The sequence below is a fragment of the Cyprinus carpio genome, chromosome B20 (assembly GCF_018340385.1).
Source record: "Cyprinus carpio isolate SPL01 chromosome B20, ASM1834038v1, whole genome shotgun sequence".
NCBI lineage: Eukaryota > Metazoa > Chordata > Actinopteri > Cypriniformes > Cyprinidae > Cyprinus > Cyprinus carpio.
Window position 1 is genome coordinate 12,540,347 of NC_056616.1, and position 114,135 is coordinate 12,654,481.

Here is a 114,135-nt window from a genome sequence, read left to right on the forward strand (position 1 = left end):
ACATATGATTATTAATTAGATAATTAATTAGGACGCTACCCATCTATCAGCAGGCACTGTTGGGTGTGCCCAGTCTACCTATCTATTGTCCAAACGCAGCATCTTCGCCCCGGGAACAGGTGGGACGGACTTGGACAACAGCGCTGCTTCCGCTCGCAGGCATGACTTGCAACATACACACACACACACACACACACACACACACACACACTTCTGTTGTTTTTACAAGCTAGTTATGAATACAGTACCACACAAACACACACGTTTGCTTAGGTATCTAACTAGAGACACTGCATAGACTACAGACACTGCATATACCAAGCCAGTTATTAATAAAAAAAGCAAACCCCAACAGAAAGGTTTCTGCATTTTTTGTTACCCAATTTTTTTTTTTTTTTTTTTTTTTACCTGTCTTGATTCCTAATACACAAAAGATGACGATTGTTAGGTGCATTGGGAGGGGTAGAACCATTGTGAAGGGACAAAAGGAAATTTGCTGACAATATAACCAAGGGAAAGGAAGGACAGAGGGAGGGGAGGGAGGGAGGGAGGGAGGGAGGGGTAGAACCATTGTGAAGGGACAAAAGGAAATTTGCTGACAGTGGGTGCGGTGCTCAGCATCCCAAGGGCCGGAAGTGAATGTGTTTTTACAAGTGATCACCAAAAACAGGAAATTATTACTCCACTTTGTGTTCTTTGTTTGTAAACAATGTTCAAATTTGATAAAAACCTCTTAATGGTTGACATGTCATCAGATAACATTAGTGATGTTTCTCTAATTATAAATTTCAGTGCCTATACATTAGTTTTATAAAGCCAGACTGAAATTTATGTTGTTTCATTGCATATAGGCTAGTCTACAAGATCATTATTCTGCAAAAAGTGATTTTCTTAATTAGCATTTTTGTCTTGTTTTTCAGTAGGCTACAAGTATCTATTCTAAAATCAACTGAACTTTTAATTGAACCTACTTGACAAGCAAGATGACATAAGATATTAAATCTGATTTTCTCAGACATTTATCAAAATTAGGCCAGTTCATGAATGAAAAAAAGAGAGAAAATTCTACCAATTGGAAAAGAAAAATAATTTTGTCTTATTTTTTTTAGAACAAGTTTATTATTCTGACTTCATTGGCTGATTTTTTATTTTATTTTTTTAATACTGAGGATAGCTGTCCACATACATTATTGTAAAACAATCTGCTTTTTTGTGGAATTTCGTACCATTCAAGCATTGGAAACAAACAGAAGCATTATTAGAGGTCAGTGTATCATCAGAATGACGTTGAAACTAATATTTGAAGGTAAAAATATAAAAAACAGTTGCTTTAATGCTTTGCATTTTTCTTTTCAAGCAAATGTCTAGCCTATTAATTTAAGAATGTTTAGCTGTTGGAACTGAAAAACCAGAAAAGTTCATTTTGCAGTGCTACTGTAATTTCTGGACAAATTAGCCTACTTTAACATACATTCAGTCAGTAAGCAGTCTTCTCATCTGAGCTCTTGGAGACAAACAGCAGTCCTGTCCCACATTAGTAGGCCACAGCACTCTTTGATGTGAAACATGATCTTATCAGTACTAATAAAAGCATGTCATGAGCCATTTATGACCTCCAACTCAGTGCCCCAAATGGGTCTATAGCTCATTCATTTGAGAAACATTGAAGCCACAAGATGTTTAAAGGTCCTAATATATGCACACAGTTGAGAAGTAAAAAGGCTAATCTGAGCAAGGGGTGCCCTCTGCTGCCAAATATGTGAAAATAATATTTATTTGTTAATAATGAAAAATCAAAATGTGGTTTAGCCTTCATTTCTAAATCTTTTCAAAATGCAGTTTGGTGAAAAGAACTATTTCTCACAATACATTCAACTACATGCTTTCTGAGAGTTAACCAGATGTCAAATTGACAAATTAAAGTACTGAAATGTTTTTTTTTTAATTATTATTATCTTATGTTCATCCAGGTTGCATTTATTTAATAAAAAACACAGTTAAAATAGTAATATTGTGAAAAATTATTGCAATTTAAAATAACTTTCTTTTTCTATTTTAATGCATTTTAAAATGTTATTTGTTCCTGAAATGGTAAATCTAATTTTTCAACAGCCATTACTCCACTCTTCAGTGTCACATGATCCTTCAGAAATCATTCTAATGTAATGATTTTCTGCTCAAGAAACATTACTTATTAAGCTGAATCAAAGTATTAATAAAAACTGACCCTAAACTGTTGAATGGTAGTGTATATCAATCAATTATCCTTTATACATGTTAAATTGCTTTAATTAACATCTTCTATTATACTGTCAAAATGCAGTTTGGTGAAAAGGTTTATTTTTATAATATATTTAACAACATGTTCTCAAAGAATTAACCAAATGTCAATTCGACAAATAAAAGGTAAAATTCCATGTGGCCTTTGGAGCTACTCTATTTGAAAAAGTAAATGAATAAATAAATTATTTGTGTTTATTTTATTTCCATGGCTCTAAAATCTCAAGACCTTTTTCTCACCCTGCTCACACGCAGTGTGACGTTCAGCAAGATGGCCTTGAGGTGCCTGTCTGTATGTTGGGAACTCACTCAAAAGTCAACTGTACCCTCACAAACACAAACTGCCAAAAGCCCAACATGAATGACCAATGTCTCCTTGTCAAATACACCTCAAGACAGGGGTCCAAAACTATTTTAAAATCTAGCAGAGTCAGAGTACAGTGTTTAACCCTCACAGACGACTGTGTCAATACTACATAATGAGATCAAAAAATATATTTTGGTTGGTTGGTTAGTTTTAAATTAGGTTCAGAACTATTTTTGAACAGAAATGGCTCGAGAAAGGTAGAAATAAAGGGCTGTTCAAAAAACTTTGAAGTGAAATAGACTTTTGAAGAATGTTGGGCATAATGGTTAGTAATCAGAAAAGAGCCAGCGGAGATGTCAGAGATAAAACTCTTAATGCACACTCTTACCTCTCTGTTTACCTGAGGACATGCGGCTGACAGTCAGTCAGACAGGCCTAATGGATTCACTCTGTTTCCCTCACACACACACACACACACACACACACACACACACACACACACACACACACACACACACACACACACACACACATACACTCCCTCTGGCTCTCTCTGTCTAACAGACCACTGCCCATTCCAATAGCAATAAGAATAGATTTGGTTTCTTTTGTGCCTTTCACAAACCAAAAGATCTCAAAACGCTTAGGAATACAAAAAATCTGCTAAATTAAATATAATTTGCTTAGTTTAGGCCTCTGAATAAAATTTTGGTGGGTTTTTTTTTTCCTTCTCTGTGAGCTCCATATTCTCAATATATCATACTATATGGGCCATAAAAGACTGATTTATCAAATATGATATTCAAAAATTCAACTTTGTAAAAACATTTATTTAAAGATTAATTTTTTGTTCTGACTATTATTTCATATGTCAGGCTTTACAGGGTTTTAAAATAGAATTTGTAGTATGTTTGATGATTAGGAGCCAGTGGAGCTGTGAAGCACAGTAACATTTACTAACTTTTTTAAATCTTATGCCTTGCAGAAATGCAGAACTCTAAACACCTTGTAACATCTAAAGCACTTTAGAAGACCAGTAGAAGTGAGTTTAGATTCTTGCTATTGAGAAAGAAGTTATAGTTCACTAAAAAATATTATATAATGTGTCTGATCTAAATGTTTAAATAAGACATGATTTCATGTTTTCAATATTCATCCAACTTTTACCTAATATCCTAATCAACTAACAAAAGTCAGGTCTTTCATAATTCAATCCTTCAGGAAATGACATCATTTTGGAGAGGAAACAAGAGCACAAACATTAGTAGGCATTAGTAATTAATTTAATTGATTCAGTGATATTTTGTGGCATTAATTGGTTTTGTCTCACTGTAAAACAATCACTATGTTTGATAAAATATTGTAAACTTGCAGGACACCCTTTCTCTCAACCCCACACTAAGCAGTTTGTGAAAGTCAAGCTTTAATTATTCCATTTTAAGTATCTGACCACGCACTCTCAGAAATAAAGGTACAAAAGCTGTCACTGGGGCAGTACCTTTTAGGTATAATACATACACTTTCAGTACTAATATGTACCTTTAAGGTGCCAATATGTACACTTTAGGTACAAAGGTGTACCTTTTGAAAAGGTACCAGACCCCAGTGACAGATTTTGTACCTTTTTTTCTTAGAGTGCAGCATATTTTTTATGTCATTGAGTTCAAAAGGTACTGCATAAGAGGAATGACTCAGTTACAGCATCTAAGCTTGATCTAATGAGTTGTGGCATCACTGATACTGAAGGAGAGAGACAGATGCAGGGCAGACTCTATTACAGCAGTGGCAGAAAGAAGTTTTGATGATACAGTTATCGTGAAACAGAGAGTGGAGTCAGTGATCACATCCAGCTTGTGTTTGGTGGATGACAGCTTAAACAAAACTCCATCACTGTCTAAACACTGATTAAATTGTGATGAAAGATAAGACGGCTGAATCTACAAAAGAGCAACGAGTAGCCTACACTACCATTCAAAGGTTTAATGGTGTCAGTAAAATTTGAATGGCTTTGAAGGAATTCTCTTATGCTCACAGAGGTTGCAGATTTATTTGATTGAAAATACAGTAGAAACTGTAATGTTGTACAACAATTTCAATAGCTGCTTTCCATTTGAATAGATTTTAAAATTTACTCCTGTGAGGCAAAGCTGAATTTTCAGTAGTCATTACTCCAGTCTTCAATGTCTAACAATCAATCGTTTACATGTTAAATAGTTATAATTAATATTTATGTTATATTGTGGTTTGTAGATGCATTTTTGAGGTGTTTTGCTGCAATAATGCTTGCAAATTATGAAGTAAAGAAAATTTCATAAAATATTAAAAAGAATATGAAGCCCCTCTTTATGTAAGAATGCACACTGCCCTCTGGAGTATCGATGTGTGCACACCAGCCACGTCTCAAATCATCACTGTCCCTGAACACGCGCCCTGCCAGTGGCAATGACATCACCCACCTCAAAACCCAGACTGACACTCACAATTAGCCTCGTTCTGTGTGGGTATGTGTGACAGTGCTGCTACATTCACTCCGTCTGACGACTTGAGACTGACTGCAGTGACCGCCTGAATGTCCTCTGGGGGTCAGAGTCGGCGTCAGAGCAGATCTACTGGAGGGGCATCGGCGGGGGGGCACTGTCGTTTGATAAATATTTTTTTGACTTGAAATCCAGACCTAAATCTGAAAGATCTGAATCATATAGGTTTTTATCTAAAAGAGGAACAGAAGACAGCGCTGAAATTTGCTGTTTGCGGACCGGATACGTCTCCAATGATCTAAATAGAATGACATTCTACCCTAGAATGTTAGCTCCAATGATCTATCTATATAGAATGTTACTATATATATAATTTTTTTTTTTTTTTTTCTTTTTTTTTACCTGTCTTGATTCCTAATACACAAAAGATGACGATTGTTAGGTTAAAAGTTCAGAATCCGATTCCATATAAGGTTAGTATAAAGCACGTCAGCAAGTAACCTATTCTCGCGTTCTACGAGTTCAGTAGCCTACATTTTTGGGAAAATGTATGCGGAGGAATTGTTCATAACCTTGAGTGCCGCTTTTAAGAGCTAAGACAGGCTAGGCTACATCGATATCGGGAAAACCGGCCCAAAACAGATAGCCTAAACAACAGAACAGGACAGAAAATAATAATTTGTAAATTAATATAGGCTAAATAAAAAAAACATAAAATAGGCCTCTTAAATAATTAACAAATTACGACGACAAAAAAAAAAAAAACAAAAAAAAAAAAAAAAAACACTGAATCAGTTTGAAGCTTTGAAAAACCGGCAAAAAAAAGTCCCCATCAGACAAAGTTTTTCTATAGATGTTTCTGAAAACTTAAGGCTTTTTTCTCATGCCCATCATACAAATGTCTGCGTATGGACCAATTAAATCAGAAGACAAAATTCGGCAGAGAAAGATGTCAGAACTAATGAGCCACTCACACAAGAAAGGTTTAACTGATTTTTTAGTTTTTGGTCCAGAATGCACACTCCTTGAAAAAATAAAATACAGGAAATGGAAAAAATGACACAATACACAGAATACAAAGTGGACATCAAATAAAATCATTTCTTAACACCGTTTTTTCTTAGGGTTTGCAAATAGAGGACTCATTTTCTAAACCAAAATGGAAAGGACAAAAATAAATGTATATTCTGCTATTACTTTTTTGCTGATACTTGTGGTTAACCTGGGTTACACTCCTCGCAGCAGTTTCATACCAAGCAGAAATGACTAAGCCCATATATCTTTACAGACAGCCAAGATAAAAAAATGCAGTTAGAACCCACAAACATTCATCAACATTCACCTGCTTTTTTACAATTAGCTGCTAACACATTCTATAATATAGACGGACAAACTGTTGGGGTGGATTTTGCGCGCGCGCTGCAAATCAAATGTAACAAGTTTACTCGGCGACCAATAAGTTCACCATGACGAAGCCTAGTAAGTGCCATGAACAACAAAAATTATGCATTTTCCCCATTCTTTTTATTTTATTATTTAAGTTACAGTTTGAACATTTAATATTCCATCATACACTAAAAAGTGTTTTTTGGGCCACGCCATGGCCTATAGTTATTAATAAAGTAAAAATGCCGCTCGAACCGCTAGGGGGGGCACGGCCCTCGAATGCCCCACCACAGCGCCGGCACTGCTCTGGGTACAGAGGGTTTTTAGAGAGGGCAGTGAAAGGTCCTGTGCCATTTCCAGCGAATTTCTTTCTCCCTTTGTACAAAAGGAAGATACACAGCTCACAATTAAAGATGGGAATTGTTCAAAGAGTGCCGCAAATATGTCTGGAATTAATTTTGTGTTTGAAGGGTCCTGTACAGCAAGTTCCCAGCTATTCCAGGACTCTGCCCAAGTGTCATGATGAAAAAAAGAACAAAAAAAAGAATCTGAATAAAGACACTCCTTCAAACACTCCTTGAAAATAATACAACATGACACAGTAGACAGAAATATTTGGACATCAGGTGATGTCATGTCTTAACGTCTGAGTCTGCAGTAGAGGAATAACTGGACAATGATCTGATGTGAAGTGTTTTGCTGACATGGTCTACCTTTTCATACTCAGGCTGTGAGGAAGAGATACAAATTGCATTGCAACTCACACATACTGTATGTACACATGCACACATTCTGGTTGGGGTTGTTGGGGTGGTTGGGGGGGTGGGTGTGGGTGTGTGTGTGTGTGTGTGTGTGTTTGTGTGTGTGTGAGACCTTTTATCTTATTTTTTGTCTTTGTGCATGTCCATCAACACAGTAAGTGTGACATATATAGTTATTAATAAAGTAAAAATGCAATTTTTTAAAAATAAATTCAATTACATAATTATATCTGCCGTACATTATTATTATTATTGTGATGATGATTTCTCTTCCATACCACCCCGAGAAAAAAGAGGAGAGAGAGATAGAGAGAGAGAGAGAGAGAGAGAGAGAGAGAGAGAGAGAGAGAGAGAGAGAGAGAGAGAGAGAGAGAGAGAGAGAGAGAGAGAGAGAGAGAGAGCGGACTGTAACAATTCATTCAACTCATGATACGATACTGATTTTTTTTTTTTTTTTTTTTTCAAACAAAAAAATAAATAAGACAAATTATAAATGAGAAGTTGTCCTTTTATTAGTGCTTGGACAAAATTTTGCACTTTTCTTTGTAAAACTGAATTATGTCAAATAACAAAACTAAAACTCAATTTTCAAAACAAACCCCACATGACATAAATAAAATCAATAAAAACTAAGCCCTTGGAGAGATTAGATTAGAGGCAACCACTGTATTAATCACAATCCAAACAAAGATGCTGCATACATGCAGCATGAACAGCTTTTAATCTAAATTAGATTAAGAAAAAAAATTCTGACTTTAGTTTTGTGAATTTATACTACATAAAGCATCTGCATGAAACAAAAACAGCAGACAGGCTAAATGAGAACGCAAATTCACTCTCTGCCAGCAGGTGGCGCTTATGGAACAGCGACGATATGGTGTTTCCTTAGTTGTTGCCGTAAAGAAAGCCGCGCTTATTAACTCCACTTTAAATTAATTACAATTAACTTTAATTATACAGGGGCAAGATGAAAAGAAAATCTAAACTAAGACATTCAATTCCCCTCAGAGATGCATTCATATGAACACTTATCCCCAAATTTATCGCGATTCGTTTAATATATATACTGATTTCAATTGTCACATATTTGTATCAATTTTCAACCGGCTTTGGTTGCATCGTTACATCCCTAATATATTATTTTATACTAGAAAACACTGGAATCATTTCTCTCATGGATTTTCAAAGCACTTTTGATATTCTATTTAAATATACAAAAGTTAGAATGACTGCGCTTATGCATGCTGCCAACAATGTTGCTTATATTTTTATGTTTTCTATTTCAGTTTGCGCTACTTTAGTATTACACATGTAATCTAGCTTTGTTTTGGGATTATGGCATGTTCATCGGGCAGGTGGCATGGCCAGCAGCCTGGTGCTTTACCCTGACCTGACCCAGAACCAGAACCAGGTGTTGGGCTGAGATTATGAGTCTCAGAAGACCATCCAGCCTGCAGCCTTCCCAGAGGCCTCCATATGGACACCAACTCCAATCTGTGACGAACGCTTATGAGTCCAATCACTTTTCATCCACAAACATGAACATACCATGGTTGTACCAAATATAGTTATTAGAGTGCTGGTTGATATGTTTATTAAATTGTCTTATTAAGATTTTCATGGTGCTGGATAAATTATTGTTGCAAAGAAATCGTATACAATCATGTTGGCTATTCCAGTCAAATGTGAAGTGTAACACACAAACACACAACTTTTTTTAGTAGATACAAAGGATCTCTAAGACCATAAACAGGGATTTATTTTACAATGACCTTCTCAGACTGAATACATGTCTGTATTAATTAGATAAATCCATGATTTAGAATCCATGATGTGAGAATCGTTATCTTCCACCCAAGAATACAGGCTTATTCATCTGCGTGTCACATTGATGAGCGGACCAGGAACTCTCATTTTGTTCCCTGGTATTCTGACATAATTCCCCTTGGCCCTGGGTCACATTACATGCTGACACAGAGTGCATTTTTTTTCCCAGATAAATTTACTCTGACTGCCACACTGCATTAAGCATTTTACTGTGGAAAACAAGAACCCCAGACTGATTTACCCTAGGCAGGTTTTGAGGCATGATATTCAAGCTGAATATAAGACTGTAGAATGCGTGTATTGAAAGATGGAAAGCAGGATGCATACTTCAAACCATATCTGTCAGTGTTTGAGTTGAGTGTTATTTCTGTTATATGAGCTGAAATGGTGTGTGTGTTAATGCATGTTTGAGGGCATGCGAGTCAGAGTGGGCTGGGTTATCAGAGCAGAGAGACAGAAGGCAGTTTGCGGTGGACAGGGGAGAATTTCACATTCTTCATCTCAACTTTGTCCGTCGCAGTCATCTGCACATTGCTGCGTGTCACTGGCACACACTCTCTCTTCTTTCTTTCTTTGCTTTTCCTCTGATTCAGCTTGATTGTCATTCTTCTTATTCTTATTCTTATTCTTTTACCATCTTCTACCAGAATAGTTATTTCTTTCGGTTGCTTTATCTGTATCCTTTCATTCTATATCTGACAGTCTGGCTTCATTTACATATTTTATTTGCATAACCTATTGCAATTTGGTGGTACCAGATGGAGTCAAAGCATCATGGACCTCGACCTCAAAGACCCACAAGGTAAAATGTCCTTTTTTGTATTTTTATTGTATTCGTCACCTCTTTTGCCAAACTTTACCCATACCCATTGTGGTGAATCATTTCCTTTAAATTCTGCACCATCCATCGCCTTTCTCTGTCTCCTCCTGTTTCTATTTTCAATTTGCCAGGATTTTCGTCCTTTTCTCTACCTCTCCATTCAATCTTAAGTCTTTCTCAAAGCACCATTTCTATCTATCTCTGTCCATTTTAACTTTTCTCGTTTAATTTAGTTCTAATTTTTTGAAACATTTCAACTGGTTAAAGCTGGTTGTTGGCAGAGATCGTGGTTAGCTGATCATTATCTAGACAGACCATTTTGGACCACCAACAAACCAGCTACAGTTGGTCAAACCAGCTTGGTTAAGCTTGTTTTTGGAACAAGATGACTGGTCAGTTGGCTAACCTACTTTTTTCTAGCCTTACCAGCTTGAAACCAGCTACCATATATATTTTTTTTCAGCATGGCATGGTTTGAAATTTGCCTGCAATGTCAAGTGCTTTGTAATAATATGCTAAATTGATGTGAAGTGCATTTTATGCCTGACCGTCAACTAGGCTAGCTTGTTTTTAGCATGGCTTTTCAAACAGAAGTACACTCTGAGGCTTTCTCAACATGAATCAGTTGTTTATCATTACTTACTTACATAATTACCCATCATAATCAAAGTTATATGTGTTGGTTGAAAAATAAAAATAAAACTGTCCTGCAGATGCTTGCATTTGCTTGAATAGGGGCAAGTGTACCTTGCTGAATTAACATAACTGCCAGTTCAGGGTGGACTACACAGCTTGATGTAATACAGTGTGAAAGACTGTCCACTGAAGACCAAGCTCTTCATGAACAGTCACAGTTCATTTACGGAGGATGATAAATAGTAAAGAAGAAATTCACTTTGGTATAGTGTTTTATCCACTTGTTACACCAACATGCTATCTTATTACCCCTACACTGCAGTCCAGCCATGCCTTTCGTAGGTTGGCCCCACACACCTGGACGTGAAGGCCCAGGTCGGATGTTGCTACGTGAGATGCTTTGGCAGCTGGAGCAAAGAGTACTTCAGGTTCGAGAGGAGGAGTTCCAGTACTGCATCTCCCATGGCATTCTGGGATACCGTCACCCAGCAAACCCAAGCCTGCTTGCCGTTATACCTGCCTCTGAACACCGCCAGCTAGAGCGCCTCTGTGGCCGCATCCAACCCTCACACACTGCCACTGTACTTTCCAGGTAAAACAAGATCTCTCACTTTTGCATTGCTTGCTTCAGTTTCTAGATATTCTTCAATGGCTCTAAATGGTCTTTAAATGCCAAACAAAAAAAAAAAAATCACATATATTACAGCTCCATATATACCATATATCTCCTTTACTGACTGCTATTCACTATTTAAAAAATAAAAATTGAGCATTCTATTCAGTTTAAAAACATAAGGGGTAGTAAATAACGACAGAATTTACATTTTTAAATGATGATAGAACATTAATTTTGAGGTGAACTAGCCCTTTAAAGGGTTAGTTCACCCAAAAATGCAAATTAGCCCATAAATTACTCACCCTCAAGTCATCCTAGGTGTATATGACTTTCTTCTTTCAGATGAATCCAGTTTATATTAAAAATGGTCTTTGATCTTTTAAGCTGTTTAATGCCACTGAGCAGATGTTGCATGCATCAGTCCAAAATAAGTTAAATAAAAAGCGCCCATCCATAAAAAAATTTAAAAAAAGTATCTCACATGGCTCTGGGGGTGAACAAAAACCTCCTTTAGCGAATAGATGCATTTTTGTGAGAAAAATATCCATATTCAAAACATAATAATCACTTTAATGTAGCTAGGATGACTTGAGGGTGAGTGATTTATGGGCTAATTTTCATTTTTGGGTAAACTAACCTTTTAAGTACATTACAGTATGACAAAAAAAAAAAAATTCTATATTCCAGACAGATGTGAGGATTTTTCTGTGACACTTTGTGCACATTACATGATTATGCCAATAGGTGGCGACAAGTGATTTTAAAGCCTACTGCACACTGGTATGATTATCGCACACGATTATCACCAGCATTTTTGGACGCGTCTTTGTATTCATACCCAAACGATTTTCATTGGTGAGGAGCCGAGTGAATATGGCCCTTAATAAAAAGCAGTAATACCCCGGTACACATCAAATCCTATTTGATCTGCAATTCCTCTCCATAACTCCCGCTTATCGAGAATTTTGTAGTCCCTGTTGCTTTTGTCATAAAGCCCTTTGTGTTCAGACACCAATGAGACCAGCAGCTCTACAATCATCTTGCCTTGATGCATCATCTTTGTCTACTTCGTCTACTACTCGTTAAGTATCAGTGTGTGCTCGGCAAGATCGTCTTGTGCTTGAGTGCCACCAAGTCATGTTTTCATGTCTGTGATGTCACCCGTAGATATTTGAAGTGCATTTTTGAAGCCTTAAGTGGGCGGAGCCTGCTGCGCATCACCATGTGTCACTCCCGGATATTCGAAAATGGGGAAAGAGGCGGGAGCTGGTTGCGGAAACCACACTCACCTAGCTCGACAGTGGTGACAGCAATTTAAACGGATGAGTTATAAAAATTTCAACTGACTCTCTTTTGGAGCCATCTTCTAGCGACCAGTCGATAAATTGCAATTTTAATCACTTCCGTGTTGGTTTCATGTGAGAGAGTCGAAGGTTGCCGCTTGGTTTTACTGTAACTTCAGCAGCTCCAGGCACATGAACAAAAGTGCCAATCTCATTGGTCGGACCATTTTTAACATGGCGCATCAAACCAAAAAAAATGAGCCCGAGGTGTTTTTTTTAATGAAGTTTTTACGACTGTCGTTTTGCAGGTCGGTGTGCTCAATCACAATAGGTGCGTTCGACGAAACTTTGTCTGACTTGAAGCGGTGCCAATGCCACATCACTGTCACGTGTGGCATCAAAATACCGTGATTAGCGTTTCGAGAGCAGCCGGTTGACTCAGCTGGCGCAGCTTTTTCAGAGCGACTACAGAATCCCAAAACACCACACAGACCTTTCCCAAATTCACAAAATCACAACAATAAAACAATTACAACATCTCCAAACACAATAAATCCCAAAACTACCCGTACAAATCTGTGTTTTTAAAACAGTAACAGCTTTTTTACTGTAGTCACAATGTTATATTGAGTGATGTTTATTAAAAAATAACCATTGATAAAAGCATATATATCCCCACTTTATTGGTATTTAAGTAGTATATGTTTATGTTGAACTTTATTCTTGAAAAGATGGCACTGTATCAAGCAGTATATAAAAAGTGTTTCTGCTGCTCATGAAAACTTTTCTGAAATATCTGTGTATTTGACAAATATTGCATGTGTTTTCATCTGTGATAGAGTCACAGTGAGAGCATCTCTACAGGGAGCACAAAGTATCCGACTTGATGTCTCCGCTTTCAAGTCCACCCCCGACTGCAAGCGGCTACTCTCGGTCTGCAAAGTGCTGCATGAAGTCAAACACACCTATTGGCACCCTTTATTTAGCCACGAGGTGTTAAACGTCTGTGATAATCGTGCTTGATAATCATCCCCGTGTGCACAAGCCTTAATATTATGATTGAGTTTTATGTGTTATGATTTACATTTTACTCAAAAGGATTTGATTTTAGAAACAAAATGGATTACCAAAATCCTGTCTCTGAAGTGACTGTCCTTGAGTTAATTATTGAATTATTCACTCAACCAATTCGTTCAAGCACCTTTATTCATTCAGGGAATAAAAATCAATAGTGTGTTGCTCAGAGATGATTGCAATGGTTGATTTGGAACTATTTTTTAACAGAGCAAAAATAGACAAAACTGTTTAAGATTAAAGTTACTCAATATTAACAACTTGTTTATTTAACTGCTGTATACAATTATGGAGTGCTGCATGTAATATGTGGGGGAAAAAATTATATTGTGTCCACAAACTAAGAATTCCTCATTTTACTAATTCATTCTCTCATTTTAGGTAAATCCTGGCCACACTGTACTAATTAGTTCCCTTGTTTTAATTTAGTGAAATTTTGTCCATTCTTTAACTAAAACAAAAGAACAAATTAATAATATAAGAGAACAAATTCTTAATCTGTGCCCACAGAATCTTTTTTTTTTCTTCATGTCATCTCTGTACAAAAGCAGTACCCACTCACAATTTTGCAGTTAATCTAAAATATCAGCACAACTGTGATTACTGTGCTCATATTACTGTAATATTTTACATTTTTTAATGTGCTCCATCAACTCCATGATCTTTTGGCCCACAATGACATACCTCCCTGGGAACTGGTGGGTGTCTTCAAGCAAGTTCTTAGAGACTTCCTGAGGAGACAGGAAGACGGCATGCAGAGACATCCAGCCCCTTCAGCCCCATCAACAACTCTTTCTGCTTCCAGTCCACCTACAGAGAGTAATGACAGAAATGCATCTAGTTCTTTATCAGAGGAGACAGGGAAGCACAGGGAGGAAATTCCTACTATTTCTAGTTATGTGGATAAACATTTGCGTGCTGCTTGCCCCTACTCCATTCACAGAGATTGGAGTCTGCCCTTTTGCCATCCTTTTGCTTATGAGGCTTACAGCACCACATTGTGAGACACTTAATTGTAGAAGTTCAACATGTGCTCATGGCAATTCATAACGATTTTATGTTTTGGCAAATTGATGGCTAATTTGTATGAATTTGTAGTCTCATTTCTCTTATGTTTTTGTATGATCTCCTTGCATCTGGCTGATTGTTAGGTTTAGGGGTGGACCTTAACATAAAGCCTTTTAAATGTACTAAAAATCACACATTTTCATACAAATCACATCCTACAAATTCATATGAAATTACCACCTCTTAAAGGGATAGTTCACCCAAAAATGAAAATTATGTCATTAATGACTCACCCTCATGTCGTTCCAAACCCGTGAGCCCTCCGTTCATCTTCGGAACACAGTATAAAATATTTTAGATTTAGTCCAAGAGCTTTCTGTTCCTCCATTGAGAATGTATGTACGGTATACTGTCCACGTCCAGAAAGGTAATAAAAACATCTTCAAAGTAGTCCATGTGACATCAGAGGGTCCGTTAGAATTTTTTGAAGCATCGAAAATACATTTTGGTCCAAAAATATCAAAAACTACGACTTTATTCAGCATTGACTTCTCTCCCGGGTCTGTTATGAGCGCGTTCACAACACTGCAGTTTAGTGATATCTGGTTCGCGAACGAATCACTCGATGTAACCGGATCTTCTTGAACCAGTTCACCAAATCGAACTGAATCGTTTGAAACGGTTCGCGTCAACAATAAGCATTAATCCACAAATGACTTAAGCTGTTAACTTTTTTAACATGGCTGACACTCCCTCTGAGTTCAAATAAACCAATATCCTTACTCAAACAGTACACTGACTGAAATGCTGACAGAGCCAGATAACGAACGAAACATTGACTCGTTCTCGAGTCAAGAACCGGTTGCATCGGTTTTTGGATCACCGGTAGTGATGGGAAGTTCTGTTCTTTTCCGCGAACCGGTTCTTTCGGACAGTTTTATTCAATAAACCGGTTGCCGAAAACGGTTCACCAGTTCTTTTGCGCTCGACGTAATGACTTCATTGGCGATGATTGCCCTTGATTCAAGCCTTCGGTTTACCCGCGCTCATAACATTAGCACAGAATCAGTTCAGAATCAATCACCAAAAGAACCAGTTCGGTTCAGACGCGCTGTGTGTCAGTCTGCTTCACGCATGCGCAGTATCATCAGCTCCTCTGTTCTCGAACCGGACGCGTCCGACAGAAACGGTTCTTGACTCGAGAACGAGTCAATGTTTCGTTCGTTATCTGGCTCGGTCAGCAGTCCAGTCAGTGTACTGTTTGAGTAAATGAATTACTCCGGGATATTGGTTTATTTGAACTCAGAGGGAGTGTCAGCCATGTTAAAAAAAGTTAACAGCTTAAGTCATTTGTGGATTAATGCTTATTGTTGACGCGAACCGTTTCAAACGATTCAGTTCGATTCGGTGAACTGGTTCAAGTAGATCCGGTTACATCGAGTGATTCGTTCGCGAACCGGATATCACTAAACTGCAGTGTTGTGAACGTGCTCATAACAGACCCGGGAGAGAAGACAACGCTGAATAAAGTCGTAGTTTTTGTTATTTTTGGACCAAAATGTATTTTCGATGCTTCAAAAAATTCTAACGGACCCTCTGATGTCACATGGACTACTTTGAAGATGTTTTTATTACCTTTCTGGACGTGGACAGTATATACCGTACATACATTCTCAATGGAGGAACAGAAAGCTCTCGGACTAAATCTAAAATATCTTATACTGTGTTCCGAAGATGAACGGAGGTCTTACGGGTTTGAAACGACATGAGGGTGAGTCATTAATGACATAATTTTCATTTTTGGGTGAACTATCCCTTTAAATAATTGTTTCCTCATGAGAAAAGTCCATGTAACCATTTTCTATGTCTTTCCAGTTTGCAAATTCCCTAGGCCTCAGATCTACACACGATTTTTATGACACAAAGTAGTTACTTTTTCAATTAAAAAAAAAATCAACATCATAATTATTTAAAATAAATGGTTTATAATTATACAAATGTATTATTGTTATTATTTAAATTCTCTATTTATAGTCAGACCACTTTTTATGCTTTTATATTGCTTTATAAAACAAAATGTGGAGCTTGACAACTGGATATTATGAATTGTTGACAAAAGCATATTCATTACTCAAAAAACAAAAACAAACTTGTGTTTTATGGACAAAATAAAAGCCTCAAAAGGCATATAGGTGTGACATGAGGGTGAGTAAATGATCAGAATGATTAAATTCTGTAATTATTTAATGTTCTTAGAACAATTGCTTTAATGTTATTGTCTAACTTTAGAACTGCCTTTGTTTCCATGTTGTTTCTAATTACAATAACACCTTTTCTTTGTGCTGTAGCTTTCCAGGGTCTTCAGTTAATGATCAAACTGAAAGTAGCACTCACACGTAAGCACATACACCCAGACCCAGATATCCAACGCAATCTGTTATTTTTTTCAGAGTAATATTTCTGGATTACAGAGCAGAGATTAGCCTGAGGGGAGAGGATTGCACCACTGCCTTTGCACATCAGTGGTCCTGCTTGCTGCATGTATACCCATGAACTACCTACAGCAGCACTCTCACCTCTCCCATACATTTTAGATCACAGTTGCAATCTTTTCTTGTCTTTTATCCTATAGTGACAGAACTGTGTTTTTCATGTAGCACGGACTGAAGGTGGCAGACAAAGTACAGTTTTGGTAGTTGTTCACAGTGAGGGCTGTTCATAAAGCTTCTATCTCACAGTAGTGTTAAAAAGGGTAAAAGCAAACATGACAATTACTTGTGACTGCTGAATAAGTGTTCAGTTCTCTTCTAGAATGGACGCTGTGTTTATTACCACAAAAGCCTGTAGATGCAAAATCAAATATAGTATATTGTATAAATATTGTCTTATCACATTTTCTGCATTTACTTTTGTTATTGCCTCTTCTACAGAAAGAAAATGAAACGATACTGATACTTTTGTGTAACATGTTTTTTATTTTATTTATTTGCTTCTGTAGACCCTGCTTTATTGTTATCCTCATGTCCATTGTCAGTGAAATGTCTGCACAATTAAATTTGTGAAAATCAAAATCAAAACTTAATTTGTATTTTTACAGTTATTATTTCTCACACCAGTGTTGCCAAGTCAACTTTTATAAGAGACTTTTTTTTTCTTGGTTTTCAGACCAGGTTGCTTCTAACATCTCACATTGGTTCTTGATAACAAATACATAATACAGTAGGCTCAATACAAAGTTCTATCTATCTATCTTTCTATCTATCTATCTATCTATCTATCTATCTATCTATCTATCTATCTATCTATCTATCTATCTATCTATCTATCTATCTATCTATCTATCTATCTATCTATCTATCTATCTATCTATCGTGTGGTGCTAACATTTGTATAATTTAATTTTCATCCAATTAAAAATCCAATTTTAAGTCTGTCTAAAGAAGACACAATAAGGACAACAACAAAAAAAAATTTTTCCACACATGGACTTTTATTTTGACGCCGGTGCTTTTAATTACAAAGCGGAAATCTACAGACAGAGCTCTTCCGCTGTCTCTCCTACTACTGAGCTCTCGCCTGAACTCGCGGAACAGTGACCTTCTCCGAGTGGTCCAGCACACTTATATACTAGAGGTGAGTACGTTTTCTTATAATAAATTTAAATGTTATCAGTTTGCAGGTTTTTAATAAGCACTGCAATTTCAAGAAGATTCCCTGTCGTTTAAAACATTATTTGTTTCGGTTATTGGACCATATGACAAGGCCTTGCTGAGCGCCTTAAATGAATGAACACTGGTTAATGGCTCAAGCTTGACACTTGAGCCGCGAACCGCGGAATGTTTTTATAATCTCTGCGTTAGTTTTGTTTCTATGTTAGACGGTGAAAAGAGCTGGTGTTCTTTTTGCCATTCAAATGACGCGTTATCTTTAAACTGCACTCGCTTTATTGACCGCTTTATTGACTGCACGTTCAAACATATGTATGGTAACGTTACATGCTTTTGAAGGCTTTTAGACAAATGTTCATGCATCCTTGTTTTAATCACTAGATGGCAGGTGGTGCAGTCGCTGGCTGGTGGACTAAGGTGGCCCCCTACTACACCAAAGCATACCAGGAGATGTGGGTTGGTGTAGGAATCATGACTTTCATGTACTACAAACTTTCATATGGAGGTGAGAAGTCAAGTTTGTAGAAGAGCTCTTTAGTAGTGTGCATACTGTCAAAATATCATAAACCCTTATTTTATTTATTTTGTGGTTCATATTATAACAATGTACTTCGTAAACATTGTTCTTGTCATTAAATTATTAATTTGTATGTTATCTTATGTATCTTCTAAGCATAGCCCATGCTCATAGACAGTTTTGTTACACAATATTTGTAGAAACTTCTAGTGTCCTGTTCAAGGTAAGAGACTTGATTTTAAGAGCTTGTTTATGTTCTCATTAAATATTAACAATAATATTGCTGATTGCAGGAAAGAAGAAAGCAGTGCAGTCAAGTAAGTATAAGCAGGTTTTAAATTTTTTTTTAAAAAATGTCTACAAGGGTGTCCGCGGGTCCTTAAAAAAATCTTAAATTAGGCCTTTAGGCCCTGTTTACACTAGTGCGTTTTCGTTTTTGAATGAAAACGATCCTTGTCTACACTGACTGTTTCAGAAACGATCTCCGTTTACACTACACAACCTAAAACATGTCACGTGACCATTCATGCAGGTACAGCCATAGATATGAATAGGTAGATTCCCTATTATTTAAATCGCGGATGTGTCTACGTGCTTCGAGGGTCGAAAACACCGGAGTATTATAAATGATAGGTGTAATCGTAGCTAAAGTTCTAGTGTAAGCCTTAAATTCAGATTCGATTGGTCTTAAATATTTTTGGTCACATTACCGCTAAAATGTTACGTTTACAATCATTGGACAGACCAAAGATTTTTTTTTTCCTCGCAGTAGCAAAATACAAGTCGAACTACCTTCTTAATATTCTCAATAATAATAATAATAATTAATTAATTAATAAATTAAAGCAAAGGAATCATCGAAACGCGAGAATGAATCGTCTAATTTTATTAGCCTACATTCAGTGTAAATGGCCCTTAATAATGGATGGTGTGTTTCTGGTATCAAGGTCACGCTGTCGAGGCTCGCTCTGTTTGTGTTATTGTGAGAGACTTCAGAATGAGCTTAACAGCACACAGAAAGAAACTCAGAAGAAACACACTGAGGTGAAAATTCAAAATGTTTAGTTTATTCATAACATGATATAGTTAAGTAACATACCGTGACAAGTGAGCTTTTTTGCTAAATATTCTTTCGACGCAAAAAAGATTCAAAACATCTACAGAGTGCTCGCATTACGTGAAGTCTAGTGCGCGTGCGCATTTACAGTGCATGATTCAGTCTATTAAAATACATTCAGAATGATCACAAATTCAAGACAATAAGGGCAGAAAATGTATATATTTATACCAATTCGTATAGTTAATCAATTTCACATGAAGAGTCCGTTTTTTTTTCTCTTCAAAAATTACCATTATTACAAATGTGATGGGGGTTTTTTAACAGTTGAATAAACTAGAATGTAATTAAGAGACTTATGGTTTAGACACCATATTGCCTATTTTTGCACTATTTCGACAACAAAAATAATTCCAAACAAAGCCACAGCGCTGTTTTGCGTCTCTGAGCAACAAACCAATCAAACATTCAAAAAATAAACAACTGTTTAAATGATTAAGTTCAATAGCAATGACTCGCTCATTAACAGTGACTTGCTGCCACCCACTGGCGCTTTTAATTTCACATTTAAAGTACCTTTTTATTATTTAAATAAAATCAAATACCAGTATTCAACGTTTTATGTTTAATGTGTAAAAACATTATTTATGCATAATAAAAAATAGTCCCTTACAAACAAAAAAAAAAATATACATAATTAAGTAAAAAAAAACACAAATAAAAATAATGAAAAAAAAACATCATAAAAAACCAAAAGCACCACCAAAAATCTTGGCGATGCGGTGCTTTTGTGGGGATATTTTGCATTCTCTTCTGATAGGAAAAGTTCAATGTATATCTTAGTAATAAATATAATTTATTACAGTGATATTTTGTTTTCTTTTTATGTTAAACACATTAAATATTACATATATGTATTTAATATAATGTGTATATCCATTACAGGTTTAGGTCTTAAATTTCATATAAGGTGGTATTAAAAAGGTCTTAAAAAGTCTTAAATTTAACATCTTCATGTCTGTAGAAACCCTGGTCTGGGAGAGAGGCTTTCAGACTTTGCTCCACATGGGAGTTTTAGGTGTTAGGTAGAAAAACATTTAGAGAAAACAGGTTAAAAAATGTACAAAATAAAACACAAAAATAAGATTCATAAATTATAGATGTATAAGTATTATAGTGAGAAGGAAAAAATTAAGCAACTAAATATTTTCCAAATAATATTTTACACATTTGTAATAACTTTTCACAGTATACAGTACATGCTGTAAAACAGGTCATGTCACTTCCGGATCAGGTCTTTTGCATGTGCTTCATTAAATATGGAGCTGTTTTACTCTAGATTTCTTGGTTTGATCAGGTGATGTTCGACTCCTACCCCAGTGGGTCTTTATACATGAAAGTATTTAGCTGTTTTTTAAAATTTAGGATGGGGTTCTCTTGCACAAGTATGATCATATTTAGAGTATCTTAAAAATTGAAAAACCCTGGTCTAAAAGATAGTTTGAGGCTCTGTTAAAAATGCTTATTTATGGGATATATAAAAATCTTTCTGTATCTAATGTGACTTTCCTTTTCTCACAGAGCCTGCCCACTGATTGGACCACCGGCTCGTCATACCCCATGTCCTCTCTGTACATCTTCCTCTGAAGAACTTCCCCTGGATATCTGTATTTTGCTTCATGTAAACAATAAACCGCTTGATTTGGATCACACTATGGACAATTCACTGCTTTGTGGTCTTTCACTCTGTCTTGCAAGAAATTCATATCAGCAAACATGAAACTGTTTCATTGTTAACTTATGGAATAAAACTATTAAAGAAGTCTAAAGTTTTAATGGCTTTAGGACTTGAATAGCATGCATTTGTTTGAAGGACATAAATAGTTTTCACAAATAGTGTTTTTAATGATTTTCGTTTAATGTGTTATAAGAACACTGATTTTGTTTTTGCATTTTAGACATGTTATGTCATGTTTAGTTAATGATATGTAGTTCATGTTATTGATCAGTAGTGGGTGTTGAAGGATTATCCAGCACAGCTTCAAAACAAATGAGAAGTCCTTTAACCGTTTCTCAAATACCTAAAAAAAACATTTTGAAATGATACAAAACATTGTATATTAATTACTGGAAACTACTGAGTGAAAGTGTCGAACATCTGCAATATAAGAGAGTATATTCCATGTTGCCATGTTGAACACCTGAAAGTAAAGCCATTCCTAAAATAACCTTATTTACTTTCAAGCTTCCTAACAATTAATGTGACTCATCAACAAACTAATACGTCACTTACAGATTTTAATGACTGCACATACAGTGGGGAAAATATTTATTTGATCCCCTGCTGATTTTGTAAGTTTGCCCAATTTTTTTTGGTAGGCTTATTTTAATGGATCGAGACAGCATACCAACCAAAATATCTAGAAAAACATTATATAAAGGTTAGAAATTGATTTGCATTTCAGTGAGTGAAATAAGTATTTAATCCCCAATCAAAACATGACTTAGTACTTGGAGCAGAAACCCTTGTTGGCAAGCACAGAGGTAAGATGTTTTTTGTAGTTGGTCACCAGGTTTGCACACATCTCAGGAGGGATTTTGGTCCACTCCTCTTCACAGATCCTCTCTAAATCGTTAAGGTTTCTTGGTTGTTGTTTGACAACTCGAAGTTTCAGCTCCCTCCACAGATTTTCTATAGGATTGAGGTCTGGAGACTGGCTAGGCGTCTCCATGATCTTAATGTGATTCTTCTTGAACCACTCCTTTGTTGCCTTGGCAGTATGTTTCGGGTCATTGTCATGCTGGAAGACCCATCCATCACCCATCTTTAGTGTTCTGGCTGAGGGAAGGAGGTTCTCCTCCAAGATTTTACAGTACATGGCCTCGTCCATTAGCCCCTCAATGCGGTGAAGTTGTCCTGTACCCTTAGCAGAAAAACAGCCCCAAAACATAATGTTTCCACCTCTGTGTTTGACTTTAGGGAGGGTGTTCTTGGGATCATAGTCAGCATTTCTCTCCCTCCAAACAGAGCGAGTGGAGTTAATGCCAGAGAGCTCAATTTTGGTCTCATCTGACCACAGCACGTTCTCCCAAGCCTTCTCTGAATCATTTAGATGTTCTTTGGCAAACTTTAAACGGGCCTGTACATGTGTCTTCTTGAGTCCATTGCGGCGTAGTGTGTTACCAATGGTTTGCTTGGTGACTGTGGTCCCAGCTGCCTTAAGATCATTAACAAGCTCCTCCCGTGTAGTTTGGGGCTGATCCCTCACCTTTCTCATGATCATCCTTACCCCATGAGGCAAGATCTTGCACGGAGCTCCAGGCCGAGGTCGATTGATGGTTGTTTTGTATTTCTTCCATTTCCGAATAATTGCACCAACAGATGTCTCCTTCTCACCAAGCTTCTTGCTGATGGTCTTGTAGCCCATTCCAGCCCTGTGCAGATCTACAATCTTGTCTCTGACATCCTTTGGCAGCTCTTTGGTCTTGCCCATGGTGACCGATATAAAGTTGGTTCGATGTTGGATATTTAGACAGATATTCAGCCGCGAAAAAAAAATCAATAAATTCTTAGTGGATGAGTATAATTGTATAAAAAATGTCTTTTCTGAAAAGCATTAGAACGTAGAACTGAACACACATCGCAGTTTATTTGTTTTACACCTCCTCGATATGTTGCAACGCATAAAGTCTCTAGCAGCAGGACCGTTTTTATACAGACTATGAGCTGTGAGCTAGCGCTTACGCCAGCTAGGGACCGTCTACAAAGTACATGTAAAGGATAAAACGATTAATCTTTTCCCACCGGAATGTTTTTTACAATTAACAAAACAAGAGCAAGAGATTTCTTAAATAACATGTTGCAGTAGTTTTCATTGTCAAAAGAGATGCAGAAGTCACACCACTGACATTCAAAAATCACTTTTGAAACCTTCCAAAGAGTCTCCAGTATTACTGCCCCCTAGAGGAAGATACTGCAGTTGTTTTGACTGAGTTTGACATTCAAACCTTTAATAAAATAAGTTTTCCATCTCAACTTCAAAAGTTGTGTCTTGTTAATTGGGCCTAAAAGATCATTTCTGGGCAGGTTCATTTGTAAATCAGGATGCATGCTATTGAACTGAATTCAAATCTGTTAATAAATTCATTTAAAATGAATAGCCTACAGTCTTCTATTTCAACTTAAATGAACATTTAAATTCAGGTTTTACTCTCATATGTAATTCAAATCTGTTAATAAATTAATTTAAATGTATGCAGTTTTCCATCACAACTTCAAAAGCTGTGTCTTGTTACTGGTTTATTTTAATGTTGGTTTTAGTCACAGAATTATGAAAAAACACATGCAATTGTAACTGAATAGCTTAATTGTTCATTAAGCTGATTAACCAATAATTAAAAAATTCTAATTTCAAGCTCATTTTAAAAGAGTCCTTTTTGTTTCTTTAAAAACACATTCATGTTTTGTAAGAGGGATCACACAAAATGCATGTTACTTTTTTAGTATTGTCCGAGTAAGATATTTTGCACCAAATTGTTTACATATAATCCGCAAGACAAAATAATAGCTGAAAGTCAGAAGCTTCAGAAGAAACCTATATGTTTCCCATGTTACCTGGAGAGTTTTTCTGAAGAATAATGGACAGTTTAACTGCTCAGGACAAATTTCAATTTTTATGAAAGTAAAAGATACATAGAAACGTGGTTCTATGAGCCAGCAACAAGACACGACCTTTGAGGTTTAAATGTCAGACTTTTATACACATTTCTGAATTTTAAACTCAGTCAAAACAACTGCAATGTCTTCCTCTAGGGGGCGGTGTACTGCACATCTTTATAAGCCTTTTCTCAATATTTACATTTGAATAAGTTTTTTTTGTCTTATAGTTATGTGAATAATATCAACATTGAAAGGTTATTTTAGAAACAAGTATCAAGACACAATCTTAGAAATTGAGAAATTAATTGATGTATTTGTTTACATTTTAATATGTGTTGTCTTATAGTTCTGCGAATAAAACCAACATCTACATTTTTGTTTAGGAATCAGTAACAAGACACACCCTTTGAAGTTGAGATCGAATACTGTATGTTTTAAAAATGAATGCGTTAAACAGATTCAACTTTAATTCAGTAGCGTGCAACCTGATTTACATATGATTGTAAAAGATGGTTATAAATATTGTTCCTTGAACAAGTAACAAGATACACTCATTTAAGTTTACAAATCAAACTGTGTGCATTAATTTATTTAAACTTCTGAATGTCAAACTTGGTCAAGACGAGTGCAATATCTCCCTCTAGGGGGCGGTAAACTGCACAATCTTTGTAATGCTTGCAAGCTCTTTCTCAATTGTTCCATTTCAATAGCTTTTGTTGTGCTACAGTTCTGTGAATAAAACCAACATCTAAATGTTCTTTTATGAACCAGTAATAAGACACGCCCATTAGATCTGAGATTTATTTTTTATACATTTCACAAGTGAAGCATTTAGAGGGAATAATTGTGCTTTTTGCTCTTGGTTTTGCACTTTGCAGATGGTCCCTATCCAGCACTTTTACATTATAACAGGGGTGTTTGTCAAACTTTTTGACTCAAGGGCCACATCAAGTTTTCCACATCAAGTGAGGGGCCGCATACTATGTTTATTACAAATGTCGCTTTGATTTTTTTTATATTCTAAATTGACACTCACTTACTACTGTACTATATGTATACATGTACATACAGTTCCATCTCTACCTATTTTATATGAGCACTTTTTATGACAGATATGTTGAATTAGTGTACAAGTCGACTGATGTATAAGACATTTTTTATCATTTCATTCAGAAATAATGTAAAATAAACAAAACGTTTACAAACATTAGAAATATGTATTTATATCCCCCACACTCCACAAAAATCCTATAAATTTAGCAGTATTCAGAATTATAATGTGTTTTTTCTGATTTTTTTGGTTGGTATTCTGTCTCGATCTGTTAAAATAAACAGGCCCTTCAAAAACCAGCAGGGGATCAAATAAATATTTTCCCCACTGTACAATCATCCATAAACCACTAAGCGCCACATTCCTGTCATTCCAGGTCTGCGCGTGCCCTCATTTAACACAACAGCGCCACCAACTGGACTGGAGTGTGAAACATTAACGGGAAAGGAGGGTTCTTGCTGTTTTGCTTTACTTGTATTGCTTTTATTTTGGTGCTTAAAATATATTACACCAATATCCGACAACATTTAGAGGAATACCCGAGTTCTGGTTTGGTTTTCTCCCATTCGCCTCGCGTATCGCAGTGTTTTGCCTGGTTTCGGCTAGTAGGTTAACTAATTCAGCTAACGTTATCTCGCGAGTTAATCGATACTCTGCTGCTTTCACTCCGCAAGGATACGAGGAACACCTCATGCATCTTTCTTAAAAGATTATGGCATATATCTGTACGTGACAAGTGAGTATAATGTAGTTTTGTCCACTGTCGGTGTATGTTCTCAATGTTTATGAACATTTACAGCACAGTTAGATGTTTTCCTGTTCGTGCTAACTGGCTAACAGATGTGTTTAAACGAACAGGGCGGATAGACTAAAACTCCTTGGAATAAACGTCTTTAAATATGACAAACGTTCTTCAGACCTCGTAGTTTAGATTCAAAACACGATATATATATATATAGAAGTCATTGGTTGTGAGGAGAGAGTGAGTTAACGGGCTCGCAGTAGGTGTATAGAAACATCTGCCGTTTCACAGTCAGCTGTTCTTCCAGTTTAAGCGAGTCTTTTAAAGCTTCTCTTTAATTCTTGTCAGCTGAAGGAGATGTTGCATGTTACGTCAAAGCGTTAATTAAAGTAAAATAACACGATGCACAGAGCCGTGGCCTGTTTGGCCTGTATTTGTTGGTGTTGTGGACATTGATGTGTCAGTGATGTTTTCCTGATGTACAGAGGGCTGTGATCTCGGGTTGGACATTGTGGATGTTGTGAGAGGCACAGTGAAGCTGAAGACCAGATGTTCATCTGACACAAGCGAAAATGATGCCTGTAAGTATTCATTTTCATTTGTTTTGTCAGCAGTGAGTCGTAACAGCCAGTGTTGTGTCTGTCAGACTATTTTTATGGTTCCCATAGTGAGGCATCAGTTTGATTATTACAGCTTCTGTGTTTATGGTATTTTTTTTTTATAACGTACTGCATTTTGGAAAGTGTATACAGTATGTGGCACTAGTGTGAAAGTCTTAGTTTGACTTTTGATCATTGCTGAGAGAGGCATTGTGGGCTGCCTAGAGCTTTGCAAGGGGATACATAATGGGGTTTCTTTTCGGAAAGCTATTAATAGGCTGTGGATGGGAATATCCACAGTGCAAAAACACTATCTGTGCCTCATGCTGTGCTGTTTGCTGTGTTACTGATCATTTAGCCTTTTAAGTACAAGACCTTTATTTGAAATGGCACACATTGAGTTTTCATTACAGAACAGTTTCAAAACTGAACTTTATTGTGTGACAAGGCTTTAGTCAATCTTCTTTTTTTTCTCTGTGCACTAATGGCAGCTATTAGTTTTATGACGCTAATGTGCTGTTGCCCATTAAGAGAATGTTTTTTCATTTTTATTATTATTTTTTTTTCAGACTAATGGCTTAATAGTTTCAGTAATGCTAAATCATTATTGACAGTTTTGTGTCCATCGCTCAGTTCTCAAAGGGTCTTTGGTGCTTGGTGACATTGAAATCATACAAATGCTGCATTTGATGTTTGTTCATTTATGTTTTTATTGCTGATTTTTAATTTCAGTTTTGAACTATTTCATATTTGTAGGAACTAAAATAGTGAAGGATGCGCATCCTTTTAAATATGTGAGGATTGTTTTTAGCCAACATTTTTGAATTAATAATTGTTTACCAAGACTTTTAGTATTCATAATCTGTTTTTTTTTTCAAAACAGGCTTCACAGAAAATCAGTGTATTTTCATGAGCACTTAGACCCTGCAGGTGAATTACTCTGAGATCACACATTAACTCCAAAGGAAGCTTCATATCATTAAACATTAACCTTGTTGAGCACATTTAACTCACAACATTTTACGTTTATCTACAAAATAGTATTTTACTGCCTCCTCTACAGCTGTGGATCATCTGAGTAATTATTAGGTTATCGCAGCCTACCACACTGACCTTATCTAGATGAATCCTCATGGTATTCAGGCACCTGTCATCTCTGACAGGTTTTAAAGGGCTTTAACATCCTCCACCTGTTTTTTTTTGTTTATTTTTAATTCACTGACAAATCAATATACAATCATTACAGTTACCTAGCCCATGCAGCATGTCAAATGTATGCTCATATTTCTGTTTTCCTCTGTAATGCTACTCTAATGTGTCCCCAAACGATTGCTAGTCTTGATTACCATCCTTTGATGACATCTGAATAATATCCTGTTTTGCTGTAGTGTGGAAGGGATCTGATTGGTTGTGACTAAACAAAGTAAAATGTGATTGTACTGATATGGATTATGGAGGGGAAAAAAGTGCGTTTCAGTCTGTCTTGTAGGTTTAAATGAATTTTAGATTTTTGATGCAATATTGTCATTGATGGTGGGTGGGAGCCTAATCTCAGTAGTACCTGTCTATAAAGTGAAAAGAGCACACACATTTGTTCTCACCGACTGTGAGAACATATGGATGATCTGTTCTAGTACTAAGACCTTTCTTTTCAAGTGTTCTAATCGCTTACGAAAAATTGGGCTGTTTGTGGAACGCGGACTGTCTGCAAGCTGGAGCAGAATGTGGAAAAGACTTTAAGCTTCAGGGACGGCAGCATTGTTCTTTTGTGAGTGGTTTATCATTATAACATTGTTTTAGCCAGAAGTTTAGTTTCTGAAACTTTTGTGATGGCCGTAAACTGCACACATTGTCCCAGATCTTTTTCACGATGTTTAAAGTGAAAACATGCAACAGTATAAAGGTGAGGCTGCATTAATGAAAAATTGGGATGAGAAAGGTCTATTTTCACAACTGTAGTGATGCAAGAAACACAAAGACGTCACTTTCAAACCAAGCAGCACAGTGAGTTCCCATGACAATCTTGAATGTGATGTAAAATCTAAGTGGAGGGTATTTTCTGTCCTAACTTAACTCCTGTTCGCAAGGAATTTCAGCTGACAATGGTAAATGTGACTCTGCCTTAACAATGTAACATGGATTGTCTACTGTTGGTGGTCTTAAATGGACTTTTTTACAGTCTAGTTGTTGGAATGTTTGATTTGTTTGCTTTTATCTTCATTGTAAAATGACTTTTAGGTACCACACCATTCATTTTCTACTTATTGATTCAAACTATAGCCTTAATTGTATACTGTTGAAAGCATGATTATCTGCAGCAGCTTTCAAACAAAGGATGTTAGGTTCAGTTTCCTGCTTGCTGAAGCCCCCTCACTTTCTCCCAATGCTGATGTTGGCATTGTTCAAGTGTAGCTACAGCCTCTAAGCTGCCTGTGCTGCAATTGGCTGACAGCCATGGAAACAGCCAAACGAGGGGTAAACGGCAAGCTCACAGCAGGGTGTGGTTGAGTTCATCATAAGGTTAGAGCTGTACATTAAATTATGGTCCTATATTTTGCGAATTAACTCTTTGTATGTAAAACCATCTAGATTGCACCTCAGGGGCTACACGAGTGTGCATATAATTGCTACACAGAGTGAGTGATGAAGAATGGCATGTATTTCTTTGGTTTCTCTAGAATACTAAAGACATCTTCAGTCTGCTTAAATGAACTATGAGAAAGCTGTTTTTTCTGTAGTCAGCCTGCATAGGACTCTTAGTTTAAGACTGTGATGAAGAGCCTACATGCTGAGACTTCCTCCATGACCTAGATTGCTCTATTATGCTGGGAATGCAGATGCATGATGGGAAATGCCTACATATGTACTGTCTAGTGGCTATTTGTATCTAGAGAACTAGAGCAATGTGTAAGCCAAGAATCTGAGTAGATGAGCAGATCTAAGAGCATACTTCATCAAACCTCAGTAGAGGTCATAGACACACAGACTCGAGAGACACATCCCCAAATGCTGATGTGATGTATATGTAAATGTAATAAAGAGCTTAATTTGTCTACTGTTTACTAAAGCGCCATATGCTAGTAGTACGCTGAAAACAGGGTCACTGATGCATTCAGAACCTGCGCCACAGTCTCTATGGATTGTCTAAGAGAGCAGGCAGAGTGCTGGTTGGCCTTGTGGATAAGTGATGAGTTTGTTTACTCCCTTTGCCTGCCACACCAGTTAATAACTCCTGTGGGTAAATTTAGCAAGCTCTGATACATCGGCACAGTGCTAGATATTAATGAAGCAATATAGTGAACACACACACAGCAGTTCTGATGCTGTAGTATAACATTTACATTCATGCATTTAGCAGACGCTTTATCCAAAGCGACTTAGAGTGCATTCAGGCTAACATTTTTTACCTAACATGTGTTCCCTGAGAATCGAACCCATAACCTTTTGCGCTGCTAACGCAATGCTCTACCACTGAGCCACAGGTGTGAGCAGACATTGTCACTGCCAATAAAAATAGTTCCAAACAAAGCGGAGCAGAACAGCACAAAGCAGTGTTTTCTTACGGGATGAATCTGCAGTTTTAAACAAATCGTTGAGTGGATGATTCAAGGAACCATTTATTGACACTTGATTTCTGAATGAGTCAGTTGATTTGAATGAATCAAATCACTCGCTAATTTTGACAGGGACTTGCCACTGTTTACTTGTAGATTGATTTAGTTTAATCTTTAAAATATCAATATTTTATATTTTAATATTCAATTTGATTTCTAAAACATTAGTCTCATTAGGGTTGTGCCGATAGACGATAGTATATTATAATTACGATTATTAGGGATATCGACGATAGCAGATGTCTCTGTCGATAGTCAAGACGATATTAGGCTCATTCTCCTATTAATGTATTAAATTATTATTATATATTATATTATAATTATTATTATTATTTTTATTAGGCGGCCTATTATAATTCGCTATTAAACTGCCCAGCTATTTCACTTCAGCACCGCATTTCACACACAGACACGCGCGCAAATGAGGATTAGAGCCTGTAGCCGGTGAAGAAGTCTTCATCCACTAACAGACGTACATCGTCTGCAGATGTAAGGTATTTCATTGCACATTAACAAGTGAACTGCCTATATATGTGCAATATTTTAAAAGAGCCCTCACTAACTGAGTTTAATGCCACAGTTATGTTAGAATGCATCTCGTTCTTGTTTCTGTGGCGGTGCGTCGGGCTCGTCATGTGGTGCGTGGTCCGGAGCGCTGTATGACTGATGCATCAGTTCAATTGAACTTTACTCCAAATATAAGAACTTACCTGTTTTGAAAACTTTATATTTAACGTGTTCGTTTATGTCCAATATTAGTGTTGAACTGTTGGACTTCTACTATTGATTTTCACCACTGACTGATTTTGCAGAACATTTATACTGATAACTTCCGTGCGCAGATGCGGCAAATTTGTCACAGGACGCGCCATATGACAGTTGTGTCCGACTATATATGAACTAGCTGTTTTAAATACAGTATTTTTATATTTAACTTTAGTTTATCAGTATGTTTGAAGTGTATTTTTTTGATCATTGGTGATTCCATAGGCTCTCTCTCGCGCACCTGCGCGGTTTAAAACACCAAATAGTTATGCTATGACAAGAACAAAGAGTCTCTCTCTTGCTCCACCCATCCACGATAATATCGTGTATCGTTGATCTCATGGGCTGACGATATGACGATTTGAAAAATGACCATATCGCCCAACACTAAGTCTCATAGTATTATTAATGGACCTCTGAGCTGCTTTAAACCAGTGGTTCTCAACTTCAGTCATCGGGACCCACTGTTCTGCACATTTTGTTTGTCTCCCTTAATATTTAACACACCTGATTCAGATCATCAGCTCGTAAGGAAAGAGAGCCATGAACTGAACTAATGGACAGTTTACACCTGTTGATAAAGCTATCCGATCGTGAAAAGACGAAACGCATTCGAGACGGATATAAATCCGATCGCTTAAACCACTTCAGGAGGTGGTCTGGGGCGCATTCCAGACGAAACTGGACAAGTGTAAATGCATCTGGTTGTTGAAAGTACATATGCAAATTTTACTTCTCCCAAAACGTTAAAATAATTAACGTGTGAGAGCGTGTTATAGGCTATATCAGCGGTTCTCAATTCCAGTCCTCGCGACCCCCTGCTCTGCACATTTTGAGCTCCGTGCATGAACTGTGTTCGGATTGACATGGTCTCTACACAGTGTTCATTGCTCCCTACTCCCTGAGCAGGGGAAATCTGTTGAAGTTTACTTCACTTCAGAACATTCATTCACGGATTTGCGCAGTGCAACATCTTCACACACGGACAAGTGTGACATCATATACCTCGGTAAATAAATACAATTTAAATTCAAGTCTTGCACACTTCAATGTACTTTGAATGGAACATATCGTTCGCTTCGAACTGGAATCATGGCGGAATATCCTGTGATGTCCACTTCGCAGGGCACTTGCGTTCGAATAGAACAAACGACTGAAGCGATAAGAGAGACATACAAAATGTGCAGAGCAGGGGTTTGCGAGGACTGGAATTGAGAACCGCTGGGCTATATGACATTATAGTAAGATGTGACAATGCTAATGCAACATGCATTGCCGCTGATGAGTAGCTAAGCATCTCTTTAGCAAGCCGACGAGCAAACTGCCGCAAATTGAATTGAAAGTAAGATGCAGATGGTCAACACACAATCATCTTCATTAAAAGTAGTGTGACTAACCTATCTTTCCAGTGCTGATGCCGCGCACTCTCCTATTGCAGGCTTTGATCTTGAAATGAGCTGATAATGAATAAAATGCAGTGCTTCTCTTTTGATTTTGTAGACATGAACTCCGTTATATAGCGTGGGAATTGAAGATCGGATTTATATCCGTTTTGCAACGACACATTTATGTGGCCAAGTGTAAATGGAAATGTTTTACAAATCAGATGGATATCCAATCAGCGAAAATGCATGAAATGACCAGGTGTAAACAGGCCTTAACTGCGTCAGATAAGAGACGCATACCAAATGTGCAGAGCAGTGGGCCCCGAGAACGACTGCTTTAAAAAGTTGTAAATGTATCTAAATGACATTTCAGATGCAGTTATAACATAGCTTTTGTTGACACTGGTTTTATTTGATAGGTAACATCCTATGGTGTCTTATTATTTTAATGTGATGTAAGAATTTGACATAAAAGTTGACACATGCTTTTAATAATGTAGAATTAAATATGCCCCTGGAAATCAATTTGGGGTAGGGGTGGGGGGATAAAAGTTATTTATGCCACTGCTGTAAACTAATGATCACACAGAATATAAACTTCCAGGAGTCATCTGTCCACGACAGGCCTAAACCAGGCAGGGTCCCAACACACACAAACACACACATAAGGGAGTGCAAATGGGTGTGTCTGATAGGGAAGGAATGAGGATAGTCTGTTATTGCAGCAGTATGTTGCATAATAAAGGTAAAATCTTTTAATGTCTTCTGGCTGCGCTCATCTCTTTTCTTTCAGGCATGACTGAACACCATTTTCAGAGGAATTTCTTTTATTAAAAAAATTAAAAGAAATAAATGTTTCTCAGTATATTATGATTTTTATTTTTTATTATGAAATATATTGTTTTTTTTGACATTTAAAATATTAAAAGATTTCTTTTTCTAGCCCCTTAAAAATATCCAATTTTTTTGGCTGTCCGTTTACACTTTCTTTCTATTGTGACCTATATCCGGTTCATGTGTTTACACTTGCTATACCACCTGAAACATGCATTGTTGCATTTACCGCCTCCACATGTGCTTCCCCATGAGAATAATGTAACTTGTGCTGAGAAAACGAGTCAGAATGAGCAATTTAAAAAAAATAATAATAATTGGGTGGGGGTGGGGGGGAATGAAATACTCCATTAAAAGACCTTCAAAATGATTTGATTTGTTGGGAGTCACACCCATTTGAAGTCGATAGTGAAGTCCTCCGTCTTTTCTTATTATTAATTACTATAATAATAATCACAATACAGCTGTTTTTTTAATCTTTGTTATTATAAATAAGAACAGATGCAAAAAAATAAACAAACAAACAAAAAAAACAGTAGAAGAAATAGCCTAGATAGAAACAAATAACGCATTACTTTTATCATTTTATATCTAAACTAGAGCATTCATGTACGAAAAACAATCAAATGTGAAAATAACTAAAGTGTGTTCATTACAAATAAATCGATTATTAAAACTACAAAAGCAGTTCAATGAAGTGCAGCGAGTGATTCGCTCTTTTCTTTTATTTTTAGATTAACATCAATGATAAATGATACAGACTTCCTATACTGTAATGTAATGCATTGATCTAATATAATGTTACACATGAGAAGGTTTCCCCCAACAGTTCCGTAAGCATTCACTTAAGACAGAGCAGATGATGTTTGCGTGAACACTGAAATACTGTAATTCTGTATATGTGTGTATTTATTGGGATCGACAGCTGACAGTCAGCTCGAGAAGGGAGCGGAGAAAAGGTAATCCTCTCAGAAAATGTACAAATAAAGATAAATGTTTTGCCTGTAGCTCAAAATAGCCCGTGCGAATTTACACTAATTTTGCCAGCACGGGTCACATATGACGTCGTTAAACCGCGTAGAAGTACCAAATTTTTTATGCAGTTTTAATGACGTACAGAACACAATGCCTCAGAAAATCGATCTGCCTGTTTACATGAGAGTTGCATTGGCACATATCTGATTTATATCCGATTTATTTTCACATATGAATGAGGCCTGAAACCGATTTTGAAATATCCGAATGCATTCTTTTTTTTCTGTTTACACTGTCATAGAACAGATCCGATCTGTGTCACATATGAGCAAAAAATCGGAACCGATTTACATTTAACTGGCAGTGTAAACGAGGCCTTTGCGAAAGTAATATTACAAAATAAGCACACATAGGCACTCAATTGTATTTTGAGTTAACAAAAACAAAAAACAATATAGATCTGTGGGTAACAATTTACAATGACTTTCATTAGCAAACATTGTTAATAGATGAGAAGTTAATAAACATTAAAATATGGATGAAACCACATGACTTTCATGCCTAAACTCGCATATGTGTTTTAACTAATGATCTGTTTTACATAATAATCAGCATTATGTCATTAAGTCTGTTAATGTTATGCAACAGAACAGACATCTCAAGACATGTTCTGTAAAGTTAAAACTACAACTATTGCCAGCTGAAAACGACAAGCTCATGGACCAAGCTTGCATCATTCTAGAGGTTAGGCTAATTTTTCTATTTGAATTGACAGCCTTGTTGTCAATGGCCAAACCTCAGCTGAACCCACTGTGTCTGCTAGATAGCATTCCTATTAGGAGAAAGATTCATAACATGTCATCTCAGTGCTCTACTCACTCTGAATTCAAAGCATCGGACTGATCCACAGTTCTGCAATCTGCCATTCTGCCTTGTGGCTCTCTCTGCACGTGTGTGTATGCACATGTCCTGGATTTGTGTTTACTGGGGGTTTGACATCTAATCCGGAGTGTTTCACACTGTAGGTGTCTGCTTTAATTAGGGCATATTGATCATGATGCCGGTCCTGCCCCTCTGCAATTTCATTTACTGTTTTCAGATGCAGCTGTTCATTTTATTTTAACTTTGTACTGAGAGTTTCCAAGCTGTAAAAGGAATTCTGGGTCATTATAATTAGTGGTCGACCGATATTGTTTTTTTGACAGCCGATGCCAAAATTTTGGAAAGTGGGGAGCCTATATATATATATATATATATATATATATATATATATATATATATATATATATATATATATATTTATTATTACTGTTAAGATTTAAGAAATTTGAAATAATTTGACAATGGATTAAAAAATAAATGTGTAAAATAACTTAAAATGACAATATTTTTCACAAATAAATAAATATTTAATTCAAATATAATTAAAAACGAAGTAAACATTGTAACCAACAGGGCACTCAGTATTCTGGGAAATTTGTGTGCATTGGGAATCATATTTTTCAAATAAAGCACGGGTAACACTCATTTTACATACAGCACACAGTAAAAATGACATGAATATGACAGTGGGCAAATGCAAAAAGTGCAGCGTAATTTGAAAACGTGAGTTTAAAGTTTAAAGCATTCAATTCACACGACCGACCGTCACACAGAGAACATGCTGGATAAAAATGCACACTTCACAAGATCTCACAGCTGGATTCGACTAAGTTTGCAAGGTTTGTGAAATTAAATGTTCAATAGTTATACATAGATTTGTTTAAATTATATAAATGCGTATTTGCTTAATGATGACGGCAAACGAGAAAATATTATAATGTTTGCCTTTCTATTACTAATATAAAAGCAATCGTTGTAATTTTTTTGTATACATTAATTCCTTTGTTTGACCGTTCTATCGGATTATTAGACAGACTTCTATCTGTATTAGACAGAACTGTTAACAACAACTGTAAACAAGAGGGAGAATGTGAGCACTATGTGCTCAGGCACTGCTGTCATTCTCAGCAGTCAAAATAAAAGTCCTACCTTGAACACATCGGCCAAGTAGAAAAACTTATTGGCCAATGCTGATATTTGAAAAAATGCCAAATTTCGGCCAATATATCGGCCTTGACGATATATCGGTCGACCACTAATTATAATGATTATGAATATTGTGCTGTTTGATCATGTAGCCTGCAAGTTACAAAATCAAGGATTTGAATGGTCAGTTGTCAACCAGATTATCACCTATTTACTTTTTGAAATGTGAAAAGGGGTCATATGATGCGATTTCAAGTTTTCCTTTCTCTTTCCGTGTTACAAGCTCTTGGTGCATAAAGAAAATCTGTAAAGTTGCAAAGACTAAAGTCTCCCATCCAAAGAGATATTCTTTATAAAAGTTAAGAGTCAACCACTTCTACCTAAAATGGCTCGTTTTAACATGCCCCCACATGTCTACATCACTATGTGGCAAGATTTGCATAACGTCACCCAAATGTGCATGCAAAGAAAGAAGGCATAACTTTTTTTCTTTCTGTTGCCGCTGCTGCCATGTTGTGGAGACGCTGTGTTTCGTTGCGAAAGCAAAACTACTTTCTTTGGCCTTCCAAAAGAGGACACGACTAGAAATCAGTGTTTAAGTTGTATTTCAACACTGTTCCAGAACAGTCCAACCCAAATATTCAGATGTGTGTTGAGCATTTTATGGAGGAGGGGGACTGTTTCCTGAACCAGTAGCCTGCAATGCATCTTTGCACAATGGGTGTTTCTATAAAGTTGAGCACTTCAAACTTTGCAAGGACAGTCTGGAGCTTCTGAGTCACAGCCTATAAGTATGTTTTTTATATTTAAATAATTTGCCAATGATGATTCAAACTCGAGTTTTGAGCAGTGTAGAGTAGGCTTGTTTTTTGTTGTTTCTCCGATCACAAATGCAGACATGGTTTTATGTTTATGCAGCGCGATACGCAATGCGTAAAAAGACAGTATAAGTCATTATAATCAGTAATTATGTGCCCACTGCATGCAACAAATGCCTCGTTTGGAATGGGTTTTATTGGTTTTGTCTTGTCTATTGATGTCTGGATCGCGAACACATCTTTCTATTTAACCGGATCTTCTTAGTGAACCGGTCGAACCAGTTCACTAAATCGAACTGAATCGTTTGAAACGGTTCGCTTCTCCAGTACGCACTAATCCACAAATTACTTAAGTTATTTGGTTTATAAACGTACCTTACACTCCCTCTGATCCGAAATAAATCAATATCTCGAGTTATTCAGTTCCTGTGTTCCTGTGTTGTGTTCCCGAGTTATTGTGTTCCTGTGGCTCAGTGGTAGAGCATTGCGTTAGCACCGCAAAAGGTTCGATTCCCAGGGAACACATGTTAGGTAAAAAAAAAATAATAATGTTAGCTTGAATGCACTGTAAGTCGCTTTGGATAAAAGCGTCTGCTAAATGCATAAATGTAAATGTAAAATGTACTCCTAACAGTACATTGACTGAAGTTCTAAAAGAGAACCGATGATGGGATATGTACGAGCAGAGCAGCTGGACTGAGTCTCGTATTGCTGGCCTGGGAAACGGCATAGTATGTTATGGGGCGTAACATTTCCGTCACACGCTTGAGGCATTGGGCCAATCACAACGCACTGGATAGTTGGCCAATCAGAGCACACCTCGCTTTTCAGAGCGATGAGCCTTGTAAAAATCGACGCGTTTCAGAAAGGTGGGGCATAGTGGAGAAACAATAATGTACTTTATATGGAAAAATGTGTTTTGTGAATCTTAAACAGCATAAACACATTGCATTACACAAATATACAAAATAATGTTCTTTTTAGCAGCATCATATGACCCCTTTAAATCCGGTCTTGCCCACAGCCATTTTAGGTGTTTTTAGAACCTCTTAGAATTGATTTGACACTTTCTGTTGGGACGTGAGGACACATTCGTGACTTTTCCTTTGCTGATCAAACAGAGGAACCGTCCTCAACCAATGAGCTTTTATGTTAGTGGCACATGAAAGTGCTGTCAGAAATTTGAGGTTACCCTGCATGGCGGGTTGCCCCACAGCTCTGTAATGGCATCAGTGTCACAGCCTCCTTTAGCGAGAGAGCGTGCCCTTCTTGTTTAATCTCGTCCTTTCTGTGCGTGTGACTCAGGCAGCCAATGAAGACCAGTGTATTGAGCTGCTAACACGCTGTTGTTGGGGCGATTTGAACTAGACACAACCTCATCTTCCTCTCCCTCTTGTGGCTGTAGCTTCTCACTTTATTTTGTGAAAGGCGAGTGTGAGCTAAGAACACAAATGTCCCCCAGAATCATGTGTTGAATATTTTAGAAATGCTAGAAACTTGGCACTTACCCTAATGTTATGAGTTATAAAATGTCTATCAGATGAGCCTTTCTTTCTTGAGTTGTCTTGTCTATGTAAAGAATTTGTCCTAATGCTGTTTCACAGTCTCTGCAGTTTTTAATCATTTTATGGAGTAATTTAGTTTCTTTAAAGAAAAACGGCAGACAAAAATACTTTTCAGTTTCAGTCCATGTAAGAAAAATATCCTTTTCATTTTAAATTAATTTGTTGAATTAAATTCATTAAATTGTACTTGGCCTTCTGCTGTTTTATTTTAGCCTGGTGTTTATGATCCACTTCTGGTTTCCAGAAATTTCTTTGTTTCTTTTCATTGGTGGACTGATCAGTTGCTGTTACATGATGTAGTCAATGATATTTTAGTATTATTTGTATGCTATTGTAGTAATTATTGATATTTAGAATTGTTTTTTTTTTTATTTATATTTTACTTAAATGTTTAGTAGTTGTATGTGCTTTTGTCATTTTTATTAGTTTTGTTTTAAATATTGCTGTTTAGCCTTTATTTCACTTTAAGGTTTAGTCATTTTGATGCTTTAACCTTAGACCCGTTTCATTTCAATTAGTTGCCAGGGAAGCATTTCTACTAAGTTTTTATGTTTTAAATTTCAGCTTTATTCCAGTTAATGAAAATAATTTTTGATTTAGTTAATTGTAACAATGCTGGTATGCTAGAGGTGGGAGCTATGAATGTGACTATCAGTATTATGTTGTTCCCTGATATGGATTTTGCTATACCGTGGATACCGTAATATTAGGGCTGTGCGAAAAAATCAAATGTGCGATTTTCATGTGCATCTCTTCAGTAAAGGCGCTCCTGTGATTAGTAGTAAATCTTCAGCACGTGCTTTCAGATGGAGCAGCATTTAATACACCGAGCCATAGTGTACTGACAAGCTACACAAAATTGCGTTCTTAAATCGGCACTGAATCACCTGCGATTATGAACCTGATTTTGCATAGCTTGTTAGTGAACTACGGCTCTGTGTAGTAAATGCGCTCCATCTGAAAGCACATGCTGCAGATTAACTACTAATCACAGGAGCGCATTTACTGACGAGATGCGCATGAAAATCGCATTTGATTTTTTTGCACAGCCCTACGTTATATATTCAATTTGGCTCTGCTGTGGATGTGGCGCGATGTGACACGACAAATCCATGACAGTAAACTGATGCCGCGTTCTATTTCTGATAAACTCCAGTGCTCTGACACAATGGACCATTTCAAATATTCATAAGAGAATCGTGAAAAAATTACAAACATTATAGGTACATACAGCTTGCACTGATTACATTTATTTATGACTGAATTTGATTCATATTTAACACATTTCTGACATGCAGTGTGGAACTTGACAAAGGTCTGGCCTTAAAAACAAGATAAAACAATCATTCTGTAATTATTTAAAAGCTGTTGTTTGCTTTTTCATGTCATCTCTCTTCCTACTCCTTTTCTTGCCATTGATATCATTACAAATTCATTCACTTTCCTTAATGCTTCCTGCTTAACTGTCATCCTTTGCATAGAGGAGCTTCTCAAATATGAATGGTGACCATCACAAGGGGTTTGAATCTGAAAGGACTGAGGAGCTATGTACTGTATGAGAGAGACAGTCCTCTAAAAACCTCCTACACTTCTGTGCTTTTAAAAAGCCTTCTTTTAGGAGACGGCCTATGATTTATCAAGCACTATCTCTGGAGAGGCCGACTTTCTTTTAGCCCTCATGAAACCTGTTTCCTTTTGGATAAAATGAAATCTCTTTTTTCTGTTAAGATATGCACCAGACAATACACTTACGTTTATTACATAATTTAAAATAAACTTATTTATTTATTAAACTTAATTATTTAAGTATAATGAGGCCTACAAGCATGATTTAGACCTTATGGTAAGTAACTGTTTTCATGGAAGCACTTGGTATTTCAGCTTTGGGACAGAGCTGTCTTGGAGGAACATCATAATTGTAATGAATTTTTACTTGAACTGGAATCAAAACGTTTTTTTAATCAGTTTTGGGTCATATTAACACTGAGGGACTTATATAGTTACCCAGAGTCTCATAGCATTACGTCACTGATGTCAACAAACATCCAAGATTTTAGTCCACACAACCCTCTCCATAATGGGCTGATTACAGCACTCTATTTAGATGTGAAGTTACACAATTTTCTATATAATATTTTTTGCAGTGAGTGAACCTTGTAACTGTGATGTCACAGTGATGGTCCCCACATAAAATAAATATTTTAATGTAAGGTCTGCTGATTAAAATTTAGAATCACAACCACAACATAAAGGGAAATGATCAACATTTATGATTTTATGGCATAAATTAAATTTGCAGCCGTACATCCTGTTCATGCCGCCAGCAACATTGAATGCATGATGTCATGTCATCATACATTATGCATTGGCCACTTTTTCTTTTGAGGGGGCATTCAGACTACTGAACATTGTAAAGGTCATATTAAACATGCACATGCAGACAAATGAATTTTTGAATAAACCTTAAGAGCGGATGGTTCTTGAAGGAGCGGTTCACACAAAATTGAACATTCTGTCATTTACCCAACCTCATGTTGTTCCGAATTTGTATGAACACATGAAGACATTTCGAAGAATGTTTTAACCATTTTTTGCCCATGCAATTAAAGTCAGTGAAGTCCAAAAACTCTATTATTTATTCTATGTAATAAACAATGAAAACCATTCCTTTAAAGCAGATTGAATTTAATTATAGCCTATGCATTTCACTGAGTTATTTGCCTGTATAAATATAAAGTTAAGCCAATCTTATTAGGGTTTGTCACAATGTCTGTCTTTCGAGGGCTTTATATGGCATTTGAGTTTTTTTATTCTCAAACGAGGATAATTCCAGGTAATAAAATCTACTTTAGCATGTATTATTTAAAATGGTCTATTATTTCATTTCCATTATTTTTTATCTTAATGGCACTTCCATCTTTTCATGGCCTTTTAACATGGTAGCATCAATAATACATAAACACATCTTTTTCATATTTGAGAGTAGAAGAGTGTGTCGGTGTCGGTGCAGCACAGACCAATTTAAGAATCATGAATTGTTGGTATTAAATTTTCTTGGAGTATAATTGAGTCCTGCTAAATTTTTATAATTCACTTATACTTTATCAGGTTGGGTAATTGTAATCTCAAAAACTCCCACATATGTTTATGTTAGTAAACCTGTTTAGTTTATTCATGGGATTATCAGTGTGCTGTGCTGTTTAGTTGATTTGTAACATCTCACACTCACAGTTTTTACAGGTCATGATGTCCTTGTCTGATCTTTGTCCCATCCTTTACGGCATGCACCCATCAGCCTCCTCCGGTCTGGGTGCACCATCTGCTTTCTCGAGGGAGCTTTATTCTGGAGGGGACCTGGTGATGCACCCTTCACAATTCTGATGAGAGAAGCACCCTCCCTTCGTCGTCTTCCTCTGATTTTCTTTTTCTCTCACTCACACGCTCTCTTGCTCTCAGCAGTCACACAGCTAGCGTGACTACTGAAGGCTGTTCGCTGCAGGGAACCCTTGCCTGCTACTGTTGCTGAGTGGGTTTGAACGAGACACATTCAAAGGATGTGTTTGCTGTAGCACTACGAGCGATTCCTGTGACATGAAGAAGTTTGTGACTATTGTTCTTCGAGGCCTGGTCAGCTTGTCTATCAAACCTGGAGATAAAACCTGGAGCAAGGAGCATGCCCGGCAGCTGAAGAGAGAGGCCAGGAGAAGACGGACTGCATCTAAGTGGGGAAAGGTGATGCAAAATAGATGTCCTGCTTGGACATGAGAGGGGGAGAGTGTTACTAACCTGTGCCTCTCAGATACGGCTGGACAGCAAAATCATTTAGGTGTTTTCATGAAATCTTCATCACAAGTAGTTCAGGTAGTAAGTCAGTCAGTGCTAGTAAAAAGTCTGTATTTTAATTTAGTGAGAAATGTAGGTTAATTCTTCTCATAAGTGAAGACCACACCATATGAGCTGCTTTCTTTATAAATCCAAAATTGTTGCTTACAGTATTGTATTGTACATGTAGTACAGCCTTTCAATGAGACTATAACTCTAATCATAAAAATGTAGTCAAGTTCTGCCTAAAAGTAACAAATCTCTTGCATGATTTCATACACTCTGTGCCAAGACAGACATTGGTTTCTGTTCTCCACCTCTGTCTGCTAGGATTTGTAATATTGCCCTTAATAGAATTGCTGTAGCATTATGGATCTGATTGGACATATTAAGATAGCGACAGGAGAGGCAAGTTGTGGGCCCTGCAAAGATTGGGGGTCTAGATGTTCTCATCTCTGCTGGCAGAATTGGTCATTATTCATTTTCATTGTTCAGATTAATCAAGTAAGAGTTGACTGTCTGGACAACTGAATTATACATGCCCTCTTCCTATGCTGAAAGGAAGAATTTGATTTTCCGAGGTAACATTTTATGCACTTTTCAAAAGAATAAGATTGTGAACTGTGACGTGCAGGTTTTTTCGTTTCTGCTTTATTCGCTGGAGTGCTGCAGTGTTGTGATATTTTTGAAACGCTTGAGTGTTTCAAGTGAAATCAGCTTTAGCATTCAACATTTGAAGACATTTTTTATGAGATTTGAAACCAGTAGGCTGGATGCTTACTCGAGAAGATCTCTCCGTTACACAAATGCAAGAAGGCGGCTGACGATAATTTTGCAGGTCTTGGTTCTTACAGATATTTGCAGATGAATGGTTTAGATGTAGCCTTGAGCTTAAAATTTGATGTGCTATGCTTGGCTTTTTAATAAAATGTTTATATTTAGTGGTTATGAGGGTCCATATTTATATTTCTAACTAAAATAACCTCAAGTGAACCTTGGTGCATCTCTCGTCACATTTCTCTGATTTAAGGTTTTGGCCATTTGGTGCCACCAAGAGGATTTTTAAATTTAGATGCTGCAAACTGATGATTTTTGAAAAAAAAAAAAAACCTCTAGCCAAAACATCTTCAATTTATGTTGTGTTTGGACCAAAAGTGGAGGGTTTTCTGAAAATGTTTATGTCCCAGGTAAGTATAAACACTAGAGCAAAGTATGTAACCTATAATTAACTTTTTAAATTTATTTTCTTTTTATAAATTTAACTGACTTTAATTTGATGAGTCTGTTCAATGCAGTGTATTGTTATGCATTTCTCCCACACCTTTGGTTTCTAGCAGGCGAGGAGACATTTCTCATGGACAGACATAGAGCAGAAGAGGTTTACCACTGCGACCTGCTCTATAAAAGTTACCTTCTAAAACACAGTTTATTTTCAATGAGGTGCGAACGGTCACATAAATCAGAGTGGACATAATCCTGTAAAAGCAGTAAGAGACCAAGAAGTACACAACATTTTTCCCCCCCTCTGATGAAAAGCTGAAATCTGAGCTGGTGTGAGGACAAAATGCTTGAACTTTCTTTTGTGTGTCATACAGTCACCAGCCAAGAACTGCTGCTCTTCTTCACACTGACTGAGATGGGGGTTTCTGCATCTTACTTGGATAACAAATCCCGTCACTTAGCGGGAAAGATCAGACTTCAGAACTCTGATTATTTTCACTAGAAAACCATACGAGACCATTTTGTCTAATCACCTTTTTTCAGGATTTTTCATATCTACATCTGTGGTCATATTCAAATTGGACATCTGTTCATAACTTCAAACTTGGCTATATGAAGGTTTTCATACTTCTACCCTAGTCCTTCCTCATTCTGCCTGTTTTGTGCTCTATCCAGAAATTCACATCCCTCTTCCATGTCTCTTTTTCACTCTGCTGCTGTCTGTATTTTACTGAATAAATATTTAATAGACAGTGGAACAGGGTATGTGTAGAATATTGTAAAGCATGTCCTTTTAAATTCTGTGGAAATCTGATGTTTTATGTAGAATTCTGGGCTGCAGAGTTCTACCAAGCCTTCTTGTGTGTTTCTCTTGCCATAGCTTCCTGAATCCGATCCATATCATCCAATAAAATGGACTCATTTCTTTCTATAAACCACTTTAATTTTCTTCATCCTCATTACGAATTATGTTTTAAAATGAAACTTGATCTTAATGGCATTACTTTAGAGTGTAGAAATTAGAAGAATAACAGTAAACCTCAGAACACTCATGATGAATGATGTGCGCGTTTGTTGTTTACTGAAATCCCTTTTGACAATATAACTCATTGGGACTTTATCTAGCACTCTGTGTGCGTAACTTCCGCAGAAGTTGGCTGCAGTTAGTGCCGGTGCTCAGATAAACGTGTCATTCTGTTTGATGCAGTAACAGTGCGTGTACTGAATGCAAAAGTGCGACCGTGTGTTTGTCTCTTGCACTTCTCTGCACTGCTTGAGACCTTGACATAATGACAAACCTTACGTTGTCTGTCAGGCATGGTGAATTTTTAAATAAGTTGAACAAAAGTGTGTTTCTCTCTCACACACACAAGCTTTTGTAATGCCAAATCATTGCTGACAGGTGTTTTCTACAGTATTGTTTTTGCAGCACCTGTACCCTCTCTCTCCTATTGGTCCTTGCTATATACTTTATTTTTCTGTATATGTTAGTATATTTTTATTATTTTAACAAACTCTTTTGGGAATGGGAATCTTTTTAATTAAATTTAGTTAAATATCTGGGCAGTGAGTGAGTCAGATATTAAATCATTAACAACTCAAATGAGCAGCACATGAGCACCATTTGTTTGTGAATCAGATGATAGTGGCTTCTTTTTTTTGCTGCATGCAGTCACTGAGGAAAATGCAATAGTCATGTATTTATTGTCTTTGTTCCATTTTGTGACACACAGTCATTTCACATTGAGTCTAGTCAACAGACTCCACTCAAAATACATTTTTTTTGTGCTGTATTCAGCAGCAGCACAGGATATTCGCTGAGTAACGATACAAGGAATTATTGTTTAGACCAAGTTTCTTTGTAGATTTGTTGATTAAATTATATTTAGTTAGTGTTTAAAGTAAATTAAAGTAGTAGTCCTGTTTGACTTTTTCTTGGGAACCCAATATCCATGTTCCATGTTTGTGTTTGCAGTGTTTTAAATCTTCTCTGAGGGTCTTTCCTCAGATTATCCAGCTTTCCCACAGGTCACTTGGATCCATTTACACTTGAGTGTTTTGCTCTCCCTGCAGTTTTAGTTTGCACCTTTCTTTGTCCTTTACACACATTCTCTGTGCACGGCCTACATATTTCCATTCTAGTGTTGCGGCACACAAAATCCATTGTTGCGTGAATACACAAAAGAGTCATTTTGATGTTTCGAAAAACCTTGTGTGTGGCCTAAATATTTTGGTCCTAGTGTTTCTCCACACAGAGTTCACTGAAACTGACCTGATCCAATTGTTGCTTTCAACTCTATGCACAAAAGAATGTCAGTGTTTCTACATTTGACAGGTTTGCTTCAGCGCAAGAGCTCTTTCTTCTCCTACACACCTGTGTTTTGAACTGCCCTCCATTCAAGAGAAAATAATGTAGGATTGGCCTTTCTGGATGCTTTGGAAGAAGAGGGAATTTAAATGGATTTTGTAAGAATTGCACGTCTCCAACACTTAGGGTATAAATTTAGAGTATTCATTACTGCACTAATACTGCTAGGAGTGTTCTTAACCCACCCAACTAGCAGTCATTGAGACTAAATTAATAATGGCTGTGTCCACACTTACTCCTGAGTCTTATCGTGATGCTAAATTTGCATATTTGTGTGAGCCACAGAGCAATGCATGTTTTATTGCTCAGTAATTGATGGCTATCCTTTGACTATAAAGTGCAAAAGATAATTTATTTGAATTAGAAATCTTTTGTAACATTGTTTTATTATTGTTTTCTGTTTCTAATGATCTGAAAACAATCATGATCTGAAAACAATCAACTTGACAACTTAATAATTTAAGTACTTTATCTAACATGACGTGTGAAGAAAATTAAAAGACAAGGTAAATATATGTGAGCAGAATATTTGTGGTGTTTTCAAGTTGTAAATGTTTGTCAAATTATGCTAAATGCACGAATGTGTATTTAGTATACATGCTAGCTAGCTATAAAAATAAGCCCTGCCTAGACTGACAGATTAGTCAATGTATTTAAAATGTAATTTCCATTACAGAATGTTATTAAAAACACTACATCATTTGTGATGTGATGGAAATGGTACCTGACTTGGTAACCAGTAATGTATTACTTATATTAAACTCTTTTCAAACACACTTTACGACCTCAGTGCCAAAAGCACCCATAGCTGAAAAACCCATTTATCAAGTTGTCTTGGACATACTTGCTTTTCTCTTAAGACTCAGCACCACACAAAGGTCAGGCTTACTTCTCATTTGGAATTATGTCAAGTAATGTGATACTTTAGACTTCTACAGTGGGGGAAATATTTTTTTGATACCCTGCTGATTTTGTAAGTTTGCACACTTAGAAAGGCAAAGGGTCTGTAATTTTTATGGTAGGTTTATTTTAATGGATGGACCAAAAAAACTGGAAAAAACATTATATAAAGGTTAGAGATTGATTTGCATTTCAGTGAGTGAAAGAAGTATTTGATCCCCTACCAACCAGCAAGAATTCTGGCTCCCACAGATTGGTTATGTGCCCATGTGGAACACAGACTAGTCCTGTCACTTTAAGAAGTTACTTCTAATGTCAGCTTGTTAGGTGTATAAGACATCTGTCCACACACTATGTATCTTCCATTCCAACCTCTCCCACCACCATGGGCAAGACCAAAGAGCTGTCAAAGGATGTCAGAGACAAGATTGTAGATCTGCACTTAAGGCAGTTGGGACCGTAGTCACCAAGCAAAACATTGGTAACACACTACGCTGCAATAGACTGAAATCCTGCAGCGCCCGCAAGGTCCCCCTGCTCAAGAAGGCCAAAGAACATATAATGATTCAGAGCAGTGCTGTGGTCAGATGAGACCAAAATTAAGCTCTTTGGCATTAACTCGACTCGCCGTGTTTGGAGGGAGAGAAATGCTGACTATGATCCCCAGAACACCCTCCTTACAGTCAAACACAGAGGTGGAAACATTATGCTTTGGGGCTGTTTTTCTGCTAAGGGTACAGGACAACTTCACAGCATTGAGGGGCTAATGGACGAGGCCATGTACTGTAAAATCTTGGAGGAGAACCTCCTTCCCTCAGCCAGAACACTGAAGATGGGTGATGGATGGGTCTTCCAGCTTGACAATGACCCGAAACATACTGCCAAGGCAACAAAGGAGTGGCTCAAGAAGAAGCACATTAAGGTCATGGAGGCACCTAGCCAGTCTCCAGACCTCAATCCTATAGAAAATCTGTGTAGGCAGCTGAAACTTCGAGTTGTCAAACAACAACCAAGAAAGCTTAAGGACTTAGAGAGGATGTGTTTTTTCTTGTTTTTTTGGTTGATGTTCTCTATCTATACATTAAAAACCTACCATAAAAATTAAGTGGACAACTTTTTTTTTTTAGTCCATACTCATAATATCAAGGATAGTAAAAGGACACTGTTTGGTATAGTGTGTTTGTTTAAATACTTGCATGAAAGCGGCAGTGCAGTGCCGTATAGCAGAAAGTAGACGATAATGCTCTCCTCTTCTCTTTAGGGAGCTAATGTTTACATCACCCCTCTTCTTGATCTTCCTCTCTGCCTTTCTCGCTCTTTCTCTCTTCATTTTGCATCAAACCATCTGTCTCTCCTCTGTCACACTGCACTTAGAGCAGCACTAACCAGCTCACCACACCTGTCAGTCACTATCAATCTAACACGCCCAGGCTCCTCCCTCTATCAGAGTGAGTTATAGCTGAGGGGAGGGGCTAGAAATCTCATCAGCAACCATAATGTGTTGTATAGTTGTGCTATATCTTCCTGTATGCAACAACTTAAGATGTAAAGCTCTTAAAAGCAATGTTTAAAATGTAGATGCACTGCATGATGTTGTGTGGGGAAAAAATAACTAAACAGCAAAATAATCCATGACTAATGTTGTTTGAGTTGTTTTTGAGCAATGACACTGCCCCCTAGTGTACTTATGAGTGAGTGGGAATGCCTGCTTTTCAGTCTTTGGTATGAAATATTAAAAATATTCTCTCTTTTTGTCTCCCAGATGATTTTAACGGTGTATTTGAGTGATGGGGAGCAGGCGCTGACAGAGGTGCCCATCACTCCAGAGACGACGTGTCGTGATGTGGTGGAGTTCTGTAAGGAGCCAGGAGAAAGCGGCTGCCACCTGGCCGAGGTTTGGCGTGGAAATGGTGAGTTCCCCCATTACAAAAATGTTTGTATCCCCATCCCTCCTGTCCTTATCCATTTATAACAAGTGAACACAGTAATTGTAAGTGCAGGATATGAAGAAGTCTTTCATTGAATGTAGTTCTTAAACTAAAATGTGAAAAATATTGACAATGTGAAAGCACTCAGCTTTACTTGAAATCATTTGTACAGACTCCAATACCCTCTGATTTTCTTACCTTCCCACTCTGGCTGTTTCTTTCAGTAAAAAACATTCAGTGCTTTTATTCTTTCTAAGATGCTCACGATCAGTTTTTTGAAGAATCTGGCTGCAAAGAAAAACAAGCTCACTTAGTCCTTTCAGACATAACTGCTACTTCTGTTCTGACAGATGGGTCCATTTTTTCCCTTCATTTTTCCATTTCCCTTGATGATAGTGATTTGTATAAACAGCTGTGTGACAGAAATGTTATCTTTGCTCAGGGAGCCACCTTTCAAAAGGCCTTCCATCAGCACTGTGTCCTTTCATCTTGAAGTGCATCTGTCATTGAAATTGTGATGAGCCCAGTTATTTTACAGCAGGTGATGGATTGCACAAGATTCGTCATTAGTGTCTGGTTACTAACTCGATATTTTGCCACACCAAATCTTTTATTGTGGTGCTCAGCAGTTTAGGCTGTTTTATAAGACTCTCAAAATAATTATTTTAGAATATCAGTAATTATTGATAATTAATATTTATTTAGAGTACTTAATAAATTTGACTTTTCTCACTTTATTTGTTAATGTCCCTTAAACCTGTGTGCTTTTCTGATATTCTCCACTTTCATACTTTATTCTATTTTTCTGTCATTTTATCCCATTCCACTTTGGATGGTTGCCAGGCTTCCAGATGTCCCTCCACCTGTTAGCAATATCCAAATTTTGTTTTTCCCCATCCATGTTTTTGTTGCCCACCCAGCCCCACCACAGTCCTCTGGCTGGACGCCACGTTTGATTCAGTTTCACGTCGTCTTTGTTCTCTTGATCCCACTGTGTCTGTTCCTCTGTTCTTTCTCTTCAGGTGTGGCTTTAAGTGTGTAACATTGGAATGAAACACTTCTCAGCAGGAGAGGATCTCTTTCCTGCTCTCTGTGAACACACTATCTCCTCATCTTTTTACAAACTTTTTTTCCTGAGGAACACAAAATTATGTTTCTGACCTTTCTAAAATTAGAGTGGCTTGTTGTTTTAATGCTGTCTTATGTATTCCCCTCTCCAGAGCGAGCCGTACCCTTTGACCACATGATGTATGAGCACCTGCAGAAATGGGGCCCCAGAAAGCAGGAGGTGAAGTTCTACCTACGCCATGAAGACTCGCCCACTGAAAGCAGCGATCAGGGTGAGAACACTCCCACTTGACTGGCTACAGGCCACGTCTCGCCCACTACCACTCTTCTGTCATTGGCTGACAGCGGCTGAATGTTTTTCATTCCCTTTTCAGTGGCCTCCAACATGCGAAAGAAAGAGACAAGCACATCCTGGCTGAACAATGCAGAGTTCTGTTCCTAAATCTTTTCTGTTGTGCTTTTCACAAAATGAATGATCTCAAAGTAGCTTTGAAAGTTTTAGTGCCTTCAAATTACAGTGAGCAAGGCATTGTCAACTGGAAAAAGAGTACCACAGTAAAATCATATCAGATACCATATTTAAGTGGTATAGCTGAAATGAATTCAAAGCATATCTCAAACTGAGAATGTAAGTTGAGTAAGGCTACAAAAATGCACAACTTTGGCAGCACTGCTGCGGTGATTAAGTAATATGTTACTGGTTATATAATCAAACACCTTGCCTCGCCTCTGTCAACACTTGCCTTTACTGGACAGGTACAAACACACATTCAGACAGCTTATGTGTAACTAATTACTTTCAAATTGAGACTATTATAACATAATAAAACTATTGCAAAATGGAAATTAAAAAAATGTTAATTGCGCAATATTTTAGGTTAATTTTTCATCATCTGAGAATTTATTTGATTAATTGGATAAAAATGACCAAAGGTAGATGAATGCAGGTTATACTATTGTTCATTGTTTAAAATATAGTTACATTTTATATTAAAATAAAAGTTTATTCACTGTTTTAAAGCAGAAGGACAAATTAAATCACTGAATCATAAATGTAAAAAAAAAGCACAAACTAAGTGTAAACTAGTAAAAAAATTATTTTTGGAAAAGCTGTTTTATTGCAATGTACGCTAGACAAATAAAACTGACTACCGTCACTTTATTGTATAGTGAGCAGGATTTTTGACCAATGAGATTTCACCCTGGGAGGGTTGCTTGCATCCCCACTGAACACAGTGTAATGCTGCTATATGCATTTCTTTATCCCATCATTTGTTTGTTTTCACTCTGTCTGTTCACATCCCAGTGAAGTTTTTCCTATCATTGTAGGCAGGATTAGCTTGTAGTGAGTGTCCACACGGATTAAGGCATAAACCTGAAACCCCTGTGTGTGGGAGGGGAAAACGTGGAAGTAATTCACTAAAAGCACAAGCTCCTTTCCCAGTGTCACATGGCAATAACAAATGGGCTTTTAAACTTCTCCTCCAGTCTTGTGATGATTCTGCCTCCGTTCAGCCAATGTATATAGATGCTTTTTGTGTTCTTTCATGATTATATTTCACAACTGAAACTGTTTTTGTTGATAGACTCATTGTATTTTATTTCTCCACTCTTAGGGAGCCAGCAGTCTCAGGAGCAGCCCAGCAGGAGAGGAGGAAGCAGCTCAGACATGCACAATGAGAACGGGGTTAGTTCATATCACATCCTCATCAAAATGTGGGCCTTCTTTTCTAATCTTAGTATTGTGGTTATTCCAAATGCATCCTAGGGGGTTGAATTCCACATGCTTATATTATCTTATGCTTTTCTGCTTACTGTAATGCAAAATAGCAGCTGCAAAGTTCTGGCTGAAATTGACACTCTTCAGTACCGAAGCGTTTCGATCACGTCACGTTATTCAGTTCTTCTCTCTTAACCCGAGCCAAACGCAGCCAGACCTGTCACGTCCCAGAATCACTCACCGTTTTCTTTCATATAAGCATTTGTCACATCACTCATTCTTTTTGTGATCGGCTTCCTGTAAAGAGTGGTCCACTGAGCTTGTCTCCTTCAACCATCTGGCTCAGATTACAACAGGGGAAAAGCCAGGCTCCAGAAAGCGGAACTAATTCCACCTTTCGGGAGAAAGATGACTGTAGACCACCAGCGTATGGAACAAGAAGACAAATGCATTTGATGGATAAATGCATTTATGCTTTTTTTCTTTTGTACAGCTGTCTTAGTCTTCAGAGATGGAGTGAAGGCACAGGTAGTTGGTCGGTGTGGGAGCTGATTAGTGATGCTGTTGCCACCCAGGCATGAAGTCTCCTCAGTCTCTCAGTGCTTAGCACACACTTACTTCTGACAGGTGCTGCCTTCCTGTAGGGACTGTTACACAACACACCTGTCTGCCTGTTTTGTCAGGTAGCCATATGGCTCTCATTTTTACTCTTTGTTTGTGTATCAAGAGGGGTTAACTTGTACAGCCTTGGCATTTGGCTAGTTTATCCAATGATCCTGAACATTCTTGATATCATTTGATTAAATGGTTTAGTTTGACAACTCAGGATTAATTTGCCATCTGTACTGAAGAAATAGAGGGTGAGACAGAATGATAATTGCTCTGCCATTATAATAGTTGACCTGAAAGAGATAGCTGATTGTAAAAGATAATGATTAAGAAGCTAAGAATGCTTACGTCACATCATCATTTCTGTTCTGAGATATTTTGGAGTGTAACAATGTGCTCTTGTCCACTCTCGGACACGACTGGCTTTTGGACTAATTCTGAGCCTCAGAGTACAGCTAAGATGGACTCCTGTCATATTTCGCAACAGCAGGTTTTTTTTTTTGTTTTGTTTTTTGGGGATGTTTAATCTGATTTCTCCCTCTGGCCTCATCTTAGTCTGTCTGCTTCTAAACATGAACAATCCCAAAGAATAAGCCCATCCCTGTACTTAAAGTAATACCCCTATTCCCTACCTCCATTCCAAGAATTCAAGGCAAGTCATCACTGGTGCACAAACACTGTGCTGATTCAGCAGCATGATATCTGTATATATGTGTGTGTGTATGAGAGAGAGTATAATTCTTTATAACCTCATAACACATTCTGTTGTGTTGTTATTCTCCCGTTACGTCTTTATTATTTTGTGTATTACACCCGTTTCATGACATAACAGCATTTAAGAGGATCATCCCCTTGGTTTTACAGCAGGGCTGTTTTCTCTGTTCTGACTTCTGTCTCTCTGAAGATGTTTCTCTCTCTCTCTCTCTCTCTCTCTCACACACACACAACCACGCCCAGCGTTCACAGTAGGGTAAATCCCTGAATGTGTAGCCAGCCTGTAAAAGGGAACATTTTTCTCCTTATGAAATAGTGGGTGGCCCCCTTTCTCTCATTTCCTCTCGCTGTCACTCCATCTGTTTTCTTTAGCGAGAGTCTCCTTTCTAACCGCGTGCCGTGTCAGAGGGTCACCGTGGCCCTGTCTGCAGTGGAGTGTGGCGGTGCATTCTGGGACCTTCAGTCCTTTTTGTCATTCCCCTCTACCTGTTCATTTTGTCTCATCTTTCATTCCATCCCTGCACACTTCACTCATCTACACAGCCAGGGCTGACTTTGTGCCCCCAGGGACAGCCTAAAAGGTAAGGATGCCTCTCCTCTCAATGCATAAAGAGACCGTCCTAATCAAGATCTCTTTTCAATAATACATTTCTGAACATTCACATGCTTCTAATGCTTTGCTATGGTTAAATCAGCTGTTGTTGATTCTGTGTGTGGTCCATTGTACTTGGAAAGTAATAAGAGCTGTCAGTCTTTCTCTTCTGTTGAGTCTTTGTGATCAAATGTGTAAAAGGCTGCTCTATGGTATGTAATAGAGCTAGAGTTACTGCTTATATAGAAAGATTGTCTGTCCATCATGCATACAGAGTTATGAGCTCCAAAACGCTGAACTTTGTGGGCAGATCATGTTTTATAAAGTTGAAGCTGTTCCTGTGTGTGGGCAGATACTCTCTCCAGGGCTTTACATGTTCCAGGATTTGCTGTTTCTTCACTCATCTTCATGCTTTTCGTCATGAATTTTAAGTATTTAAAGTGTCTTTGATCTTTTATTCTTTTAGTTTCTAGCTTATTTTTTCCACTTAAACAATTATGCATTAAGGTGTGAACTTGAATGCAACTTTATGATTTCAGGAATGTATCATTTGCACATGCTTTTGAGTCTTGAGAACTCACTCACACGCTTTCATTTTCTGTGCGCCCACAGATCGCGATTAAGAGAGTGACAGCTTTTAATAGTTGTCAAGGGAGTTTGCAAATGTGATATTGATTTAATACAACAGTTCAATAAACAAGTACTTACTGATTTTACTCTATTTCTTCAACGAAAATAGTTCCAAATATAATAACAGCTCAGCCGCTTCGCATCTCTAAAAGCAAACATAGCTGAGTTTCATTCATTCAGTGTAAGTGCGTTTTTGAACAAATCTAGTGAGTCAGTGATTCATGATTACCCATTCATAAAGACGGTCGCCACTAGTCTCACGTAGCCAGACCTTCAGACTGACGGCTGAAGATCTGGAATTCATGGCAGCTTTCTTTGGCCCAAGGCCCGCCCATGATCATGTCAAACAACCAATCACAGTTTGTTTCGTTCAGCATCACGTTTCAGGGCGTGGAAATGTTGCTACAATAACAGACCAGTGTGTAAAACTCTCTGACGTATTTTATAGATTCTAAGCCACAAATGTTAAATATTTCACATACTTTTGTAACTCCAGTGTTTAGTTGATCCTGATAAGCGTTTGTCATCACAGTTGTAAACACTACGGCTTTCTTCTTTCGTGAGGGGGTTTGGCGGCACAGCAACTTTGTTTTCAGGGAGAACGTTAAAGAATGCGGCACACACGTCTCCCGGAAATCCTGTAGAATTCAACCAATCCGATGACGACTTCGACACTCCTGAAGTGTTTCCACTTTTGTGTCCCATATGCATCAGACATTTATCCAGCGGTCCGTGGGAAGGATATCTAAGGCTGAGACTACTCACCACTTGCTTCATTCGTGAATGAATCAACAGTTTGAACGAATCAATTGAATGAATGATTCAGTGATAAAATCAGTGACTTGCTGCCACCTGCTGGCGAATTTAGTTTCATTTTTAGCGTATAGTTTCAGTTATTTAAATTATTTAATAGAAAATATCAAATGCATAAATATTTAAAACATTCATCTCTACACTAATGTATGAATTTAACTGCACTCATGCCACCTCTTAGCCACATTAAACGTCTGAAAATTTACCTACAAGCCACTTTTGTGTTCTTCTGTGCCACCTCTGTAGTACAAATAAATTTTTTTATTAATACTAATTTCATAAGATTGGTAACCTATTTGTCTTATTCTACTTCTTATTATATTGTTTTAAATAGAAATTTTAAAAAGCTTATAAGCATAAATTTTTGCATTTGACAATGAAAATTATGCTATTACAAAGGTAAAAAGAAAATACCCCTGTAAGTCACTTTAAGGAGTCAAAATTACCCACAAAATCATAAACCAAAATATACTCTACATTGTTGGCCTCCCTGAAAAGAAGGTGCTCCTAAATTTTTTTAAATTAGGAGGACAATCGCTCCTACAAAGAAAAGTAAGCATAGACCCATGTGTATCAGTATATTAGATCTGTGCATGAGTACATCTATATATGTTTATATATATATATATATGTTTATATATATATATATATATATATATATATATATATATATATATATATATATATATATATATATATATATATATATATAATATATGTATATATATATATGTGTATTCTGAACTTTGTTTATGATGAGAGACTTCGCGAGAGAGCAAATGAGAGCAGGAGAGCATTTTCAGCAATGACTCATCTTAATGCCTCTGATTGCTTAGATAATTCATAAAGTCAACGGAATTGTGTGTGATTGGTTGGAACGCACAACACTGTAAAAACGTGAAAAAAGAAATATGTAGAAACAAATAAGCCCTAATATTAATTAGATAGTATTACTAGCCTTGATAATAATAATAATAATAATAATAATAATAATAATAATAATAATAAAAATAATAATAATAATCCTCTTGATATAGTGAAAGGCATTAGCCACAGGCTGATACTTTTGTCTATCGGCATAACCCTATAGAGCAGTGGTTCCCAACCTTTTTCAACTCACAGCCCACACAACCAAACACATATGTTTGCGCGGCCCACTGCAAAAAAATTAACTGACCCCGCTATTGTTGGGTTAATAACTTAGTACTCAGAAGCTAGATTGTTAACTGTATTTATTGAATGAACTAGGGCTGTGCGATATGGACAAAAAAAACCTATCGCGATTTCATTGATCAATTTTGCGATTTCGATTTTAATCACAATTTTGACACACACAGATATGCTTTACAGTCATAAATGCATTCAGTATGAATTTCAAACATATTTCCAAAAGAAAACCAATTAGAGCTTTATCAAAAAGTTGTAACGTCTCTAGAACAGACATACAGTACAGGTCAAAAGTTTGGAAACATTACTATTTTTAATGTTTTTGAAAGAAGTTTCTTCTGCTCATCAAGCCTGCATTTATTTGATCAAAAATACAGAAAAAAAATGTAATATTGTGATATATTATTACAATTTAAAATAATTGGTTTTAAATTTATTATACTTTAAATTATCATTTATTTCTATGATGCAAAGCTGAATTTTTAGGATCATTATCACATGATCCTTTAGAAATCATTCTAATATGATGATTCATTATCAAAGTTGGAAACAGTTCTGCTGCTTGATATTTTTTCAGAACATGTGATACATTTTTAGGATACTTTGATGAATAAAAAGTAAAAAAAAAAAAAAACCTATGTTTTTAAAATATAAATATTTTGTAATAACAATATACACTACTGGTCAGTAATTTGGGGTCAGTAATTTTTTTTTCTTTCTTTTTTTTTTAATAAAATCAATACTTTTATTCAGCAAGGATGTGTTAAATTGATAAAATGTGATAGTAAAGAAAATATATTATTAGAATATATATATTAGATTTTTTTTTTTTGAAATAAATGCAGTTCTTTTTAACCTTTTATTCATCAAATATATTAGACAGCAGAACTGTTTCCAACACTCATAATAAATCAGAATATTAGAATGATTTCTAAATGATCATGTGATAGACTGGATGTTACATGTGACACTGAAGGCTGGAGTAATGATGCTGAAAATTCAGCTTTGCATCACAGGAATAAATTATTTTTTTAAAGTATATTCAAATAGAAAACTATTATTTTAAGTTGTAATAATATTTCACAATATTACTGTTTTTTTTTTTTTCTGTATTTTTGAGCAAATAAATGCAGGCTTGATGAGCAGAAGAGAATTATTAAAAATAGTAATGTTTCCAAACTTTTGACCTGTACTGTAAGTCAAAATAATCACTAAGTAAAGGTGTAACAAAATTTCTAGACTTATGGCAAAAAAAATATATAAATAAATAAATCCTGTGTCCAGGGACTTTTTTTCTTTTTTGCCATACATTGTTCATAGAGCTCATTAATTGTAGCGGTGCCTCAGGTGTTGAAATATATTTGTTATACATTATACAGGTTCACAAGTAGGCCTACTCCGTCTGCAGTGCGTATACAGTATGTGAATGCGGTGCAGAAGCAGCAGCGAGAGCGCATTAATGTAACGCGAAAGCACATTAAATTAATGCGCGAGCGCGAATCTGTCCGCACGCACGCACATTTCTTTTGCTCTGTCACAAAACCAGACGCGCTTGCTCAGATACACGCTGCTCTCGCCCGGAGAAAGTGCGCGCACTTAAAACGTGTCTTCTCTCGCTCAAACTGCGTCATGTGCAGTCACAACTCTCTCTATGCTCATGTGCTAGATATTAATTCTTTTCGCACGTTTTTATTTCTAGCCTTTTACCGCGTGCAGTGTGAACACTCTGATCCATTAACATGGGCTCGGAAAAAAGACGCATCACATCTGTTCTCGCGCTAGGCGCGTTGCATTCTGATTAGATCGGATGGCATACTGCGGGAGGTCAGGGCCGCGGAAAATCCTACTATAAAGCGATTTAGGGATCGCACACGCTCAATTCATGATTTTATGACGATCTCTATCGCACAGCCCTAGAATGAACTGGCAATGAACAGAAAATAACTCGGGCTTATTTAATTTTATATATGAAATGATGTTATTATGTTATGACATTTTTACATATATTAACAATATTATTATTTATTTTAATAGTAATTGGCGGCCCACCTTCAATACCATCGCGACCCACTAGGGGGCCGCGGCCCACAGGTTGAAAACCACTGCTATAGAGCAATCAGTGTCAATACCCATTCCTGTTTATTGTTAATTGTTGTGGATAATGTGGTTATGGTAGAGTTACGTCTTCAGATTTTTATGCTTTAAATAAGTTAAATAAGAACACAACCCTGGTATTCTAAAGTATAGCTTATCATAACATTGTTTGAATGTCTTTTACATCCTCTCTTAAGATTTGTACAGCTTTCAGGCCAGTGCCAATAAATGTGTGCCGGTCTAAATCTTAGTGTGAAAAGCGGATTATATGTGTGCAAACCAAAAGCCAAAACTCAAAACTCAACACACTTTCCATCAGTCTGCAAACTGATAAATGAAGGATACATACATCAAACACTCTACAAAAAAAATTATTATTCAAACTCCTTGGTTGTGCACCATACAATCAGAATCATATTTCTGTCAAAAGATGAACTTAACTTTCATCTGATATTTCACCAGCCAGCTTTGGCTGATGTGCTTTGGCAACATGTAACACTGCATCCAAAGCTGCTTTGATTGGGAAACGCTGCCCTGCAGAGATGCAGTATTTAATGCCAGAGTTTGTCCTGCAATTAAAGTTTGGGGCTTATGGAGAATTTCTTAAAACGAAAGTCTAAATCTCAACAGCAGTGCTGTTACTTTCAGACATTTTTTTAAAGCATGCATAAAATGTCCTAACTGCATGACATGCACCACTGAAAAGGGAAATACACCTATTTGTTGTAAAAGCCATTGCAACAGCAAAAAAGTGTGCTGCAGAAACAATCTTTCCTCCCAATTATTTGCTAATGTTTTTAGGCAGGCGTTTTTTGGAGAGTCTGGCGTGTGGTTGTTAACAAAATCTCTAAATTGGCTTTTTAGGAAATAGGATTGTCCTAGGCTTCCATCACTCCAGATCTGAAGTGTCTGGAAGCTCTTTAGCACAAGATCTATAGTACGTGGCCCTAGAGTCCAAGTTATTACACACTAAACCTGCTTCCTTTGTCTTCTACTGAATAAACTGCTTTGCAGAAATTGTTGTACTGCCTACCTACAAAGCAAGAAAACAGCAAACAAAGCCTTCAGTCTTGCTCTCTTGGTGGTAATTTTATCAGAGAAAAAAATTACCTCCCTTTTTTCAGCTTGGCCCCAAGAAATATGTAACCTACTCTTTAAATAAAAACCATCTTTACTTTATTGAATATGGTAGAATATTCAGGACTTTTTTCAAAAGGAATTGCAAATTATATTTTCAGTTGTTTATCCAAATGTAATTGCAAAATCTTGCATTACTGTTTGCATTTTCGCTTTCGCGAATGCACAGAATTGATCAAAGCATTCGGCATGGTCACCTGTGAGTGACGTCACATCCCAGAACAAGCACACCCCATAGTATAGTCCTGCCCCTGACAATGATTGGCAGCTTTCAATGTAGACATCGGAAATTCAAATGCAAAAGGAATTGCGATTCCATTTGAATTTTGGCAGGTTACATGCACGACGCAGAAAGAGTGAAAAAGCAAATGTGGTAATTAATATTGCTATTTAAATATGACAGGGTCATATCTCATAAGACATGGGAAATACAGTTGCAAATGGACTTTTTCATTTAGAATGTGGCAGTCACTGTGCGTTCGCGAAAGCGAAAATGCAAACGGTAATTCAAGATTTGCAATTGCCTTTGGATTGTCACAATTTATGCATCCACATGTGGAAAATGCAATTGAAAATACAATTTGCAATTCCTTTTGAAAAAAAAACCTGAATATTCTTCTATAATTGACCTCGTAGGGACGATTATTGTTTTAACAAGCACTGAGTTTCGCCCACAGTTGAATGATCTCTTACACTTTCCCTAGAGATCCACGGCCATGTTTGTACAACTGCGCTTGTTAAAAAAGGATACGAAAGGATAAGAGCAGGCAAGATCATGCTATGCAGTCTGACTGAAGGGTTCCCTCCACAGAATATCAGAGGAGACGAGGAGTTTTTTCCTCCCCAGAACCACCTCAGAAACGGATAATCAAATCAGGCTGTTGTATGTCGCTCCTTGTGCCACATTGCCATGGAGATGGGCTCTTTACAACCCATGTGATGTGTCCATACAGAGTCGCCTGCGTGAGTAAACAGAGCCTGACACAATTGGCCTTTAAGCCATGAATCATTCTCTAGCAAACTGAGTCGAGTCATTTTAACTTTAATGAAATTTGGAGATCTGCCATGGAGCTTGTGCTTATGGGAACTGCACAAAAATCGTTATTGATCAAGCCTTGAGTATTTTGTGCTGAGGGAAGCTGAACTAAAAAACAGGTAAGTGTTGAGCTTACAAAGTTGTTTCAAAGTTGATCATTTCCTGAAAAGATGTTTCTAACTGGTGTCTTCAGACATTTGAGCTATAGGTGTAACCGGTGTTTGTAATGTTGTTTGGTCTATCTGACATATAGCCTGTTTTAGTCTCAAGAAAAGCAATGGTAGTGGGGAAGAAGTTCAATCCCTCACCCTGATTTGAAATGACAGTTGATTTATCCAGACCTGATTGGGCCTTCTGCTCCAGGCAAAGCCCACTTTTTTTTCTTCTCAGCAATCGCTAATAATTAATTGAATGGAAGGGACCGTTTTATATTGACACAGAGCACAAGCACAATCTCTTTGAAATTGAAGAACACTTCCAGTGACCTCTTCGGCTCTATTTGATTGTTGCTTGACAATTGTTGTTTAACTTTCTTTTTTTTTTTTTTTTTGCTTTTTATTTTGTGATATTACTTGCTTATGAGAATAAAACGTGTAATTAGAAACCCAAAGGTAAATGTTTCAATAGCTATTACTTTAGTCTTCAGTGTCACACGATCCTTCAGTCCTTCAGAAATCCGAAACATTTATTATTATCAATGTTGAAAACAGTTGAACTTAAAAACGTGGCAATATTTTCAGGATTCTTTAATGAATACAAAGTTCAAAAGTTCATTTTTTAAAATAAATTGAAACATTATAAATGTCTTTAAAATTGTCCTTGCTGAACAAAAGCATTAATTTCTTTCAAAAAATTTTATTATTATTATTATGAATAATTTCTGTTGTTTGTACATGGTATTATGTCTGTTATGTAGTAACATGGTTCTTTGTACAAAAAAGCAGGTGAGCTTGATGTCAGATATTACTGTATTATTTACACCTTATTTTTCTGCCTTTTTCTAACCTCCTGTAGCTAAAACCACTCTTATCTTAATCCATTTTGTAATTATATGGGACTGTAACAACACGGGTGATTTAGGAGGCAATTTTCACATGTAGTGATTTAAAGCATAGAGATCAACAAAAACAAGAAATTATGAGACATAAGCTCTGATGGACTATGAGATGATTACAGACATGTTTTCGACCATCACATCATGGTGGAAAAAATACTACCCATGAATTATGGAAATAGATCATGGGATTAACTTGGATAAGAATAGATGTAGCCATAGGCTGTAGGTGACCTGGCAAAACCACGCCACAAACATCACCACAGTATCTTTCTCATGCTGTGCGCTCATGCATGTTAATGTTAATGCTGATAGATTGCCATTGAATTCTGTTCCATGATGCATCGATGTGGGTGGCAAATTTTGTCAGAAAAGCTGCTCTTCTGTTGAACTTTCTGTTCATCAAAAGATCTAGAAAAAAGTAGCATGGTTTCCAAAAAAAATTAAGTAGCTCAACTTTTAATGTTGTTCAATTTTTTTTTTTACCAAATCAGCATATTACAATGATTTCTGAAGGATCATGTGACAATGGAGACTGGAGTAATATCACTGATAATTCAGCATCATAGGAATAAATTACATTGTAAAATAAAAATAATTTTTCACATTCTTACTGTTTTGTATTTTCGATCAAATAAATGCAGCTGTGGTGAGCATAAGAAAATATCAAAAACATTAACAGAAAATCTTTCTTAACCTAAACTTTTGAAAAGTAGTGCATGGTGGGTTTTTTATTTTCAATTTTCAATTGAAAATAAATTATTGGAATTAAATTATTTTGAAAAGGTGGAATTCTAAAACTTGTTGTACATGTTGTAGTTAACTCTGGCAAAATTGATGAACGTATTTGACTCCAACTTATGTGCCTGATTGCTCCTGGTCCTTACGTAACCTTAATGACTGGCCCAGCTTCAACCTTAAACAGTGTGTGATTGCACTTGTATGGCTTTTGCTTAGGACAGCCCAGAGACAAAACAGACTGCCGGCTTTTTAGGAAATGAAAGCATTGCTATATTGCCACAGACAATAGAAGATTTAGAATTTCAAGGGAACTTTTGCACAGTATGAACCAGGTTTTAAATTGTGTTCTGCTTCAGGTTTTAGTGAGTCATTCTAAATGCCTTCACTTTATTTCAGAACTGTGTTTTTTATTCCATGTTCACATCCTGTACCGTGCCGCCTTGAATCGACCTCAGTACTGCTTGATTGCTCTAAATGCCAGTCTGTCACGGCAATAGCCATCTAAGTATTTTGTTGCATTTAATCTTCGCTACACGGCAGTTCTGCTCAGCTGCCATGGTGACACTCTGGCGACATCTGCGGTGACGGACAACTTGCTCTTATCTTCCAGAATGCAGAGTGACAGAGTGGGATTCTGGGATGCATCTCCGACACAGGCCTGTTTTAGACACTTTTTGCTAAAAGCGTCACCATTCCTCTTCCTGATGAGCTTAGCAGGTCTACACTAACATTAGCACTCCTGCTATAATTAAGCTCTGTAAGACTGTTTACTTGGCCACAGGTCATTTCACACCCAGCTCTCACTACAATGAGCCCTGCAGATACATGCTTGTGTCTGTTTCTCACAGTCTTTTGTGTCATTTATGGCTGTGGAATTAAACCAGTCATCTTTGAATCCTTGTTTGTGTGCATATATTTAGTTTTTGGCCTGACTGCCCCTCCTTTCTCTCTCTCTCTCTCTCTCTCTCTCTCTCTCTCTCTCTCTGTGTAGGTGGGAAACCCTCGCGTGGAGCTCACTCTCTCAGAGCTGCAGGAGATGGCCACTCGTCAGCAGCAGCAAATTGAGGCCCAGCAACAGATGCTTGTCGCTAAGGTAACACGCTCAGATGTGTCCTTTGATGGGCATCTTTTTATAGTTCATTGTTTTCATCTGTGTGGGGACTAGACGCAAATATTTCTTCCAGTTAGAATTTACAGTCCATTTGAATCCAACAGTGGCATTCATTTATTTACTGACGTTGAAATGGCATAGTTTCTATTTAGATTTTATTGCTTTTATGGATGTTTTATTTAGCCCTTAAGCAGATTGACTTTTTGTTTTGACTGTATTGTGGCATTTACTAGTAATTGGCAAATAATTTGAGCTTTTTCATTGTTCATTGGTCTACATTTAACCTAGATAGAACTGTACTTGCAGTTGTGAAATGTACAAATAGCTAGGAGGTGAATGGTAGGATCATTGTACACTTTGGTGTTATTTTTCAGATAGAATGTAGAATTACTTAAGAGTATGTAAGAGTCTAGGTTGTTAATCAAATGTCAGTTAATGTATAACTTAATTATTTAGTACTATTATCACTGTTAGAAAATGTTGCGAAATCATTTTCACTAGTGGTCTCAGGCTTTTGTACCTCACTGTTTTGTCAGTTGTATTTTTGGCATAATGCAATTAACAATTTTTTGCTTAGCTAGTTTGACTCCAACTATAGATCTATTAAATCAAACATTGCCGTTAATTCATTGACATTAAATGGTTTCTGTTTTGATCTTATGAGTATTGTGGATGTTGAGCATCATTTTTTTTTTTTTTAGCATTTCAGCAGAGTGATCATTTATTTTGATTGCATGGTAGCATTTACCAGAAATTGGCAAATCATTTTTAGCTTTTTCTTTATTTATCAGTCTACATCTAGAACCAAGTTTTCAGTTGTGTGATGTCTGAATAGCTAGCAGTTAAATAGTAGGGTTATATCTTTGGGAAAGGTGCTTGAGTACTATATATTGGTGTTATTTTTCAGATAGAATGTTAAATTACATCTTTTCGCTAAAAAGATGTAAAAATTTACATTCACAATGAGCTATACCTACATTTGAACAATAAAGAATCAAAACACGGTTTGACGTCTCATCCGAAAGATGGTGCTTTTTAACAGTATAGTGTCCCCGTCGCTATACTGGGGCATTAATACCCACACAGACCACAGGGTGAGCACGCCCTGCTGGCCTCACTAACACCTCTTCCAACAGCAACCTAGTTTTCCCAGGAGGTCTCCCATCCAGGTACTGACCAGGCTCAGCCCTGCTTAGCTTCAGTGGGCGACCAGTCTTGGGCTGCAGGGTGATATGGGTGTGGCGCATTACAGAATACCGGCACACGTCTAATTCACTCTCTAAACGTGACTGTAGATGTTCTAAAAAAAAAAAAGTGGTGATTTACATTGCCATTTCTGGGTGTTTACTCATAATTGCACCTGGCAAGAGCACTTATTTTCTCAATATTATTTTACCTGGCCCAATGTAAGTAATCTTTATGAATGAATGAATGAATGAGGCATTTATATAGCACTTTATTGTGTATCGCTGTACACCCAAAGTGCTTTACAATCATATGGAGTAGAGGTCGACCGAAATGGGTTTTTCACTGGCCGATGCCGATATTTAGAAATCAGGGCAGCCGTTGGCCAATATATGATGCCGATTTTTATTTTTTTCATCTCATAAAAGTGAGCTTGAGCAAATTGTTATTTCAGGGTACAAGATAGTAATAGTAGTAGTAGCCCAATTTAGAGAAATAGTACATGGCACAAAACCTTCTCAAAACAGTTCTGAAGCACGCTTTGTGTTTATGTATACTGACAGACACCAGTGTTTCCTACAGACTGCAAATTAATATTCTGCCAGCAGGAGGCGCTGTTGGAGCGGAGATATAGTGGTTTCTCCGGTAACGGCTGTAATCAAATAAGCACTACTTTGTCTTTATCAGGCATTACAGGAAAGACGAAATGAAAATTACATCAAAGCTTTTATGAAGACAGTTGGTTCTTTTCGAAGATACATCCATATAAAAACACCCGCACTGCATTTTAATTTTGTAAAGTGCTCATTTTCTTCAACGAAGTATAAGCCTTCTGGAAAATCTATTTGTGGCAGTTTTGATATAGTAACGAGCTGTCACAAATAACTCAATGTATAGAAAGCAAACCACCATGTGAAATGAGTTTGCGCGCACTCAAAGCAAACTTCTGGAAACACAGGGATAACGTCATATTTTCCACGTGCACCCAAGTGAACTTGCGGACACGTCGAGTATAAAGGCCTGTTCACACCAAGAATGATAGCTATAAAGATAACGATATTAGCGTCCACATCAGCGAATGATATCTTCTGTTAATTCTAAGTGCATGCTTGTCTGCCTCTTTAAATTCTCAAACTCGTTAAAGCAAGATGGATTCTAACTGGCTGTCAATTTTTTATAGTTCATCAGCCGGAAAAAAAAATCGTTTTGAAAGTGATTCCAACAATATCGTTTTTCTTTGTCTTTATCTTTATAGTTGTGGTGTGGACTCTGCTGTTCTTTAATACTGAAAACGATTTTTAGAGCTATATCTTTATAGTTATCGTCCTTGGTGAGAACGGGCCTTAAATCAGCCTTTAGCTGCCCACTGGTGCGCCTGCCTATAAATCGGCATAATTTGCAGCACAATCTGCCAATGCCGATTAATTAAAAAATGCCAAAAATCGGCCAATCAATAGTACCATCCAGGTACTGACCAGGCTTAGCTTCAGTGGGCGACCAGTTGTGGGCTGCAGGGTGATATGGCTGTTAAAGTGGGGTTTTTTTTATGTAAGCAAAGTGCACTGCTTGTTCATATTGTGATATGCAGATTACTGTAATTAAGTCATTTTCAGAGAAAAAGGGTATTAATGGGTTAAGTATCCCTGTAATTATTCAAAACACAGCTGCTTGTTGGGTAAACCTCTAACTTTGTTTATGTAGCAGCTTAAGCTCTTTATTATCATTGTGCAGTGTTATTAGATGTTTTGAGTTACTGACCTCATCTTTGTTTTCCTCAGTGCCATTTATAGGTCATTACAGCAGGTTGTTCTGACCATTATAGGGGTGTTAGTTATGTGATCCACAGGCTGAGGTGGGAAGCTGAACGAGATCAAAAATGGCAATTATGTAGCAGACAACTCTGACATGCTCTGTATGCCGTGACTGGCATTTTTCCTCTATACTAGCGCTAAATTGCTTTGTTTTTTCATTAAACATTGAGCAACGTGTGGAATCTAGAACTAGTCACACTTACAGACTGTTCTGGGATCAGCCCCAATGAGAACACAGATCTCAGAGCTGTTTGGTTTAATATTGCTGTGAGTCGATGTGCTGTTATGACTCTGAGCCTCCAGTCATTGAAAGTCCACCATGTGCTATTTTTGGTTTTCTCACTCACTCAGAGACACTGTTTCCATTTCACTGCATCTGTTTGTGTTCCCTGCAGATAAAGAAATGACTCAAAAAAAGCCTAATTGCTTTTATTTTCACTTAGTTACTCAATAAGTCAGCGTTGTAAGCAGCATCTTTTCCCAAAGGTACTACTGTTGCTCTTTATAGCAAATGTCTCCATGCTTGACATTGACAGTAAATCACTAGGTTGTCTATCTTGTGCTGTATTTCGACAAAAAGACAGGATCGTATCATGTGGTCCTGAATGCACTTTGCTCTGTTAGGGTACTGCAGATGCCCCGGGCTTAAACAGGCTGTGCTCCACTAATGGCACTGACTCTACAGGCTCTTTATATATAAGCCCAGTAAGATACACAGATGCAAACTCCTCACCTTTCTGTGACAACTCACTATTTTGAGATCAAAATAGGTCACCTATGAGATTTGTGTAGAAAAAATTAAGAAAGTGTTTTTTTTGTGGTAGTGGGGGGGGTCTTTTTACAGTACCATTAGTACCAATACTTGTAGTCAACCACTTTTAAACGCTCCTGTGTGTTTTTGCAGCATTGAGTGTTGTAGCCAATCATAGGCATCTCTGTCGAAAGCAATGGCCAGTCAGAGGTGTTGGCGTGGTTGCGTGTCTTTGTCACTTTTTTCACCCATGATGAGTTTGAATCCCTGAAGATAGGCTGTGAGTCCGATGGCAATTACTTAACCCACACAACACATCTACCCAAGTGTCAAGAAGTCAGACAATCAACATATCATAAATACTGACAAAGGAAAAATGTGTAATGGACCCAATATATGTAGTTTTTGCATTTAATAAAGAAAACACATCTCACGGAGGTGTAAAATAAAGAGATGCTGTAGATTGTTTAAATGTCCCTGGCAATGTTTTATTTACATTTTCCCCAGATCTTTTTGTATGCTTATGTTCTGTATTTATTCTGTACGTAGGAGCAACGGTTGCGCTATTTGAAGCAGCAGGAGCGACGGCAGCAGCAGGCTGTGTCTGAGACAGAGAAACTCCAGAGGTTAAAGGAGAGGGTGGAGAGTCAGGAAGCCAAACTCAAGAAGATCCGTGCCATGAGGGGCCAAGTGGACTACAGCAAAGTCATCAATGGCAACCTGTGTATGTGCAGTACTTGCTTGATCACTGACTTCAGCAATCATATGAGTATGCTAGCTGCTAGCGATTGTGATGTGGCTTTTTTGCACAGCTGTATAAAGCCAGATTGCTTCATGTAAGCGTCTGCATGTGAGAGAGCAGAGCACTAAGCTTCCAATTGCAGCTGTGATCACATGCACACATAAAAACACGTGCCATAAGGTCAGGATTAGGTCTTTGCTAATTTGTGAATTGTTATGATCTCACATAATGCCAAATTCTCCCACACACACAACTCCAGATGGGATTGTCTTTTAAGGGCTGTTATTTGATTGTTGACAAATGGTGAAAACAATAAAAGTCAGTTTTACTGTATAGAATATATCTGTTCAGCCTGCTAGTTTTGCATTATGCAAGAGCGCCTGTAGAACATGTGCAGCCACACATTACATTTTGATTGAACATTAAATAATAATCCTATAGTAAAGTATGTCAGCTCATATATGCCTGTGTTTGCATGCAAGTTTTGCGTGTGTATAACTCAGCTGTGGTCTGTTAGCCACAGAGATCGAGCACATCAGCGGGCTGTTCCAGGACAAGCAGGCAGAGCTGCAGGCAGCCGTCTTGAGGGTGGATCAGCTCAGCCAGCAGCTGGAGGACCTGAGGAGAGGTAAACTAAATGGCCTGCAGACCCTCGGTGGTCAGGTCACCGGCACCGCTGCCCTGGAGCTCCGCAAACTGTACCAGGAGCTGCAGGTATGACCACACACTCAACTCAAGAGTTTAATTTCATTCAAGATATTTGTTGTGGTGACTTTTCACCATAAAATATTAAAAGAACCTTGACCACTTTTAATAATGCAGTTTTTTTTTTTAGTATGTTGTATATTGCAACAAAGTTCTGCTGGTTTTGATATAGGACGCTTTCTACAAATAGGGTGTGGAATGTATAAATGACAGCAGAAAAAAAAATGTTTTGGCTATTAAAATTAGTTTAAAAATTATGTTTGTGGTATAGAAACATCCATAGATGTTGATTGTTTATTATTTTGTGTGTCTGTGTTACTAGTATGTGCCTGTCATTTCTATCAGTTATGATATTGATCATTACTTTGCTTTTTTTTTCCCCCAATCAGATACGCAATAAGCTGAATCAGGAGCAGAACAGTAAACTTCAGCAGCAGAAAGAGCTGTTGAATAAGAGAAACATGGAGGTGACACTGATGGACAAGCGTATCAATGAGCTCAGAGATCGACTATACAAGAGAAAAGCTGAGGCACGTCAAAAAGAAAACCTTCCAGTAAGGCCAGGAGTTTGCATCACTTACTCACGCTTCCTAGTTTAATTTGTTTAGAATCTTGTTCAGAAACCAGACATCTAGAGACCAAAATGGAGCTTGTGAAAGATTTTAAATTTCAGCTAATCTAATTTCCTTTTTTCTTTTGTTTCCTTTTTTCCTTTTCCCCCTTCCTGCAGCTGAATAGAGTAAACTGTCCACCCTCTCCCCAGCCGGCTCCCGGAAACACTGGTCGTGTGGCTGCTGTGGGACCCTACATCCAGGTCCCAGTGCCAGGCAGGCAGGAGGGTTATGTAGTGCCCCTTGAACCTCTCAAACCTCAGTCACTGGGTGTTAACACCCCACCCAACCATGCCCGCTCCAAATCAGGTCAGTCCATAAACACTGACGTCTACATGATAACATCATACATTTATTTGGAATGAGATGGTGCCAAATAAATGGTACCCTTTTTGTCTGTATGTTTGAATCCTACATTGTGAATCAGCATACAAAATTTGCAGTATTTTAACAATTTAGCCGCAATTATCAGTGCTTTGATCAGTTTTGATCAGACTGTATTTAGGTCTACATTTAGTCTTGCACATCCAGACTTATCAGCCAAACAAAAAAAAACTTTTTGAAGGATCTGATGAACTCATGTCTCATGTCAGCATTTTGTGATGGACTGTGTATCAGCCAGGCAGTAAATCAGTTTGAAAGCGTGATTTGTGTCTAAAGCCCAAAGTATAATTAAGTTTTGACGTGAACACTTAGTGTATGCGTAAATCTAAACTGCATATACTGCGTTTAGTATCCTTACATGAACATAGGCACTTGATGCATACATATTATATTTTTGTCATTTGTCTGCCCTGTTTCTCTCTAGGAGTTACGACTGAATAACTGTCTTTGTTCTCTGTTAAACTAAAATTGCAGGTCTCTCTTAGCCCCCTCAGACAAGCGTGCATCAACACGGGCCTCTGTTGCTGTTGTTGCAGTCTCAAATAGTTTGTTGTTGTCCTGACTCTTTCATTTCTGTTCTGACTGTGAAACAATGGACAGGGCTAGTGTTGCCACCTTGTGGACTAACTAAAAAAGTGTGGTTGGTAGTATGCACATACATACCATGCTGATGACGAAATTTACGTCATACCTAGTGTATGAGTTAAAACCAAAGTATATTTTGGGCTTAATAAGACTGAGACTAGCTTCTACAATGGTGTTCGGTTGAGTGCTACAGCATTCCTTTTGCTCAAACAGTAGAGAATGCTGCTAACAACTTCAGGGTCGTGGATTCGATTCGATTTTTCAGCTAATTAAATATATACCTAAAAAGAAAGTCACGTAGGAAAAAAGCATCTGCTGAGTGCATAAATGTAAATGAAGTGGTTTGGTACTTCTCTTAAAGACCACAGCATGTATCCTATCACTTCCTGCTGTGAGTCCCCTCACTTCAGTTGCTGTTTGTTTATGAAGTTGATTTCTCATCTCCTTCACTTCTAACCTCTTGTGTCGTTTCTGCTCTGTGCTGTGCATACGTGTATGTGTGTGTCTCTCTTTTCTCTTTCCTGTCCCTGTACTTTGATGTTGTGGGATTTGCGGGGGGATTAGATGGAGTGAGAAAGCCTCCTGGCCCCTGGAAGGTCTCTGATTTAGACATCATAGTGGACCCGAATGCTCCACCCCCACCAGAGCCCCGCCCAGGCCCTGGGGCTCCACCCCCAGTCACCGGCTCTGCGGCAGGGTCGGACAGCGCTTCTCGTGAGTGGGAAGGTGTCTGATAGAGGCCAGGAGGAACGGCCTATGAACCTTATTCAGTGTATTGAGCAGGATCAAAGCAGTCTTAGTATGGCTTGTTACTGTCACCCATATGACTCTTGCTTCCATTAAAGTTCAAAATTCTCCTTAGATCATCTCAAATCATGTTGGAGAACATGATTATCAGGTTTAACATCACATAATTGTGATGTTAATGCAGCTTGATTAAAGCAATTAAAACAACAGAAGGACAAACCAAATACTAAGACATTTTGAAATTAAGGGTTTTTTTTTTTTTCATTTAAATGTTTTACTCCATTGTTATGCTGATAATATGCACAAGCATTCAGAAGTTTGTGTTGGTAAGATTTTTTTTTTATGCTCACAATGCTGCATTTATTCAATCAAAAATACAACAAAACTGGTAATGTTGTAAATATTTAAAATGTATTTAACTTTTTTCTATTTAAATATATTTTAAAGTATAATTATTTCTGTGATGGCAAAGCTGAAATTTCAGCAGCCATTTCTCCAATTTTCAGTACTTTTACCTTTTCAATTTAATATGTGCTTGTTGAACGAATATATTGATTTCTTTAAAAAAAATCTTTGAAAGGTAGTAATTCCTAATGAAAAATGTATTAAACTAAAATTTTTAAATATTTACATTTTCCACTGATCTCAGACTTTGGTCTCTAATGTATCTTGTTCTCTTACAGAGATTATTTAACTAACTTTGTTTAACTAAGCAGTAGGAGTAATTCTGTTAAAGTTCCTATCCACTTTTAAAAATTACAGAGTGGCAGTTTTCCAGACAAAACATGGCTTAAGGCAGAAGTAAAAATTATACGTTTTTCATGAGCAATGGAAACTTAATGATATACAGTGAAGGGAAATATTTATTTGATCCCCTGCTGATTTTGTAAGTTTGCCCACTTACAAAGAATTGAAGGGTCTGTAATTTTTATGATAAGTTTATTTTAACTGATAGAGACAGAATATCAACCAAAAAAATCCAGAAAAAATACATTATATAAAGGTTAGAGATTGATTTGCATTTCAGTGAGTGAAATAAGTATTTGATCCCCTACCAACCAGCAAAAATTCTGGCTCCCACAGATTGGTTATGTGCCCATGTGGAACACAGACTAGTCCTGCCACTTTAAGTTACTCCTGATGGCAGCTCGTTAGGTGTATAAGACATCTGTCCACACAATCTGTATTTTCCATTCCAACCCTCCACACAGGCTGTCAAAGGATGTCAGAGACAAGATTGTAGATCTGCACAGGGCTGGAATGGGCTACAAGACCATCAGCAAGAAGCTTGGTGAGAAGGAGACATCTGTTGGTGCAATTATTCAGAAATGGAAGAAAGACAAAACAACCATGAATTGGCCTCGGCCTGGAGCTCCGTGCAAAATCTTGCCTCATGGGGTAAGGATGATCATGAGAAAGTTTTGGGATCAGCCCCAAACTACACGGGAGGAGCTTGTTAATGATCTTAAGGCAGTTGGGACCACAGTCACCAAGCAAACCATTGGTAACACACTCCGCCGCAGTGGACTCAAGAAGACACATGTACAGGCCCGTTTAAAGTTTGCCAGAGAACATCTAAATCAGTGTTTCTCAACCCTGGTCCTGAGCACCCCCCAGCACTGCACATTTTGTGTGTCTCCCTAATCAAACACACCTGATTCAACTCATTAGCTCATTAAAATAAACTCCAGGAACTGAAATAGGTGTGTCAGATTAGGGAGACGTACAAAATGTGCAGTGTTCGGGGGCGCCCAGGACCAGGGTTGAGAAACACTGATCTAAATGATTCAGAGAAGGCTTGGGAGAACGTGCTGTGGTCAGATGAGACCAAAATTAAGCTCTCTGGCATTAACTCGACTCGCTGTGTTTGGAGGGAGAGAAATGCTAACTATGATCCCAAGAACACCCTCCCTACAGTCAAACACAGAGGTGGAAACATTATGCTTTGGGGCTGTTTTTCTGCTAAGGGTACAGGACAACTTCACTGCATTGAGGGGCTAATGGACGAGGCCATGTACTGTAAAATCTTGGATGAGAACCTCCTTCCCTCAGCCAAAACACTGAAGATGGGTGATGGATGGGTCTTCCAGCTTGACAATGACCCAAAACATACTGCCAAGGCAACAAAGGAGTGGCTCAAGAAGAATCACATTAAGGTCATGGAGGCACCTAGCCAGTCTCCAGACCTCAATCCTATAGAAAATCTGTGGAGGGAGCTGAAACTTCGAGTTGCCAAATGACAGCCAAGAAACCTTAAGGACTTAGAGAGGATCTGTAAAGAGGAGTGGACCAAAACCCCTCCTGAGATGTGTGCAAACCTGGTGACCAACTACAAAAAAAACATTTTACCTCTGTGCTTGCCAACAAGGGTTTCTGCTCCAAGTACTAAGTCATGTTTTGCTTGGGGATCAAATACTTATTTCACTCACTGAAATGCAAATCAATTTCTAACCTTTATATAATGTGTTTTTTTCTGGATTTTTTGGTTTGTATTCTGTCTCTCTCTATCCATTAAAATAGACCTACCATAAAAATTGAAGACCCTTCATTTCTTTGTAAGTGGGCAAACTTATAAAATCAGCAGGGGGTCAAATAAATATTTTCAGCCTAGGTCCTTCTGTCTGGTCAATTACATTCACCCTTGTTTATTTGCTCTTTACTGCAATTCAATACAAGTCAAAAGCTGCTGATCCTGTCTTTTGGGAGTATGCGTGTATATGATTGTGTGTGTAAGAATGTAATGATGTAGATTTGTGCGAGGTCTCATGAGTGAGAGTGAATGTGTGTGCTGGGATGAGAAACTCTACCCTGATAAGGTTCACTGGGCTCTCTACCTCTTCCTCTGTACATTTAAACTCACTAAATTACTGGCTCCATTTCATCATTCTCTAACATTCAGCTAACTTGTTGACTTAACACAAAATGCACACACATAATAGACAGAGAAGTTAAGTCTGTAGTGTGGTGGCTCAGTCAGTTTGCTTTAATCAGTCTTTCTCTTTGTTTGGCTTGAGTTTCATATGGACTGACTTTTTTATGCTTTGTTTAAGTCAAGATATCATGCAGTTGACTGAGCTTACAATTCAAAGTAAAATATAGAAGTCATCTGAGCTGTTCTTGTAGATGTGAGGAGCCCCTCTCATTTCTATTCCAGACAAACTTGTTTTTCATATGCAAGACTGTTATACTTTATCCCCCGGTTTCACAGAAAAGGCTTAAACCAAGTCCTAGACTAAAATGTCAATCTGAGCCATTTCAACTGAAAGAAACTTGCATTGACTGATCTTAAAACATGTCAGTTCCTTTGTTTTGTCTTAAGATGCACACCAGTAATGCATTTTTCTAAGGCATGTTTATAAAAATGATTTAAATGTCCTAATTGAACTATGGCCTAATCCTGGCTTAGGCTAAGCCTGGTCTATGAAACCGGGCCTATGTCTCCAAACTCAAGAGCATAACTAGACATCATTAGATAGTCATGTCTAGTATATTAGCAATGCAGTTTGTCACTGTTCTAATAATAAATGTGCTTGTGAGGGGTTCTGTCATGTGTCATCTTGTATTAATGCTACCTTTCTTTCCATTTTCAGCAAATGATGGCGGTTGGCCCACCCTCAACAAGAGCAACACATCAGTCAAAGCACCTGACTGGAAGGAGTCTGGAACAGACACGACCAGTAAAACGGCATCACCTGCAGGCACTCCTGGAGATAAGGTACATCTAATGTAGACCCACGCACACAAATAAAACGCTGTCTTATAATTTTACAGTGATTTTAATATGTCTGTTTTAAATTCAGGATTCCAGTAAAATGGGCTCAGCTCCTCCTCTCAGTAAGCCCCAGCCTCCCCCGTACGGAGCCCATACCAGCAGCCACCCTCTCTCGTCTGCCAACTCGGGTTCCACCAGCTCTTTGGACCGACGCAAGGATGTTCCTCTCAGACCGGTGCCCAGCCTACCCACCAACCCACTGCCGCAGCCGGCCTGGCCCCGTGTTCCCCCTGCACCCACCGGCTCTTCCTCTCAGCAGATCCAGCAGCGCATTTCCGTGCCCCCCAGTCCCACCTTCCAGCCCAGTCCACCCTTTTTCCCCCCCAGTGAGAGGCCAGACCCTCCTCTGGCTGTAGCGGTAAGGCCGTTCATCCCAGATAAGGGCTCCAGACCGCAGTCACCCAGAAAAGGCCCAGCCACTATGAACTCAAGCTCCATCTACCATATGTACCTACAACAAACAGCCCCCAAGAACTACCCTCTGAACATCAAGCCGGCAGTCAAAGCAGGTACACAGCAGAAAATGATTTAATATTAAACTTCAAATTTCTACTTTTCCTGAGAGTATATGCTCAGTTAAAAAGAAGTTAAAAGAACCTTCAGTCTTTTGTTACAGTGAGAACACATAAGGATTGGGTATTGATACAGATCTTAAGTGTAAAATTATACAGTGAGACTTCTAAGTTGATACTTAGTAAAAAATATTAGGTAACACTTTGTTTTAAAGACCAATTCTCACTATTAACTAGTTGCTTATTAGCATGCATATTACTAGCATATTGACTGTTTATGAGTACTTATAAAGCTCATATTAATGCCTTATTCTGTAAGACCTTATTCTAGATCCCTTAATTCTACCCCAACAAAAACTTTAAAACTAAACTTAACAACTATGTTACTAACTATTAATAAGCAGTAAATTAGGAGTTTAATGAGGGAAAACTTAATTGATATTTAATAGTTATTAGTGAATATGTGTTCCCTAACCTAAAGTGTTGCCAAATATTAATACAATTAATATTCTTTGAAATATTTAAATTGATAATTTAAATTTTAAATGTCACATAAATATATTTTTATATATTACTTTAATTGTAAATTAATGTACATTTTTATTTTGAAATATAATATTAATTTAAAATATATAATTCTATATTTATGTAATTATAAATACATAATTGTGAAACAAAAAAAGAAAATAACTGCAGTTCAACAGAAAAAGTCCTCAACAACTCTGTAGATAACAAATTAAGGCAGTTAAAAGTGTGTTTAAAACAGTTCATAATTTATGTGTAAAATTTATAAATTAAAAATAAAAACACATGAAAACTATAGTAGAGAAAAGGTCTGGATGCACCTATAAATTAATATGCATAGAGTAAAAGGTCACTCTTGGAATTCTAAGAAAGTATTATTCATGCAGTAATAAAATAAAATAAAAATTTGTTTTTACACAGGCAATGTTCATTTTGGACCCGTCTTGTGTTTTTAAAAAAGGCTAGATGCAATGTGTGTCTCACAGCGCATTTTAACTTGACTTTAAAAATGCACCACTCACAGCAATAAAGATTGAAAATAGCTGCTAGAAACATTGCAGTGGTCAACAATGCCCTTCTAGCAAAAATAATTGAAAACTGCACAGACAGATGCAATAGTGTACTACAGTATGTGAATGAAGTGGTTTATTTCTTAAGTGTGTTTTATTTGTGAGTGCAATGTAATTGACTATTTTGTTCTTTTTCTCTCCAGTATATGGTAAGCCAGTCCTGCCTCCCAGCTCAGCACCCCCCTCTCCCTTACTTTTTGGGGGTTCTGGGGCCTTTCCCGCCCTGCAGGGTCCAGGAGGAGACATGTTGGATTTTGAGCTGGACCTTGATGGTCAAATTATGGGTGTTCCTGAGCCACCCCCACCCAACGTGGACCACATCCCACGACCTCTCAGCCCTACTAAACTCACACCCATGGTGCACTCCCCTCTGCGCTACCAGAGCGATGCTGAGCTGGAGGCCTTGCGCAAGAAACTGGCCAATGCTCCACGACCACTTAAGAAACGCAGCTCGATTACGGAACCAGAGGGTCCCAATGGGCCCAACATCCAGAAACTCCTCTATCAGCGGTTCAACACCCTGGCTGGAGGGATAGAAGGAGGAGTGGACGGTGTGAGTGGAGGTGGAGGAGTGACTCCATTCTACCAGCCCTCCGTGGCCACAGGTGAAATGCTCTTTGATGCAGACAATGGGAATCAACCTTCAGAAACACCCATCGTGCCCTCGGAGGGCACTGTTGCTGAGGATGTTGTCCCGCAAGGTGATGCCAATGATAATGAGCCCCCAGAACAAGCGGCTGAGACGCTGACCCCTCCAGCACCAGAACTGTCAGAAGACAATAACAATAATCCTGCAGAAACATTAGCAATTTTACCAAGTCCTGTAGCTGAGGCCAGCACACCTGAAGAAGCAGACACCTGTCCCTCATCCCAGCCCACGGTCAGTTTAACTGATACACAGCCTCACACGAACTCAACCTTGTGTATGAATCATTTTCAGTTCTAAACCCATTTAGACTTCCTTTCCTGCACTGCAGTTTTTGCCTTTTGGCAACATTTACTGTTTTAAATATGATGATAATCATCATTGTTGGATAATAATATATTTTTATTTAGATTTATTTAAATTCTTGAGCAGCAAATCAGCATATTAGAATGATTTCTGATTACATTTTTAAAAGAGATTGAAAAAGAAAAAAAAAATACTAATTTGTAGTAGTAATTCACATTACTGTGTTTCATTAAATAAATGCAGCCTTGGTTATCATAAGCCTTCTTTCAAAAACATGAAAAAACTCACCCCACACTTTTGAACATGGTGTAAGTGTGCTACAACATCTATGTCCAAATACACTAATTTTGACAGCGGTATAAATATATGAAAAATCACTTATGTTCACATTTGCCTTTCTAGTTTTCATCTCCTCTTACAATGACAATTGCTCTCATTTGCTGTATCAGAAAGCCACATTAAGTTTTACAATAAGGCCTTGTTAATGTGTTTACATCATTAGTAGCTGATATAGGTTAGAGACAACAATGTCTGAACAAACCATTTAGATCATATTGCTTGCAGCAGTGTGGAGGATGATCAGTCCTAAAGAGCAGATTTGAAAGCAAATCAGATTTTGTGCTGTGTGAACTAAGCCTAATGGTCCATGTCCTCAACAGGGCAAACGCACAAACCTAAAGAAACCCGATTCAGAGCGGACGGGTCACGGCCTTAGAGTGAAGTTCAACCCACTCGCTCTGCTGCTGGATGCCTCACTGGAGGGCGAGTTTGACCTTGTACAAAGGATAATCTATGAGGTATGCCGTGTGAACACACTTTACAAGCTGCTTTATTTTGCACATTTTTAATTAACAAATTCTTCTTTAATTTCTCTCATTTTAAAGGTTGACAATCCCAGCACCCCTAATGATGAGGGCATCACACCCCTCCATAACGCAGTGTGTGCCGGACACCACCACATCGTCAAGTTCCTGCTGGACTTTGGTGTTAATGTGAATGCAGCTGACAGTGATGGCTGGTGAGGACACTTTATTGGGTCTGTCAATGTGAAAGAGATCTATCAGTCTGTTCAAACCATCAGATGCTGAGTAGACACCCACTGACGTGTGTTTGTGTGTGTAGGACGCCCTTGCACTGTGCCGCCTCCTGTAACAGCGTGCACCTGTGTAAGATACTGGTGGAGTCTGGTGCTGCCATCTTTGCCACCACTATCAGTGATGTAGAGACGGCAGCAGACAAATGTGAGGAGATGGAGGAGGGTTACATACAGTGCTCACAGTTTCTCTATGGTAAGAGTGCCTTTTCCTCTGTGGGGCTCATATTGAGAGCTCTGTTGAATCTAATGTGAAAGTGGAGGCAGTTTTTAGGATCAAATCTAAATGCAAGTTACTCTACAAAAGATTGAGAGACTTAAGTCTCAGTTTATGGAAATCTCTGTATAAGAGGACAACATCAAACCAAAAAAAGAACTAAAATGCTTTTTTACAAACACAAACTTCACTTTGATGTTTACTGATTTTATAGATTTTTTTTTTGTGTGTATAAATTTCATTGAACGTTTCTGCTAAGTTCTTATTGTATTTACACTGCTTTAACCAGCAGATGTCCTCAGAGTACAGAGTTTAGAGCGCTTAGAAATGGAAATGACCTGATTCAACCTGATTTTTCATCATTACTTGCCCTTTGTCCAGCTTTTAGGTGTAATCAGAATTCTCCAGAAATCCCATTAACATATTAAGTACACTACCATTCAAAAGTTTTGAGTCAGTATATAAATATTAAAGAGATAGATACTTTTATTCAGCAAGGACACATTCAATTTATATATAAAAAAAATGACAGTAAAGACAATTTTACAAAAGATTTCTATTTCAAATAAATGCTGTTCTTTTGAACTTTCTATTCTGAAAAAAGTATTAGATTGTCTACATGAATATCAAGCAGCACAGCTGTTTTCACTGATAATATGAAATGTTTCTTAACCATCAAATCAGCGTATTAGAATGATTTCTGAAGGATCATGTGACACTGAAGACTGGAGTTTAAAATTCAGCTTTACCATCACAGGAATAAATTACATTTAAAAATATATTAAGATTTATTTTAGTATTTCTAATATTTGACTATATTTTTTGATCAGATAAATGCAGACATGGTGAGCTTCTTTTATAAATATAAAAAAAAAATCTTACTGACCCTAAACTTTTAAAACAGTAATGTTTTACTCAGTACTCGCCAATATAATTATATGTCATTGTTTTTTTTGTGTGGCGCATATGTTAATGCTGTAATATCATACTGAATGAGATATTACCTTGCCTTATTAAGTCCTTTTTCTCTGTGTTCACAGGTGTGCAGGAGAAGTTGGGAGTGATGAATAAGGGAGTTGTGTACGCGCTGTGGGAGTATGAGGCTCAGAGCGCAGATGAGCTTTCCTTTCAGAAGGGTGATGCCATTACTGTCCTACGCAGGAAGGACGATACCGAGACGGAGTGGTGGTGGAGTAAACTCAATGACAAAGAGGGCTATGTGCCTCGGAACCTATTAGGGGTAGGTGCACACACGGGATATAGCAGGAGAGTTTTCCTGTGATGCAAACCTGAATGTTCAGCAGCCATTACTCTGTTTTCAGTGTCACATGATCCTTCAGAAATGATTCTAATATAATGATTTACTGCTCAAGAAACATTTCTTCTTATTATCAATTGTGCTGATAAATATTTTAGTGGAAAGGTTTATTGATGAATAACAAGTTCAAAAGAACAGCATTTATTTGAAATATAAATTTTTTATAACTACATAAATATCTTTCCCTTTTGATCAATTTAATGAATCCTTCTTGAATATATATATTTTTAATTATTTTTATTCTTTGATTCTCTGTAGCTTTACCCCAGAATAAAACCATGTCAGAGGTCTCTGGCGTAACTCTCTCGTGGGTGACCGACCGGACTGATGTCTCGAGGTGTTGAACCTCCGTCTTTCACCTCTATGTGCCACTTGGACCACAGAAGGGGTGAAGCTGCTAAACCCTGAACCTGGAGGCACTATTAACCGCACTACTCAAACACACTCTCCAGCGAACACCAGGCCAAACAAGCAGCCTCAGGTTTCTCGGTCTGCCCCCATCAGCTCAGCCACCAGGCCTCCGTATCTCCTACTCCACTCCTCACGCGCTCTCTTGTATTCATGTAAAATGTATTACAGCTGTACATCACACCTTGGGGATCAAGCATTAATCACTTTGACAAGAGCTTTTCTTTATTTGTAGTTGCTTACCCATGATGCTTTGCTGAGAGGACCAGGGCAGGCAGTGCTCTTTATCAGAGAGAGATTCTGTATACTTGGAATTTAACTGGATGAATGAGAGCTGAGGTTATGTAGGCTTCAAACAAAGGACTTGTGTGTGAATTTTATAGCTCATCTACAAAAACGAGTGTATAAACTGGAAGTATATGAGCGCAGAGAACAAAATATAAATAGTTTGCAATTATTCTGATCTATGACTGAGGAATCCCATAAACTGATGGGCATGTATATGATTCATAAAGGTGCATATAAGTGAGAGTGTATGTGTTGCGTGTGGGATTTATGTATGAGTGTGAATTGTTTTTCTTTTTTTTCTTCCTCCACTGCAGTGAGCATCATACAAAAGTGTGAAGTGCTGAGAAGAGTGTTTTGAAGAATGTGTGTGAAGTGTTAGAAAGATTTAGATGAACCATCATTTCTAAAAGCAGTAAGTATCTAGCTTACAGTGACTTGCAGCATTCGTTTTGTCAGTTTGTTGGCTGTAGAGGGTTTGGCTAGAGTGTCACGGCTCCCATGAATTAAGCTTTTTCAATTATTTTAAACTTTTGTTTTGTTTTTGAATGTTTCTTTATATTATTCCAGCCCATTCCACTCCACTCCACTTTTTAGTCATGTGAAATGATTTTTATATTCTGCCGTTAAGGCAGTGAAGAGCTTTATTGTGGAGTTTAACCTTGTAAATACTGTGATGAGGACAGGAGAGGAGACATGCTTGACTCGATGCTATTAGACTAAACTGCCCGTGTGGGCTTCTGTGAAATACAGTGACTCGCACCTTGTGTTCTAAACATGACAACATAATAAAAAGAAATGAGTCGTAGCAAGAAATCGTCTCACTTTGTGTTATGCTCATTGAACAGTCTCTCCCTCCCTGCTTTTGCTTTGGAAATCGATTTTATAATCCAGTTTTATGCTTTTTAGTGGCCTAAAACAGCCAACACTATAGTAGTATCTGGTTGCTAGAAGCAACACCCATTGACAGCTGATGGAAAGCATATATTGAGGTAAGATGAGATAAAAGTTCTTTAGCTAAAAGTGAAGCAAATGTAGCCCTGTACTCAAATGCAACTATGGACACTAGTTCCATCATTACTATAGAGTTCAGTGGAACTTGCTGCAACCACTGCTTCAGGGGAAAGGCACCCCAGATCTCATACTGAGTAACAACATCATGCTGTAGATCTACCAACTGAACATATAAGTGAAAGTGTATGTGTTGCGTGTGGGATTTATGTATGAGTGTGAATTTTTTTTTTCTTTTTTTCTTCCCCCACTGCAGTGAGCATCATACAAAAGTGTGAAGTGCTGAGAAGAGTGTTTTGAAGAATGTGTGTGAAGTGTTAGAAATATTTAGATGAACCATCATTTCTAAAAGCAGTAAGTATCTAGCTTACAGTGACTTGCAGCATTCGTTTTGTCAGTTTGTTGGCTGTAGAGGGTTTGGCTAGAGTGTCACGGCTGAGTAACAACATCATGCTGTAGATCTACCAACTGAAGAGTTCAGTTTCAATGATTATCCGTCTGTAATTATCAAGTGCTCCTGATTCTGAATGTGTTAAATTGTTTGATCAGGGTTGGAGCTGAACTTTGTAGGAAGGTGGATCTCCAGGAACAGGACTGGGCACACCTGCTGTAGCTTGCTGTCATGAAGGGTCACGAGTCAAATACTGAAAATCCCAAATAGAGAATACAAACAGAACCAAATAGAGATATATTTAGAGCAAAGATTAACTTACTTGAATGACAAGAACTAAGATTAGTATAATAATAATGGTGATGGTGAATTTGATTTTGGAACGTCAGTCTTAAAACAGTTCACTTTATCTGTCTAATCCTGAAGAATTTGAGCTAAGAAATAATTTGACTTAATATTATTCAGTGTATTTCGAATTAAATAGCTGAAGATTTTTGTTGTCATTCAGCTAAAATATATACTGATGGTGGCTGAAGTTGTAGTGATGATGTCACATGGTGCATGTTACGTTTCTCTGCGCTGTCACAGTCTGGCCAATCACAGAAGTTTGTTGGTTTTAACTGGTTAAGGTTAATTCATAGAGATTGAGCCGTTTTTCAATGTTGGCGTTACCTAACTGCCTAAAATAGTATATGCAATTAAAATATCCAAGTTTACCTTCGTTGTTCAAACCCCTCGGAAACAAAAAAATAAAAATTAGATGTCCTTCTTACAGCGTTGACTAAACCTGTCGTATAATGAAGTTAATGAATGTTTGTAAGGTAATCTGCATTCATGGTTTTCCTCAACTCAGAACAAAGCCAGCATTAAATAAATAAAAAAAAAAAAAAAAAGGCAATAAATACATACAAATAGTTATTTTGGATGCATCTCCCAATATGGACACTAGGTGGCAGTACTAGACAGTTTTGACAGCAACTTCTTAAAGGGTTGAATTTTTTAAAGCCTATGCTTTTTATAAAAGCAAAGAAAAAGAATTCAAAAATGTAAAGAAATAAAGCCTAGAATACTTAATGTAAAATGCTAAGAGAGCTACGGTCTCTTGGGTGGGGAGCCCTTGAGATTATGGCAAATAATGACCTTGTAAATCCATCAATGAAATAACCTTAAAGTACAGGGATTATCCTACAGGTTATAAACATTTAACAGGTCTGTAAATACAAACCAAGCCTCAAATAACACTAGAACACCCAAGCAGTGCATTTTTTCTGGCAAGTAAATAAGGTGATTGATTGAAAACTACAGAAAACAAATTTTGTTGATCTTTTAGCAATAACACATGCACACAATACACTCCATGGGCCAAAGGGACTTTATTTCTGGTGTTAATCTCCATCTTCAACACTGCAGGACGTTTGAGATACAAAATCCTTCACACTGATGGAAGACTCATCTAACTTTAGTGCCACTACCATTTGGGTGGAGTGTATGTTCCTTGACGTAGTTAAGATTATTGATACTGGAGGAAAGGAGGACTGGTGGAGGCATGGAAGGAGTTAAGTTAGGAGTCACGAAGTGTTCACTTCTGCTCAGGCATAAGGTCATCAATTGACTGGCCTGCCTCCAGGTGTTTCTCCATCTCTACAAGCAGCTTAACTCCATCCACTACCATCTGAACCAGCTCAACCTCAGAGAAGCCCAGACGGTCTGCGTTGGAGATGTCAAAGACACCGCCTACTGCAGCAGTGTCAACTCCACCTGGAGACGAGAGCAAGTTTAGTACTGGAGACTACATCCTGTTCAGGTAACAGAACTGCAGGTGAACATGTACCTGTTCCACGCTTCTGGAGCCTCAGTCGCTTGAGGATCTCGCCAAACTTCTCATGCTTGCTGAGGTTAGGAAGTTTGACATGAACACCACCACGCAACCCTGTGCCCAGGTTGGAGGGGCAGGTTAGGACGTAGCCCAAGTGTTCGTTCCACATGAACTCGTGGCCCTTCTCTTTGAACAGCTCCTCAATCTGCAGGACAAACCAGTTAGGATTTAACAATGTGCCCACACTGGAGATGACGGCAATGCTGTAGAGCTCGGAATGTTTTACACACACACACACCTTTGTGAGGCCTGTGCAGAAGCGATTGAAGACTTCCTTCATGTTGCCGCCTTTCTGCATGGAAATAACACGAAGGTGGTCTTCCTCATTCACCCAGACCAGGAATGTCTTGTTGTCGTTGTGCCTATAAAGCATTATGAAGAATAATTAGTCGTTTAAAACAAAGACTATAGAATACCCAAGACATGTCACTCATAGTTTTGAATGGAGAAAAATGCTATGCTCTATGGCTGCTCTATCAAATGAAGCCCCGCCTTCTGAGCAAAAGAGCCAATCGCTAATCGTTAAGGTCAGCGCATCACTGCAGCTGCCTTTAGAAGTCCCGGTTGCTATAGAAACTGTCAGCGTTTTCAGATGTGCTCTTAGGACTGCGCATGTGCACTGGCTGATCTAGCCTGATAAAAATAGTCGTCATTTTATTGATTTATTTATAAGTTTGGAAACCAGTTTTGGAAAATTTGAGGTTTCCCCATTCAAAGAGATAGGAGCTTCACTTGCATACCCGAGAGGAGTTTCAAAGATAGCCACTGGGTGACTTGACTTGCCTTAAAGGGACTCGTTTAAAATATACTAGTCAACATTTGAAGTGGATCAAAAGCTATCAAAGCTGTCCTAAAACCAAAATGCATTCTTGTCTTAGGACAACTTTGAACTTTTTTTGATACACTTCAAATGTTGACAGTGCTGTACCATCATATCGATTTTTATCATGGTACCAAAATTTTCATGTCTAGTTGAAGTCACTCAAATGTTAGTAATAAAATATAAAAACCAAATAATCTTTATAGGGTATAAACAAATTCTTCCATTTTATATTATATTAAGATGGCACATTATAATAAGACAATACAAACCATAATATATTAGTCCTGACATGGATGTTTTCTTATTTCTTACTCCAAAAATAACACATTAAATCATTAAAAAAAAAAATTCTAAAAATTACCAAAAAAAAAAAATCTTAAAAGGGTAAAATGAACGAATTTTATAATATTAAAGACAGAACCTAATAAACAATAAATATTATTAAAAAAAAAAAAAAAAAAAAAAAAAAAAAAAAAAAAAAAAAAGGTACAAAATGCCAACATTACTTTTCATCTCAAGACAGATTTACCCATTAAAAATATTATTAGTAGTAAATCTCCATAAGAGAAAAGAGGAAAAAAAAACAAACATACAATTTATATAATAATAATAATAATAATAATAATAATAATAATAATAATAATAATAAAATAAATCCTCTTAGATGGCAAATTTTAATATTCCTTTTAATGAAGAGTAATGGACCTAAAAGGCCGGTCTCACTCACCAGATCCCTCTGGCATCGGGCCAGTCACGTGCCATCCCAGAGGCCAGCAGCAGCGGGGACACAGGCTTATCAAACAGGAAGTGGTCATCAATCAGCTGCTGCTGCTCCTCCTCGGTCATGTCCTTGAGGGCATAGTACTTTCCTTTAAGATCGCCATCAAGGGCTCCCAAAGCTGTGAAGACCACAACACAACTGCATCATTACAGAGTGGATGCTTCAATCACTTGTTTCCGCCCATCCCTCTTGAACGACCAATTATGAATCATGTGCATCCCATGAAGAGAGATGCCTAGACGAGCTCACCCTCAACGGACAGACCCTCGATGGCCCGTCTCTCCCCACGGCTGCAGTGAGGAGGGAGGCAGAAGCCACGGATGCTCCTGCCAGTTCGCACTCTGGAGCTCAGGACGTAGTTGGGGTCAAGGTCGTCACCACCCTATTAAAAACAGCGCCGACAAATTAACAGGCAACTATTTTAAAATATTAAACCCAATTAGATGCACCAGACAGTCGCGGTGTACCTGGAGGTTGTCTGGGTTCAGGTCAGTTTTGTGTTTGTCTGTGGGTTTGTATCCCCCGTGGCGGTCCTCAATGACAGGGTCCAGGAGATCTTTGAACACTTCATACGTCTCCTCGTCTCCAGCAACGCAGCCCACCGTCATGATGAAAGGATGACCTGGAACACAAGATCAGCATGGTCACAACTTTTGGAATCTTTCAAACCAACAGCAAACAGATTGTCACAGGCAAAGGTTTAATCTAGCCACATGTCATGTTTATTATTGCATGGTTGGCCTTGCAGTAATCATGAGATTCAAGAAGACGATCTCTTTTGTTGGACTTCACGAATAGAACACCTTAGACTCATTGCAACTTTCTTGCTTGGGGTTTAAAAAAAAAAAAAAAAAAAAAAAAAAAAAAAAAAAAAAAAAGGCTAACTTGCATTAGCCATCAGGATTACATCAGGTGGGATAAGGAAGCAGCAAAGGATGCAAATCATAATGTTATTACACTAGAGTGCAACTAGGTTCAGTGTCTTCATTTTGGTAACATCAGGCCCAAGAAAGCTTTGAATAGGACTATTACGTACGTACTAAATGCATGTTTTTTTTTTTTTTTAAAGCACTAAGCCTAAATGTGCAAGAGTCCCTGGACTCCATAGAGATTCAGAACTGATATTCAAGCTTATTTGTTTGTTTTAACATCTAATTATTAAGCTATGGACTCACAGGACAATGAATGTTTTCATTCAAAATTAAAATTAACGTTACACAAACTGTTTCATGCATTACTAGCAAAGTATTGAGACCCACTATTATTAGCAAACTGCGCCATTACAGCACAGCCAGGAATTATGATTTTACTTAATTTCTTAAAAAAAAAAAAAAAAAAAAAAAAAAGGCCAACTAGAAATACATTCAAGCCATTTCATCTTCAAAGAACTTGAAAGTGTAACCCGTGCCGCCTTTAAGTTTACTTTGATAACTAGAAATGAAAAACACCAATTATATGTACTATACTGGAGTCTGAAAGTTGCATTTGTTCGTTATTCATGATAGATTTGTGATAGCCTGGCGATTAAAAAAAATAAAACGTGCTAGTTGGCTGCAGGTGCTATTAGGGGGAGGGACAGTCTCATTCTAGAGTATATGATTGGTCAAAAACAGCAGTACAGGATGATTCACATTTTTGGACACTCACACATTATTCGATTAAAAGCCGCAAAACTCAAATTTGCTTCGACATTTGGTCACCTTGCACCCAAGCGCTGGTTGAAACCATGGTACTCTGGCATTTTGAAGAAGGGTCGTTTACCTGGGTTGTCCACCCCGGTTTGAATGACGTCATCCACGGTAAATCCGCTGGGGGTCTGTTTGTCCCGAAGGTTTGCGTACATCTCGAGCGTCAGCACCTTCGCCATGTGGTTGTTGTGCTGGCTGAGGTCGGGAAACTCCTGCTCAGCGGTGTAGTTCATCTTCAGCTGGTTGTGAGTGTTACCGAATGGCATGGTTGCGTCTACCTGGTGTAAATATTTGGAAACAAGGACGCGTTGAAAGGCAAGTTCAAATCCAATTCAAGCACGAGGACAAAGCCAGCCCCTCAGCTGCATTAATAGTGACGTAACAGCATTAAAGCGCATTTTCTAAAACGGAGGAATTCGTTTAAATTCGCTTGAACAGTTACAGCAACAAACGGTCGTGGGATGACGACAAATGTGCTCGGTGACGTTATGTCACGCAGGGCAGAAAATATGATGGAATGTGGTGCGCGCGTCCGATAAATGACGCGTCATTACAAAATGCATTCAAATGCATGCAGATATTGAACGTTATGTAATACCTCCAGTGCATTACGAAGGTCGTGTACGGGAATCGTTTATTATTCTTTGAAGCATGCGAATGCGTAATGCGCAACGTCTCCAAAGACCTTGCAGAGAAGGAGGCTGACTGCAAGGTCGTTGCTGATGTTTGGGACAAAAGCACCTTGGCATGCACGTATCCGCATTCTTTTGGCCAGGATACCATTTAAAGCGTTTAATTTGACATTTCTATGCTCTCTACACGTTTAAAGAGTTTAGCAAAACAAAACAGCGCATTGCAAATTGCAAACATAGCTTAAATACGCGACTTCCCTTTGAATGTCGATGCATTCCTCATCATAATTTAATCATTAATACAGCCCACAAGTGTATGTTTTTGTAAATTGATCTGGCAGCGCTATCACGTCATATCTTCTGAATATTATAATAATAAAGGCTTGATTTAATGATCTCAAACAAAATCCATACCTTATACTGATTTTCTTTGGGAAAGCGGAATTAATCCTTCCTAAAGTCCACCAGAACCCACACAAAGACTGATAATGGTGTCCAGAAATAAGCGGCTTTGTGGGGTTTTTATATCGAGCCCGAGCTCTCCTCTGATTGGACGCTATTTGAGTCCATTCATTCTATTGGGCAATCACATCCACAGCATCCAGTATTTGCTTACATTGGTCACGTGATGTTTTTTCCTTGACGGCTCTTGTCATGATTGACAACACAGTTGAACAATGTGGAATTCGATCACATGCATTTATCAGACTCTCTTGTCTAGCATCTTAACGACTGCGTCATCATGAAAATGTCTAACCTGTACGAACCGAGTCCCCAATATAAGATAGGTTTATTTAGCCTACTTTTTTTATTATTATTATTAAGGGAATCAACTTATATTAGTCGACTACATTATACAATTCTTATCAGATTGTGTGTGTGTGTATTTGTTTATTTATTTATTGCTATAGTCTTTTTCACAGACACCCTGGAAACCTTTGAGGGACCCCATAATCTGGTTTATTGTTCTGGTTGAATCATTTCTGCCACACTACGTTTTAAAGTCTTTCTAACTGTCTGTCTGTTTGTGTTTGTTTAGCTTTTAATATACATCACCATAATGCACCATTACTTTGATGTAGTGTTTTTTTGGTTATGTTTTCCCAGGAAATTAATTTTGGTTAGCATTTATTGCTGGTTTCATGTTTTCGTCTTGCAGATTGCCTTATGAAGCAGATCAGAGTTTATATGCTTCTGTCTCTCTCTCTTTAAGCATTCTCCAGTTTTGCTCTGTTACATGATACATTTGGCAGTATCTGTATACAAATGAATATGAATTAACAAAATGCTTTAGTCTCTAAACAAAGTCATCAGTCTGCTGTGCTTTAGATTTCAGTGTAACTCAACCCTAAATCAAATCTTTCAGTAACATAATATTCTGTTCAGTTCATTGTATCATTGGTATATTGTAGATACACTATTTTTTGTTAAAAGAAGCTTTTATGGAGCAAGGACCCATTAAATTGATCAGAAGGGATAGTAAAGACATTTATAATGTGCTATATTTGTAATATTCACTGAAGACTGGAGTAATGGCTGCTGAAAATTAAGCGTTGACATCAATAAATTACTTTTTAAAATGTAAATTGTAATAATATTTTACAATAGTACTGTTTTACTGTATTTTTAATCAAATACAGTAAATAAAAGTTAGGGTCAGCATAAGATACTTCTTTCAAAAATGTTTAAACAATCTTACTGACCCCACACTTTTAAACAATAGTGTGTTATCTACCATATAGTAGCCGACCCTGTAAGGATTTTGCATGAAAATTGTTACCATAATTTGGACGTTTGCTGCTTGTTTTAGACAGACTTTGCTTCAGTCTTCTCTGTATATTGCTAATGAGAACCTTCTGGATTTCCTGGATTTAGGGACCACCTGCTGTGAAGGAAATGATATACTGCTCCTGTAAGTGTGAGGTTGTTGCCATTGTGAGTCTGAGCTGTGTTTTTACTAGAGACACAGCTTTAAATATAGTCTCCTGTGTACAGTAAGCTCACCTAGGAGCTTAACCGTGGGCTCATGGAGAGACATCCATGCTGAGCAGATAATGCCATCTCCACAGCGCTTGACTTCTAGTGTAGTTCAGTGCTGCCAGTGCTGCCTCTTCCTCATGCTTTATCAGAAATCACATAACGTACTGCTGTTTGTGTCATGTTAACCTGTATCTTTCAGTTTGTCTGTACTGTAGTAGGCTATCCCAGAAGGCCAAACCCGACCACACCCCCTTTTTCAGCTTTAATGAAGGTACGACACACATTTTATGATGTCTAGTTTTCAACTTAGCATTAGCATAAACAACTGGTATGCTGGTGAATGAAGGCACTGTGAAATTTTCTTTTAATTATTGTACAAAGACAGTTTGATTTGAGAAAGAGAGAACGTGTCTCTGAATGAAGCCTAAGTCTGCATCTGATGAGTATTCATGATGGCAGTGTTTTCCCCCCTCAACCCTGTGGACTGTTTTTTCTCCCTGGTTCAGGGAGTGCACCGTAGTGTGCAGCAATCACATTTTGACAGGGTGAGACAAACGCTGATGTCATGGAGGGTATAGGGCAGAATATTTTGCCTTTAGCTTGCTCGTTTTTATAGATACAAAGCATTGGGCAGAATAACGATGGACGAAAACAACACCGCATGTATGCTAAAGCAGAACAAAAGAGCAGCTATAACTGCATGTCATGCTAATTGTCACCTTGAGAAGCTCACAAAGCACTACTAGAATAATGAAGTATTCTCAGATCATTTTTTCTTACTCAGAAGGCTAACAGCCTAGAAAGTCTCTCCCCATCCGCATTGTCTGTCAAGCCCTCCTGACAGGGAGCTGTCAAAATCACCCCGTCCCTCTCTTCAAATGTCTCATTTGCATCGCTCTTGAGAGCATTTAATCCGTTCTTTCTCCCCTCCTCCTCTTCCTCAGTCACCTCTCTGAAGCTCTGTGTAGAGGCCAGATCAGCACTATTTAATGATCACAGACAGGAAACCAAAAATTATTAAAATGTATTTAAATCTATTACTTATTCAAAACTCCTTTGGATGGTGATTTTAATATAACCGCACCTCAGTGCTAAGCTTATGTACACCACCATTCAAAACTTTGAGGTCAGTAAGATATTAAAAGGAAATTAATACTTTTATTTAGCAAGAACTCATTAAAGACATTTATAATGTAACAAATCTTGAAAAAATGTATCATGGTTTCCACAAAAATGTTAAGCTTCCCAGTTGTTTTCAATATTGATAATAGTAACAAATGAATCAGCATATTAGAATGATACTGAAGAGTAAGCTTTGCCATCACAGGAATGAATTACATTTTAAAATATATTCAAATATGAAACGTTTATTTTAAATTGTAATAATATTTTACAGTATTACTCAGGGTTCCCGCGGGTCCTTAAAAAGTCTTAAATGTAGCTGTATCAAATTTAAGGCCATAAAAAGTATTAAAAAAGAATAAGAAAGTCAATTATAATTTCAAGAAAATTTGGGGACGGAAAGACCAGAATTGCGATATGGCTTAATGTGACGATTAAACTTCAAAAGGCTATGATTCATTAAATAAACATGAGCTCTGATTGTTTCAAAGTCCACTGCTGTGCTGCTTTGTGCACTGCCGTTACCGGGGAAATATATATATTTTTTTTGGTTATATTTCTGCCCTTCTGAAAGCGCCACCTGCTGGCAGAGAATGAATGTGCACTTTCAATAAGCCTGTTTTTGCCTGTTCAGACCAATGTGAAAATCAACCCATGTTTTTACCCTGCAAACACACAGAGCTGTAAATTTGAACTGGTGGATCGATAAGAAGATAATGCATTATAAAAATCTAAACAGTAAATGTATTATATATAATATAATAATTTATCTATAATTGTTTAAATTAATATAATAATTAATACTTTTGCCCCATCCATTTTCTTAAAAATGGTTTAAAGGCTGAAATGTGAAGTGTATCATTTTAGAAAACTTTTTGTTTTTGTTCTGGTATTAATTTTATTTGTGCAGGTCTTAAATTTGAGTTTAAAAACCTGCAGAAACCCTGATTACTGAGTATTTACTGTTTTTTGATTAAACAAACACAGCCTTGTTGAGCATAAGGGACTTCTTTCATAAATATTAAAACATTAAAACATCAAGTTTTGCATGCAGCATGAAGTTTGTTGAAAAAAAGAGGAAAATATGTGATAATCTTCATTTAATTTTAACTGTAACTTAATAAGCATTTCTGAATTGTTGAATATGATGTCTATCAAAGGCTATTTCACCTCATTTTTGTATATACTCACCACCAGGAATGAATGAGAGAGAAATGAGAGAAGTCAGTGCAGCACATCATACATTACATATTGCCTTAAAATGATCATATAAGCCATTTCTATCTGGCCTGCCTCAGAATGCTCTTGCGTACAGTGACATCGAGCTGAAGGTCAACAGGATTCCTCAGCTTGGCTGTTTTCCTCATTTTCTGTTGATGCATCCCAGCCAGGTAGATTAAAGATATCTATTGTTGCTCATCTGCCTTAAAAAACCCAGGTTACATTGCTTATTGACTGACACTTACATTGACCAATAGCCAAATCCAAAAGCATCACTCCGATACTTTTTGAACTGATGAGCGTTATGTCTATAAAGGTCCCTGAAGCTGTTTGCAGTATTAAAGCGGTTGACCTAGAGCCATACGTTTGGAAAAAACTGCCCAAGAATGGATAGAAAGCTCATTTATATTATAGTTATTAGTCGCATTAATTAGAGTAGAGCACTTTTAGAGACTTCTGATAAGCTGAACTACTTCACAATGAAAATACACTGTATATGGAATAATAAATCGTTAAAGATGCGCAGAACTAGTGCATGACGTGATGTAATACTAAAAAACAACTGTACAACTATGGCAGATTGCCCAAATCTTTCGAGCAAAATGGCAGGCGCTATTGTACGCAACAGCTTGGTGCAACCAATTTTCCAGCTCCTCCATTCAGCGCACAGTAAAGATTGGCTTCGCCTTTGCTCTCGACCTATTGTGGTCACAGAGGCTGGCAGTGGTAGAGGCCATTTAAATTTTAACCAGTCAAATGAATGTAGGTCAGCATCGGCTTTCATAAGAGCTCAATTATCTTGAATAATAAATCTAGACTGCTGTCCCTCCTGCAGTGACAGAGCCCATCCATGAGTGGAGAGCCTGCCCTTCAGACGCTGCACCAAACAACAGTGTATTCAGCTGAGAGAGTGAAGCTGGACAAGAACACACTGTAGAGTTCAGCACTTAACTGTAAACTGCCTCATGGGCTTTGTTTCAGGACTTTAGGTATATGGTATGGCTGTTAAAAAGCTATGCATGATTGTTAACACACTTGCTGGTGTGATCTTGAAGGAATATTTATGTTTATGAAATTATGATAATTGTATCATAATTTCTATATTTGTTTGTTGTCATATTTTCTACTTGTTTCATAACTTTTTAATCATAATTTTGACTTAGTAATTATGATTTATTTAGTCATCACTTTTAAGTTTTATCTCATAGTTGCAATTTTGCTTCTCATAATTTCAACTTTTATGTCATAATTATGATTTTTTTTCCATAAGCTGTACTTTTTATCTAATAATTAGTATCTCATAATTTTGACTTATCCTAATTTTGACAGTTGTCATAATTATTTCTGTTCTCATAATTTCAATTTTTATGTCATAATTTATTTTTAATCATAATTTTTTACTTTTTATCTCATAATGATGACTTAGTATTTCATAATTGTGACTTTTTCTTATATATTTGACTTTTTATCATAATTTTTAATTTTGTCAAAATTGATTACAAACATTGAACGTTGATTTTTAAACATAATTTATACTTCTTATTTCATAATTATTGCTTTTTTATCATTTTGACTTTTTGTCATAATTTTACTTTTTACCATAATTTTGACTTAGTATCTCATAATTGTGACTTTTTTTTAACCATAATTTGACTTTTGTCATAATTATGATTTTATCGTAATTTTTACTTTTTATCTCATAATTATGACTTAGTATCTCTTAATTTTTATCTTTGTCATAATTTTGACTTTTTATCTCAAAACTATTATTTATCATAATGTTGACTTTATTTATTTATTTGTTTATTTGTCTGTGCATCCCTGGTGCATTTAAAAAAAATACTATTAGTTTCTTTAGAGATAAAACATTTAAAGATGAAAAACCTGGAATATTCCTCACAAATGGGACTGATTAAAGCACAGTGTAACAACATGCTTTGCTGGGTGTTGGTCTCTTTAGTACCAGACCTGCATATTAAACCACTAAGCACTCAGAAGCACTCTTATAATGGATCTCAAGTGAAAGTAAGACTTTCAGCCTTTCTGTATCATGCTTCGAGGGATTATGCTTAGTGCTTGTGAAGAGCTCTGCGGTAATGATTCCTTGTTCCAAAGTACATAACATGTACGTTGTTTAGAGTAAGACATGTTTTGCTTAATGTAGTGCACTTAGCTGACTCACCGAAAAACAGCTCTCAGCTGCAGATGGGATGGAGCATGCAACAAACACACTGCATTACATAACACACTTACATATTGTCTCATTCACTAACATTACACACACACTGTTTCTCACTGAGTTACACAGCATGCGATGTCACAGTGAGGTGCATGGGCTATGCAGAGGGATTGGTGTGTGTATCAGAGAAGATCATGTCTGTAACAGGTTTATATGATATGGAACTACCGCTCTCACCCAAATCCACATCGATCACACTGATTGTGTTTTGAATTTCATAAGGAGTGGAGTGGGTAGGGTCTTTCTCTGGACACGTGTGGAGGCATGCATATGATCCTGCATGACAGCTCAGTTGACTTGCTCTAGTTCTGCCATTATATACAGCAGACCTCATCTGGAGCTGTGACTGTTTTGGAACAGTCTGCATTTTGTGTGTGACTGTGTCCATCACAAAAAACGTGTGGGAATCTTGAGCTGAGTAATATCAGTTGAGTTGTGGCCATGCTAACAACACTAACCTCTAACAAGCATAAAGTACACAACATTTTTAACTAATTGTAGTTGTAGTTTCCAGTTTTGCTTGATATTGTTTTTGTTTTTTGTTTTTTTGGTCTAATGAATACCTTGAAGATGTCTGGAACATTTTTTTTTTTTCATTTTTGTTAAATCTGTGTTTGTAGACTGAGTGTTAATTTTTTTTTTTCTAGAGTTGATATTGTATTGTTTTGCAATGTTCTGTTTTTTTGATATTTTAAATTGTTTATTCAAAAAAATAATTTCTGTTATTTTGAATTTAGATATTGAAAATGTTTGTACATTTGTTTGGGCTTTTTTGTAAATATTGTACATTTTTACATTTAGATCATTTTTGCTGTCATCTAACACATTCACATTAGCTCAGGTCAATAATAGGTCACAACAATAATAATAATAGTAACCTTTGATTTTTAATAATGTATTAGTAAATGTTGAATAGAACAGTAACTAAATTTAGAATTTTCATTCTTAGCTCACATGAGCTAATGACTTAATAAGAACTTATTATAAAGTGTCTATATATATATATATATATTTTAAATAATATATATATATATATATATATTTTTTTTTTTTTAAATAAACATTAAATAGCATCATTAAATGTAATCTTTATGAAATCTCAAAATGAGTACCCAGTATTTCATACTGTAAATTATGATGTTGTGATGTCTAAATTCACTTGTAGCATTTAAAAAACAATTGACTTTAGTTTTAATCTGATGTTATTGTTATTTAATTCATTTAGACAAATTTATCAGATTTATCATGAATAACATGAAAATATTTATGAGTTTATCTTTATTGTTTCTTTATTCTATTCTATAATGGCTGTAATGTTTTCATTCTGGTATATTTTTCAGTTCAGTTTTTAGTTCATCATTGTGATGGAGCACGTCTAACATTGGCCTCTCCTCTATATTTCCCTCGTCTCTCTCTCTCTCTCTCTCTCTCTCTCTCTCTCTCTCTCTCTCTCTCTCTCTCTCTCTCTCTCTCTCTCCCCCTCCTTCAGCTCCAGTGGGCTTGTCTAATCTGGAGTGGGTGAAAGGTAAAGGTTCATTTCTCCCTTAATGCATCTTTAAACACTGTCTACAGCAGTGTTTATGCATTCAACTCCTGTTCCCCAAAACCACTTATTAGAGAGAATGATGGAGAGGGAAGAACCCAGTCACCTTCATCTGTCTGCTCCTCGTTTGGTTTGCCCTGCGGCCGAGTGGCTCTATCAAGACTGCAGAGCTATTTTTCCTCCGTTCTCTGCGCTGCAATTGATTTCTGGGCTAGGAGACAAAATTGGACCTACATGTCATCATGGTTCTCGCTGTCTCCTGCAGATGAGCTATCATTAGACCAGTGCAGAATAGTGCTCTCCTCTCTTTTCCACCTGCTGGACGTTCATTCACAGATGCCCATTTGCATATGAACGCCATGGCTACTGTATTAATGAAACATTGCCTCCATTGTTGCCATGAGAACAAAAGCGGCGATGATGTCATGGTGCTCTTTTCACCTCTCAACGCTGGAAGATTAGCTGAGAGGACACAGCAGGCTGTGTGGAGTGGCTCATTATGAGTAAAGGCATGGTTCCCAGCCTCTGCACTGACTGGATGCCCACGCAGTCTCCCTGCCAACCGTTCAGCAGAATGGTGGAAAATGCTACATTAAACCGATTCATTTCATTGTTCAAAAGGTCTTGAAAAGGCATGTGATATAGAAGATTTTTGGCTTGGTTGCCCTGTTGATTGCCCTGCTTAGATGTTTTCATTTCTGTATTGAGTTTTCTTGCAGTTGTACAAGACTGAAATGCTTTTAGAGGTTGCAACTTCATGCAAATTAGGGATGCTGGTGTAATGTACTGGTAGCAAATTGGTTATTCCCTGTTATTAGATGTTTGTATTAATGTTGTTTTATTTATTTAGCTCTATTTGTTGAATTTATTTAATCTAATTTAATGTTATTTTATTGGTTATTGGATCTGTTATTTGATTTTTCTTGTCTGTACCAGATATTTTAACATTTAGATTACCTTTATCATTTAACACTTAAATTCTTGAGTCTCATTTTTGAAATGAATAATTTAATAATACTGTTAAATGTAATCTTTAGCAAATCTCAAAAAGAATATCCATTTTTCATAGTGTATATAATAATGTTGTGAAAACCATTGATTTGAGTATACAGTGTTTCATTTTTTATTTTTTTTATTTAGATGAAACCCTGGAGGTTTGTGAAGGCATTCATGAGTTGGCGAAAAGCTAATAATCAGTCAAATTAAATGTAAAATTAAGATAGATAAACATTATACTGTACATTTGCGTAATTTCCAACATTTTTGTGGAGAGAAGTTTACAACATTTCGACAATATTCCACAATAACAACAAAAAACGATTTGAAATGGCATAAGCTCAAGTGTTTGAATGAAAGGAAATAATTTAAGACAAACAGTATTGTGAATAGTAAAATAAATTACTGTTTAAATTAATATATATTTTTTTCTACTTTGCAGTACAATTATGATTTTCAATATATTTCTGTATTCAGTTTTTATAATTAGGGAAAAAATGAAATGATAATAATTTAATTTAAATGTTTTTGTAATAAAAAATACAGAAAAACAAAGAACTTACTAAAAATTATGAAAATTTTAACAGTTTACTTGCATATTATGTGGCCATAATCTGTCATCAGAGAACCGTGAATGTGTCATTAATTTACTTAAGCATTAACTCAAAATTTCAAAGGTGCTTCAAGTCAATGTTTTTTGGTCACACTTTTTTAAGGTCCAATTCTTGCTATTAACAAACCATTAACTTTGACTTTTGCCTCAATAAACTCCTAATTTGCTGCTTATTAATACAGTAGTAAGGTAGTTGTTAAGTTGGGTATTAGGGATGTAGAATATGGTCATGCAGAATATGTGCTCCATAGTAAACAACCAGTATGTTAATAATATGCATGCTAATTAGCAACTAGTTAATAGTGAGAACTGGTCTCTACTAAATTGTTGCCTATTTTATGTCTAAAGGGCTTGGCTGAGTCTGGGAATCCCTGATTTAGACTGAGTAGTATATGTTAATGTTATATAAATGTAATATTGGCCAATTATTAGTTACCCAACAGGTTTCATTAATATAATTATCAGACAGAATTTTGATATTGGTGCGTTTATAGATTCAGAAAACTGCATGAAAGCAGATCATACCGAAGACAGCCACACTGGCTTTACAAAAGCAGCACATCTCTGGGGTTTTGGGCAGTATTGAGCAATTTTTCCACATCAGTGAATGTGCAGTGTAAAGCTTGCCTTTATCTCTTACTTATTCTGTCATTCTCCCCATTCTGTCTCTCACCCCACCATGCAGTGATTTTTACATCCATAAGAGTGTTATATAATCATGTTTAATGCCAGTGTCCTTCATCTCTGTACTGAACGAGCTCAGAGCTCTTTGCCAACCCAATGCTAGAATGCTAACAGCAGATAATCTGCTTGAGCGTAACATGAAAACAGCCCCAAAATGTTTTCTTTCATCTGTATTACATGATAAAGTGGTCTCCAGAAAATTGTTTAAATGATAAAAAGGTCATATTCTTTATGCTCTAAGATGCTTTTCTGTTTATCTTCTGAAGGGCAGGTCAATATGTCATAACCCCCACTATCACCTCCACCACCCCCTAGTTTCATTCCCTTCATGTCCTTAAGCAATCTGTTCTTGTCTAACAACTTCTAGGACATATATTACCCAGAATCCATCACTGTCAGAAGCATCCTCCTCCTAAACATCCTCCTATTAAAAAACACAGCTTGGTTCCCCAGTGTACCTTCATTTATTTTCAAGTGTGAATGATGTCTCTTGTCTCTATGTAAATCAAATTAAAAACAAGTTGACTTAAACTACTGTTCAAACGTTTAGGGTCAGTAAGTCTCTCAAGCTCAGTAATATAGTAAAAATATTTTATTTATATATATAAACAGAAAAACTAATATTCAAAAATATTATTAAAACTTAAAATAACTGTTTTCTGTTTTAATATATTTTAAAATGTCATTTATTCCTTTGATCAGACTGAATTTTCAGTATCATTACTTCAGTCTTCAGTGTCACATGATCCTTCAGAAAACATTCTGATATGCTGATTTAGTGCTTAAGAAATATTTCTTATTTCTGTATTTCTTTTATATGTTTAAATGAAAAATGTAAATTTTTCAGGATTCTTTGATGAATAGAAAGTCCAAAAGAAGATCTTTACTTGAAATATGAATCTTAAAAACATTAAAAATGTCTATTACTTTTGATTAGTTTGGTGCATCTTATACGAATAAAAGTATTCATTAAAAAAAAACTTACTGACCCCAGACTGTTAAAATATATATATATATATATATATATATATATATATATATATATATATATATATATATATATTCTAAATGGTGGTTTTATATTGACTTAAGCTTCTCATGTTGGAGTTATGCCTGCATACCCTTTAAATGGATTGAAAAATTAATAATGATCTGTGTTCAGATGGTTTCAATTGGCCCTTTTCCAGACCCTCCAACTGCATCCATACATACAACTTTTCATCCCAGCCAACATCACCATGGTTTAATTGATTGTAATGCAGCATCTTGATTGGGTTATGATCATGATTTATGGCAATATAAATTAATAAAGCCATGGGCATCTAGCCAAACAATTACACTTGATCAACATTGTTTGGCTTGGCACCTGCCTTTAGTTTTCAGAGATCTCTGGACCTCCCGCTGCCCCTGTTGGCATTGCTTAACACACAGGAACACAGTACTGTGGCTTTCATGTGACAGTGCCGTCCTGTGTTCCTCTCAAAGCAAGATGCTTATCAAACCTCTCTCATCTGACACCTGTGTTGGCCACCGAGCCATGGGAAATGCAGAGGATTTCAAAGCTCCGTTGACAAGATGCATTCACAAAGGCTTGCAAAGTGTTTCAGGGACATAGAGAGCATGTCTGCTGACTGTATTATCCTCTTGCATAATAGTTTGGTCTTGCCTGGTCTCAGCTGTTTGGTGCTTGTGTTTAAACCTGCACACTCTCACCTCTCTCTCTGGCCATGAGGATGGAGGGAACTGGGACAGAGGAGGGGAGGTTGCAGCCCACTTAAGTGTCTGAAAGATTAAGCGTCTTTGCTCATTTTCCACCTACAAGCACTCTCACAGCATAAACTGTTATATGTGAATGCAAAATGCAATCCAGTGTGAGATTCAAAATACATGTAAAATGCCTGTAAAACATAAATATATATTGCAAAACATGGCAAAAAAAGGTTTTCAGATGTATTTTAAAATATATTTTAAAATATACAAACAGTAACCAAAAATATATGCTAATATATATTTTGTTCTTTTAAGTAGGCTATATTCCATATAGAATATTGTGGCCTATTGGATAGAGAGTTGGCCTTGTAACATAAAGGTTGCAAGTTTGAGTCTCAGGGCCGGCAGGGTTTGTAGGTGGGGGGAGTGAATGTCCAGTGCTCTCTCCCCAACCCACAACTTCTCCCCGGGTGCCGCTGCCCACTGCTCCCGGTGTGTGGGTTGGGTTATTGGGTTTATTTTATTTTGTTAAATTGGGTTATTTTATTTAACCCAGATGTTGGGTTCAGCTTGTTGGGTCATTTTATTGGGTTATTTTTCAACTAGCTGGATTATTTTTTTCTACCCAACCACTGGATTGAGCTTGTCTCAGACAAAACAACCCAGCTGCTGAGTTACAGTAAGATTGCAGACCTTTTGTGTCCACTACAGGAGAGATCGGTTCTCAGCACTGCCGATTTGGTGCACTTCTTCAGTGAAATAAAGGCTTGTATACATTTTATTTAATTTATAAAGTCTTTACTGTGCTGTAAAATATATTATTTTACACAACGCAACATAAAGACGAGATGTCAGTCAGCTGCCTCAGCAGCGGTTGTTTCGTGCTGGAAACGCCTTTTGCCTTGCAAAACATAAGTGGATTTTATTCATTATAATACTGGGTTTAATTTAATTTGATGTTAAAATATGTTCTCTAATCTCAGTATTGTTTGTTTATGGGCAGGTTATGGAGTCAGTTATGGCATCTTTCAGCTACAAGTGAAACGCGAGTCCGCAGTCTGAAGTTTGCAGTTCCCCTGCGAACAGCAGCCCTTCACCGGCTCAGATTTCGGCGACACACCGGCACGAGAATTAGCTCTATTTTGGTAAAAAACAATTACAGAGAACGGTTAAATACACTTAAATTAAAATGCTACTTTTAAATGTTACATTTTTTAATACTAAAATGCTTGTTAAATGAGTTTAAATGTATGAAATATTGTAAAGTAAGCTGTATTCACCCAAATAAATTCAATTAAATAAATTCAAATAAAGTCATGTATTTTATTCATGGGTGTGCTTCTTAATAATAAATTTAAAAAAGAAAATATATATATTTTTTTCATATTTACCTGTAATCTTCAGCAAGTAGAAAATATATAGAAATTGAAAAAAGTTATCAAACACTAAATTCTAAATTAAATATTGATGAATCTTTAAAGCTACAAAAGCTATTGATAACCTTCTTTTTTCTTTTTTTTTTTTTTATTCAACAGCTGGGTTATTAGGTTATTTGGCTGCTATTACTTTAATAGCTGCCACTACTGAATGTGACACGGATCTGACACAAATGCTCGTAATTTTATTCATTTGATGTGGTCGTAAAGACGTTCTGCATCTAAATAAATGCAATTCATGTCAAGAAAAAAGAGACAGTTGTGCTTGGGGTGCATGGCCAAACCTAGCCCCACCCCTGCATTAACTGCATGCGTTAAATTATTTTTAGTATATTTTTATATAACGCTGTTAAACTGGTTCTAGTTCTAGTTTTTTTTTTTTTTTTTTTTTTGCAGAGCATGTCACAGTGCTGTCCTAAAATGTTCATTAGTTTTTGAACTAACATATTTTGAGCTAAAGGCTCTTTTTTTTTCATTCAGTTTTATGTCTGATAGCTCTATTTGCTGAATGGGTTGAGGCACTGCATGACACAGGCTTTTTTCTTCAGAGCAGAAGATAGAAACAGCAATTAGGCGCAGTCTGCCTTGAGTTATGAATGATTTAACATCTCATCTACTAGGCTCCATGTGGGATTTGTACATTAAGAGTGTGTCGCTGTCCACTCACGCCGGTTCCACGTGCTTCTGTGATGTTTTCTTCTCCTTGTGAATGTGCAAAGCTGGAGTGCATGTGTGCAAGTCTTTGTGTGTGTATGTGTTTAAGACACTAGGAGGAGGAGCCACTGCAGTTACCACTGCAGTGCTGCAGTCTCCCATGATGCACCTGGGCATCTCACACTCCTGTTATGACTTTTATTTACCTGTCCTTTATCCTCTTCTCCTTTCTTCAAACAGTTGTGCTGTCACTCCACACACTGTTCCACTGTAGATGAAGGAACTTGCTTGTTGCCGTACGGTGTCCTTATATAACCTTGACACAGAGATGGATAATATAACATGCTTTGGAAGAATATTACAAAATATATGATCATATAAGGATCTTAAAATGTACGTAATGCTAATATTTCAGGTATTGCTCAAAAATCATGTTGCAGGAGTATATATGAAGTATTACCCCTCAATCTTATAATACAAGGCTGGTGTATGCTATGAAGATGTTGGGAGTGATCAGAAAATCTGTCTGAAAACAGCTGTTTTTTATTTTTTCTCCATTTGGTGACATTAGTTGTGCAGAGAGATGAACCACAGTTCTCAGGATATAGGCAGTGGAAAGCTTTTTCCAGTCTGAATAGTTCAGGGTCAAAACAACCTTGTTACATATAAAGGAGGCACTAGACACAAGTCAGCATTAAAGAGGAACAGAGAGAGTGAAAGAGGAGACATGGTGTCATTTTTCTTCTGCTTTACCTTTTCCTGTATTACTCCATTTTATCAGTCTCATCTCTGATGCATGCCTGTGTCTAAAGCCATTCACTTCCAGCCATGCCACTCTGATTACATTAAAGTTTAATAGCAATGTGACAAGCAAGAGAAGTACTGCAGCCACTATCCCGTTACACATATAACCCCTCCTCCAGCATCCTGTTCTGCTCACCTGCTGCGGCGCTCTTCATCAACTCACATCTGCTCTACATCTTTTGATCTGTCTTAAATCTCTCCCTCTTTGCATTTTCAGACGATCTATTCCTTTAAAGGGAAATCCGGTCATCATTTACCCACCCTCATGTCGTTCCAAATCTGTATGGAGTTCTATCTTCTGCTGAACTCTAAAGAATGTTTTGAAGAATGTTGAAAATCTAACAGTTTTGTTCCCATTGACTTCTATTTTTGTCCATACAATGGAAGTCATTTGGAACTGAAACTCTCTGGTTACTAACATAATCTTGTGAAAATTCAGCAAGTTCTTGCAGTGATGCTGGAGTTGAGTCAAGTTTGTTAATTGAAATGTAGGATGAAGTTTATGGTGTAACTGAACTGCTGTCAGGCTGCAGCAGGACTCTGAGAGTCATTGCAGCACATTGTGGCCTCACTGCCGCATTGCAAGGTTCATTAATTCATGAGAAACAGCCTCAGCAGCAAAATGGAAGCATGTGGATGGAGCAGCACATCCAGAGCGGGAGGGGTGTGTGCTCCACACGGCCTCACCTCAGTCGATGGGTCACCCACCACTCTGAATTATTACCTCACATAAAAAAAACAGGACAGGAACGGCTTGTGCTCAGAGGAGCTTTACTAGCCTTTTAAAAACAGACTAGGATAATATTGTTAGTACAGCATATGTGTATGCTTGTGTGTGTGTCTGTGTGTTTGTATTGTACATTTAAGACAAAAGTACACAGTACAAATTTCTATTTTTATATTTCCTGTATTTTCTGGTGTTGAGAGAGGGACAGTTTCATTGTAGAGAGCATCTGATTGGGCAAATTGTGCATCTATGTATTGAGTCAATAATTTTTTTCCCCTATAAGAAAAACGCTATACATTTCAAATATTTATTTGAAACAAGTGAATACTGTCAAGCTGAAACTAAGGGGGTGTTTACACAGTTTTCATCTAAAAACTAGTTTCAAAGTGAGTTTTTTAAAATGATACGTTATCATCTCGGTGTAAACCAAAAAAACATGAATTAGTGAAAATGCTGACATCATGTACGTACGCTGAGATCATGAGTACATATTTAGTTAAAAAAAGTAATATATTTAAAATAAATTTATTTCATACTAAGTAGGCTATAGTTCAAATCTATTAACATATTTGTTGACATATGCATACAAAAATTATAATTAAACTTTATTTGGAGTACTACTTATGCCCATGCATGTTTCTTAATTTCTTAGTTTTTGAATGTCACTATTGATTAAGATTGTATGATCCTTGAATAATATAGGTCTTTGCAAAATATTTAAAGTATACCTGAAGTATACTTGCAATGCAATAGTTCCACTTCCACTTCAGCACTATTTTCGCACAATTAAAGTGCATTAAATACAATTTAGCAGACTTTAAAGGTGACATATTATACATATATTATGCCCCTTTTTACATTATGTAATATAAGTCTCTGGTGACCCCAGAATGTGTCTGTAAAGTTTCAGCTCAAAATACCCCACAGATCATTTATTATATCATTTTGAAAATGTCTATTTTGAGTGGAAGCAGAAACACACTGTTTTCGGGCCTGTGTCTTTAAATGCAAATGAGCTGCTGCTCACTGCCCCCTTTCCAGAATAGAGCTGCCTCATTACAGCTCCTATCTGCTAAAAACATCTGTTTTGGTTCTGGTTATCATGTTTATCACGCTGAAATTATGCGTTTTAAACCTTATGAGTATAAGCTTCTGATATAGTGTTTTCTGATAGCACACATCTGAAGCACATGGACAGAAAGTGGCTGTCACATCATGTGAGTACTAAACTAAGTTCTTATTCACACACAAGTTTACATTTAAAACACACATGAGTTACAAAAACAGTCAGATTTTTAGATCTGTGTGGCAGCAACAATATACAGTAAATAAATCAATAATTCCACTGCTCTGTTGTCTCCTCTGAGGCTGGGACTCTAAATAGTGTTCTGTGCTCGTCTGTGCAGCCAAAGGCAGAACAGTTAGAATGTTTTGCTCAAACTTTCACTATGACATTCGAGCGGGTACACCATTGTCGCTTGTAAAATAAAAATAATGGCACCTTGGGTGGAAACCATAGACTGTATAAAAACAGGTGGATATTTACAGATTAAGCAGCAGCAATATTGAGATCCCTTTGCTACCTCACCAAGGGAGCGAAATCTGACAAGCTCGTTTTCTCAGATGCTTGCAGAAAAAAGGCTTACCAAAATAAAGTTACTGGGTTAATCTATTTCACGTTTCCATGGTTGGTAGATGCACCGAAGACCTGATTATAGCACTTAAAACCTGGAAAAGTCCGATTTTCATGATATGTCACCTTTAAGTATATCAGTTTAGTATGCTAAAAGTTGCAGGGTATTTTTATTAAGCATATTATTAAGCATTTTTATTAAGGTATTAAGGTAGAATTTTATTAAAAATATAATGCATTTGCAGTATACTTGGCATTAAATAAATGTATTTATGGCATGCATAATACAGCGGTCATTTTCATGGATCCATGTAAATGGGGATTCTTTTGACAAATTCTGTGAAACTTCTCAAAAACACAAAGGAAAAACTTTTCAGTTTTTAGTACAATTGTTGCAATGTATAAATACCCTATACAGACATGGAATAAAATCCACAAAACACTCATTTTCTTTGTTAAAATACAAGTGTATATAAGGCTAGGTTTGGTGTTTTCATTCGTTTTTGGTAGGAATTAAATGAGTTTCTGCCTTGATCTGAATGCTCAGAGAATGTTTTCCGTATGTTAAAAGCTTTTGCTTTGCTCTCTCCTTGCTGAGGCGCCGGTGTATCTGAAGAGAACGCAGGGTCTCGCCAGGTCTCCCCATACTTTAGGGCCCGTTGCAAAGCGACGTGCAGCCCATGGCTATGTCTGCATTGAGTAAACTGTCAGTCCCCTTTTCAAAAGCTGCCCTGTTACCACGGCAACAGGCTCAATGTCTCCGTCACTGCCATTCAGGATTTCACAGCCTCTGAAAACGGCGGAAGCAGGTCCCACACCAACGTCATCTCACATCTTCCAGCCTTTAACACCAGACAGGTTGTGTTGTGCTGCGAGGGCTCGTGGGCCAGTGTTTCAGATAAAGCTGCTTCGTTTCCTCTGCTGTAAGTCTGTTTAGTTCATTTAGTATCTTTTCTGCAAATAGGCTACCGATTTTTAAAGCATAAAGAGATATTCTACATGTATTTTGCAGTGACTTAATTCAACCAAAAATTAAAAATATCGGAAAATTTACTCACCCTGAGGCCATCCAAGATGTAGATGAGTTTGTTTTTATTAATTGGAACAGATTTGGAAAAATGTAGCATTACATCACTTGCTCATCAATTGATTCTCTGCAGTGAATGGGTGCCGTCAGAATGCGAGTCCAAACAGCCAATAAAAACATCACAATAATCCACAAGTAATTCACACAGTAAGTCCAGTCCATCAAATAATGTCTTATGAAGCAAAAAAGCTGTCTGTAATAACAATAATAATAATAATAAGAAGAAGAAAATCCATCATTAAGAAATTTTAACTTTAAACTGTTGCTTTCTTCATAGGAACGCTTCCTCCAGCAAGTATATAAATGCTAAATTTTCAACTAATTTAAATTTTTATATGAACTGTTCTTTTAAGATGAACTCTATTCTACATACTAACTTGAGAATTTCCAAAATTTTCATGTTTTCATCACAAAGGTATAGCACTGGATTTATATACTTTCTTTCCTTTCTTTTCTTTTCTAGCAGAGTATCAGCAAAGTAACAGCAATGTTTGTCCGTTTTGTGTCATTACCTCATCAACTGCAAAAATAGTGATAGTTTTCCAACAAGTTTCCCAAACACTTCTTTAGCTTGCCATTGGTCAGTCAAACAGATAACCCCACCCTAAAGCAGGATTAGCTGGCAAGTCAGGTAAGTTTCAGTTTAGTTTGCACCAATCCTGGGTTTTAGGTACCATGAAAGTGGAATCTTGCTGGATCTCTCATGAGAAGTGAATCACACTTGCTCTGTGTTACAAGCCATGTGACTGGCTGACGCTAGTGATGTCACACATTCATGTGCATGCGCTCTACAAACTCAGGATCAAAGCCTGAGTTGACAAAGAAAATTGATGACCAGTATCATGGTACCAACAGAGCAGGATTGGAGTGGTTTGGTTTTGTCAACTCGAAACTAATCCTGTAACTCTGAATTTGTTCAACTACCATCATGGTACAGGCCCCTGGTCGGGATTCTCAAACGGAGAAGGCAAATTCTTAGGCAAATTTTTAGGCAAATCGACCTACTTACTACTTAATTACTTACGGTTGACTAATTTGCATATTAATCTGGATAGAATAAATGATTTTAACAGTGGAAAAGTGGAAAACACTATGACAGAAAGCCAAGGGACATATTAAACCATATACTCCATGTCTGTGCTGTGCAGCTTGATGCTGTCACAGTCCTCTGGCTGCCCTCCACCTGCTTGTCTATAAACCGATCTCACCAAAACAATTTTATCCCGGGGCGATTTTACTATAAAACTTAATTAAAAGTCACAAGATAATATTCTGAAATATTCAATATTAATCTAATAAAAGTAAATGTGCCTCATACTGTACTAGGTGAGGCCTGTAGTAAACATAGCTTAAACGAAGACAAATCAGTAATTATGCTCTTATGTCATTACCGTAAACAGCGGTATGTTCACATCCTCCCATCAAGGCTCCTGCTGTTTATTTCCAGCCTACTCATTTCCTTTCTAGTCTTTCAAAGTGCTTTGTCAGAGACTTTGATTTATTGACTGTTGTGTGTGTGTAATTCTTTAGAGGAGAAAGATAATCAATAGCATTGCACTCATTATGCAACAACATTTCTCTCAGAAAAGGACAAGACATTTGATATGCTGATATATGAAAATGCATGTTTGTGATCATATATCTATATCTGCATATATGTTAACATATTTCTATTATGACAACTCTCTGAAGATTTTAGCATGGTAATGGATATGACAGTTTTAATGTATTTGGTCTATAAATCTGTTACACCTCTGCTGGTGAATTGCTGCTGCTGCTGGTTATTGCTGTTGTTGTAGATTATTGCTGCTGCTGCAGGAATATATAAGCCAATATATATAGCCAATACAAACACCTATAGGGTGCTATGAGTATTAAGACATACTGCTGCTGCACAAGTATATAATAACCTGTAGCAGATCCATACAGGTGGAGCTGGGGAAGGTGGAGGATTTCAGACAAACTCTCATTGGCTGCATATGAACATGAACAAATCAGCTTGTGCCATGTAGTTTAACACTGTAAATATCATGTGCTAACAACCCATCAGCCTGCGTCATCTAGAGTTTCATGAAAGAACTTGGCATTCATTAGGGCTTTCATACGTGTATGTTTCATACCAGTGGAACTGAGAACTTATCTAATGTTGCAGTAACGGGATTAAGGGTCTGGGAATGAATGTGTTACATCTGCCTAATACTGACTCTTATCCTCAGTCAGCACCTACCCTTTTCACTTCCCTGTCTGTCTGAGACACACTTCCTTTCTAAATGGACTTTATAGCATAATGTCTTTAACTTTGTGTTTGTAATTGTGCTAGCAGAAAAAAACAGTGGTCTTGAGCTATAAACTGACACCTAGAGTTGTGAATGCAGCATCACGCAAAACTTTCTTTACTAATGACATTGTGGAAATGCATTATATGATGAATTTATTTTGTGAGAAACATTGCTGGAAAACAGCGTTAGTGTTATTCTTTAGTGTTTATTCATGTTTTGAATTAGCTTTATTTATATATATAGCAATATATATATATTATATTTTAGCAATTTTGATATATGCTTTTGCCATCTTTATTAGTTTTACTTTTGTTTTAAATATTTGTATTTAGCTTTAATTTATTTTTAATTTCAGTTTATTTTATTAATTTTAGTACTTAAACCCATGGTTTAACAACATAGCCTCCATGAGGTGACTTGATCTATCTAAAATATTTGTATTTTATTTATTTATTATTAGTAGTGTGCAAGGGATTATCGAAAAAGAAAAAAATGTAGTTCAGGGGCTATGGAGCAGGGTTTAAGCAAACTAAATGATTGGAAAAGTCCTGCATGTATCACCTAAGAGAGGGCTTAGTTAAAAAATCTATAATATGCATTTAGAAAATAGATTTTCATTTATTCTTGACTTTAGGACAGGGCATCTCTTTAAACGTATGTCGTTAGTATTTAATTGCCGTTTAGCTTGCATCAAGCTGTTGGATCATAAGATTAGAAAGAATGCATTCAAACCACTTCTCTTTCCTACACACTCACTCACAACTACTTAAACAACCTTTCAGTCACACATCATGGCTAATCCACGGATGGCGTGTGGCAAGTTGGGCACACCTGGTCTGTCACTTCGATATGTGACATGGTAGTGTTCAGGTGAGAGTAAAGTGGATTGGGATGTCTGCAGTGGAGCCAGGAGACAAAACACTGGTCTTTCAGGCTGCTCTGCACCCGCTCACCTTGCCTTATCTTCTTACATAAAGCCTTGCTCCATCAGTGGACACAAACACACTAAAACAGCAAAACATGCTATATATGAAAACTGCATATATTTCTAATGCACACCAAGTAATGACATGACTGTGTGATTATTTTCTTGGCCAACAGTGTTTTTTGTTTTAAGACACACAGTGTTTTGTCACACAGAGTTCATGTCACATGACTGCACAGCTTTTGCTGTAATCCATAAGCTGCTTTTGTGGAGGGTGCAGAGGGAGCTGGAGGGATTCAACTGTTGGCACAAATGTGGCTTGCTGTCGGGCACGCGATGAAAGGTGACTCTGCACTCTGTTCAGGTTAATGTATGAGCTGAATTATGTCATGATTGAAAATATCATCTTAAATTATGCATTAGTTTTATTCATGTCTGCCTCTGTCTCTCTTTTGATTTTGTGCTGTCTGCTTAAATGCCCGAAATTGCTTGATTATATACTATGATAATTTACAGCCATTGTTGTGTTAAATGAGAAAATCAATCAAATAGATGTATAGTATCAAATAGACATTACAAGAAGTTGCTTTAGAAAGAAAGGTTTTATTCAACATAGAATTTATTACACGTGAACATAGGCTACAATGGCCTAACATAAACTCCATAATATAAAATAATATAATTTGAGAAACACTTATTTTTTTTCATAATTGTAACGTTAAAATGAGATATATGTATGATATGATATATTTGTATGTACTGTACATATTGGACTCATATATAAGAAGCATTAAACTAATTTCTATAAAATAAATGAATTTCTTTTGAACTTTCTATTCTTCATATGTTTATATGTTTATATATATATATGCTATCTATAAGAGAGAGATAGATAGATAGATAGATAGATAGATAGATAGATAGATAGATAGATAGATAGATAGATAGATAGATAGATTTGAAATAATATGAACCAGTATTATTTTTATAGATATCTCATGTTCAAGCTAAAATATGTATATAATATCAAGCTATAAAAGTCTTAATATGTTTATTATGAGCTCTTCTTTAGGCTATTTGATAGAACAGAACAGAATAGAATAGAATAGAATAGAATAGAATAGAATAGAATAGAATAGTGACACCTGCCTTTTCTTCCTTTAAAGACTAAGATTCAGAAAGCTTCCTGGAAAGGGCTAAGTGACAGGACATATTAAAGAGTCATCAGTGATGTGCGTTAGCAAGGCATGCCAGAAATAGCTCCCTGGATGCAGCGCTGTGAAGCCACCTGAAACAGCACATTCATCCACAGAAAGACGGGACTCTTCTTTAATGGTACAGATGGTTACTACACACGCTTCTCAAGACTTCAAGGGCTTATATAACACTATAGCTCTCTTCCACATATCAAATGGATGTTTGTAGTCCTTAACATGTCTTAGAGTGGTGGAAACAGATTGAAAATGGGCTGTATATGATGGACAGATGGTCGGTGTACGTCTAAAGATCACAGAATACTACTTTAATACTATGTGATATGTGTACAGATGGACTGGCAGTGGGGTGGTTTGTCAATTTGGCATGACGTTATTCATAAATCATCACACCCTGAAGCACCAGTGCAGACACTTCCATGGTCTACTATTATTATATCTTAAGCTAGTTTGAGTATCAGTAATGTTTAACATTTCTTAAGCCTAATATCCATAAATAGATAAAAAAAAAAAAGATTCTTTTTTTATTAAATCTCTAACTTTAATTGTTTCTGATGGAAGTAGCATTGCTAAGAAAATAAATGTAAATGAAATGTTAAGCTGCACACTAGGCTTTGAATGCTCTGATTGCTGTACAAAATCAGCACTCATCACATACTTATCAAACAAAGAAAGCATTTTATCAGCCCTCCTAAAGAGCTCTTATCAATTCTCGCCTGTCGCTGTGTGTAGTCTTTATCATGACAATGCTGATAGTTGCTGCTTTCCATCTACACGCTTCTCTGAACCCTCCAGAACTTTCTCCTTTTGAGAAATTAACACATATATAATGTTTTTATTCTTCACAAACCTTTATGTACATAGACTGTGGATGAGGAAAGTGGAGAGAGGTTATAGAGGACACTGGAGAGGTGTCTGTAGAGGGAAGGACGGATCCCTGACTGAGGGTGTGCGGGCCTGTCCTGCTGGGCTCCCTCTGTCGGCCCCTCTGTCCCCATCTGGACTGTGTTTATCAGTCTCAGGGGTCAGTACACATGAGTCACAGTTCTCCTCCAAACACCTTTCCATTCTCACAGATAGAGGTGAAATGCTAGCATCAGGAAATGAGCCCATGGTCATATATTCGATATATTTGGTTATATATATCTGATTTCCTATATATTTGAACTGCATTACCTCTATGCACATGCAGATATGCTACACATTTACCAGACAGTCAGTGCACCTGCAAACTGTATTAGTCAAATCTGATAAGAAAATATTTTATCTGCTTTATTTTATAATGCTCACAGTTTTTTTTTTTTTTTTTTTTCACTGGTTATGTCCTGTATCTAAGAATATACATTTGTATTATGTTCAGTATCCTATAGCAGAGCTTTCCTGGGGTGTTAAACACTTGAGGCAAGACAGTGAGTCAGACACAGTTGCATAATATCAGAGGTCAGAGGTTCAGTCAGACCCACATACCCCTTATCAACGCTTTGAGAGTGATATCATGTTCACATAAATGCACTGATGTTAAAAATAAAAATACAGTAACTCAACATCCACTTTTTTCCTTCAGTTCCCTTCCCTTTTACTCTCCTCACCTAAATGTCTCTGACATTTCTTAATCCCAGTGCAGTGTGGTAAAAAATAAACCACTGATTCGATTAACTCTTTATAGCACTTCAGCGAAAGTGTAGTGTATGACTTTATCTTTGCCTTAAAGGGGTCATTAGATGCGACATGCACTTTTACAAGTTGTTTGAACATAAATATGTGTTGGCAGTGTGTGTTCACAACCACCCTATAATGATAAAGATCCATCCAGTGTTTTTTTTTTTTTAATCTCGTTAAATCATTTCCCCTTTCTCATATCAAGCCATCCTCAGATGCCAGATGTTGATTGACACTAGTGTTTTACCTTAGACCCGCCCTGAGTGAGCTGTGAACAGTCTGCCATTGTTTCGACGCCGGAGCTGGAGAAAACAAGAATGGCTCCTAAGTGATTGAGGTGTTTTGTTATTGGATGTAATAATGAACATAGCAGTCGTCATTTACTCCTGACAGGGGCTGAAGACGCAGTGGATTACCTTTGTTTTTGAAGGGAATGCATCCTCCGATCTGCCTAAATGCTTCTATGTTCGCGCAAATCATGCGTGATCCAGCTTCACCGACAAAAGAAGTGAATATAAGTTTTTTGTTTTTTTTTATGAATCTTTGTAAATCACCTTTCCTAATAACAAGCTAGTTAGCAATTCCGCGGCTAAAGTAAGCAGTATCATGAGAACGGCTCGTCACCCCACGGAAGAGTTGCACTTAAACGGGTTGCTGAAAACAGAGCTGATTTTAACAAGGGAAAAAGGGTGTTGTTTTACACTAGCATTGAAATTTTTTAACCAAAGTATGTTATAGACTTTTCATTAAGACAACCATATCGACTTGTGGAAAATGGCCATTCGATGACCCCTTTAAAACCATCTTACTCAATCAAGTTTCTGTTCTTATAAGTCAGTCTTATGAATATTTTCAAAATGTCCCGAATTGGAACAAATCTCTTACTATTTTTAAACTATTGTAAATGTTTGGAGCATTAATGCTGCAAAACCAGTGCATGCTTAATAAAACCATACAGAAATATACAGACCAGTCTGTTCCTGATTGTGATGTCCAGACTGTCTGCTTCACTTCCCGCTGTGGCTCTCACTCCAGACACAAAGGATTTCTCTCACTTTTTCTAACAGCTTTTTGATACCTCTCAACACGCATGAATAAACTGATAGATGTGAGCTGAAGAACAGATTCTGAGCCTGCGAGTGTGTGAACACTATGTCATGAATAAAATTGGAAATAAAAGGCAGCTTTTTGTTTTTTGTCCGAACCTTTATGCTTAATACTTCTAGTGTTCAGTAAATGAATAGCTTTAACGTCTTCCTAACCTGCATTTGGTCCCGCAACTAGTGCTAAAACAGACACACTGTATATCAAACACCCTCATTTGGCCCCTGCTAAATGGGCCGTAACAATGTAAGACTGGTACACTGTCATCACTACCCGGACTGGTATTGATTAGACCCAGGATGACTGATGAGTGACTGGTTGCTCTGTCTGGTTTGTCTGCCTGGGCTAATTAACACAATTAAACGGAAGAATGCATATATTAGGGCCACTGTGGTTTTAGGACTTAAAATTATTGTTCAGGTCGGTGAGAATTTTTTGATGTGTTAAAAATGACTTGAATGACTTCAACAAGACTGCATTTATTTAATTGAAAAACACTGTAAAAAACAGTAAAAATGTATTCTTGTGTTGGCAAAGCTGAATTTTCAGCAGCCATTACTCTTCAGTTTCATATGGTCCTTCAGAAATCATTCTAATGTACTGCTGATTTGGTGCTCTAGAAACATTTCTTATTTTTATAAGCAATGTTGAAA

At 37.1% G+C, this 114,135-nt stretch overlaps 3 protein-coding genes across 8 annotated transcripts; 2 read left to right on the plus strand and 1 right to left on the minus strand.

Annotated features, from left to right (window-relative positions):
* Nucleotides 1-9,145: 9,145 nt before the first annotated feature.
* Nucleotides 9,146-14,722, plus strand: LOC109109712 (retinal degeneration 3 like). The gene is made up of 3 exons (XM_042746883.1): nucleotides 9,146-9,840; nucleotides 10,817-11,086; nucleotides 14,120-14,722. The coding sequence occupies exons 1-3, from the start codon at nucleotides 9,797-9,799 to the stop codon at nucleotides 14,469-14,471; spliced, it is 666 nt and encodes a 221-aa protein (XP_042602817.1). The 5' UTR covers nucleotides 9,146-9,796; the 3' UTR covers nucleotides 14,472-14,722.
* An 11,113-nt stretch (nucleotides 14,723-25,835) lies between these two features.
* Nucleotides 25,836-81,466, plus strand: LOC109113857 (apoptosis-stimulating of p53 protein 1-like). 6 transcript variants are annotated; one of them, XM_042746691.1, is made up of 19 exons: nucleotides 25,836-26,164; nucleotides 26,656-26,751; nucleotides 48,827-48,974; nucleotides 50,213-50,332; nucleotides 51,677-51,747; nucleotides 63,359-63,460; nucleotides 67,775-67,949; nucleotides 68,485-68,681; nucleotides 69,062-69,226; nucleotides 69,403-69,592; nucleotides 70,817-70,966; nucleotides 74,590-74,714; nucleotides 74,800-75,280; nucleotides 76,521-77,257; nucleotides 77,989-78,126; nucleotides 78,214-78,347; nucleotides 78,452-78,618; nucleotides 79,680-79,879; nucleotides 80,216-81,466. In XM_042746691.1, exons 2-19 carry the CDS (start codon nucleotides 26,743-26,745, stop codon nucleotides 80,255-80,257), a joined length of 3,351 nt encoding a protein of 1,116 aa, XP_042602625.1. In that variant the 5' UTR covers nucleotides 25,836-26,164; nucleotides 26,656-26,742; the 3' UTR covers nucleotides 80,258-81,466. The 6 variants fall into 6 exon arrangements, with proteins under 6 accessions (XP_042602625.1, XP_042602626.1, XP_042602624.1 ...); XM_042746692.1 differs by lacking the exon at nucleotides 25,836-26,164 and having other exon boundaries at nucleotides 26,250-26,751; XM_042746690.1 differs by lacking the exons at nucleotides 25,836-26,164; nucleotides 26,656-26,751 and adding an exon at nucleotides 41,975-42,485 and having other exon boundaries at nucleotides 69,062-69,202.
* Nucleotides 81,467-83,406: 1,940 nt separating this feature from the next.
* Nucleotides 83,407-87,488, minus strand: LOC109113381 (creatine kinase B-type). The gene is made up of 7 exons (XM_042746695.1): nucleotides 87,294-87,488; nucleotides 86,000-86,154; nucleotides 85,782-85,914; nucleotides 85,479-85,650; nucleotides 84,167-84,290; nucleotides 83,884-84,073; nucleotides 83,407-83,810 (listed from the first exon to the last, which is right to left on the minus strand). Exons 1-7 carry the CDS (start codon nucleotides 87,484-87,486, stop codon nucleotides 83,632-83,634), a joined length of 1,146 nt encoding a protein of 381 aa, XP_042602629.1. The 5' UTR covers nucleotides 87,487-87,488; the 3' UTR covers nucleotides 83,407-83,631.
* Between the last annotated feature and the right edge of the window lie 26,647 nt (nucleotides 87,489-114,135).

What these genes read in the sequence shown, in the direction of transcription:
- LOC109109712 (XM_042746883.1), top strand. Translation starts at nt 9,797, where the DNA reads ATGGAGTCAAAGCATCATGGACCTCGACCTCAAAGACCCACAAG. An exon ending in CGACCTCAAAGACCCACAAG is followed by an intron (nt 9,841 to 10,816) that starts GTAAAATGTCCT and finishes CCTACACTGCAG; the next exon opens with TCCAGCCATGCCTTTCGTAG. An exon ending in ACTGCCACTGTACTTTCCAG is followed by an intron (nt 11,087 to 14,119) that starts GTAAAACAAGAT and finishes TGTGCTCCATCA; the next exon opens with ACTCCATGATCTTTTGGCCC.
- LOC109113857 (XM_042746689.1), top strand. Translation starts at nt 42,345, where the DNA reads ATGAAGAAGTTTGTGACTATTGTTCTTCGAGGCCTGGTCAGCTTGTCT. An exon ending in GTCAAAAAGAAAACCTTCCA is followed by an intron (nt 69,227 to 69,402) that starts GTAAGGCCAGGA and finishes CCCTTCCTGCAG; the next exon opens with CTGAATAGAGTAAACTGTCC. An exon ending in GTCCCTCATCCCAGCCCACG is followed by an intron (nt 77,258 to 77,988) that starts GTCAGTTTAACT and finishes TGTCCTCAACAG; the next exon opens with GGCAAACGCACAAACCTAAA.
- LOC109113381 (XM_042746695.1), bottom strand. Translation starts at nt 87,486, where the DNA reads ATGCCATTCGGTAACACTCACAACCAGCTGAAGATGAACTACACCGCT. An exon ending in AACCGGGGTGGACAACCCAG is followed by an intron (nt 86,155 to 87,293) that starts GTAAACGACCCT and finishes CTTGTGTTCCAG; the next exon opens with GTCATCCTTTCATCATGACG. An exon ending in TCTGCACAGGCCTCACAAAG is followed by an intron (nt 84,074 to 84,166) that starts GTGTGTGTGTGT and finishes TTTGTCCTGCAG; the next exon opens with ATTGAGGAGCTGTTCAAAGA.